General features: G+C 42.5%; 6 protein-coding genes and 1 non-coding gene across 11 annotated transcripts in view; 3 read left to right on the top strand and 4 right to left on the bottom strand.

Annotated features, from left to right (window-relative positions):
• LOC118210666 (nucleolar protein 4-like) overlaps positions 1–4767 on the top strand; it is a 59336-nt gene extending 54569 nt beyond the window's left edge. For both annotated transcript variants that reach the window (XM_035387030.1, XM_035387029.1), the window contains exons 8-11: positions 1448–1636; positions 3845–3964; positions 4136–4340; positions 4538–4767. In XM_035387030.1, the coding sequence (XP_035242921.1) occupies positions 1448–1636; positions 3845–3964; positions 4136–4340; positions 4538–4755 (732 nt within the window). In that variant the 3' untranslated portion in view covers positions 4756–4767. The remainder of the gene's footprint in view (positions 1–1447; positions 1637–3844; positions 3965–4135; positions 4341–4537) is intronic.
• Positions 4768–19516: 14749 nt separating this feature from the next.
• LOC118211303 (pancreatic progenitor cell differentiation and proliferation factor B-like) lies at positions 19517–23246 on the bottom strand. The gene is made up of 5 exons (XM_035388409.1): positions 23070–23246; positions 21291–21384; positions 20997–21074; positions 20542–20638; positions 19517–19908 (listed from the first exon to the last, which is right to left on the bottom strand). The coding sequence occupies exons 2-5, from the start codon at positions 21343–21345 to the stop codon at positions 19806–19808; spliced, it is 333 nt and encodes a 110-aa protein (XP_035244300.1). The 5' UTR covers positions 21346–21384; positions 23070–23246; the 3' UTR covers positions 19517–19805.
• Positions 23247–24086: 840 nt separating this feature from the next.
• Positions 24087–24158, bottom strand: trnae-cuc. The gene has a single exon. It is a non-coding gene; the product is annotated as a tRNA-Glu (tRNA).
• Positions 24159–24881: 723 nt separating this feature from the next.
• Positions 24882–36725, bottom strand: LOC118211302 (tumor protein D54-like). Of its 3 annotated transcripts, none has more exons than XM_035388406.1 (10): positions 36509–36725; positions 36158–36405; positions 34291–34424; positions 34034–34182; positions 32313–32360; positions 28475–28576; positions 27553–27579; positions 26859–26900; positions 26378–26426; positions 24882–26185 (listed from the first exon to the last, which is right to left on the bottom strand). In XM_035388406.1, the coding sequence occupies exons 2-10, from the start codon at positions 36174–36176 to the stop codon at positions 26096–26098; spliced, it is 660 nt and encodes a 219-aa protein (XP_035244297.1). In that variant the 5' UTR covers positions 36177–36405; positions 36509–36725; the 3' UTR covers positions 24882–26095. The 3 variants fall into 3 exon arrangements, with proteins under 3 accessions (XP_035244297.1, XP_035244298.1, XP_035244299.1); XM_035388407.1 differs by having other exon boundaries at positions 34291–34397; positions 36509–36723; XM_035388408.1 differs by lacking the exons at positions 26859–26900; positions 27553–27579 and having other exon boundaries at positions 36509–36720.
• Positions 36726–37681: 956 nt separating this feature from the next.
• LOC118211167 (dnaJ homolog subfamily C member 5-like) lies at positions 37682–52407 on the bottom strand. The gene is made up of 5 exons (XM_035388089.1): positions 52139–52407; positions 43012–43143; positions 42356–42569; positions 41840–42011; positions 37682–41604 (listed from the first exon to the last, which is right to left on the bottom strand). Exons 2-5 carry the CDS (start codon positions 43119–43121, stop codon positions 41501–41503), a joined length of 600 nt encoding a protein of 199 aa, XP_035243980.1. The 5' UTR covers positions 43122–43143; positions 52139–52407; the 3' UTR covers positions 37682–41500.
• A 504-nt stretch (positions 52408–52911) lies between these two features.
• Positions 52912–57401, top strand: LOC118211166 (glucose-induced degradation protein 8-B homolog). 2 transcript variants are annotated; one of them, XM_035388086.1, is made up of 5 exons: positions 52912–53025; positions 53869–53999; positions 54594–54790; positions 55192–55389; positions 56115–57401. In XM_035388086.1, the coding sequence occupies exons 2-5, from the start codon at positions 53879–53881 to the stop codon at positions 56286–56288; spliced, it is 690 nt and encodes a 229-aa protein (XP_035243977.1). In that variant the 5' UTR covers positions 52912–53025; positions 53869–53878; the 3' UTR covers positions 56289–57401. The 2 variants fall into 2 exon arrangements, with proteins under 2 accessions (XP_035243977.1, XP_035243978.1); XM_035388087.1 differs by having other exon boundaries at positions 52946–53025; positions 53872–53999.
• Positions 57402–59759: 2358 nt separating this feature from the next.
• On the top strand, positions 59760–83311 carry LOC118210689 (coiled-coil domain-containing protein 39-like). The gene is made up of 19 exons (XM_035387071.1): positions 59760–60008; positions 60236–60358; positions 61262–61423; positions 61731–61823; positions 62146–62274; positions 62519–62710; positions 63206–63309; positions 63996–64128; positions 64467–64661; positions 64988–65152; positions 65414–65551; positions 65730–65938; positions 66201–66321; positions 66467–66578; positions 66853–66956; positions 67287–67415; positions 67670–67846; positions 68167–68258; positions 80697–83311. The coding sequence occupies exons 1-19, from the start codon at positions 59964–59966 to the stop codon at positions 81208–81210; spliced, it is 2937 nt and encodes a 978-aa protein (XP_035242962.1). The 5' UTR covers positions 59760–59963; the 3' UTR covers positions 81211–83311.
• Positions 83312–108037: the final 24726 nt, after the last annotated feature.

Genomic DNA, 108037 nt, shown 5'->3' with positions numbered 1-108037 from the left:
TGGTATCGATCTCTGTGTAAAGACATTAAGCTGAGAATAAAGGCGGGTTAAAATTACTCGGCTCTGACCCACCACACAACATAGGAAAAAAGTCAGACCTGACCCGGTATTTCTTCTGTGTGAAGCAAAGCCAGAGAAATGGCAGTACATTGCCATAGTAACAAAGTAACAAGCCACATAAACATTCCATAGGCTGTCAGCTGTCCGTGTGAATTGCTTTGTGTCAACAGTTTCAGCAGTAACACGGTGGCCACTGGAGGGGATAAAGGAAATAATTGGACAGAAATGGAAGTCAGGGAGTTATTAAATATAAGGGTTTGGGAAATTATTAAACAAATTGATGGTAGTACAGTCCGTGATTCCAATGTTTATCAAATGATCTTGGAAAAACTGAAAGCTAGGGGAATAAGGTGAAAAAAACAGGAAATTACCTCAAAAATAAATTTGATGCAGAGGACATATATAGCCAATATGTATGCAATAGGAAAATTATGTAATCAATGCTGGTTCATCTGAGCAGTGTAAAGACCAAATACTGGGTAAAAGGCAATAAAAGAATGTCAGTGCAATTGCTCGTTGTTTCATTTTTCCCGGCTCTGACCTGGCATTCTTAACCAGTACATCAGTGTAAAGACATCTCAGGAGTCACCACTATCTTACCACTTCAGTACAGGAGTCCTTCCTGTAAAATAACTTCAATGTAAGAATAAATAAGAAAATAAGAATATAAGAATAATTGCCAACCCCATCCACAACGTACGTCTTCCGTGTCCTCCAGTATAAGCATGAACATCATCCCTATCCTACACGTTCAGGATAATGGCAGTTTTATGCGTGCTGTGCGCAAGTGTGATTTTCCTCCCCCAAAGCTAATTTAAGCTGGACCTGAGAAGCGGTAATTTCCAGCTCTCCAGTGCTGGAGCCTGGCTGAGAGATGATGAACGTGAGCTCGGCGTAACACCACTCTCACGGGTTAACACCTGAAGCGCTTAAAACCGGCCATATTGTTGCAATTAGAGATCTGTCACGCTGCTCATTAGCCTTAAAACAGAAGGTGGAGGTAAGGATAAAAACAGGAAAGTGTGGGACCTAATTATCCATTATGCAGTGTGTCTCCATCTGTATCTGTCTGTCAGTCCCTTCTCTTAACTTTTCTTCTGTTTCTCTTCATTTCCCCCCTTCATTTCCTCCTCTGTAATTCCACTTTCAGTTGAATATTTAGATGCATCAAGCTTCACAAATACACGTAATATTCCTTCACACAAATATTAGTTTGTATATTTTGGAAATAGCAGTCTGTTTCACTTGGTCTCCTTATCACTCCCTCTCCCCCTTCCTTCTCTTCTTCTCTTTACCTTCTGCATCCCCTCTCCCTTCACCTTCCCCCCTTTCTTCCTCTCTCACTCCTCCCCCTCCCTCTCTCTTCTTTCTCCCTGTCCATACTCAGATGTTTGTCAGGCTGTTTGTGGATGAGAATCTGGAGCGCATGGTTCCCATCTCCAAGCAGCCCAAGGAGAAGATCCAGGCCATCATCGAGTCCTGCAGCCGCCAGTTCCCAGAGTTCCAGGAGCGCGCGCGTAAGCGCATCCGTACCTACCTCAAGTCCTGCCGCCGCATGAAGAAGAGCGGCATGGAGGTGCGCCTGCCCCTCATCATCATCATCCTAATGTTAATTATTCAGTTACACTAGTGTACTACTTCAAGTGTGACAGTTCACAGTCCAGTGTCCAGTACTATTTTGCCGCTTTTTTCCGTAACTAATCAGAAATCCGAGCTGAAAAATAACAAGTGAATCATCAACCATGATTTTTTAAAAAAGCTTTACGGCATATGACAAAACAGCAGACACTTCTGAAAAGCAACATTCAACCAACGCCTTTCTGGAGTTTTATTATTAAATGGCAACGGGTTCAGATATTTTTTCTGTGTATTTGGTACACACAGTGCATACTGGTGTACGGGTGCAAGCCCAACTGACCTAGATCTTTGGGAGTGAAGAGCTTGCGCTGGTTGAGAACTAAGTAGGGATGAAGTACTGGCATAATAAGGAAACTAATACTTATGTTTAAAATAATGAATAAGTGATATAAAATTAATGCATAAGGCATAATGTTGCTGTACACGCTGCCTTGGAATTACCTAAAGTGTGTTTTGTTCTTTTGAACGCTCCTGAATGGCCGAACACCAGCCATTACGAAGCCAGCTGGGCCTTCATTGCACAGAAAAACTGTCAAAAAATGCACAAAAACTGTTATATTATCAAGAAAAATATCTCAGAAAGTCAACTATCCCTTCAACTCCAGACCAAAACAAGGAGATATATACTTTCTGGTTCTAATTTGTAGTTAATTATACATTTTTATTTGGACATACAGCGGTTAGGGGTTAATTCCTCAAATTCATTTGAATTTCAGAATGTCTAAATGTCAGTTTACTTCCATTTCCAAAGATTGAAATTTTATTAATCTACTGGTCTAGTTAAAATTCAGCTCAAAATGTCTAAATGCCAATTCAGTTTTAAATCTGTTGCTTCAAGATTCTTGTAATTAGGATACATAATCACTCCCCAATGGAACAGCTCCTTACATTGTATTTTAAATATGGTTTTACTTTTTTCAATATGGTGTAGATGTGCATGTGACTACAATATTGGAGGCGCTTAATCTGCAACCATATGGTTACTGGTTGGGATCCAAAATGGGCCACAAATCCTGTGCCTTGGGAAAAGGAAGTTTAAACACAGCTGTTAGTATCTGTATTCGTAATAACCTGAATTATATATACAGTATATACTCTATAAAGCTGCCCTCTAGTGGCCAAGCCTGTTCAGTGCACTAACCCTCAAAAGAATCAGGGGTTCCCATTTCCAACTCTTGTCCTGGAGCGCCCTTGTGTATGCTGTTTTTTTCTCAAGTTCATTGCAATTCCTAAAGTATAAAGTATATTCCATATTAACTTAGGGACGTTTAAGCAATCTGATCAGTTCTCGGACTACTAATACTTAAATTTTCTGTAATGTGCGGTGGCAAATGGTTCTTTCTGAAAGATGTTACATTTTGTCTTTCTTAATTTATAGACCTACAACTGAAATCGGTGAAGTCCTAAATGCTGAGGGTGTGGTCAATGACAGGTGATCATTCAAGTTAAACCACCTGTGGAAAAGGAAGTTCAAAGAAAGACCCATTTGTGACAAGCCAAACCTGTGTTGTTTCATTAACCTTCATTTAGTTGCATGAAAACCAGCAAACACAGGGGTTCTCCAGGGCCTGGTTTGGGAACCCCTGCAATAGATGAAGTTGCATGGAGTGTGTCCCTAAAGAACAATAAGAAATGGGGGAGTAAGTAAGAAATAAGCTGTGTAGTTTCACTCAGTGCTCTTTAATTTATGGTTTTTTAACTGAACTCTCAAAAGGGCAAACCTCACCATGTTAATATCTACCATCAGTTATATGTAGTGCTCCTTGATTTCCTTGTAAAGCATCTTTGAGACTGTGAAAAGCGCTATACAAAATAAATGTATTATTATTATTATTATTATTATTAGTACTATTATTATTATTATTATTATGTTGAGAAAGACGTCTAGATGTGTTCTTTCCGGAACATCGAGCACGGTGTCTCTCACACACACACACACACACACACACACACGCACGCACAGACACACACACACGCACAGACACACACACACACGCACAGACACACACACACGCACAGACACACACACACACACAGACACACACAGACACACAGACACACACGCACACACGCACAGACACACACACACACACACACGCACACACACACACACACACACTCATCTCCCCCCTGTCTCCTGTGTCAGACGCGGCCCACGCCCCCACACCTCACCTCAGCCATGGCGGAGACCATCCTGGCCGCTGCCTGTGAGAGTGAGACACGCAACGCTGCCAAACGCATGCGCCTGGACCTCCAGCCCAACCACGTGAGTCATGACTCTACCTGCCGCTCTACCCGCAGTCCAGCGTTCCTCAGCTTTACCCACAGGCCCCTGCTCTGCCAGTGTAAGCACAGTCACCTGCTCAACAGCTTCACCCACAAGCCCCTGCTTGTAAATACTGAAGGGGATGTACCTGTCTCTTGCTGTCCCCCCCAGGATGAACAGAGTGCACTTGACCGGCCCCACCCTCGGGAGTCTGCCTCTCTGGCGCACTCTGCCTCTTCCCTCCCAGCCTCAGCCTTCCCCCAGGACCAGCTCTACACCAACGGGGGGCTCAACTACAATCTCCGTGGTTACAGTGGCCTTGGCAGCACTCCGCAGCACCCTGCTTCCTTGACAACTGGTGCTGCTCAGAGCAATGGTAATTGGATCTTTCTTTGTTTTTCGGTGAATGTGGTTGAATGTGTATTTATGTACGGTCTTACCATTCTGTATTTTTGTATTTTGTCAAGAAGTGCAACTCTGCCTCCACTTCTCAAGTATTATGGAGTGCAAACCTGCCCTGTATGGACAGACTCTCTTATCTGTCTCTGTCTTTCCCTCTCTCTTGTCCCTCAGGTCCAACAGACCTCAGTATGAAGTCTCTAGCCTCGAACCCATCTTCGGGCAGCTCCAGCAGCCAGGGGCAGGGTGGGGGTGAAGGGGGGGCGTCGGCTCAGCTCAGCCCCCCTGAGATCACGGCGGTGAGGCAGCTCATCGCAGGATACCGCGAGTCGGCCGCCTTCCTGCTGCGCTCTGCTGACGAACTAGAGAGCCTGATCCTAATGCAGAACTGAGGACACACATGCGTACAGGACGTACAGTATATATACCACCCAATTACACACCCACATACATGCGTATACACACACTCATTTACACACACATGCTTATATATACAGAGTCATTTACACAGACACTAATACACCCACATACACTTGTGTGTATAAATATGTATTTTAGGGGTGTCTCTAAACCAGAACACGCAATTTGGAATTGCACAGATAATGAGTTGCATACGGGCATTTTCATTTTCAGATTTGCAGAAAAAAAGTGAGCGTCAATTGGGAAATGAGAAAGTCATTTGTTGCACACAGTAAAACACCTGTTTTAAGGCATTTGTCGATATATTAATAGATTAATTTATGAAATATCAGAGCAAGATAAACACCACCCCCCCCCCCCCACCCTGCCCTGTGCCATAGGTCATTATATATACACAGAGTGCCTTCAGAAACGATTCATCCTTTTTCTACTTTTTCATATTTTGACCTCCTGTTACACCTTACATTTGAATGCTTTTAAATACCCGCCCCCCCCCCCCCCCCCCTTCACCAATACAACAAATTGAGTGCATTTTATGCAAATAAGTAGTTTTTATTCAATTTATTTTTAAATTAAGGATTAGTCATTTAAAAAACCATTCTTCCCCCAGGGTCAATACTTTGTAGTTATGCAGTTGCAGTTCTGTGAGTCTCCTCGATATGTCAGTATGATCTTCACACATTACCGTTTTATCATTTTTGCCCATTCCTCCATGCAGATTTATTCTCTACCAAGTTACACGGAGAGCAGTGGTGGACATCCATTCAAGTCATCAAACCACAGGTTTTCAGTGAGATTTAAATCTGGTCTTTGGCTGGGCCGTTCCAAGGTACTGATCAAGAAATAATCAAATGGAGTTGAAAACTTTCTGAAGGCATTGTATGTGTATTTTAAATATATAGTTATAGTTATATAATGTTTGAGACAAAGACTTTTTTTTCTTGATTTGGCTCTGTACTCCAAAATTTTAGATTTGTATTTAAACACTTCAAATGCAGTTAAAGTGGAGATTCTCGGTTTTTATTAAAGGGTATTTTATACACTTTGGTTTCATCATGTATAAATCACAGCACTTTTTATACTTAGCCCCCCATTTCAGGGCACCATAATGTTTGGGACATATTAATATTATGCAAAAAAACTATGTATAAAAAGTTTTGTAATTTCTAACCAAATATTGAAACCAAAATATTTAAAATATACCCTTTAATAAAAGTAGAGCATTTGCACTTAAAATAAAAAATATGGCTTTCTCCCAAGGACTATGGAGCTCACTATATACACTATATGGATATATATAAACTAGATTTGACCAATATATGCACATTTATTAAATAACAAACCAAAGAACATTTCTTTTTTCAGTTTCTACCTACAATAACACAAAAAGATGGCTTTTACTTAAAACTAATCTTAGACACGACTTTTCCCAAAATAGCCTCCTTTGGCTTTACTTACAATCATTTTGCGAAGTGGGACGTGGAGGGGTGGGAGGGAGGTGGAGGGGTAATTAAATTGGGTGAAATCTTAACTCCCTTAAGTTTTTTTGCAAACCCCAGGTAGGCTAATACCTTTAGCCTGTAGTGCAAGTAAAATGGGCATTAGGTTGCAAGAAGGCTTAGATGTGTCGGGCCAAGTAAACAATGTGGCCAGAAGGTTATTCCCAGTGAGAAATTGTGAAGAAGCATAAGAGATTTTCCAGGTGCAGTATTCAGTACACACTCAGAGGGGTCCAGCTGATGGGCCGTAAAAATGTCAACAGGAGAAGACCGGTCGTACAGTGAAACGGCAACTACGATGTACAGTGAAACGGCAACCCGCAGATCTACGCCTAATGCCTTCTGTGCTGTATTACTTGCAGCTTTAGTGCCTATTTTACTTGCACTACAAGCCTATGGTGTTAGGCTACCTGTGGTAAAAAAAAAAAAAAAAACTTCAGGTAGATTAGATTTCAGCCAATTTAACTATCCCCCCCCCCCACACACACACACACACACACATCCCTCCCACCCCCCATTTGCAAAATGATTGGATAGACTCCAATAATTTGTACAATTGTAATGGTCTAAGATTATTTTTAATTAAAACTCATCTTGTTGTGTTATTGTAGGTAGAAATAAAAGTTTATACTTTGGTTTGTTATTCAAGAAATATGCATATTTATTAACTGCATTCTACTCTACTTAAGATTTTTTTTAAACCACAGATGGGCGAATACTTTTGGCCTGAACTGTATATACACACATACATGCCCAAACAAATATATGCACACAGACAGATGTCCCTCCCATACATATGTAAGCACACACATAGACCTCACTTTCTTACACAAGTACACAAACAGAGACTTCTCTCTGAGAAAAACAGAATACAGACAGATGTCACCCCCTCCCCCACCCCTATAAAAACTGAAATAATAAGATCACAGAGGCTCAGTGCTATAGGCAGCCTCCATATCTTACACAGCAAGTCTGAGATTAAACCCTTCCTACCAGTAAAACTGCAGAAATGCAACCAACCCAGGTTTTTAAATCATCTTCAGTATGTTTGTCAGTTATAGAGCCCATCAGACAAACTCTTTCACCCTGAAAAACTGTTCTAAACATGTGAAGGCTGAAAGTTTTCTCTAAACGTCTGTCCATGGCACTCTACTTATAAGCGCTCTTGTCTTACCCCTTTCCTACTGTAGAGCTGGAACCAGGCTGGCTGTGTATAGATGCTTTTATTACTGTAATGTAATGGAAACATAACCTTACTGTGCCAGGTCTGCTATTTTTGGTGCCAGCTCTGTCTGTCTCCTAAGGCACTTTTTCTCTCAGCACCCTGCCCTTCCTGTAGGGAGTGGCTCTCCTGAGCATATGCATTATGGGAAATGTAGTTTCTTCCACATGGAAATACCTCAGTCACATAGCACTTACCATGACCCCAGGTGGTGTCTAAAATGTGCTGTTTGCCAGTACACATGGGACTTATGTTTGCATAGTGTAATGTTGGTTTTTAAAATCTCCCACACAACACATAATAATGATAATGATAATGACAATAATGTCCACATTTCCCTTTTGTCCCATCCCTATCACCCTACACTTCTGTTCACCCATCCCTCCCACTGGACCTTTCCCCACCCTGCCCCTTTCCACACTGCTTTTAACTGCACAACATTCCAAACTGCTGTTAACTACACAACATCCCACATTGCTCTTAACTGTACAATGTTCCACACTGTTCTTAACTGTGACTGCACAACTTTCCAAACTGCTTTTAATTACACAACATTCCAAACTGCTGTTAACTGCACAACATTCCAAACTGCTCTTAACTACACAACATTCCAAACTGTTCGTAACTACACAACATTCCAAATTGCTTATAACTGCACAACATTCCAAACTGTTCTTAACTACACAACACCCCACACTGCTGTTAACTACAGAACATTCAAAACTGCTTTTAACTACACAACATTCCAAACTGCTCTTAATCACGCGACATTCCAAACTGCTCTTAACTGCACAACATTTCAAACTGCTCTTAACTGCACAACATTTCAAACTGCTCTTAACTGCACAACATTTCAAACTGCTCTTAACTGCACAACATTCCAAACTGCTCTTAACTACACAACATTCCAAACTGCTCTTAACTGCACAACATTTCAAACTGCTCTTAACTACACAACATGCCACACTGGTCTTAACTGCACAATATTTCACACTGTCCATATCTTAATTACACAATATTCCACACTGCTCTTAACTATACAATATTTTACGCTCGTCATAGCTTAATTATACAATATCCCACACTTCTCTGAACTATACAGCATTCCCCACTGCTCTTAACTTAGTTTGTTTCCTCTCTTTCTGAACGGCCTTCCGATTTTTATTTTTACCATGAAATGGCTGTACTCTGCAACAGGACTGCACAGTTGCAGCACAGGACTGACCCTTTCTCATCTGCGCAGTCATATCACAGGACAGGCCCCTATTCCTCTGCACAGTCGCCACACAGGAAAGCCCCCTGCTTATCTGCACGGCCACAGCACAGGACAGCCCCATGCTCATCTGCGCAGCCCAGCACAGGACAGCTCCCTACTCATCTGCGCAACACAGCACAGGACAGCTCCCTGCTCCTCTGCGCAGTCACAGCACAGGACAGCCCCCTGCTCATCTGTGCAGCACAGCACAGGACAGCCCCCTGCTCATCTGTGCATTTTAATCTGCACCTGGATTACCATATTTTCTGCTCCGCACCACTGAAAGACTTTTGCTCTGGGACATTTCCACGTGTGTGTGTTGCACTGTACTAATGTTCTTTTTTGTGAGTGTGAGTGGTACATAGTGTTTATGAGTGGTACATGTTTTTGTGTTTGTGAGAGTGAGATGGAAGTAGAGCAAACTACCTGCAAGGTTATGAATCACAAAGGAGACCCCCCCACCTGCAGGTGCAGAGCTTTCAATATCATCTGCACAAATCACCTATGCTGATCACCTGTGCAAATTACATGTGCTGATCACCTATGCTGATCATCAGCACAAATCGCCCATGCTGATCACCTGTGCAAATCTCCTGTGCTGATCACTGATGCAAATTGCTAGAGCAAATTTGTATCTTTGCCAGGAACTGGAAATACAAATAGGAAATCCTCAAAGACAGTCAGCGCAGCTGTGGCGCAGAGAGGGACCTGTACTGCACAGACAGCAGAGACAAATACTGAGACTTATGCAAGAGGAGCCGGAGGTTTAGGCCTCTCTTTCTCTCTGGCTTCTCTCCATTTCTGTCTCACTCTGTATCTCTACCTCTCCCTCTTTCCCTTTCTATTTCTCCACTCACTTGCCCTGGGGACACTAGACACAGCAGTGCATTGTGGGAGGGTCACATCTGATTGGTGTGGAAGCCAAGGACTGACTGTGTGGCCGAAGTTAGCATAGGGGTTGACAAAATGCAACCCACTGGCTGATCGTAGTCTAAGTGCGGAGCCAATGTTCACCATGCAGATTGCTTTATCGTGTTTCTGAAGGCATATTCCTCTCCAGACCATGAACACATGTTAGTTCTGATTCTCCTCATCTATATGTTGTTTCAGGCTGCCTAAAATGAGAGATGGTTGTGGAAGGCGACCATCTCCCTCTCAAGTGCACAGATTCAGCGCTGCCACACAGACAAAAATGGACTATAATGCACTGCTGTACCACAGGCGTACTGAGCGATACTTTTGATGCACTGGAGCGATGGGTAGGATCTGCTTCATGATTGATGTCCTGCCTATTCACGGGGAAATCCATCCACCAATACAATGTGGATGGATTGTTGCCTCAATCTAATCATCAGTGTCTGCTGTTGGCCCGTCTGCATGATATGATCTACACATCGTATGCTCTGAACCAATCGAAATGAGGCAGTGTGCAGCGCAGTCTGTGGTTTTCAGATTGTGAAGCTCCTCCTCGTCAGCCCCTCCCACCTCTGAGGTTCCCGTTTCCATTAGTAATCAGCTAATTATTTTTAGAACACAGTGAACACTCCGTGTAGAGAAAAAGGCAAAAGACAATCGTGGGAAACGTGTATGCTTGTGAATCTTTTTTTATTTATTAAGCCCCTCTCTTGTGTGTGCAGCTGGGCGAGCAGGCCAGAGAACCTGCTGAGGGTTCCCGCCATATCCCAGCATTCCTGCTGGACTCTCCCTCCAAGAGATTGGTGGAACTTGCCACCCTGCCACCCCCTTACACGTTTTTAATCTGAGTTTTATTTTTAAATTGTTGTTATTATTAATATTGTACCGTTGTTTTATATGCGTATATATATATATTATATATTTGTAATGTGGGTAAAAGTAGTCTTTTTTCAGAGATGTTCTTTTTTTGTACAAACACTGAAGCTGAGGAGGTCACTCTGTGAGCCTGTACATTCTGAACGCAGGTGTTCCCGCGTACAGCACGCGGGCTGGCCAGCCTTGGCTTGTGGGGTGCAGCCTGTGGCCCCTGTTAGGGTGAGGGGAGGGGGCAGGGACTTCACTTCATTATGGCTGGAGCTGCCAATCACTGTGCTGTCAATCACTGGCACACAATGAGCCATCAATAGCACGTGATTGACAGCTCCGCCCTTCTTTCGGTCCACCAAGCCTCCTGTCACTGCTACAATCGTACGTTACCTTTCAACTGCCAGTGGTCTTGAACCTGTTCTTGATTGGTAAAGTTGATAAAGTTTGAGGATCACACTTGGAACATGTGGTTCATTTTCTGGTTGGCTGCCTCAGCTGTGACAGCATCAACTTTAATGCACTAAAAAATGCACTAAAATATTTCAGTTGAAGCAGAGGCCAGGGATTCATTTCTGTTCCTGCTGCAGGAAGATCCATCTTTTTCTTTCATTGTGATCATTTTCCCTGTGAACAGCACAGATGTCAACAATAGAGGATGATGTAACTCACGACTAAGTGAATCAAACAAATGATCCATAAACAGATTTGGGACCTTTGGTGTTTCTGAGGTGAGATTTCTGGCCTGAAGGTCACAAGTGTCCACCGTCTCCGTGGCCCTGGGGGGTGGGGCTTGTGGAGACAGAGGACTCATGAACAAGCACTCGGCCGTTCGTAGTTCATGCTAATGAAGGCACACTTTGGACACGCCATGACGTGTAGCCTGAAACCTGTTTCACACAGCGAGAGCGTGCAGTTGGACCGCAGTCCTGTCCATCACAGGCCAGTCAGCCCAAAAGAGGTCTGCTTGCTTTGTGTCCACCTGAAACTGTACTCTGCTGCTTAATTTACTCATTCTCACCGAACTAAATTGGATGTGTGTGAGACAGCTAAGTTAAAATGTGCAAAGTTTTTATTGGTTTTTCCTTCGGAAAATAAGACCACGTGTCCCTGTAGCATGTTTCATTCAGATCAGTGTCCAAGCAAAAGAAAAAAAGTTTATGGGCTTTTTATTTTTTTATTGGGGTAGTTATCAGTCAGTTCATTATCATTTAAACCATAGCCTGTTTTATTATTTGTACTTTTTTCTGGCGCTGGATTTATTAAGTCTGTTTTATTTATTGTTTTATTTGAAGTTTTTTCTTCTGTACCAGGAGCTGCTGGCGTGACCTCTGGATTCTGTCATTTCTTTACACGGATGTGATGCTGTTTCTATTCTCCTCTTGATTTTGGACTCAGTGAAAGTGTAATGTTTACATGTACAGATTTTTTGCTATTTATTTTTTTGGTTCTGTTGTTTCTGTCGCTTTAGTTATCTCTCCCGACCCCAAACCCTAACCTTATTCTTGTTTTAGTTTAATTGCGTATCTTGTGCGACACGTTGAGGGAAAATGTGACCATGCCCGTGTATAAAATCAATCTCACTTGGAGAAGGGACTGAGAGAACATAGGGGCGGAGCCATGGTAACAGGGGAGGAGCTAACTGATGTCATTTGATTGGTAGTGTCTCTGACACGCTTCTCTAACCCCAGGCCAGGAGAACTGAACTACAGTGAATTATAAGCCATGTATCCCACATGGGAAGGAAAGGGAAAGGTTTTTAAAGGCAATTTTTTTAGAGGAAAACGCAAAAACCTCAGGAAAAACAAGGAACCTCTGAGTTCTTCATATTTTTTGGGTTTTTTTTTTGCTTGTATTTTTAAAAAAGCATGCATCTTATCAAAAAATGGTCCATCTTCCCTCTCCGATTGATACCGTGTATTTCATGAGATGATGATTCTGTTTTTATATATATATTTATTAATGTGTTATGACAGTGGGTTTTTTTTTTGTTCCAGTATATGTGGCTGAATATTTAAATTCTTTAGAAAAGTGTTTATAAATATAATATATATGTGAAGCAAATAAAAAATGGAGAAAGAAAAACCATTTGTTTGATGCAAAAGCAGCAAAAAGGGCGCGCCCTAATTATGACACTTAAATGATTGGCCAATGATCTGAAAGTAGTTTCTTCTTTTCTGTTGTTTTGTTTGTTTGTTTGTTTGATTTTTTACGTCTGCTGGGGTAATATCTTTGACGTTTGTGAGGCTTTGGGTCTCCACAGCTGTACTTGAGTCCTGAGTATGCTATTAAAGGAAGAGTCGTGGCCTCTCACTGAACCACACCTCTCTGCTCTCCTTTGGTTTTTGGGGATAGACGTTTATATGAACATAGCATAAGAATACATTATGATAACATTGTATGTGTGATTCTGTGTGTGTGTATGTGTGTGTGTGCGTGTGTGTGTGCACTTCCATCACAGCAACAAAACTGTATGGGTAAGCACAAGACTTCTTGAAACTTTGAAATAACCTTGTGAACAAAGAATCTGGTGGAGAGTAATTACTAAGTAAGTAATAAGTAATTTACTAAGATATTCTGTAGCAAGTCCATTTAAAGGCTTATAAGCTACAAGAATCTTGTAGTCTAAATGTAACTGGCAACTCAATAGTGTAGGTCCTTTGGGCTTATTTCGCCTTTAGCTGTGACTACATTGGAGTCAAGCTTCCTCCTACAGTGCCATCAGGTGTGGGGGCATTTGAGTTCTACTATTAGGGCCACGATTCTTTCCGTAGCCATTTTCATTCCTCACCACAAGGTCAGTACCGCCTTCTTTGATTGCACGTGGTCGTTAATTGTCACATTACACCTCCCCAGTTATCCACATTAAGACAATTTCTACTTAATGACTGACTGCTATATTCCTGGTTTGGTGCTACATCAAGGATGGTTATTAGAACAGACAGGAGACAGTACAGTAGCATATCTTTAGTGCTCTTTCTTTGTGGTTGTCAACCAATCCTGGGGGACCATGTGATGGTTTTCATTCTAACCACATGGCAATACCAGAATTTTAACAAGCTGTTAATTTTTCTTAGGTGCTTTTCATGTTTAGAAGGATTATTTACCCTGATAAACCACATTATGTCAGAAATAGCTGTGCATACCCTGAATAATAAAAAAAACCCTTGTTCACAATGTCACAAAGTGCTTATTGTGCTACAAATGATTTAGCTAATCAAATTAAAGGCTGAGGTGCAACTACCACTGAAGATAATTAGCAAAAACCTGGATGTTTCAGCTTCCCTTGCCAAAATGTTGTGGTTTTCTGCTGAATGACTACACCCTAACTGCAGACTATGGTCCTGTTGCTGTTGACACTGGTGCATTGCACAGCAGCTACAGATGCCTGCATTACAGTCAGCAGTTCATTCAAAAAACTGGAGGTGGATAGTTTCCATACAGCAGGTCAGAAAGCACATAAACTATGTTAACATGCATGTTTGCCTGTGTCTTACATACAAACTGTTGTCAAGTTCAAAATAGCTGTAAAAAAGATGATTGATAAAAATTTAACCATTTACGTATTATTTATTTTGCACAATGTATTTTTCAATTTGCATGGTCTCGGTTTAATGAGTCGATATGTTACTAATATGGATGTATTTTGAGTTTAGAAACCCCACAAGGCCTTGATTAGATAACAAGCGATGAAAAAAAAATTTGATTAGAGCAGTTACTCTAAAATAAATATCAATTTTTCTCTTGCTTATACAACAGATCACTTGGGTGAGAAACCAACCCGTTGGGGCACAAGGTGAAAATAAATGTTCAGAAAAAGTTTTTCATATTGGCAGCAAAGGCACCTGCTTGGGTAATCAGGGCAGTTCACGTTTGCCTTGCATGCAGGACCAGAAATAACCAGGTTGACGTGAGACTGGGAGAACAAATGTCTGATTGACATTTGTACTGGCCTGCCAAGGGGACCGAGGCCAAACCTGGATGGAACTGGGCCAAAGATTCCAAATTCCCAAAGAAGGTTATCGTTTTAAGTTTCCATCCAAGCGAGGTAAACCTACCCTTGTGTGCTGACACTTTTGGCTGCTGCGTATATATATATAGCCATATACATATTGGTCACAAAGGAAAAACCTGAATAAATGAGTGGAGAAACATAATGAATTCAGATGCTTCCATACAGGTGTATTGCATGATACGAGTAAGCTCTCTGTTCTTTTGCATCATGTTAATGGTTGGATGTGCATCCTCTCATTCACGTCGCCTCAACACTGAAGAAAAAAAACAGAAAATGGCCAAACTCCCCTGCTGGGCATTTGCCCGTTTCCATTTTTAGCTTCATGGAGTGCAGGAGAGGGCAGCTGCTGCAGTCCTGCCCTGTTACACACTGACTGTTTTGACGAGCTCTCCCAGAAGCCTACTGGAGGCCGATGACTCACCCTCCACAGCCAATGTGATCGGTCAGGCACCCCCTGAGCACCCCCTGAGCACCCCCTGAGCACCCCCTGACAGTGATGATTCACCACGGCCTTTCACCTTACTCCGAAGCTGGGAAAAGTGAGGCTTTGCAGGGAAATGAATCAATCAGGGAGCTTTGATCTGCACACTGGTGAAACAGTTATGAAGCAATGACTCTGTGCTTTACAAGGCCCCCCCCCCCCCCCCCCACACAGGATGGAAAGTTCCAGCTGGTGACTTTCCAGTAAAAGACATGCCTCAGCCATGCATTTACCTGTCATTCTGCTGGATGATTTGCTTAGACTGGTTTATGGCTTTGGCCCAGTTTCTGCTATGCAAAGTGGAGTCACCTTGTGCGTGTTATTTTCAGACAGACCGACTGAAGGACGGGCATCCAGCAGAGCAGGCCTTTGGGCTGGTCAGAGGCCAGGCCCAGAGTTTTCTTATGTTAGGGTACAGAGGATCCATTATTTTACACCAAGGGTCCCCAAAAGTCTCAGTATCTGATAGTTTTGCCTTCACCTTAAATAATCAACCAGTTCAGACCCAGAAAACCAGATGAGTTATCTGTGTAATTAAATTAATTGATTAATAAATTAAGATCTGAGTAACAATGAAAACTTGTGGACGCTGTGATCTTCCAGGTCCACTGTCTTACACAAGCTCCCTATTTTAAGTAAGGATCACCTGACTTTGCAGCTGAAGTGTTTTCCCGGACTGTATCTGATACACAAGCTCTGCACATCAGTGGATTTTAGGTTCTTTGGATTTTACACATTTGAGTGTCAGCTTCGCCGTCTTAGTGTTGGTCAAGCAGAGTGGTGCCCCTGTGGTCCCTTACATATCTAAGAGTCATAAAGGCCATTGGCATCGATAACTGGGCAGGTGTTAATTCCAGCCTGGGTGTGCTGCAGCCCTTGGTGCCTTAGACTCTCACCTCTGTGCAGGGTAACCTTTTGCCCATGCATAATGTGCATGATGTAGTCAAGAAAAACAGGTGGCGTGGGGTTTTGTGACAGGAACGACAGAGGGTTTACCATTTTATTTAGACTCCCTGCTGACTTGGGACACCGTGACCAGTGCCCAGAGTGAAGATAAGGTATCAGCGGATCCCAGCAAGTCTTGTGCCCAAATCACAGGCAGCGCTCCTGACTGCCGGCTGCAACTGTGTACCAGGGACCATCAGCAATGCCTCTCTGTGTACCACGGACATTCAGCAATGCCTCTCTGTGTACCAGAGACTCTCAGCAATGCCTCTCTGTGTACCAGGGACCCTCAGCAATGCCTCTCTGTGTACCACGGACATTCAGCAATGCCTCTCTGTGTACCAGGGACCCTCAGCAATGCCTCTCTGTGTACCAGGGACCCTCAGCAATGCCGCTCTGTGTACCAGGGACCCTCAGCAATGCTGTTCTGTGTACCAGGGACCCTCAGCGATGCCTTTCTGTGTACCAGGGACATTCAGCAATGCCTTTCTGTGTACCAGGGACATTCAGCAATGCCTTTCTGTGTACCAGGGACATTCAGCAATGCCTCTCTGTGTACCAGGGACCCTCAGCAATGCCTCTCTGTGTACCAGGGACATTCAGCAATGCCTCTCTGTGTACCAGGGACCCTCAGCAATGCCTCTCTGTGTACCAGGGACCCTCAGCAATGCTGTTCTGTGTACCAGGGACCCTCAGCGATGCCTTTCTGTGTACCAGGGACCCTCAGCAATGCCTCTCTGTGTACCAGGGACATTCAGCAATGCCTCTCTGTGTACCAGGGACCCTCAGCAATGCCTCTCTGTGTACCAGGGACATTCAGCAATGCCTCTCTGTGTACCAGGGACCCTCAGCAATGCCTCTCTGTGTACCAGGGACCCTCAGCAATGCCTCTCTGTGTACCAGGGACCCTCAGCAATGCTGTTCTGTGTACCAGGGACCCTCACCAATGCTGTTCTGTGTACCAGGGACCTTCAGCAATGCCATTCTGGGGACCGGACTGTCCTTCAAAACAACGCACATGGGGCGAGTCTTATGGTACAGCCAGCAAGTGTAGCTGACTCCCCCCAGCCATGGCACCTTCTGAGCTGTGATGCCTTCTGTCTCTTATCCTCTCCGCTTTCTTCCTGTCTGATTAAAAAATACCCCAAAATGGTTCATAAAAACAATGTATGGATAAGATATACTCCACATTTAAGCTCCATAGATAAAGCTGCTAACTTAAAATATGCATAGCTATATATAGCAACAAAAACATATATTTAATATAAACCAATGCAGTACAACACAGTGCAATGTAAAAACTTGACATACCAAGACTATAGAGGTGCAGTTATAACCTTATAATTCTAAGCTCTCAAACTCTAAAACAAAATGATACAGAGACAGAATTTCATATGCTCAAACTGTTGAATTACTGTGATGTGACCCAGAGGTAAAGCCTGAATTTAGAAACAGCTGCCATGTTACCTAACCAGTACCACAGGCCTCATGTGGGTTTTCTGAGCGCATTAAAGGACAACACACTAAGCCTATTGTGTGTAATTCCGTCATTACTCAGTGGATTAGCGGGTAGGGGACACTGACTCTGACAAACACTTGAAGCAGGACAACAGCTTTGAACAGAGCAGCGTTGAAGCACAGCCGCTGGGCTCATAGAAGGACCATCTACATGAGCGCTCTCACATTTATCCTTCTAATAATTTCTTTTACTGTATCAATTTGCATAATTTAGTACCTTACATTTAACAGTTATATTAAAGTTGACAAGGTTACAATGCAGTCCATAAGTATTTGGACAGTGACACAATATTTGTTGTTTTGGCTCTGTACACCAGCACATTTGATTTGAAATGAAACAATGAACATGAGGTTAATTTGCAGGTATTTACATCCATATTGGGAGAATCATGTAGGAATTGCAGCTCTTTTTATAGCCCAAGACCAGTTTTTGAGAACGTCTGGTCCAGACAACTCAGACAAGCGTTGACTAAAAAGTAAACATCTACGGAAGACAAAAGACAAATGGGACCTTAAAACCTTATGAAGACTGATATGATGACCAATACTACATTTTACTACTGAAAGGGAAACATTTTATTTTAATTGAGTGCTAGTGTCACAATCCTTCCAGTTTGCTGTATGAATTCAATTAAAAATATGGCTTGTAGTCAACAAAGCAGTTGACTACAAATAGAGGTTGGATACAGACCATTAGACCAATTCCCTGAATGCTGCCTGAAAGCCAGTGGCAAAGGAATTCTCCACGGTGCCAAATCAGATTACTGCTTTGTTTATGTTACTGTAAACGAGGTCATTAGGGATAGGTCAAGTGAAACACACCAATAAAATGAGTACAACAAACACAACCAAAAGACTATGCTTGTAACATGGTGTCATTTAATTGGCTTGTGACTGTAGTGTGAATACCATACACTACAACTACTTGCGCCGGTTAAATACCATATTGGACAATTTCGTACAGAAAATATAAAATAACTAATTGCATTGTATTATCGAGGCTCTGCTCAGTTGGAGGATCCCACCCACTTTGGTTTCCCGAGTTGAATTGAAGACCATTTTATTTATATCCATCTTTTATGCTCATTGCATCAAGCAACATCTACAGCACTGACATTGCGTGCAACTGAACACCATATCAGATATCTCTCCGCTGCAGGTCACTTCTCCAATTCAGCCTCGACAAGTTAGCATTGATCACGAAGATGTTCAGAAAACCTGACCTTTCCCTTACTCCCCGAGTTTTCATTTGCTTCCACGGTGTGTCTTGGTCTTGTCTTTTTATCATCACAAACAGGTCACTTAATATTTTGGAAATGTTGCTCAGTTATTCATTTGCATCAATACTTTAGTGAATCAGCCACTAAATGAAAATGAAATGGTCAAGAAAATAAATACAAAAACTGGGTCTAAGAGTTTCTGCACCAATGCAAGAAAGGAGGGAATCAGAATGTGTGTGTGAGAGAGAGAGAGAGACAGACAGCAGAGTGAGACTTGAGGACCCCCAGGTTGAATTCCAGGCAAGGCATCAGTCTTCCCATCGAGCAAAATATTTCCCATGGCTGAAAGGGGGGTGGGAAAGGCATTTAAATGAGTTTCAGATCTGGAAAACTGAGCCACAGAATGAGCTGCCCCCAGCCAACAGTTTATCTCCCCCAAAAATAGACACCCTGATCCCAATTCACCAGAGAGGATTGTGTCGGCCATGAACTGCGCCTCAGCCAAGACAGTTGACGGTAAACCTCAGCACAACAGCCTGACGACCAAAAGCTGGAGACTAAAATGAGTGACCTCCCGTCAGGACACTGGGTTTACACCTCCAATGAGCAGCAGGGGCTCGCAGGTTTGCCTCGAAGGTTTCGGCACTGCAGCAGCCCTCTTGAGCAGGGCACTTAAACTGAGACACTTCAACAAATATCCATGAACAGAAACAGGCACTGTAGCAACGATGTGCCACCAAATACCTGCTGTCAAAGTAACTCATTCAGTTAGTACAGGACAGAGCACCAGACAAATGAGTAGGCTGCACGATGCTACTTTATTCATCGTCAAAAAGCAAGGGTGACGAAGTGGAAATGTGCACAAAAGGCTCACATCTACTACTGTGTTACAAACACATGGAAAAAGTGTTATCACATTAACTTTTTTTTCGGTTTTCTGTTTTGGTCATCAATGGTAATAGGAGTAGTTACACACAAACAGCAGCCTGTTTCTACTATAAATGTACAAAAATAAGAAATGGGGTGCACCCCCGTCTCCTAGCGTCGTCCTGCGGGGCTGGCAGGGTGGGGCGGGGCAGGGGCCGAAGTCACGGGGGGGTGGCGCTTCCCGTGTCGTTGGTCTCGCTCACCTGCCGCTTCACCATCTCTTGGGCAACACATGTCACCTGGCCATTGGACATGTTGACCACCCTAAAAACAGGGAGGAGGAAGACGCATCAGTCATAGCAGCTCTCCAGGCATCAATCCACCCTCATTCAGACACCCAGTAGGAAAATGGGGCAAGATTGGGCCAATAAAGCAGGTGTTTCAAACCTTGCAGTGTCCGCTGGTTTTGGGGGCATTTCAGGAGTTAAATGCTAAAGTCTGCGACTGGCTAAACAGTCCACCAGCCAAGGCCAAAATTAGCTGCTGATAGCAAGAAACCCAGAAAAACCTGCACAAGTCTGCAGTTTGACCCCCTGGGGCAAACAGCTAAAGCAGAGGTGGAGAATTCCAACTGGAGGTACCTGGAGTGCCCGTTTCTGCTTTAATGACTCAGCAAGCCCACTAACTTACATGACCTGACACGTTACATTTATAAATAAGCTCAAGGGCGACAGCTGAAGACCTCTCTCATGTCTCCTACATGAACGGCTTCACTGTGGCCTAATCTACATGTGATCTGGTGATGGTGTATACAGTTAATGAGCCAAATGAGTAATGGTAACTGGAGGAAGCAAGTACCAGGAAATCATAAAGCCATTTGAGAACAGGTGAGTGTGACCTGCCAATGAGGTCATACTCATTGGCAGGTCAATCAGGATGGTATTTCACAGCACTCACTTCTGCTGGAGGTCAGTCCCAGGAGCCACACCTGGCTGGTTCTGTTTCGCAAAGAAGAAACTGGACCACCAGTGTCCCGAATCCTGCCTAGGCAGACCTGGGAACAGAACCGGAACCCACCTGGTCAGAACCAGCAGTGTACCTGGCTGCAAAAAACCCAGGCAACATCCCACATCCTAACAATTGCTCGGGGCCACAGACACACACAGGAAATACTGCCTTAATCATAGACTGACTCAACATGAAACAGGCATGAGCCAAAGACAGGCCCTATTCCCGTTAGCACGTGGCCCTGTGCCAATCAGCCACACCCCCTCTAATACCAGGTAAGGATACTGGCAGGATAAGGTGTGGCTTAACCTCAGGCCATTGAAACAAAAACACCCTTATTATGGCACTTGAAAGACCCCACCAATTGTCCCAATATTCCAAACACATTAAAGAATTGGACCTACCGGGATGGTGTGGAATGACCTCCCCAGTGTACTCCGAACTGCTGCAGGAGCTGTTACTAGAGGTGGACCCTATGCGCCCTGAAAGACAGAGAGAAACCAGGCTGGACTGGGCCCCAAAATGTCGACAGCTTAAAACTTTAGTACTCAATGTCAGTGGCAAAAATTGCCCCAAATTGTGAGGACAAGAGGGACATGTGCGCACACGCATGCACGCGCACACACACACACACACACACACACACAGTCAGACTCAAAACCAATAACCAATGTTACACAACAGGGCAGATCACTCACTTCGGTAGTAGTCATGGGTTGCCACAAGAGAGCCGCTGGATGGAATTGCTGCCATTACTCTGAGCTTCAGTCAACAGTATGCAGATGGAAAACCCTGGAGAGAAACAGAGAATATCTGCTCAGTTGTTCACACAGACATCAATAGAATGAAGAGAGTGGAAAACCAGACACAAGCAGAGAGCTGCCTGCATCGGTGCCACTAGTTTCATTTAGCAAGGGCCTGCTCAGCTGCTGAGGGGGTCACAGTCTAGAGCAGGCCTGCTGGACCCAGCAGCCGGCCTCAGGCCACGTGCACATGTGCAGGGCTGACCTATGAGCACAGACAGTCGCATTCCAATGCAGGCGTGGAGAAGGGGCGTGGCCAAACAGAACAGCTGGACTCAGGGTCGAGTTTCACCTAACTAACCCTGCAATGTGCGCAGCCTCCACACACTGGAGACCAGAGGACACACACATGCAACATTGTATCCTCTGACCTACAGGTCATCCACAACATCAAGGAAAAAAAACATTAAAATGCAATTTAATGTCCATTATATCTTCACGTACCACATACAAATTACATTACACAGTATATATATATAATTAATAATGGCACAAGGATACTTTGTGGGAGTCACTGGCATTTTTTTGGGAAAGGACTACACCACGACCATCAGAGCAACATGACCTCAGGTTAACCAAGATCCTTTAAAACATTTACAGTTTTGGAGAGGATTCTAGAGGCTTGAAGAAGCAGGACGCCATTCCAGATGGCCACTGGGGTTATAAAACCTGGACAGCACGAGCCGCTACATTAATACCCTTCTGCGCCACATAGGCAGATAAAACGAATTACATAGGACTCCCCTGCGACTACGGTGGAGCAGGACGGAATAAAATGTTAAAGACATTTCGAAAGGAAAAACATGTAGAAAACTGGACAGCAGATCTGGATGTGAACGCTCACGTGCTGGTGTTGCATGCAAGCGTGCGGGCAGTAGTTAGCTAGCATGGCTAGATTTAGTGAAATAACGTAAACACATACTCGTTACTAACGTTATTTTAATCGCCAATGTCTTGCCTCAAATTTACGACCTTGTAATGTTAATGGCGGACGAAGAGACATGGTTCGATACATTTCTCTTGATGAATGACGACAATCATAACATTGTACAAAAGTAAGGAGACAAACAAAAAATAACAAATAACTTCGACAGGTGAGCTTCGCGTTAGCCTAAAACTGATTTGTCTGAAATTAGTCATAAACAGCCATCATTGAGGACGGTGTATCCAACTTATAACATTTTACCATTTTGGACAAACAGTTTTGATTGGGTGTAGAACTGAAATTGATGGTGCTAGTGAAATCCTCACGTAAGCTAACGTTAGTGCCTGCAATTCACTTTATTGACATGTCATCTGCTGCTTAAAACAAACGTCTGCGTTACGCCGGTGGCTTGGGTCAATGAGGATAAAACGGGAGGGTACATAAACGAACGTGATATTAGAAAAAAAACTGTTAAGATGTTGTTGGTCATAAATTATGTTTAACTATATCAGCTGGTTCATAGTCCTCCCTTGTAGGTAGTACCGCCACAATTTCCACAAATCCACATTTCCGCTGGACATGACATCTTAGCCAAGAGAAATGTGTTGCCTGTAGAAATTGCCTTCCATTGGGTCATTTCATCCCCCTCCTCCATTTTAACAAACAAGACATCCATCTTTGTTTCAGCCACACTAACGGTAACGTTAGCTTCTGGTCATTCACTCTTAATTTTCGCCACAAAAACTCACCTTTTAGTGTGCTGGATGTTGAGAAGCACGAAGTGCGAGATCTCATAGGGCAAGGCTCAAGTGAGAGTATTAAACGCTAGGCGACGGGGCCCATTTGTAAAAGTAATTTTGGGTAAAACCCTCCACGTCCTTCTCTGGTCTCAGCCGAACGCTCTTTCTGCACTGTCTACAGAACTGAACAGGATTTATATGTTGCGGTGACGTCAGGCACACGCAGGGCGAGACCAGGCCCTTTCCTCGATTCCTGTCTCCGAGCGACTCACCGAGCAAAACAAGACATACTGGCACAATAATTCAAAACGAAGGTCAACTGTTTTAATTACGACCAAAAAAAAAAAAACATTTTCAAGCTTGGTCAGTAATCTCTACTAACCTGTTTTCCTTTTTACTGTTAAACAAAATGCAGCATATTACAATGAATTCATTTCCATATGCAAAAATAAAACTGTTGTTCGCATAAAAGTATAATGTAGGGTACTATTTATAGATAAATATGATGTATGTTCTATTTACGAATTTATCTTCCGCGAGAAGACTGCGTGAAACACGAGAAGACTGCGTGAAAAACATTAATATTACACAATTGTGTGTGTATAGTCTGTTGTGTGAGCTTGATGTACTGATGTTTGTAGACAAACCTATATTTCTCAGAGTAAAGATATGTAATGAAAGGATGAACAGGTGCGTTTGGCAATTTCACCAAATGCCTACACGTTTTTGTGTTTGTGGTACTTGAAGGAGAACTACCAGAAGTGGTGCAGGGCGTCTACATTTTCAAAGACAGCATTAAATAGCAATTTGAAACAAAATTGGTAACAGTATAATCAGTTCTGTACGTATTCTGTATATAGCGTAAAGCCTTTCGAAGTGCTCATAGTTTATTTTCAAATGAAACTATTCGATGAAACTCGACTATTTCCATTCCCAGGTGGACAATACAGTAATTCTCTTCTATTTGTCATCCACTGAGTATGTAAAAATAAAAAAAATGTTAAAAAAAAAAAAAAAAAACTCTCATTCCCTGACCGGGAATCGAACCCGGGCCGCGGCGGTGAGAGCGCCGAATCCTAACCACTAGACCACCAGGGAGGTACATGCTGTGTGATCATGGATCTCACTGTATACCTAAGGTACAGAGTTAGAAATAAATTATTGAAATATTTCAATTTATAATGCGTTTTATAACCAGTGAACCCTGACGAGGACGGGGAATTGGTTTGCAATTTTGTTAGTGAAGCTGGCTACACATAGCATGCAATTCAGTTCCCAATTGAAATAAACGCTAGTGAATTACCAAGCTAGATCTAGCCAAGTTGAAACCATGAACAGTAACAACAGTTCCCATAGAGAGAAAGACATCTCGATGGCAGAACAGAATTCAATACAAAAGCTCCTCAACCTCAGGCATACAGCTGCCTTACACAGCTAGGTAGCTAAAAGTACTTACAGGTCCAACAGAAAACAGGCCAACTCCGCGTCGATTTTCATCCCTTGGCGAACTTCAACTGATGCCACCATGGAAAAGCAATTCCAAGGTTGACTAGTTATTTTTGCTTTACTGTATCTAGGCTTTTTTGCATCTACGCTCTGTAGCCACACCCACCCTTCCCTACACAGAAAAGAGTGCCATGCCCAGAAACGTCCCAAATACAGGTAAAAGGTTCAGGATTGTGGTGAAACTAGGTAAATACATAGATTGCTAGTGCATCATAGATATGCCTTAGCATGGTTATTTTATAATATTTTCAAGTATAAAATCCTGCAGTCTGCCTTTAAGAACCACCGGTCTTCATCTTTCACATCAAAAAGGACAAACTTCACAAACGTCCTTTATTTCTTAAGTCCAAAATAAAAAGTAAAATAACACAATGCCATGAATAACTGGCCTTATAGGTTTTGCAAGATATTTTAATGTCTGTTCAGTATGAATTCCTAGGCTCTACAGGCTGGTAATGTGCGTAATGTAACATTTTAACATGCGGGTGCCATCGGTTGTTTATTGATGCCCCCTACTCCTAAACGACATAAGCAGCTATAAATGACAGTTTGTGTGGCACCGGGAAAGCAAATGACTGACAGCATATGCATACAAAACTAAGCACAAGGACCTCTCCTGTTCCTCATCATTTCAAATGGGGGGTTCTCTCTTCAAAAGAGGGGTAACACATAAGTTACATAACTATCCTCTAAAAAATGACAGCCCACATTTTACTTACATTCATATGGACACAAGAGCACATCGTCTAATTTTTAACCTACTGCTGCCCAGCCTGGGGCCAGTATCATGAAGCAGGATTACCGAGTTGGCTGGATAACTGCACTGAGTAAAACCCAGAACCTTCCCAAATCTAGAACTTGGATTGACATAAACAGTGCTGTTTACTATTTTTTGCAGGTTTAACTCAGTGCAGTTATCCAGCTAACTCAGTAATCCTACAGGCCCCAGGAATGAAAACCAAACTGCATATACAGAATGTGTCATTTGAATGTCATCACGTTTCCAAAGGACCACCTCAACCGTAAGGCGATGGCCATAACGGAATGCTACATTCAAATGAAGTGATGTTTCTCACTAGTTGACAATGTACTCTGTGTATAAATGTAACTAGAACATTTGTTTAACACAATAGTTTGCATTACACATACAAAATCTAGAAATATTTTTAACTTTCTTTTTTCTTTTTTGGCTTTGGGTATGGCCACCCTAGACTCTCCTGAACTCTTGCTGGCAGATGTAAATAAATAGATATTTATACAGTCAACATTACATAGATACAATGTGTGTAAAAGACTTTGCAAAGCTATGTACAATAGTTCATCATACAAAATTGATTTTTAACTTATTTTTAACAGTTTACAGTTCTGACATTCTGCAGTCAAGCTTAGGTTGAGATGAAATATGCACTGAGTTCAGGTAGGGTGGGGGAGGGGGGTATGGCCCTCAAGAATGTTGGGTTCAAGGGATTTGAGATCTAGGTCATGGTGCACTCATAATAGAGTATGCAGTCCAGAGGGGGCATGGCTTTTCAGAAAGGGGCATGGTCCTGTGAGGAGCTTGTTCCAATGGGAGAGGTGGCTTCAGCTCCATTCCCTTGGCCTCTGGTAGCCATCTTATGCTTCAGTACATAACACAAGGGAAAGCAGAGAGGAGAGGAAGAGAGGAGAGAAATAGTTAATTATTGAACAATTATTTTCTCTTATTCTCAAGTCTTCCTTGAAATATTGGTGTCCAGGCTGGATGCTGTGTGTTTGTGTGTGTGTGTGTGTGTGTGTATGGTTAGGGTGAGCTAGGAAATGCTGGAACTTACCTTGAGGTTATCCACCTTGTCTTCAAAGGACCTGAACGATGGGGAGTTCCTACAAAAGAACAGTTATTTATAATACTGTTTCTGGTTTGCTAAGTTTGTTCTTATACAACAAAACCCATGCCTGCCAATGCAAAAAAAGGACTTAAATACAGAAATGTGGAAAGACATACTGTATATCCAATCATACAATAACTTCAAAGCCACTTTCCAAGTTGTGCCAACATCACAGCAGTTGAAAACAAGCCAGCATTAAAATTACAAAAAGAACTACTGGTTCATGAGGAAGGTGAGACCTCCCAACCCCAGAATGGGTGGAGCCATGATAAAATGAACCAATCAAAAGACTTCACTCTCAAAAGCAAAACACCATGACGAGTTCAAATCTGAGAGTTACTGACACAAATGTATTGCTCCATCAATTTCTGGGGTGGATGAAGCCTTATTCTCTCCATCACTACTAAAAGCTGACATTATACTTTACCTCATAGTGGGCATACTTATTGAGTGCCGAATGGAGTAGTTGCTACATGGACAGCATTAGGGGAAACAGAGAGGTGAGCGTTAAGGAGAGCAGCACCACAAATGACAGTGCCTCAAGCCACACAATCACCGGAGAGATTAAAGATTAATTATTGCAAGTGTGTCACTACATGAAACCAGGGGGGATAGTGAAAACAACAAAGTAAAACTATGACATCAAGGGTCAAGGGATTATCAGTTTAGGTATAAAACACCTTCCCCCCAATTTACAATAGCCACATTTATTTGTTAATTTATTCCATGGCTGCAGCATCCTCCATTGTTCTGGGAGGCTGCATGCTAATGTGTGCTTTAAAACTTGCATGGCCAACAGCTACTTATTTCTTCTCTGCAGTCCCCCAGTAGGGCTGTGCACACTGCACTACTGGTGACTGACCAGAGGAGGTGCTATTGATCAACAGTGTGCCTCTGCCACACTATGGCTAATGATGTGCTGCCCACAGGGCCAGGGCCAGGGCCAGGGCCAGGGCCAGGCCCAGGCCCAGGATCAGGCCCAGTCCTGAATGTTGGAAGCATCACTGCACTGAGCCCCTTCTGTGTCTGCCATCCAGGAGCTCAAACCAACACTTTGGCCTTGCACTCATATTAAAAAAACAGAGGCGTGAGTGTCATACAGAAACAGAAGCATGTCTTACCCAAAGGAATTTGACAAAGGCAGAGCTCTGAACCAGCGTGCAGCAAAAGAAGGAAGAGAGATGAGGGTGAGTAGAAGCAGGCTTTAGTGCTGAAGGGGGGGGATTTTAGGTACCACTGACACCACAACACAGGCACTACTGTACTCAGGCCTGTACAACACATAACCCACACCAGCAATGCAAACCTGTCCAACTCTATTACCCAAACACACTCGAGCCCGACTTACATATCGGACTGATATTAGTATTTTGAACCAACGGTTCACTGTCATTTTTGCTCATCGCTTTCCCAGCGGCCCATGGGTGGATGCAGAGGGTCTTCACACAGATGACTGATAACTTGCTGCTTATTTATCACAAATTATAGTCGGTTGGCTACTGTTGGACCTCCGCTCGTTTTCTCTCATTTGTAGCCTACAGTAAATGTATTTTTAAACATAAACAAATACTAAGATGTACGTTTGTGAATTTGTTTTTAGCACAATAGGGAACATCTATGAGGATTGAGGACACCCTGGCAGGAGTTGCAGAGAAGCCGTGCTTCTTGTTTTATGTGTCAATAATTGACTGGCATTTTTGGACAGTAATTTATTGACATTCAACACACTGATGTTTACAAAGGTCACATTGTTCAATGTAAAATTAGTTGATACAATGTTAATAATGTCAATAAAAGTTATTTGTTTAAGAAAGCAGCCTTCCAAGTACCTTTGCATCATCATAGCAGCGCAAAAAAATCACTATATCAGCTGCCATATTGGTAATCGGTGAAATTTTCCCCTTGAAAATCGGTATCGTCTCAGTCAGGCTCCGGTACACACTACCCCAACAGTAGTAACATGGACTCAGTCTTGGTAAATTTGGATGATAGACTGAGTCTATATGTAAGCAGCCAATCAGAGTGAGGAGGTGGGGCCAGTACCTAATGTCTCCCAGCTTCCTGCTGATGGCTGTACCCACACTGGACAGCGCTGCAGAGGTCATCTGACCTGCCTGGGAGAAAGTCTCCTGAGTTCTCTTATACCTGCAGGGAGAGAGAGAGGGATAGAGGGGTACAGGGTAAGGGAGGTGGATGGAATGAAAAAGGAGAGGGGCAAGAGGGAGGGAATGAAAATGTGAGAGGAGAGGAAAAGGGGATGGTGAAAGAGAGGGGAGTGGGAGAGAGGAAAGGGAGCACATGAAAAAGGAGTGATAAAAAATGAGGGGAGAAAGGGAATGGAAGAGAGAGGAGGGGGTAGAGAAAAAGAGAGGGGTAAAAAGAGAGGGAGCAGAAGAGAAATAGGAGACAAGAGGAGTGAACGCAACATTTACACCAGATACAAGTTTTAAACTCAATACAGCAATCCTAAATTGATAGCTATTTAAAATATACATACAAATTAATGACAATATAAGTACTACTGCTGACTTAAAATCTTTTTTGCATATGTTTTTCACTGATTGCCATTTATTCTTTGGCAATACACTACATTGTATGCCTAGAAAATAATGCAGTTGAACTGAAGTTCAACTGGAAATGGAGAGAGGGGAGTACACAGCTGTCTGGGTGAAAACAGAGCTGCGTTTTGGACACCTCTAGCCATGCCAGTGCTGTGGGTGGGATTGAGCAGTGGTATGCTAACAGAAGTCTGTGTCCAAAAGGCAAAAACCTTTCTGCTGCTTTTGTGTAGATTCAAGTCATCTTTGGGACACATATATAAAAATCACATTATGTAATGCACAAAGAATTCCCATCACTGCACCCAAAGGAGTAGGTTCTCACCACACACATGCATGCACGCACATATACACACTGCATGTATATAATCATATCACTTTCAGTATAATCAAAACTTTAGCAGGGCACAGCTGTCCTCTGATTTAGAGCCTCCTTTAACCTAATTGCTGAGTCAGTCTGCATACTGAGCTAAAGTTGTGCTAACTGGATTATCCAAGTACAGCTTTGCATTTTACAATGCAGCCTTAGCCTTTTGCAAGCACAGACTCCACAGAGCTGTGAAAATGTATTTGAGCGGGCTAACATTCGTCCACAGCAATGTAAAACACTGATATCAAGATATTGGAAGCGTTAGGTTGCAGTTATTGTTGCTAAAGGTGGTGCAACCAATTATTTAGGAAAACTTTTTCACATGGGTGTTTGATAAATTTATTCACGAAATAAATGAAATAATTAAAAAAATATTTTGCATCCAAACTCAGGTTCCCTGTGTGTTATATTATGTTAATATAGTGACAGTGCACACACCCGCACAGCCACTACCCTCTCCCCAACACACACACCAGCTTAGTCACAAGCCCAAACACACCAGCCCAGTCACTACCACACATGCGTGCACACACACATACCTTTGAAGTACTATTTATCCATAATATGTTTCAAATGTGCACACAGACCATAGGAATAAAGTGAATACTGGTTTTTAAAAAGTTGCTATAACCCAGCACATAGCAGATATATGGAAGCATTTTTGCAGCTGATTAAGGAATACCTCAGAGGAACCATACAACAGCATACAACACGCTGAAACAAAGCAAACTGTACAGCACTGCAGACAAGGCCCTAGACACAGCAACAGCAGCAGATTGGTTGAAATACCAACCAATCATGTAACACAATCCTTGTAGGTTCTCAGCTGATCCCCCCTCCCCCTTTGGGAATTACTTGCATTATCCCCAGATTAGACTCACCCTGGGAGAGCCTAAACCAGTTCCACCCAACTTCCAACCTTCCAACCGCCCAACCGCCCTCCCCCCCAACGTTTGGCTGACCTCTACTGCATCACCTAGTGTGCCATGCATTGCAACATTCGCCAAACCCAATTCCGCATTCCTATTGGCTTAAAACCATAACCAAGGGCCATCCAATTTAAGTGCTGGTGTGCCACAGCATCTGCAGGATTAACTCTAGGCCTGGAAAGCCACAGCGTATGCATGGTTTCAGAGGGATTCTTTCAATCAGCAGCCAATTAAGGCCTTGGAAACAAGATATGTGTTGACTCTTTAGCCAATCAGTGACTTAAATCACTGTGGATTTAAGTGCTGGCAAAACCCCAAACACCAGTAGACACGGCAGCCCTGCAGGATTGGAGTCTGGCAGCTCTACCCTAGCCTGGCCAATCGTGTGCATCCAAAAACAAACCCCGAAAGACCCCTACTAATTACCTGAGTGTAATGCCTGAGGGACGCACTGCATTGTCAAAAGACTAGCCTATGTCATGAACGTTAGAGGCTGTAAGGTTGCTGTTTAGTACAATAATATGGCACCTTGAGACCTATGGCAATTTTTTTTCTTGTTTCCTTAGCAACTCAAATGTAATCCCTGGACTGCACAAATATGCAGCAAGTGGTTTCTTCGCAAAAGTATGATGCTCCAGCACCACAAAACATCCTGCACAACGCTCCATAAGACATCCTGCACAACGCTGCATACGACACCCAACCAAAAGCTCCATAAGGCATCCTTCACACGCTCCATAAGACATACTGCACAACGCTCCATAAGACATCCTGCACAACGCTCCATAAGACATCCTGCACAACGCTGCATAGGACATCCTGTACACGCTCCATAAGACATCCTGTACAACGCTCCATAAGACATCCTGCACACGCTCCATAAGACATCCTGCACACGCTCCATAAGACATCCTGCACACGCTCCATAAGACATCCTGCACACGCTCCATAAGACATCCTGTACATACTCCATAAGACATCCTGTACAACGCTCCATAAGACATCCTGTACAACGCTCCATAAGACATCCTGCACACGCTCCATAAGACATCCTGTACATACTCCATAAGACATCCTGTACAACGCTCCATAAGACATCCTGCACAACGCTCCATAAGGCATCCTTCACACGCTCCATAAGACATACTGCACAACGCTCCATAAGACATCCTGCACACGCTCCATAAGACATCCTGTACATACTCCATAAGACATCCTGTACAACGCTCCATAAGACATCCTGCACACGCTCCATAAGACATCCTGTACATACTCCATAAGACATCCTGCACAACGCTCCATAAGACATCCTGCACACGCTCCATAAGACATCCTGTACATACTCCATAAGACATCCTGTACAACGCTCCATAAGACATCCTGCACAACGCTCCATAAGGCATCCTTCACACGCTCCATAAGACATACTGCACAACGCTCCATAAGACATCCTGCACAACGCTGCATAGGACATCCTGTACATGCTCCATAAGGCATCCTTCACACGCTCCATAAGACATCCTGCACAACGCTGCATAGGACATCCTGTACACGCTCCATAAGACATCCTGTACATACTCCATAAGACATCCTGTACAACGCTCCATAAGACATCCTGCACAACGCTGCATACGACACCCAACCAAAAGCTCCATAAGACATCCTTCACACGCTCCATAAGACATCCTGCACACGCTCCATAAGACATCCTGTACACGCTCCATAAGACATCCTGTACAACGCTCCATAAGACATACTGCACAACGCTCCATAAGACATCCTGCAGGATTTTGGCTCTCCAGGACCAATCCACACTGCTCTCTCGCTGTAGCAAACCCCAGATACCCCTCCAGCAGCCCCATAATACTGATAATTACCAGCAACCCCCATACATTCACCATTCACTCTGTCTCTCTGTCACTCTCTCTCTCTGTCGCTCTCTCTCACACACACACACACACATACAAATCTTAATCAACCATTAACAAAAAAATGTACGAGTATAAACAAGTTTAATAACTCACGCTTCAGACCGGCTTATGTCCTCCAAAGTTGCAGAGGCTGTAAGATAACTACAAACACACAACAAGACGTTAATTTCAGAACTGTGGAATGGGGGAGGGGCATGGCTGTCATTCACAATGTGCAGTCATGAAGGGATTGGTCTTATAAGAGCAGAATTATATATATATTATAAGAGCACCTGGACAACAATTGTTTATCCATTTTTACAACAGCACAAAACCATCAAACCTGCTTGTCCTCCAGACTCAAATCTGTTATTTTTAATTTTTTTAAATGTCTCATCTTGGGGTGAAGATGTGGGGCCTCTTTTGGCCAGCAGTGGGAACATTCTCTGGCTGCCAAGCTTCCTGCACACCCCTCACAACATGACATTCCACACCTTACCTTGCAGACAGTCACCTGGCATGGGGTCAGGGGGGCAGCCAAATACTCTCTGGCCCAGATATAGCCTAACCCAAAGCATTTGCTTGATCTTTACAATTCTAACCCTGCAATTGCAGAATTGATTATTCCACCACAACTGTTTCAGAAAGTAGCTGAAACAGGAAGTCACACAGAATGCATCTCCCCAGTGAATAACTGCAGAGATTATGCGTGTTAACCAGACTGGTGACTCCACAATTCTTACCATCTTAGTTTCCTTATTTAAGGACCTAGTTGGTAACAGGAGTTTGTAATGCTATGTTACAGTTTATGAATATTCACAGAAGCATGGCCAAGGACAAGTAATACTGTACACTGCCATTGGCATTGTCCATGGCTACACGTCTTCCTGAATATCCATAAGAAGCAGAAATTTATAACATGTAAGCTTCAAGAGTACAAAGATCTTTGAGAAGTATAAATGTTAAAATATAGACCTAGCCCTCTGATTATTCAATAGACCATTTGTTAACAGTCTCTGGAAAGGCAATACTGCTCAGTGCTACATCCCCTTCACATTCCAGATCTGTCACTGCCATCAAGAAGAAAGGGCTTGTTCACAGAATTGATACATATTTACAAACCTCACACACACATTATATTACACATATTATAGCAAACCAGGCAAACTGTGAGTCCAGGTCTGACTCACTAATAGCACACTGGCGTCCTGCCACTCTGTACCCACCAACAGAAAATAAATTATTTAGTAAGGTGTCTTGTATTATTACAGTGCATTTATTTGATCAAAAAGACAACTAAACTTAAATTATTGCGTGATACATGACAACAAAGAGCACTTGTATGGTATTTGCCTGATGCCAGGAGTAATTCGTTTTTTCTTCCCCAGAGATGTCTCCCTGCTCCATGGCAGATATGTGCTGAATGTATGCATGGACTGTGTGTTTACAATCACAGCTACAGGAATGAAAAAAACAACTGACATACAATTTCAAACCACCTCTAGTAACCTCTGAGCATGCACCTACTTCATCTGTTTCCAGTGTTCTAGTTGTCCCTGTTATTAGGCAGCTTACAGCACCTGATGAAAGGTGTATGTGTGTGCATCTATGAATGAGTTTGAAGATGCCCCTGTTGTTGGTACTGTGGGACAAGGGTAGCAATGAGAATTCACTGAGGAACCAAGCACCAATCACAAGCCCACAAAGCATTAGCGTATCTTCCAGGCGTCTGCAGCTGTTCCTCTAAATATCATTCATTTATGTTTCACATGAAGTATTCACCTGCTAGAGTGTGGAGGGTGAGCATGTGTGTGTGTTTCACAGGAGGTACTCACACATTGGAGGTCTGAACATCCTGCCAGCCCTTGCTGATGTTCTGTCGGAACTCACTCAGGGGGGTGAGGCCCAGCCTCCTCTTCAGCTCACCCGCATGACGCTCTTTCGCCGACAGCACCTGCCGCAAGGTGAGTATTTCCTCCTCCACCTGAGAACACAGAAGAGCGCCACTGTTAGAGATACCGCACAGCTTCATACCTGTACCCCAAAACCCCATACCCCACTCTTTAATGGAAACTCCATCCATCTTTGGCACCTTGCTGAGTTCCAGTTTCAGCTCCTCAGTCTCCTCCTCGGTCAGGCCAGCTCCGCCTACAGCCCCTTCTATTGGCACGTCTGCATCCAAAGGGTCTGCCCCAAGGCCTTTTTTGGGAGAGCTCAGGTTAATATCTAAGCCAAAATCCCCACCAGGACACAGAAAGGGAGGGAGCAAGGGAGAAAGAGAGAAAAAAGAAAAAGGGGTAATACACTGTGTGTGTCAAACAAAGGAGGAAGTGAGGGAGTTCATAGTACAGGATAAGGATGTGGAAAGATAGCTGCTGTTACACACGGCTTCAACTCTTAATTATTTGGATGAGATCACTTCCTGTGTGTATCCTTTAACATTCAGACAGAAATTTCTTTGATGGAAATATTTTATGGAGAAGTATTTAGAAATCTAGATTAGTACTGAGCTACCGACTCAATAAAAGCCAATGACTTCTAACAAAATTGTTGTTTTTAGTAAGCAGAATGTCATATCTCCAGTTAAACTGGTATAATGATTTTGTCAACGTTAGTTAACTTGCTAAATTGTCTCATGAGGACAACTGAAAACAGTACGGCCTGCCAGTCAAAGAGACAATATCTTCACTTCCAGAGCCAATACTGTATGATAAGGGAGATCAATTATAAAACGTGCATGGGTTAAATGTCACAAATACAGTGCCTGTCCTGGCAGGCAAGGAGAAGCTGCTGACATTGCTAGGTAGGTAGGGATGCTGCTAGAACAATTTGGTCAATTATCAAGCTAAACCAGGTAGCTAGCCAATGTCCTACTCACGCATTAAACGCGGGGATGTCAGCCAGGACCAGCCACCTACTAAGAGTTAAAAAAGGGTCAAATTGAAGAAAAAAAGCTAGCAAGCGGGAGTCAATTATAAATATTGGTACCATAAACTAAAATTTGATCGGTAGCAACCAGTTTATAAACATAAAACAATGTGGATTATTTTAATCCCAGCACATGGCTACCACTACTGATGACAGCCATCAGCTAATTTAACTGGCTGACTACACTACATTACAGCTATACCTCCAAATCATCTTCCTCATAACATTTAGAGACGCAAACATTCATTCGCTCCAGAATACAAAAATAAAAATACGCACCATAAACGTAGCGTCACTAGGATAGCGAACTACTGATGTAATTTAAGATTAGTTACCTATGTCGGGTTATTTAGCGAGTTAACCTTAACTGACTTGCCATAGTTAACCTCCTACTAGTAAAATAGATGCTGATAGCTAGTTTGTAGAAATAAAGTTAACTAGTCTAACGCAAAAAGTTAATTAACGCAAATAGTTAGGTAAGATGTAATAAGTAACGTTAGAGTAAACAATTTAACTAATGTAATGAGCCTGCTAGGTAAATTACGTAAATCTATTACCAGTGACACTGAACTCGTTTTTTAAAAAATAGCTAGCAAATTTAAAGTTAGCCAAGTTGCCTACAAAGAAGCTACGAGCCGCGTGACCTCTAGCAAATCCATTAACATGACTTAATTATATAGCAAAGCAAACTACCTATCATACGGCATAGGTCAGCTATATTCCCTTTCCAGCCAGCAATGATCTATGAAATTTATCCCGACTAGATAACGGTATCTGGATAACTAGCTAGCTAACGTTATTCCTATGCGTTTTCTGAAAGTATATGCTCCCGGTCGTAGGAGTGCGACAGGCACTGGACGATAGCTGGCGAGCAACAAACTACCAAGTGGCATATTACAAGTTGACTAAACATGTTAGCAGCCTTAAAAAAAAACAACATCCCGTTAACAGCATATTGAATTAGAAGCTCGACGGGGGCAACGTTACACCTAGCCAACACTACAATCACGTCAGCTAAATCAAACGGTTACCTTGATTTGCAGACTCCATATCGTCAGATATAGTATCTTAACGTTAGATTCCTCCAACTCCAATTTAGCGCGCTAGTGCAAGGGCAATTAGTTCAGGATCAGCTTTCCCGCTAGCTGTATCAGAACCACCTCTCCCTGCCAGCGACTTCCCAAACAAGAGCCACGGCTCGGTTTGATGAGTTCCAAATTAGCCTCTTGGTTCCGGCGCACAGCTACGACGTTATCGGGGTTCGGGGAAATCTCCTAAACTGGAAAAAACAAAACAAAAAAAAAACGTCAGTTTATCAGGTCATCGTGAAAATAAACAAATGAGTCAACCAGTCATACAATTAATGGATCTCCAGAACATACATTTTGTGACAAGTACACCCATACTTAAACTCAATTAAAGGGCATCTAAAATAAGGGTATTTCTCCCCCCGGTTTATTGTGAACAATAATGTGAACCAAAACAACCGCAATGCAACATCAAATCTTTGCTTTGATCTTTGATTTAGCTTTTACAAGACAGAGTAATTGGCACATATTGTTTTGCTTTCAACTAGGACTGAAATAAAAATGAAAAAATGTAAACGGACTGGCACAGATATGACGCGTCAAACGAAATACTGGTGTCCTGTGAGAATTGTGTCACATGACATTGTGCGTCCATTAACTCTTGACACTCCCAACCCTACTCCCTACTCCCCCCCCCCCTCCCCCCCCCCGCCCCCCCCCCCCCATCATCATCATCATCATCATCATCATCATCATCATCATCATCATCATCATCATCAACACTTGTCCATTTAGCCCAATATTAGCCCAGAACTGCTCTTTTGACATGATTTTCCCCTGGCACAATCATATGGGCACATTACCCTCTGGACATATCATGAACACTCATGAATCTGGTTTCAGATTGAGACTATTATTATTTAGAGAGTTGTGTTTGCAGCATTACATCATTGTTGTATATCCATTAATTTTTTTGATTATTGTGCATCATCTATGCCCACTTATTCAGGATGCGATGGGCGAGAGGCAGAAATGCACCCTGGAGAGGTCACCAATCCATCGCAGGGCACAGACACCATTCACTTACACACTAATACCTACAGGCAATTTCTGACTCTCCAATTAGTCTAACCTGCATGTATTTGGACTGTGGAAAGGAACCATAATATCCAGAGGAACACAGATGTGGAAACAGGCAAATGGCCAAATCAAAAAATATCTAAATTTAGGGACCATTGCAGAAAAAAACATCCCAAGTGCGCCCCACTCCTCCCCTCCCAATGCAGTGCTTCCTTATAATATGCATTAGATAATTATCTTTAGTTCTGAGCAATTTGCTCTTCACTGGATAAAGTGGATCTGTGACCATGTGAAAGCTGGTGACTGAGGGAGGTGGCATACAACTAAAGGATGGGATAAGAAACTACAGCCTCTAAGTTTGGAAATATTATTATACACACAGACAACCCATGACAATTGGAAAGAGACAAGCTTATTCTGCACAAAAAAGCTCACATACAAAACATGTTAATGTTCAGAAACATTTATTTTACAACAGCAAATCAGATAAGTTACCCATGTTCATTTTCCTTCGGACATACAGTCAACATGCTAAAACATAAAACTAGTTTTTTTATTTTTTTATTTTACTGCGTCATAATTAAGTATATGTACAGTACAAGAGACCTCAACCATTAAATCCAGTTTTGTACATTGTTTAATGGCCACATCTAAATTACATACATTTAAAACTATAGTCCTTCATTAAAAACAAAAAATAAATAAAATTATATGCATCATATTAATGCAGCACTGTTATGATACTGTATATCTGTCATATGTTTTTAAGTTTCTAAAAGACAACTTCTTGACCTCAGTAATCCTGTACAATTCCAAACAAACAATGCATTCACTCAAAACAATTAGCATTTTCCAACATCTCAAAGAAGCCATAGTGAGAATATTTTGGGACAGGATTTTCCAATAAAAGACCGAACTGGCAACAGTTTGACTGGGGGTGGGTTTGGGGGAGGAGAGGGGCTGCAGGTGTGGAGCACTCAGACATCAGAATAAACGGTTAAAACTGGCACATCACTGGCATCAACGTCCACTGGAGCACAATGCGGGAGGGCGCTGTGAAATATGGCCATGTTCATGTCTACTGTACTTGCTTTTTCATTTCATTGCATATTATTTAGGAGATATTTCATTCAAAATCTGCACAAAAATGGTTGGGAAGAAAAGATTTTTAAAAGGTAGGCAGCAGATGGTTTGCTAAAAACAGCTCACGGTACTCGCTTAGGACTGTAGTGGGTGAACAGTTTTTTTCCTCATGTACTACCTGTTGTTATGCATCAAAAATAAAGTGGCACTGCCTGGCAGATCCCAGATCAGCTCTGTGAGAGTCAGAGAAGGGACATAGGAGGAGGAGACCCTATATTGACTCCTGCTGGAAGAGGCCTTTGAACTGATTTCAGTTTGAACAAGACTGTCTTCTCTCCTAGCACAGTGCTGGCAAGGGGGATAAATCTCAAAATATAGTACTTGGTACTATAGAGTACCAAGTACTATATAGTAGATCCATATTGTATTTACATAGAAACACAAATCGCTGAAATGAAATACAGCTCTCAGAGAGAGGGTATGGATAGGCTCTCCAGTCCTCTTACTGGAATATGTAACAGTGCACACGCTAACAGATAAAATGCTTTGTCACTGGCTGCCCTGCACTCAGCTAAAAAGCAGAGTTACGACAGGCTGCAATGAACCCCTCAAAGAAGGAGCTGCAGAGGTTCTCTTTACCAGTAAGAAGTGGAAATGGAATTTGTGTTTTGGTAAAATAAAAACCCAGTCAATGCTGATGTTAAACTTGGACTGCAAAAGATGTATTTCATGCTGCAGAAAGGTACTAGACAGCCAAAACCATGTGGACCAAAAGGCTTCCGCCCCCGTGTCCTACAGTCACACACACACACACACATGCATGCACATACAAACACACACACACACACAAATGCATACATGCACATACAAACACATGCACGCACACACACACACACACACATTAAAAAAGATAAAAAATGTTCACCAGCCATGGTATTCTAGCAGAACAGAACCAAAGCTGTCGTGTGGCATGCATTGAAATGGACTCCCAGAACCTGCCACCTGGTACCGTGATGAAACAGCACCGCAACACCAAACACAATCAGAACACTCCAATTCGCAAAAACCATCACACAAGACGCAATGCAAAACCACAATACTAAAATCACCCTGATTTTTATGATTTTCACAAAAACTGGCCTATTTCGGGGTATATTCAGGGCTGTGAATATACCTGGAAACATTTCAAAATAATACTTAATAAAGGAAGATTGGGCAGCAGAGTGGCATAGCAAATTAAGATCTGGAACCTTGAGGCTATAGGTTTCAATCCCGTGTGTGACAGTGGTTACAGTTGATTTCATTTCACATCATACATCCGCTAATTTCCTGTATAAAATATGGCCCCAGGGACATTGACAAAGCTGTAGTTAATTGGCAAACCCGAGACAAAATTGGCCTGTCCAAATGGGACATTTTTCAGGGTGCACAGATCTCTCTCAGCCACTAGGGGACAGTGACAGGACAGTGCCACACAAGTAGGCTCTACAACAGCACACAGCAATTAATCCCATCATTGAACACAATAATTGCAACATTTACATATAGGTTTCTGCACTGAATTTAACTGCGAGTGCTTCAAATGAGAGGAAGAGTGCGGCATGCTTGGAGTTCTAGTGTTATTGAGAAGACCAGAAGAGAGGGGAAGTGTGATGCCAAGCCATAGATCTAGATCAAAACTTGAGATCTAAACACAATAGTCAAATAAGTAAATAAATACATTTTTAATAAAATCACTACTAGCAATGAATGCTTTAAAAAAACAACATTTATTTACTTGTGAAGCATTTAAAGTTCTGCTCTTCTGGTTGTTACTCACAGTTATGGGAGATTCTATGCCAGAAAACACATATATAATATCCACACAAGGCTATTGCACTGTAATGAGAATGTGTGGTAGCAGGTGGATGACACCTGTCCTTAATGTTGAGTCTGTCTACTAAAAAGCCACACAAACACGCATGTAAACATCAAGCCAGCTCACATTTCCTCTCGCTGTTTTTACTTCCTATGCCTGCTTTACTTGATCTTTCCCAGGTAAATGTCAGCCTGCAGTGAGGTCATTTTGCAGCAGCCTCCGAAGGGTCTGCTAAAACATGAGACTCAGGATGAGTGACAGCCCTCCAAACCGTTAAACAACAGCACTCCCTACTGGCCGTACTGTGGTAGTGCACGTTTAGCACTCGCTAAAGAACTCAGTGTGGACACTGCTTGATGGCGTGACAAGGCAGTTTGTCCTCACTGCTGCTGTCCTGTCACACACAAAAAAAAACCCATCAGAAAAAATTCACGTAATGCACAAACCGGAGAAACCCACGTGACCCGGACCTGGCTCAAACCGACCATACAGCACACACCGTCAGCCTCATTTGAAGTTGGGAGGTGCAGAGCACCAGCACAAACGGCTAAGAGCAACGTGGGACTGGCAGCCCATCCCAGAAGACAAAGTGGTGAACACGTGAACACCAAGTCTGAGAAGACCATGCGAAACGGCACAGGGCACAAGGGCAGGAAAGGACCGGTTGGCACAGTGATATTTTATGAGGGGCAGTAGTCGAGGCACACATGCACAAACACGCACAGGCATGTACACAAAAACACACGTGCACCCTTCAGTGTCCCCGAGGGGCAGGGTTCTGGGGGAGGGGCACACAAGCAAAAGAAAAGGCTAATAAAGTGGCGGGGGCAGGGAATGGCAGGATTTTGGGGGAGGGGCATACAGGTAAAATAAAAGGCTAACCATGGTGGGCAGGAGTGCCAGAGAACGATGCCAGTACAAAGTCCTCTTACTGAACACGATTAAAAGCAGCAGTCTACCGAGACCCAAAGAAAGCACACTCACATGGGATACTCATATGTACAGACATCTCAATACTACAACGGCACATTAAAGTGACATATAGAAACAAAATGAGCTACCCAAGATGTGTTTGAATCGCACATTCTGCAGGACGATATGCGGTGTGGTTGGGGTGTGTGAGTGGGGGAAGGAGGGGGGAGGGCTCTGGTAGGTCAAAGTTTTACAGATTCTCTCTTTCTCTTTTCCTGAACAAACGCTCACATCGGCTGCATTAATTGCAGAAGGGTGCTTTTCGAAAATTGGGATTGGTTTCTTTGTTGTCACATGGCATTCTACTCCTCCAATCGCTGGCCCCGGGGTTTCCCTCCTCGTACAGGAGGGGCCTAGTTGAAGCTTGGGTCAGTCCAGTAGCTGGCGTGGTGGCCGTCCTTCAGCTGGGTTGTCTCTGTGGCCGAGGAAGGCTGCACAAGGACGGGTTCTCCACTTTCTGTAACACACGCGCACACACACACACACACACACACAGGTGTCAGAGCTCAATCCCCTAATTAAGCGCATGTGCACAATAGTACGTACTTGCTGACAGCCCTAATTTTACAAATCAATTTTCCTCATACATATTTTACAAATCGGGGGTTTCAGGGGTCAAACAGGCGCAACGGAGCGGGTGGAGCTTTGGGAGGGAGGGAGGCGGGGCCGGAGCGGCGCGGGCGGGGCCTGACCTCTCTCGTCAGACTGAAGCTGTGCCTCCAGGTCCTCGGGGGACACGTAGAACTGCGGCTCCTCACTCTCCGGCGGCCGCGGCTTGCACTTCCCACAGCAGCAGTTACAGCAGCAGCACAGGCAGCAGCAGAAATAACAGCCTGTGGCCAGGCCACAGAACACAAACAGGGCCTGAGGGAGAGAGAGAGGGAGGGAGAGAGAGAGAGAGAGAGAGGGAGGGAGAGGGAGAGAGAGAGGGGGAGAGAGAGAGAGAGAGAGAGAGAGAGGGGGAGAGAGAGAGAGAGAGAGAGAGAGAGAGAGAGAGAGAGAGGGAGAGAGAGAGAGAGAGAGAGAGGGAGAGAGAGAGAGAGAGAGAGAGAGAGAGAGAGAGAGAGAGAGAGAGAGAGAGAGAGAGAGAGGGAGAGGGAGAGGGAGAGGGAGAGGGAGAGGGAGAGAGAGAGAGAAGAGTTAAGGGAGCTTAAACACTGTACCAGTACACAGATCACTTCATATTTCCTTCCATAAGCTTGGCTCACCTTGGCCCACCAGCTGGACAGGACGAAGTAGGTGTTGACGTTCTCCTCTCCGAACTGCTCGGCCACGTACAGGCCCAGAGAGCCGTACTTGTCGTAGATGTTGCGCTTGGTGGGGTCGTTGAGGATGGCGTGGGCATTGTTGATCTCCTTGAACTTCTCCACTGCGTCTGGGTTATTCGGGTTCTTGTCCGGGTGAAACTTCAGTGCAAGCTTCCTGTTGGGGGGGGGGGGGGGGGGGGGGGGTAAGGGGGGGTACAGGCATTACACCAGTTTATCCATCGCTGACCTAAGCTCATGGCCCATGCCTTAATCACTGGTATTTATTACATTTTAATGGCTTTTTATGCATCAGGGGTGAGCCAATGGAATATCTCCATTGGCTCATGAGTTTTGTTCTCATAAATGAACTTCCGTACACTGCCAACAAGAGGGTCACAGCCTTGCTTCATTATGAGCCAGGAAACACCCTAGAGCAGCAGTATGGAATAGGGAGGCGGGGTGCTGCAGTGTGGGATGTGAGGGTTAGAAATTGGCGCTAGGGGGCAGTAGAGAGGCATACAACAAAAGTAGAAAGCAGTGAAGAATTTGAGTGGTAATAACATCTAGGGGGAGCATTAGGGGTTGATGCAGTTACAGGTGGGGCTGATCTTACGGACCTGTAGGATCTCTTGATGTCCTCAGGTGTGGCCACCTTCTCAACGCCAAGCACATGGTAGAGCGTCTCTCCCGACGTGGACAGGGAGCGCTGTCTCTGCTGTTCAGCCATGACGCCTTACGTCCTCAGTGATCTGAAAACACCAGCACACAATAATGATGTCACAAACAGCACGTCCAACCAGGTGAGAGGTGCAGAGAGAGAGAGAGAAGGAAAGCAATAAAGGACTACAGCATAAACAAGTCTGCCTTCCCATGGTATATTCACTTGAAAAAACAATATAAAAAATAATAATTAAACTAAAATATAAATTGAAGCCACCGCCACCCTCAGAGGGGGGGGGGGGGGGGGGTGTAGTGTAATCTGAGAGCAGGTGTTGCGGTTCATTAGCAAGTTAGCGCCATGTTCCACACTGTGGAGTAAGTGATGACCGAGCTGGCTATTTCTGTGCCAAAGCCGTGTGCCGCCCCTGCCAGACAAACCCAGGAGCATAAAATCTGTGGCAGGCAGGCTAAGGAGATCGGTCCCTGCTGCCTGTCGGCATGCACCTACCCCACAGAACACCCGCAAACACAAGCACGTCACAGAAGACGGAGCTCATCCGCAATCTGCTCAATTCTGAGCATTTTGTTGTGCAGTGAAAAATAGGAGCAGAGGGTCAAAACACGCCGAAGATGACCCTTTACTAACCAATCAAATCTATCTCCACCTGTACCCCTTACAAAGCAATCACACCCAGCTCCACCTGCACCCTCTTCTAAGCAATCAAATCTAACTCCACCTACTAACCAATCAAATCCAACTCCTCCTGCACCTCTTGACTGGCTAGAAAACTCTTGCACTCTTTCTAGCTAATCAAATCAAAAATCAAAAAACCAGATCAACTTCTTCAGCCTTTGGAAAGGCTCTGGCTCCAGGCCGCAGCACAGGGTAAGACAGTGTTAATCTGACACAGCGCATACACATGCTTAGAATATTCACTCTTCAGCCCCCTCCTGGGGCACAGGCGCAGCTCTGATGCGATGCTGGCCTTGGAGGAGTGGAAACTGTAAATGGGAAATTAAATTAGCAGGTTGTCTCACTGAGGAGGTGTGAAGCCAGCTGGAGCTGCTCGGCTGGGGTCACACGGTCACAGCCTGCAGAATGACACCAACACCAACACTGATACTCTACAACACACCTCTCACAGCCTTCACCCAGACAGCTCTCACAGCCTCCATCCAGACACCACTCTCAGTCTCCACACTCTGCATCTCTAATGCAGCTGGAAAGGGGAAGCGAGCAGTAGACAGCATTACGTTACAGGCTAATGGATGAGCTGGACCGAACCGCCATCTCTAATCGGAACCCCACCGAAACAAGATCATGAGCTGCCTGAAGAAGTAACTAACCACTGTTGAAATTAGCAAAGCATGTCCCCAGAGATCCCTCAGTACTGCAAGGTTATAAGCACAGTAAGATTATGAGCTTCTCCATCAGGCTCATAAGGTCTTAAGCAGCCTGGTCCAGTCTGTAGTACCACAAGTACTATCATGAGCCTGACACCGCGCTTCTGACCGACAGTAACAAACTGTTAAACCTCATTTAATGGGAGAAAGAAGGCTCTGGAATCACTCGGTCTGACCGTACCGCAGGGAGAATAACCTTTACGGTACCATGTGGGGTAACCCCCCCCTCCTCGAAGTGTAACATACAAACACAACAGCAGGACTCCAGAGCAGACTGGCCTGCCTATATTCAGCTCATCTAAAGCGAGGTATTGGCATGACATACAGGCTATGGGCTTCGCCCGTTTGGAACAGCTGTGCCAGGCTCAAGCTCTGCCCTGCTGCAGTGAGTGATGCTGTTCTGCAGGTTATGGGCGGTGAAAGCTTGAGGCTCAGTGGAAGACCCCAGTTCCCTTGGTGGGAAACTGAGAAGTAAATGCAGTAAAACTAGTGTTAAGGCCAGTACATGGGTTTGGGTCCAGGACTGTTATTATACCGATTTGTGAACGTCTGGGTTTCCCGGCTAATGGCTGGCCCAAGGCTGGCCTTACACTCCACCCCTCAACATCCTGCCAACCAATTCAGTGCAATCAATTCAAGTAAATTCAATTCAGTTCGCTTCCTGTCTCTCTGTTTCTCCCAACTCTAAGTCTCTCACGCTCTTTTCTTATCATGAAAGGGACAGATGGCGAAAATGTCTCTAGTAATCCTCAGATGGAGAAGAGTGAGGCTGTTGTGCTGGCGGATGGAGAGAATAATACCCCTGGAAAGCAGGCCGATTCCTGAAGAGAGGAGGAGAGGGTTCAGTATTCAGCCACTGCGATGCAGTGTGTGTGTGTGTGTGTGTGTGTGTGTGTGTGTGTGTGTGTGCCTGTGTCAGTCTGGACCAGGACATCTGAATCCTGCGCAGATGGTCAGTAAGGGCGGAGCGGGTTGAGATCCAAGGCACGTGTCTGACCACACCAGCGTTTCCATGGTCACACCCAACCCTGCGGCCTCCTTCTACCCAGCCTGCCTCACTCACTCCACCACTTAAAATACCCACAAGCAACACAGGAAGGTCTGCACACATACACAGCAAATACAGGCACCTCCAACACTGACACTGAGATAGATATAATAAGCCAGCCTGGTTCCAGCTATACAGAGGGAAAGAAGTATAATAAGCCAGCCTGGTTCCAGCTATACAGAGGGAAAAAAGTATAATAAGCCAGCCTGGTTCCAGCTATATAGAGGGAAAGAGGTATAATAAACCAGCCTGGTTCCCGCTATGCAGAGGGAAAGAGGTATAATGAGCCAGCCTGGTTCCAGCTCTACAGGAAATTGCATACAACAGTGTCCTCCAGTAGCCTAAACATTATGAAACGTTGCAATGCAACACTGTGCACAGCACAACAGCACTCAATCTCACAGCTTTACGCGTATTTTACTCAGGCAAGACACTGGCAGCACACAGATATGATCAAAGGCAGGCAGCAACATACACTAGAGCACACCAGCCACCTAATTAATACAACTAAACAGCCAAACTAAGGAGAGGGGCAGAGCAAGCAGGAAAGCCTGGATGGCCCTCATCTGGCCTCCACAGCAATGGCACATTTGCACTCATAACACTTCTCAGGGAAGCACCGCTGATGCAGGATCAGCTTTGAGTTTGAAGGTTAGGATAAGGAGGGCGGGGGGACCTGATCCTAGATCAGCACTCCTACCGTGAGATCTGGTCCCAGATTTTCAGCGGGCTTAATGAAATTCACTGGTGCCTTCTAGTCTTCATCTTTTACACACCACCCCTCCTGTCACGCTTGCTAGTATTGATCCTGTTAAGCCTGCACTTTCCAAACTGGGTTAGGTGAGAGGGGCCGAGGTGGAATGTGAAATGTTCACCAACAAAATCGCACGCCAAATCTTTTACACGCCCTGCACTTTTCGCGTACGTAAACAACACGCAATTGTTTCCACAGAACGTACGGAAAGACCGTGTTCATTCTGTCTTGAGCTGGTAGTGGTGAAAGACCTTTCCTGGCTGTGTCTTTTTTATAACCCTTCAAAAGGTGTGTATTTCAGCTTGACCAAATGAAGGGTGAGGCTAATTCTGCAGCTAGCTAGGCTAGACTAGCACACTGCCATCCTGGGTCAGTACGCTGGCTGGGGAAACTAGCCTCAGGTGTGCTGTAGCTGACCACCAGCTGGAGTGCGTGGGCGGACACACCGCTCATGTGAGCACCGTTACCCAAACCTCACGCCCCGCAAACGGAAGCAGATGTCCCGGGACAAGTCGAACAGACCTAACCCCCTGCAACAGACCAGACCCCCCTGCACTACCCAAAACAAAAGGCCATGGGGGCTCCCCTCCCTAGTCCATATGCTCCACTGAGAACAAAAACTCCCCCAGGGCTACAGGCGGGCCCACACTGCAGTGCAATCGCCACTGGCCAGTGGTCACTTATGCCCTGCCCCCATTCTGCTCAAGGATCTATTCCCCTCTGTCCATCAACATCACAATGGAGACACCACAGCCAATCAGAGGCCATGAATGACAATCAGGGGAAGCAGGGTGTGAGGGGGAGAGCCAACAGCTGCACTGTCTCCTTTGGACCGATTTTACCTCTTTTACTACAAATCCGTGGAGCTGAGGTGTGGGTTTGGGAGGAAGGGCGACAAGCTGTTCCCTGGTGGGGGGCAGAAGGCTGACCCAGCCTTAAATATTTTTTTTAAAAGCCTTAAATCACTCTTCAATACACCAGCAATCCTGCTTAGTGGTGACTGTGAAAGTGCTTTAGCTATACTCAGGGGTCTACAGTGCTCCCATTTTAGGACCATTTGCTCCTGAAAATTGATGTGTGATGGAAATATAATTTAGGAGCACATCTACTAACTGGGATGCATTAGTGTGCTCCTAAAATTATCAAATTAGCAGTTCATGTGCTCCTCATGCAAACAGTGAAAACCAACAGCAGCAGGTTGCACTTTGAGGTTATGTGACAAAAAAAATAACACTGCACTGAGGAAGGTGACATCAGAATGGACTCATTCTCTATTGGCTGTTCCATTCCCATCACGATAAGTGACAAAGGCCGTGAAAAACTCCACTGCGACCCAAGCCACAGACACTCATTAAGTTAAGATCATGTGAGAGAACGTTTCTTTTGAAACAAAACTCCATTTACAGTAATGAAACTATTTCAATTCAAAAAGCCTTCAACCAAACTAAACCACTTCGTTTTCCAGTTTCCAAGAGTAATGAAATCTTGTTTTAAGATTATTATAATTAGGCTATGAGAATAAAGTACGCTCACAGTTGTTAAGGTCCGCAGGCATTCTTACCTACAGCAGTTTATGTAGCTCACACTTTGAGCGTTTCCCTTCCACCTGAATTAGTCCAGGTACAGCACATCACTTAAGAGCAGAAGTGCCTTTTAAATGATCCGCTAACATGAATATTGGTTACCCAATACCGCTATCTCCTCTCCATCCAGTGTCAGCCATGCCATATAAGGCTCTGGCTGATACCAGACTGCTGTGAAGTGCGAGAGAAGCTCTGATGGCCAGCAGTGGAACAGTTACCCAATGAGCCCGCCTCGATACAGTCAGCACATCCCCATAATGGTGTCATTAAACCCGCCCGGGAAAATTCAATCCGTCTCAGGGATCCCCCGAGAGCGGCGAGCGTACGCACGCATGCTGCATTCACCGGCAACCTCCGTGCACAAACCTTTCTGCGATGCGCGGAACCTCAGCATGAAACCATGGGGGAAAAGTGCTACAGTGACAAGAGGCTCAGCGAGAACTTGGACAGCTGGACAGATACGCCTGGGCCTTCTGATACACCGGAGTTTCCCAAATATGGGGACTGAAGAAGCACATTAAAAAAGGAAAAGCTCTCTGTGACATCACAGAATGAGGAACTCGCCCATCGCTACACTCAGACTTCACACATTCACGCTGCAAGAAGCTGTTCTCGCACGTAGCTGCTGGTGTCATCCCACTTCCTGTGCAACCTTCTGACCAGTGTACGACCTAAGAACAGGCGGACAGCCAGCCAGGCAGCCAGCCAGACAGACAGATACAGACAAGCACACAGACCCAGAGGCACAGACACAGACCAGACAGGCAGACGCAGGGAAGTCGCTGAAGACGGGTACTCCAAATCCAGTGAGACTGATCCCGGATCAGTGGCTGATCTCTAGGAAAGCACTGCCCTTGAATGAAGGTGGCCTATTACCATAGTGACACTGTTTGATCATGGCTGCACTGCACTTAATTTTTTTTAAAATTCCTAATTGTGCATCATAACGGAGTGTATGAAGGATGAGGTAGGTAGGTACAGAGTGGATGAAGGGAGAGGCAGGTAGGTACAGAGTGGGAGAAGGGAGAGGCAGGTAGGTACAGAGTGGGAGTGGGAGAGGCAGGTAGGTACAGAGTGGGTGAAGGGAGAGGCAGGTAGGTACAGAGTGGGTGAAGGGAGAGGCAGGTAGGTATGGAGTGGATGAAGGGAGAGGCAGGTAGGTATGGAGTGGATGAAGGGAGAGGCAGGTAGGTACGGAGGGGGAGAAGGGAGAGGCAGGTAGGTAAGGAGTGGGAGAAGGGAGAGGCAGGTAAGTACAGAGTGGGAGAAGGGAGAGGCAGGTAGGTACGAAGTGGATGAAGGGAGAGGCAGGTAGGTACGGAGTGGGAGAAGAGAGAGGCAGGTAGGTACGGAGTGGATGAAGGGAGAGGCAGGTAGGTACGGAGTGGATGAAGGGAAGGAAAAAGAGGAATGTCAGGACTTGCCCTCTGAGCTTAGGATTCAGTCCTCCCAAATTCCACATCCAGATACCCTCCCTTTCACAGGCTAAAACTTAAATGACCTCAGAGGGACATTGTCAATGTGAGGAGCAAACGAGGAGCAAAATTTAAGAGGAGGGCTTTAAACAAGGTACTGGATAGCCATACTTCAGCGCTTGTTATACATCTGGCATGGCAGCAGCAGGCCACAAATACAAACAGTGATGTTAGCGATCAGGCCAGGGCTTTAGGCTAAATGCTACCATGGAACTCAAATTAATTAGCTAATGGAGGCACCAATCAATTCTGCCTTTCAATGAAAATACAGCATCTGCCAGAATTTGAGAGGAAGCCATCACAATGTCTCTGCAAACTGAGATTCCACCAGAAAAAAAGGAATATGAGGGCCAGTAATCTCTTACAGCAAAATCCAAACAGCTTCTCAGACACACGCACGCAGGCAGGCACGCACGCTCACACACTTTCAGTTTCCAAAAGTAATAGTGTTTAATAGCTCTGGCAGAGCAGCCTGAAACATGAAGGTCAATCTACTCCAATCTATAACCACAAGCAGCCTTCTGCACCACAGGAAAATGAGAGAACTGCTGGTGATATTACCACAAAAGAAAGAGCAGCTCCATCACACAAGGGCCGTCTAAACAGAGCAGCGCAGCTGGCAGCAGAACCGATATAGAAACAAGCAGAGGCAACAGACCCAAAGCTCCACCTCTCACATTCATTTCTGCCCAATAGCAGGCCGGGAATTGATATGCATATTAAAGGAATACTATGCAGGATTTAGAAAATATTTTTGCCAAGGTATATCTATGATGCACTGGTATTCTCAGCCTTTACACACTATAGCCAAATTTGTGCATCCTTTATCTGTATTTGTTATTCTAAAATGTGTCAGGACGTTTTGGGGCATTGTGCCCTTTTCTGTGTAGGGAGGAGTGGGTGTGGCCACAGAGCCTGGGGTTTTGGATAATAATATATAATAATATATAAGTTCGGAACATTTCAGAGTTGTTCCCTACAGAAGGAGTCTCCAAGGGGTGGGCCTTCTGCCAGCTCAGCCACACACAACCAGAGGGAGAGAGATAATGTACAAATCTGCCCGCATGGCTGCACTGATTAAGCCAGAGTTATAGCTTAGACCATTTGATTGCTGACAAGAATAAAACTGGCATGGGTTAGTAGTGTTTTCTTGTCCACTTGAGTTATCTATATGCTTGTCTTGAACCATCCAGATCCAGCACAAACAATCTGTGAAAGTGAACGTGAAGAAGACAAACTTGGTAGCAGTGGCAATTTTGCTTGCTCACTTGCCTAGCTAGTCAAGAGCCACCTGTAGATAACTGGTAACAGCACACAATACCGTTTTTTCTGATAGCAATGGGCTCTCTTACAAGACGTAATCCAGCAATCCAATTATTTGGGAACAAATGAAGGCACATTTTTTAATTGGGGTGCTTGCTACTTAGAAAGACTTCAGGGTAGCTGTCAACGGTAACAAGGACACAACAGATTATCTGTTGCTGTGATTTCTGTAAAGTGTTTTTAAAAATCATCACAGGGCATACACTTATATAACCCAGGGATGGGAATTACGATCGTAGAATTTCATTGTACTGGTTTTAGTTTCCACCAATTACCCTGGCTAAATTAACTGATTGGCTATATACAACATTACTGGTTCACTCGTTGATTAGACAATAGTAAAACGTTTCAGAGGGACACATGAATAGACTTTGGCTATCATTCATGCGCTTATCAAGAAATGTGGCTAAAATGTAGGCCGCGTAAATGTTAGGGCTAATTAGACTAATTAATGAAATCCAGAAAAATATACTGACCTCCTTGTCAATTACAGAATGATCTTGTCTATTACAGACACGATAATTGTCTATTACAGATAACAATTTTGTGTATTTATTTATCTTGGTAATAATTATTATGATTTATTTATTATAAATGATGAAAGTTGCACGTGACTGGAGGATCAGGTCCAGTACTTCAAATGTTTTAATTGTATATATCTACCAGTACGATCACTTTCGCCATAGTCATCTATGCGGGGATTCCCAATGAAGAAATGCATCATGTCGAAATCACCTTTGACACCGATATGCGACATAAACTTTTCATTGTGAACTTCCGTGTCTTGATTTTCGGTTTTTGGAAGCTGTGACTGTAGTCTAAATTAAACCTAATGTATGGTTCGGAAGCCCGATCCCCTTTCTGTCGCGGTAGATGCCTGTGACGTGTTCTCAGCTAGCTAGGAAACAAATGTCTACGTATTTAACAGCTACATGCAGAGCAAAGTCAGAGGAAATATCATAGATATAGCTATCTTCAAGTATTGTCTAAAATGAATGGCCTTGTCGCCCCCAAAGGAAGATCCAATACGTGGCTACTACTTATCTAAACTAACCTGTCAACCTTTCATTTTGTTATTGATAGCTATCGACAACATAAGGCAAGCGCAGAAGACTGGCAGCAAACCAGACGGCTAGACTAGCTAGATAGCCAAAAGCCCCCCATAATACAACGCCTTGAAGACAAGTTTCATTGAAAATCATGGGGGACATATCAAAGCGGAATTGTAATCCCACCCAAAACCCAAGATATGCAGTTTTACCTCAGATTATAGTGCACTGTTTTACAGTCTAGATTTATACCGGGTAGCTAGCTAATCTCTGTAACCAGCTATTGCATGAAGCAAGACACAGTAGACTACATTAACAGCATCCATATTGGTAAAGTCGCTTTAGCTAGCTACTACTAGGCACGGCTAGCTCAGCTAGCTAGCTGAACGCAACGAAGAGCATTTAGGGGGTTTCTGTGTTGTAGCACGCATACATTAGTCCATCTTACCGTTTTGTCGGGCTTGGTGGACGAGGTCTCGGTAGGTTTACAATTCTGGTTTGTCAACGGCATCAAATTATGATCGCATCCCAATAACTGACGTACAAACGTTTCCAAACGGGATTACACAGAAATCTGCAGCAGGTTTTTTCTCCGCTCCCGGTCACTGACTCGCGCATTAACATGCGCGCACACAGAGGTGGGAAAGTGGGAGGGCCGAGGAACCTAACAGCGACGAGAACACGCACCAGATCTGGTCATGAACTGTTCGTTTAATAGTTATACTGTAATCTCAATTCGTTTTATTATTTAGAAGGGCTATTGAGTGCATGCTCCCATTTGAGCAGGGCATCTTATTGAGTGGATTTCCCCCTATGGAAATGTACAGAATACTGATCGATACCTACAGTTCTAGTCATGGTTTACATACCAGTTGCAATACTGCACAAACAGAGGCATTTAAACTATGTCTTTACATATGAATACCTCTCTGACTTTAAATAGATTTCTTGTTTTAGCAAAAAGTATTTATATTTGTATTAATAGTAATATTCAATATTAAATGACTAGTAGCCATATAGGTTATTGCTACTTTTAGAATAACTCCTGTACGAGTATAATTCAGATGTGTTTTGGCCAAATAAAATTTTGTGTCTAACAAATAAGACTGCGTAAACTGGCGGAGAGTGAAGTGTGTGCTAACTGTAACCAGTTACCAATGTTAGAGAACCAACGATAAATAACCGTGACCTCATAGCTCGAGAGCATCTTCTGACCAATTGCGGTTAAGTTATACTGAAATCTCGTTCAGCTCAGGAAGATGCTCTCTTATCGCGTGTTTCTCGTCGTGGCCCTGCACTATCAGCAGCTGCCGAGAGAAAGCAGCAATATTTCAGGTATATTTATAAATTACTCTATGATTACAGACTACCTCTTGTGCTGACATACAAGTAAAATTACGGATCCACAATATAGAGCGGTTTAAGCGCATTCTTTGTGCAAGATCGAGGATACAAATATATTAAATACCGGTGTCGTTTGCGGTGTGCGCTGAGGCTCCAATGTTTTGCTTGCCGTTCGAGGCCTCTATGAATTGAGTAAACGGTTCGAGGTTGATGCGTTTTAACTGGCTAGCATGCTAATAATAAACAGCGAATTTTACCAAGAGACACATACTTCCGCTTTCCGTTGCTGCATTTAATAACGACTAACTGGTGTTATCTTTTTTTCTTGAGATTTGTTAACCTTGTTTGGTAGCCAGGTAGCTACCTAAATTTGTTGTTGCTGCTGTTAAAACCAGTGCTACGTTAGTGGGCGTAACGACGTAGTCCAACAACGTCGCCATCACAATGTCGTCGAATGCGTCGAACAACACTATTTGGGTAGCCAATTTTGGTTGACAATGCGTATCATGAGTTATAGTTAAATTATAATGGGCTATCATAAGGGAGTTGTTATACCCTATAAATGCATAGCTTATATGAATTTAGATTGTAGAATTATTTGTTCCTGACAAATTTCAACATTTCAGCGTAAACTAACAAGTGAACTGCATCAGTATCACTATGTGGCTATAAACTATTTTATTAAAAATACGATGTACACATACATTACATAAAAAATATACAGGTAAAATTAACGGGTATTAAAAATGAGGACGCTGAGGACAAGCAATTCATCGTGTGCATTCTCAATAAAAACGCGTTTAACAGTGGGTTGGTTTCCTCGCTTCATTTTAGCAGACCGTTCATGATGAGTTATGCAGAAAAGCCCGAAGATATTACCAAAGACGAGTGGATGGACAAGCTGAACAACGTACACATACAGAGAGCGGACATGAACCGACTCATCATGAATTACCTTGTCACAGGTAACTGAAACGTGCCATGTTTTGCGTTCGCAGTGAACTTTCATATGCTTTGGTTGCTTGAATGAGTGTTTATTTTAGCTTAAGTTAATTTATAATGTTTTTTTTCAGTCGAAGATGCTTGATTTCAGGGTTTTCATATTTTCTAGCCATACAGCAGAAAATGTTGAAAAGCAATTCAATGTTAAGTACCAAAGCCATGGGAAAAATAGCAGTGCAACACTTTTGGGAAATTAACCAGAAATCTTGTGATTGCTATCTAGTTTTTACGCCACAATGGTACACCATCACCCTACACCAGGAGTTCATGAGGGCTGTTGAGGTGGGTTCTGAGATAACACATTGGGAAAGGGGGAAAAAGTTTAGGTGTATACTGCTGGAGTTTAGTACTAAATGGTTACAGTGCAAAGGACCATTGAAGTAAATTGCACATTTGAATATTTGTTAGGCTACGCTTTAATATGGGGTGCATCGCAGAAAATATTTAATGATTCATGGAAGGGGTCATGAGCCCAGAATGCTTTGGAACCCCCGCTACAATGCTAGTGCAGTACTGTCCTAAGGCTTGTTCTTGTGTCATTGGGTCTGTTTCTACAGAGGGATTTAAGGAAGCAGCGGAGAAGTTCCGCATGGAGTCCGGCATTGAGCCCAGCGTGGACCTGGACTCGCTGGATGAGCGGATAAAGATTCGGGAGATGATCCTGAAAGGCCAGATCCAGGAGGCCATTGCCCTCATAAACAGCCTCCACCCAGAGCTGCTGGACACCAACCGCTACCTGTACTTTCACCTGCAGGTATGAGGGCCTCGCCTGGGCAACAGCCAGCAACAGTAAACCCATATCACTGCAGAGCAATACTGATATCGGCATCGTGCAACACCTATGTGTAAGCTATGAAATGGTGGTGTGTTGGTAATATATCATCCATTAGCATTAGAAAGCCAGTTGAAAAAAGCTTTAAATTATTGGTTGTGTTACTGTTGTGTGAATAAGCACATGCAGCGTATAGTTACACATCTTATCTTCCCCCTTTGTCTCTTGTTATCTTCTTGCTCTTTCTGCTCTGCTCTCTGTCCTCAATCCACACTCTTCCTCTCCTTGCCATCCTCACCGTCTATCCCCACACTTCCTCATCCTCTTTCCCTTCTCCTCATTCCCCCGTGCTCTCCCTAAACCTGCTCCTACGCAACGAGCAGCAGCAGCACCTGATTGAGCTGATCCGGCTGCGGGAGACAGAGGCTGCGCTGGAGTTTGCGCAGACGCAGCTGGCGGAGCAGGGGGAGGAGAGCCGCGAGTGCCTGACTGAGATGGAGCGCACGCTGGCTCTGCTGGCCTTCGACAACCCCGAGGACTCCCCCTTCGGAGACCTGCTCAACATGATGCAGAGGCAGAAGGTGGCTGCTTGTTTTATGGCATGAAAACCAACTGACACACACACACACACACACACTAACTACATGATCAAAAGTATGTGGACATCTGACATCCAACATCTCATCCAAAATTATGGGAATTAATATGGAGTTGGTCCACCCTTTGCTGCTGTGACACGCTTCACCCTTTTGGGAAGGTGTTGTACACTAGATGTTGGGAGCATTTCTGCAGGTATTTGGTTCCATTCAGCTAGAAGAGCATTGGTGAAGTCGGGCTCTGATTGGGCGATCAGGCCTGGCTTGCATTTTGCTTTTCAGTTCATTTTAAAGGTGTTGGATAGGGTTGAGGTCAGGGCTCTGCCACACTGATCGACTAAACAATTTCTTTATGGACCTCACTGTGTGCCAGGGGCACTGTCGTGCCGAAGGAAAGAGCCTTCCCCAAACGGTTGCCACAAAGTTGGAAGCACAGAATGATCTGGAATGTCATTGCGCTAAGATTTGCCTTCACTGGAACTAAGGGGCCTATCCCAAAACATGAAAAACAGCCCCAGACCAAGGGGTGTCCAGATACATTTGGTCACATCGTGAACACACACACACACACACACATATATATATATACATATACACACATATATATATATATATATACACATACATATATTTGCAGAGTAAATTTTATTTTTGGTGTTGATGTTTTAAAAACTTTTATTGGTTGCTGTGCTCCTCCCCTCTCCCCACAGGTGTGGAGCGAGGTGAACCAGGCTGTTCTGGACTATGAGAACAGAGAGTCCACCCCTAAACTGGCCAAGCTGCTGAAACTTTTACTCTGGGCACAGAATGAATTGGACCAGAAGAAAGTCAAATACCCAAAAATGACCGACCTGAGTAAGGGTACGATTGAGGACTCCAAGTAAACCCCTGGCTCTCTTGTGCACTGTGGAGACACCAAGGACATCTCAACGCTGACTTTCTATTTATAATCAGTCATTGACTGGACTATATATAAATATATAAATTCTTTTCTTTTTTGTCCTTTTTTCAGATGAGAGAACTTGCCTAATCTGTTGTGCAAAATTGTATACTGTATAATTTTAAAGTGATGACCTAGATGTAAAATGAAAAAATAACAAAAATAACTTATACTTTGAGAGGAGTGGTTCCAAAAAACATAATTTCTTTACCAGGTTGGTCAATAGTATTCATCTTTTTTCTCTCTTGGATGTAGTGTTGCCTTTTTAAAAACATAGTTACACTGGTTGATTTAAAAGCCACTACATTTTTACATGGAGTGTACGGGTAGGTGAGTCTGCATGTACATATAATATGGTATGTTTGAAGCCTAAATTAGGCTCTTTGGTAAGGGATATCGGGGTAGATTCATGTAACCAATTTAAGGCTGGCTGGCTTTTTGAACCCTCATTTGAATTCAGTGACTTGTACTCTCACTACCTAAAAATGTTCATTATCATATTGCAGTTCTTGAGAGGGCTGTGAATAATTCAGAAGAAAAAAAAAATGTTTTGAAACGAAAACTGGGCCATTCTGACATAGCTTCAGGAATCTACCTCGTTATGTCTTTTATGGTTCTAATATTCAGCCTTGTGTAGCTGGTCAGGTTGCCATTTTGTGATTGGCTGTTGGCTTTTGACCTGGCTACTAGGTTAAGACAGGCAAAGGGACATGAGTGCTTTAAAGGTTGGGACAGAGGAGAGATAACATGATCCGTTTGTTCAAACTGGAATGCTTTCCATTACTAATTTTGGACTCTTGTATTTTTTGTTACAAAGACCGTTAGGTGACTGTTTATACTGTGTACATGTGCAAAAATCGTTGATGCATCACAATATTATTAGGATTTATTTTATATTTTTTTAATCTAGTCCAAGTTTTTCATTTCATGCTAGAATTTGTTTATCAGACAATAATGTGATCAGAGAGCCTATAATCTGCATCCCTGTTCGTAATGAACATTTTTTTTTCAGTCAGATTTACAGATATGAAATAAATGATTCTTTTGAAAAAATAAATGTTCCATGTGTGAATGTTGGTTTAATTTAAACCCTGGTTCACCAAAAAAAAAAAACAATCAAAATTCATTTGGCAATGTCATTTTGTTTTCTTTTTTTCAAATAGAAACCTATGTTGGAGTAATCCAGCTGACTGGACAGAACGGAACAAAAAGAGATGTGATAGCTAATGAGCGCCTCCTGCTCAGTATCACAGATTTCACAGCCAAACACAATAGTCCATCACAGTTCATTCTGGTTTAAATTCCAGGGCCTAAGGTCATCCAGATTTTGTAATCCCTTATTTGCAATCCGGGAGCAGACTGATCTTGCTGATTGTGAGTCAGTTTTTGAGGAATGTATCTGATATGACCATTTTGATCCAGATATCACAAGATCAGGATTACAGAATCCAGATAGGCCTCTCTTTAAATATACTGACAAATATTGTTATATTTTGTTAAGCCAAAAAGACATGAGTCACTGATGCAATTATCATGGGCACAATATGTAGACTGACTTATTTTGGCACCCATACAGACTGATCCCACCCTAGGCAAAAGCCCTTGTCACCTATGACAAGAGCCGGCTCTGAGCTGGTTCCCTGTCACAGTGTTTTTCAACTCACAGTGGTCTTTGGTGGTCTTCTGCTTTAAATTCTTCCACTGTAGTTTTTTGACTTGCTTCATCCTACTCAGCTAACCAGTTTCTGTGGCATTAGCATTGTTGGCAATGGGATTCAAACCAAGGACCTTATTGCTGTGCAGCGACAGTGCTATCCACTGCCCCACTGTGCTGCACAAACCTGAGAAAAATGTGGAAGAGGGGAATCAGAATCAGTGGAGGTGAGGTGAAGAGGTATTTCCAGAGTAGAAGGGTCGTCAGGTTATGCCAGACGGTAGGGAGGGACTCTGCTATCCTTGCTGAGGTGGGTAGGTAGTTCCACCATTAGGGGGCCATTAGGGAGAGGAGTCGAGGCCAGGAGGAGCCATGACCAGGTTGCTGCAGGGAGGGGGTGCAGCTCCTTTCGTAGCCTTCTACGCAACACCAGAATTTGATGTGAGCCAATGGAGGGAACACAGGAGGGGGGGTGATGATAAATTTTGGAGAGGTTGAAATTCAAGTGGGCTGCGGCATTCTGGATAAGCTCAAGAGGCTGGTGAGAGTGCTGTGGAAGGAGCAAGTTGCAGTAGTCTAGTTAGGAGATGACGAGCTTGAACCAGGAGCTGGGTAGCATCCCTGGTGAGGAAGGGTCTGATTCAGCAGATGATGTGCAAGGATCTGCAGGATTGCATTATGGCCGTAATGTAGACCATATAAGACACTGAGTGGACTGTTTCAAGTCACACTGTGATTCCTGGTGGTCTGGGGAGGATTCACTGTGGTGTTGTTGATGGAGATGGCTAAGGATACAGTTTCCTTCTCCAGCCTTTTCATTGTGTTCTTTTTCCATTCAATCAAGAACACACAAAGCCAATCAAGCGCAGGTTTTTTATTTGGGGAAACTGGCAAATAATATTTTGGTAATAGACGGCACCCATGTCCACATCCAGGCCCCCACTGAGAGGGAACAGGAGTTTGTGACCAGGAAGGGGTAGCACAGCATGAATGTGCAAATTGTGGGAGATGCAAACCTCATCACCAGCAGCTGCATGCTGCAATGCCCAGAGCCTGACAATGATATAAAAATCCTGAAGTAGGATAATATCTTCGAAATAATTCAAAGAAACCCCCACAGATAAACACTTGTCGTTGACATATTGAGGCATTTGTGAATTGCTAGGGCTCTGCAGTTTTATTTTATACCTTTACTACTTTATAGTGTGATTATAATATTTAAAAGTTGTATTGTCCATTAGAAACAGAAATTTGTATTTGGCTCAACAGAGATGCTGCAGCACCGAGACATGAAAATAATACACATGCCTATCATACATACATATACATATACCGACCAGATCTCCAGGAACAGTTTGTTACCACTGGGTTGCATAGAGCCATTCACCTTTCTAAAGCCACCCTTTCAGTAGGATCAAGATTATCTTGATTTTTGGCACCAGAACTATCATAATCCCTACCTTGAAGTTTTAAAAAACATAACAAACATTCAAACTTGATTAAAGGAAGAATTTTATTTTTCAGTGATTTAATTTTTTTTTTAATCTTTGAAAAAAACCTGATTTCAAGTTTTAATCTAATAATCCCATTACTGATATCATAAGAGAATTAAAAATAAATAAACAAACAAATTATAAATAAATAATAAATAAATAAATAAATACTGGCCCCAGTATATAATGCAAAACTGAGTAACAATGACATCATCGCAAAATAAAGATGTGATCAGTAGTCTAAATTTCTTCGTACTGGAAAATTCTGGTAATTCTCATATTATGGTGTAACAGAACTCCGATTTCGATGTCCTCTTTTACGTCACTGAATACACCATTCCACAAAGAATGGCGTGTATTCAGTGACGTAACTACCTCAAAATACAGTATTGTGCATTTATGATTCAAACGAAGGAGAACGAAAAATCTCAAGCTGGAGACAAAAATCGTCGAGCACGAGCAAGCCATAAACATGGTTCAATTCAAGAACCTAAAGGATGAGATAACCCGCACTCAGGTAATTCCATACAGTTTTTAACAGGTATTAGGCTATATTATACAACTGTGTTTCTCTCATATAAGTGAGACATGGGAATGTCATGTTTGTCAACTTGTCAAGTTGCGACCTTTTCACACCTAGGGAAGTCATGTCTCATAACAGTTGTTAGAAATAACATCCGCTGTGTGTGTGTGTGTGCGTGTGTGCGTGTATGTGCGTGCGTTGCTCGTTGGTCGTTCCGGCAGACGACTGAGTCAGAGTTGCGCATGAAATCCCTCGCTGAGCGTGAGATGGGCCGCCTGAAGCAGGACATCGCGCAGCTGGAGGTGGAAACGGAAAGACTGGGGAAGCAGAGGGAGGAACAGAAGGTTAATTCTCACCCGCATTCACCGCACAAATAGTGCATATGTTTTTGTTAAAATTGGTAACAAAATGCCACTCTGTTCTGGGAGAATGGAAGTTTCTTTGCATGGATAAGGTCGGCTGTCGTTTGGCTTCACAGTCGTTAGGCTAACGGTACTCATTTGATGATCGGTAGGACCAGGGCTGGAATCTTATCTCGAACTGAAAATAAAAATTTTATTGCTATTTTATATTCGTATTAATTCTTACAACACAAAACCAACAGGCACGATCGATGCAGGGTCGATGGTTCTCTCAAAGCATTTATATAAAATAACATTATTCACCTGTAAGATTTTTAATCATGGGTTTGTTTGGGAATTTGTGCAGTGGTTATAAATTGCAGATGCAAATATGGCAGTTTCAGTCACAATGATGTACTGTACAGTGCACGGGTGGAGAAATTGGTTTGTGGAAGGTCATATCTGTCTGGATTTTATACCTATTTGTGCTCTGACAATATAGGTTCCTTCATAATATAAGCTCATGAATGGCAGCTGTAGGCTGTTCTTTTGTCCTATATTATTCATGTTATTATTTAATGTTTTTACTATGGCCTAATCCGGCCTTAGTCTATGGGGTTAATTACTTGGTTGAGATAGGATAACTGGTGGAAACAAAAACCAGAAACTAGAATGGCAGTGTGTGCTGCCGTTGTACCCTTGAGGAAGGTACTTAACTTGAATTGCTTCAGTAATGAGCTGTATAAATGGATACTGCGTAAAAAAATGCAAAACATTGTGTAAGTCGCTCTAGATAAGAGCATCTTCTAAATGTCTGTAATGTAATGTAGAATGTAATGGAGCAAAAACGGCCCTCCAGGAAGGGGGTGCTGGTACAGGGCCTGAATCCCCCACGTTTCCTCACAGAGGGCCGTCCTGAGAGCGGCCCAAAAGGTAAAGGAGCTGGAGCGGGAGCAGGCGCAGGGCCAGGAGGTGCTAGAGTCCCTGCGGCAGGACGCCGTCCGAGGAGAGGAAGACCACGCCGTCCTGATGAAGTGCATGCAGGAGGACGAATGCAGGACCGTCAATGTTAGACTCTTGACCTGATGGAGTCTGGGACACAACCATTGTTTTTGGGGTTCTGGTTTTGGTCACAGTGGCCGCTCCAGATCCCGGCCAATAAATTAGGAGAAATATTATCTCCTTTGACACCAGTGAAATTCTAGCAGGTTGCTGACAGATTTAAAATGAACATCGGACTTCTTTTGTACGTTCCTGTGTTTTAGTCAATAAAATGTTTATTTAAAAAAACTTCAGTGACATGCTCATGGGGTCGGTTCTGAGATGGAGCAGGGATAGTACTGAACACCTGTCTCCCCCCTGACTGCTGCTGCAGGACCTCCTCCTGAGAATGGAAAAGCAGAACATTGAGGCCAGGCAGAGACATGAGGCCATGGATGAGGACTGGGAGAGAACAGCTACTGCAGAGGTAACGAGCGGACGATTCCCTTGTGGTCTCTAGACAGCCATTCATATCTGCATGTACATTTATGCTTTTAACAGATGCTCATATCCAGAACTTTGCCATTTGACAATTTTACATACAATCAATTTTTGTAGCTTCATATTTACTGAAGCAAGTACCTTACTCAGTGGTACAGTGGTAGCACTCCACCTGAGCATTGCATGGACAACTTTCGAGTTACCCAGCCCAGTTCCCTAACCACTGTACCACGCTTCTGCACATTCCCTTGAGTGTACCTGCCTTGTGATTGATCATTAGACATTTGCTGTGTTTTTCTGGAGAACAGCTGGAGTGGGAGAGGACGGAGGAGGCTATTTGCCAGTTGTGCAAAGAGAGGGAGGAACTGACCAGGCACTGGCAGACCAGTGTCAGTCACATGACCAAGAGGCATCAGGACATGGACCTGTGTATCATGGTAACCAGCAAGGGGTTTTAGGCCTGTTAGTGTGAATGGCATGCAAGGCACTTGCGCAGATCAGGCACACATAATAAAGACCTTGGCTTAGACTACAGGATGAACCACCCCTCCCAACTTATTTTTGGTGAAGCTTTAGAGTTTATGTATCTGAAGTCTTTACCCATAACTTTTAAACATTGTGCCTGGAACTGGTATATTTATGTGGCTATCCACAGGGGGGCTAACTCCCTTTGTTTTTCAGTCTCTGTCTTTGGTGAAGGAGGAGGTAAAGGAGAGGGGAGAGGCAGTAAAGATGGTGAGGGAGACTCTGGACAGCTTGTGGCGGAGGAACGCGGAGGCTGGCCGGTGGGTGGAGACTGTGAGCCGGCAGGCGGCTGAGATGAAGTGGGGGTCTGGAGAGCAGGAGAGCCGAAGCACTGTGCTGTATGGTGAGGTCAGCTGGCAGCCGGTCCATCCCCTGCATTTCCACATTACCGCCTGGGACAGCACAGCCACTGTCTCTCTGCTCCCATGTGTAGAAAACCCACCGGCTCATACTGCATCTATGCTAAACTAACACACTAATAACAGGGTGTGGGGTTATGTTTTGGAGGAGGGTTCAAATGTCACCATAATCCTTTGGTTGGCTAGTTGCATGCATACATTTTGATGGCAGTAGAAGAATATCTTGATGGTAATCTGGGTTCTGATGTGTGGAAATAGCAGTGGATTTTCCACGTGTAAACGTAACCATAGAAACATCTAAGTCCAAGGACCCAGTGAGTTTTTAGGTTACACATGTGAATTTTTTTTCTGCATGGTGTTTTTTGGAAAATGTGTATACAACGTTAGATGTTGGAAATATTTATCTGTCTATGGAATAATTATGGTTAAGCAGAAACATCAGATCTCCTATGAATGAGCATGTAATTGCTGCTGGTTTGTTCAGTGTAAGGTCCTCAAGTGTGCCGTTGACCGGACCAACGCAGAGGTGAAGATGGCGCAATCCCTCCTGGCTGAGCTGACAACAAATGTGCACGCCAACAAGAACAGGTAGACACTCCTACTTAGTTTCTGACAAAACTTCTGAAGTACGACTAGACCATAAGTACCTTGTTGTGGCAAAAAATAATTAACGTTTTGAATGTTCCTGACTATCTCTTGGTGACATTCCACGTACAGACGTGGAATAGTTGCGTTAGGAAAATATTCACAGCTGGGCATATCGTAACATGGATCAACTAAGTTCTGAACCTTTGACTGTATAGGTGCCGTATATTCAAAACAAAACAGAACATTTTGTTCGAAAGGACCCCATGGCTGAGCTGGATGCATGAGACCCGTATGGGCCCAGGGCTGTTAGGCCCACCCACAGCACTGCGCCTGGGTATCAATGCCATTCAGATGAGCTTTATTGACTCGCTTAAGGGTCATTTAAACAAGACAACAATGGGTATAGCTTAACAAACAATAATCCCTCTGTCAATCAGACTTTTCCAATCATTAGCCCAATCATTGTTCCGCACCATTGTTCCACCACTGTTAATGCTCCTCTTATGAGAAACAGATGACATTATACACCACAAAATGTTCAGTGTAAAATCATCTCCGATTGAGTACTAACTTGAGAAGTACTGTTGTGGTCACTGTTGGTCTCACAAACACTCTGTTAGATTAACTTAACACTGAGAATATGGTAGTGTGAGGGTCTGGAGACACACAGTGGTGATTGCGTGCAGGCTGGAAAAGGCCAGGCTCCACAGTGCTGCCCTAGAGGAGGAGCTAAAAACTGAGATGGAGGTGGTGGTCAGAGCAAAGGAGGAGGCAGAGCAGGCAGAGCAGGAGGTGAAGAAGGAGGAGAAAGCCAGCAAGGTAAGTCTCTGCTGAAATCATGGCACCAGTAAATATCCTGCACATTTTTTACCCATGTTCAGAACAAAATTCTTCATATGATTGTAGTTAGTGACATGTTTTGGTAATAATTTTAAGCAATCTGATGCTTTTCAAATTTTACAAGAATCTAAGGTCTGTTGTTTTTAGAATTTGTAGGTCTGGAACACACACAGAGCTTGGTATTGCTTTAAGAATGTTAATGATCAGTTACTGTGCCTGGGTTCTCGGTGTGCCCTCCACAGAAAACAAACCATTGTATGGCATGAAGAGTGTCACTTATTGATGTCATAGATGGTTTGATGTCATTCATTTGGCAGGATGCTGATGCCAGGTTTTATGGGCACCAGGAGGTGCTCGCTCGGAAGGCAGAGCAGCTGCAGGCCCTGAAACGGGAGGAGAAAGAGCAGCAGGCGGAGGTTTCGGCTGGGCGTAGCGCTCTCTCCACAATGAGCCGCCAGCAGCAAGAGATAGAAAGGATCCTCATCAGGAAAAAGGAGGCTGTGTACAAGCAGGCAAGACACTCGACATGCTCACAACTGTTTTCACTGGTACATTCAAATCTGTGCTTCTAGTAAGACAGCTTTCTGGGGGGTGAGGGGTTCTGTGAGCAGTAGGGCAGTGTCCTGGGGGGTCAAGGGTTGTGTGTTCGGTAGGACAGTGTGTGTGTGTGTGTGTGTGAGAGAGAGATGTGAGTGGACGTGTGTGTGTGTGCGCGTGTATGTGTGTGTGTGTATGTGTGTGTGTGCATGTGTGCTTGTGTGTGCATGCGTGTGTATGATTGTGTGTGTGTGTGTGTGTAGGGCTTACTGCTTACTCTGTGAGCTTTACTCTGCCACAGGACTCCCATATGGAGCTGCTGGAGAGGAGGATGCAGGAGCTGAGTGCAGGAGAGGGCAGGAAGCTGGTGGAGCTCTTGAAGGAGGAGGCAGCACAGGTCTCCATGTACATGGAGGAGAGGAAGAGGACCCTCTGCTTTCAGCATGGGGAGCAGCAGAAACTGGAGGTACCAGAGACAAGGGGTTTCTGCAAGCTCTCCCAAACTTCTTATCTAAAGGGCCCCTAATATGACCTTCCATTGGTTGAGGATCCCACCTCATTAACGAGTCGGTCTTCATGAAATGCCCATCACAGGCTGCAATGCAGCAATACATTAGTGCACAGAATGTTGAGGACACATTCTGGCTGAATCCAGGTTGACTTCAGATTGAGGGCTCTGTTTTTGTTTCACCATGGATGCATTTTAGGCATGTTTCCTGCACTGCAGGGGGAACTTCGCCTCGCGAAGCGAGACGCAGAGAAGCTGGCATCGGAGAGAAAGAGCCTGAGCTGTAAAGTGGAGGATCTGGAGCTGATCACTGCAGCCACTGAGAGGGAGCTCAGTGAGATCACAGGGGAGAGACTGGTGAGTGATGCCCACAAAGTGGAAAAGAGTTTAAAATGGCTGCCCCAGAATAAAATTCATCTTGCATATGATGAGTATTATTTTGTTCTGTTCAGTTGAAATTTCTCAGAGATCTGCCGGAGTTAAAATTTTACCGGCTCCTGAAGAGATGAAGTGGTCTTTTGTCATCTCATGGCAGGAGTTTATGGTGAAGGAGAACCTGCTGAAGCTGGAAGTGAAGCAGGCCAATGACAGGCTTCAGAGCAAGAAGGACAGGATTGTCTCCCTAGAAAAGCAGAGGTTGCTACTAGAGGCGGAGTTTAAGGGGAAGGAGGCAGAGCTCCACCTTCAGAAGGAGGCGGTCCAGAGGCAAATTAAACAAGTAACCCAGGGATGTCAGAAGACCAGGTAAACTGGCATAGCCAACAGCAGCCCTCCTGTCACTCACCTCAACCAATCAGACCATTTCATTCACCCACCTTAGCCAATTAGGGCTCTGAGAAAGATACAGTCAAGGTGCTCTTGTGATATGACAAAATGCAAAATGCAAGTCTCTCTAAACCAGTGTGTTACTTCGTGTTTACAGTGGGGAACTGCAAGAAGTGATGTATGACTGCGATTCAAACAGTTCTCTTGGGTGTGAAGTGCACTCTGTTGGTCCTATTTGCAGGGCTGAGTGGAACAGGCAGCGATGTAAAGCTCAGAAGCTGCAGAAAAAGCACGAGGCCATCGCTGTGTTCACCGTATGCCTGGAGGGAGAGGAAGTCTCTCTGCAGCAGTATCAAGATGAGGTGAGTGCATTCTCCTGCTGCAGAAAATTCTGGAATGTTACCATGTGCCTCTGTGAAACTGTGAGACATTTTTAGGTCCTGAAAGATTACTCTGTGTCTGTCGCTCAATCACTGTTAGATGTCTGTCACTCTCCTGGCTCTGTAGGTGAAGAGGCAGAGAGAGGAACTGAAGCTGAAGAAAGAGGAACTAAACAGGAAGCAGGCCACGAAGCAGAGGGAGGTCATGGACCTGAAGAACAAGCTGTCCGCAGTCAGAGGTTACAACGAATTGCCCTGCACTCCCCCCAAAACCAGAGCGTTTCACAAACCTGTCGACCAGCGTTACTCATGCCAAGAGTGCAATTGCCCTGCCCCCATTAGCCAGTGTTACTACTAGAAAGCGGTACTGGCTGTGTAGAATGGGATAAGGGGTGTGAATGGGATACAGGGCATGTAGAACAGGGTACCGGGTGTGTAGAACAGGGTATGGGGTGTGTAGAACAGGGTACAATTGATTAGGGGTGGGGTTGACCTTTGGGGCCTGTTCTGCAGGAAAGTGTGAAGAGAGGAAGACTCTGGAGCAGACACTTTGTGTGATGCAGGACAAACATACCCAAAAGGCCAGCCATGTGAAGGAGCTCAAAAAGCGTATTAAGGTACAATGAGACACATTCCCTGGGTTCAGTTTCAGTAATTTACTTAATTATTTGCTCATTTATATATTGCTCTTGATAGTGAAATACATTCATGTTGCTTCTAACTGGGTATACATATGGAATGGTCATTGTGAGTTTAAGTGATAGTATTTCCTTTAAAGACCACAGTAATAACACACATTTATCCAAGGCTGCATTTTAAGCACCTGCTAGCACCATGTAGTAGCCAATCTGGTGCTTGCCTATATGTGGCTTGCTGTGACCTATCAAGTGTTTGTCCTTATGTGGCTGCCAGTAACCAGTCAGATGTTTCCCTGGTCTAACTGGCAGGGCATGAACATGTCTCTGGATTTACTGCTCCATGAGGAGAGGGAGGTTCTGCAGAAACGTTCTCTGCTCCAGGATCTGCGCTCTGAGATGCACGCCCAGGAAGAGGAGCTGAGCCAGACCCTCAAATTGGTGAGCCCCACCCCCTCAAACTGAAACCTGAAGACAAAAGTCAAGAGGACAAGACTGTCCAAAAATGACTTATTGGCCAATTAGAGTCAGAGCCGTTATTGTACTTCGGGCAATATAAGTAGCAGCTTCAGACTACTGTGGCTTGTTCTCAGCAGTGGCTTTAATGTAGATGTGGATGTAAATCTCTCAGTGGATTATCTTAAGTCCTGACTCGAGTTTGGTGCCTCACCACACTTCTCTCCTTGTGTTTGCAGTGCTCTGAACTGGCCTCCAACATCCGTTCAGAGATGGTAAACAGTGACAAAACCGAGGAGGAGGACATGGACTGGCATGAGCTACAGGAGTTCTCAGAGACAGCAGTGATGTTGCTCCTAGAGGTCATGGACAATTACCCTGACCTCAGATCAGTCCTGAAGGCACTGTTTATGGAGGTAACTCTATCATACTGACCCCAGGTCAGTTCAGGAGGTATCTCTTTCACATTGACCCCAGATCTGATCTGGAGGTAACTCTCTCACCCTGACCTCAGATCTGACACTTCTGCTAATCAGGCAAACAGGAAGCTGGTGCAGTCACCTCAGGTTCCTTCTAAAAAGCAGGCTTTTTGCTCCCAAACAAAAGTGTGAAATACGAAAGAGTTTCTTTAATCATTAATGACAGCATGTGGTAACTGTAATCCAGGAAGAAGACTATGAGAATCAGTGCACAAAGACATGGAGCGAGTTTAAGTGTGTTTGCCTTTTCCCCACAGAGGGGTCTAACCCTGGACAGGCCCAGTTCGGGGTGGGATAGCCAGCAGAGCGGAGAGTCGGCGTCTACACGCAGCTGGGACTCTTCAGACAGGTAAGCAGGACAGGTGTATCACTGGACCTCACAGACTACTGAACTGGGGCCCAAGAGTCCCCAAGGGCTCTGTGAGGGACCCAGACAAAATTCAACTAAAAATAACATTTTCCCTTTTCAGCAAATAATATCAGGTGAAATACTAGCAATGTACTAGTGTGCAAAATAGCCGCTGCACAGCAGCCTGTTGTATATATTGGGTAAAGACCCTATGTCCACATGTGCAATTAAAGTTTCCATCTTGCATTTGGATACCTAATATGTTATAAAATATTTAAACTAAGACATATAGTTTGGGGGCATTTTGTATGGGGTCTCTGGTCATATCAGCCCTCAAACTTGTCATTGAGAACCTTGGATATGCTTGGTTTTTGATGTGGGCAATTCAAGGTTGTGAAGGTCCTTGGTTTTTCATTGGTTTTTCAAAGCCCTACTTTTAATCTGTAACTGTGCATGTCCCACACGGACCTGTGTTGTATAATGTAGTATAATACAATGACATACTTTAACTTGTTTGAAGATATTTGAAAAACACTTGTTGAGATCCTTGAGAATTTTCTACTGAGCATGTTACATCTAAAAAGTACAATGATGTGTAACATTTTTGTTCTGAATATTGGTATGGGTTATTTTTTTGAAATGGTTAGTAGATTTACAGGAATTTTACCTGCGTTCAAAAGGGCTAAAATATTTTAAATAAAGCATTTGGCCTCAGTTTTCTCCCATACAATAGAAATTCCACTCTTTTTATGAACTTAAATTATGTCAGAATTCTGGTTTGCAAGAAGGCTCCTCAATTAAGTGATTGAAGTTTTACTGAAGTCGATTCGTTACAAAGTCTTTCATTTAGAACTAAAATTATTTAAGCTTATGAATGTTGAATTTTGTATTCCAGTCCTGGAGGGCAGCCACGTCTACAAGTTGTTGGGTTTCCTTTCAATCATTAACAAATGTAGACCTTGGACAAAGTTATGTGGACTTTTCAGCCAATCAGCTGTTTAAATTAAGTACTGAAGTGCTAACAAAGTCAAAAGCCAGCAGATACTGCGCCCCTCTGGAACTGGAGTTAATCTAGTCGACACTGTAGCCCTCAAACTGGAGTTTGAGATGATGGCCTTTACTTTGGCCTTTAGCCTTATTTAAATGAGCTTAAACAGCAGTGGATTTATCTGATAGGGGCAGCACGAAGTCCCTGGAGCAGCAGACACAAGACACACAGCTAGCCGTTCAGGTTCAGGGGAGCCCCTGCCAGCTGACCAATCACCAGCATGACTCTGGGTGGGGCAGCTCCAGCCAGAGTGATGAGAGCAGCAGGAGCAGCAGCAAAAGCAGGAAATTCTAGCCCCTCTCTAGACGTTGTGGATTGCTCAGGATGACACCTGCTTTCAGATTTTTCTTTGTGCCACAGGACCACAGCACAGTGGCACACTCACCCAGCTAGCATAACGATTTTAAAGATAAAATAAGCTTGTGTAGTCTCAAATGAATGATAAATGACTGTGAGTAATAGCAACACTGATTGCACAGGTAACATACGTCAATGTCTGTACAGGAAAGCAGTACTTTTATTGTGACAAATAATATTGCGTTAATATCAGTGCCCGGTGTGAGAAACACTCTTGAGAACTAAAGTTCCCTCACTTCACAGAAGGTGGCAGTGCTGTTAAAAAACCACCCTGCTTCCTTCCTTCCAATCTGATGACAAACTGCAATACATGCTTGCTGACTGCTGGGGGTGCCAGATTGCTTTTTACAAAGAGCAACTCTTATATTCATGTTTTTTATTCACTGTAGCGAGTCATTTGTGAGTGTGCTATCATTAAATAAAATCCAGTGTTTAAAATCTATTTATGAAATATTGAAATGTGTGATGTGCTCTGTCTCAGCTTTCACTGCTGATGGATGTATACCTAATAATATTTGATATCATTTTACCATCAGAATGTAAGAATGTGCCTGCTTATTCGTCCAAGTCCATGTTTTGGTACAATAAACCTAATGTCTGAGTGCCTGGGTATAGTGTTGAGAGCCTGTTCTGTCGCTGCCACAGTGGTGAGAAAGATCAGTAGATTTTCTAATACCAGGTAATAAGGTAAATTTTTTTATTAAGACTAAAGTTGATTTGGGGAGATACTGGTCAAAAACATTTTGGATAAATTGTAGCTCTTTTTCATCCGAGTGCACATTATATATTATATAAAATACTGCCTTGGTGGTACATTATGTGTAATTCTGTAAAATATTGATTTTTTAAAACGCCGTCATAAAGCCCACAGAAGGCCAGAGACGCAGAATAAAGGAGAAAGAGAGCTTTAAAAGCCCAGGCATGAAGAATGAAGTGTACTTGGCATTTACATGTGAAAGCTAATGAATATTTAATGCAGCAGCCATAAACGTGCCACCTCTGCTCAGATCAGCTGGAAGCAGAAAGCAGAGAGGAGCTGGGAAAGTTTCACAACTGCCCCATTTGCATTGGGGTTTGTACACATCTATGAAATTCACAGAACAAATTGGACATTTACATAAAGAATTATCCATTAATTATTTTCCATGGTTTTATTTTCCCCTGAGACTATAAAGTTCTGGGTCATACTGAAGTATTAGTGCATGTGGGGATGTGCAACACATGCTAAATTCATTTGTATATTTCATCACTTCAAGGTTTAACAAGCTTAGCATGTTCTAGCAGGCACTTACAATTAATGGCTTTTCATATGTGAATCAGGACCTAACAGACATCCAGCCATCAGTGGTGGACGGCAGAGTGTTTATCACTGGGGCAGATGACTCTAGACCCAAGGGCAGTAGTGTGGAGCAGTGATATGAGCACTGGACTCAGGACCCAAGGGCAGCAGTGTAGAGTAGTGGTCTGTGCAGTGTACTCAGGACCTGAGGGCAGTAGTGTGGAGTAGTGGTCTCTGCAGTGTACTCAGGACCTGAGGGCAGTAGTGTGGATTAGTGGTCTGAGCAGTGTACTCAGGACCCGAGGGCAGCAGTGTGGATTAGTGGTCTGAGCAGTGTACTCTGGACCCGAGGGCAGCAGTGTGGAGTAGTGGTCTGAGCAGTGTACTCTGGACCTGAGGGCAGTACTGTACAGTAGCGTGTAGATTTTCAGAACATTAGATTTCACAGCCTGGCTAGTTACATCAATGTATGGCAATTTATTGTAGGCCTGCTATGTTGATATCTGTACTTAAAACTGCCAGTGATGGGCCAATTCAGCGATTGAGTTCTGAGAAGTTGTGCAAAGCTTTGAAACAAAGTGCAGGGTCATTAACAGCAAGAGCACGTGTCGTGTCAAAGGGAAGTGTGTCACTGTGTCAAATTCTTGCCTCCAAGGCCTGTGTCACCAAGGCAATCCAAACCAAACAAATAAGCAGCTCTGGGGGGCCTCAAACCAGGGTCCCTGATCCAGCCACTGGGTGGTTTCACCCAGTGAAATACTAATAGAGGGACAGTGGGATTAACCGGATCATGTATGAGCTAGTGAGAATTCTGCAAAAAGAATCAAATGCTGATACATATTTTACCATTTTTTTCCATCAATCTGCTCTCTGTCTTTCTCTTCATCATCCTCTTCTTCTTCTACACCACCACTGACAATATATGGTGAAAACAAAGCCTGCGAAGGCAGGAAGGTACTGAATTTGGTTACAGTAAAAAGTTTTTTCTTATTTTTTTTTTTCTTCTATGTTAACCAATTCTATCTCCACAATACTGCTAGAATTGATATGAAACTTGTGGAGTGACATCCTTGAATACTTTTAAAAGAGAAAGCTCTTCCACAACACATGACATAAAAAAGTCTTTCTGCAAGTAGATCTCAAAGCTGGCTTGGAACAATCGCTTTCACAAGCAGCAGGCTGCAGGTGTGGTGCTGAGATTGCTTTAAAGGGGAGCCTTATGGGAGCTTGTGGATTTTGGTAGATGCATAAAATAGGGGCTCCTGGAGATAATGAAAACTAAGTGAGGGCATGCAATATTTTCTGAATAATGTTCAATAACTTGACGCTTGCTTTCTACTTACTTCGAGAACCTGTGTAGAAATGTGGGTCATTCTTTAAACCACTTCATATTTACTGGGGGTGGTGACGAGCTCAGCCAATCAGAGACGTTCCCTGAGCAGCGAGACAGAGACAGATGTACCAAGGTATAGAACAGGGCTTCCCAATTTATTTTTATTTTATTATTTCAACATCCCCTGAAACTCCCCTTTGTGGCTGAGGACCCCCACACATCAATAAAGCAGTTCACTGCAGGCAGCTGTATTCCACCCCCACTGCAGGTTGCAGTGCAGTGTTTGTTTAACTTTACTAGTATTTTAACTACAGGTACTACAGTCTAAACTGTGGAAGTCTGTAAACAGGATATTCTTTCAAAGGGGTACCCCCCATTTTATTGGGGTCACCCATGACCCCTGGGGCTCCCCTAGGGCCTGGTTTACGAGCCCTTGAGCTCCATTGGTACACCTGTATAGCTCACTTGCAGGAGTAGTCCTAGCTACATGCAGAGGCTGACTCTCCCCTCTGCTAGGTGTCTCACTGCAAGTGAACCAGGGCTTCTGGCTTTCTGAAAGGCTACACAAACTCTAAACTCTGAGGATGTATTATGGGCTTACTATTCATTATATTGCATTACATTTCATTTGGCAGATGCTTTTATCCAGTGGTGTACAATACCAATGACTTGTACACACACATGCGCAAGACAGTGTACTGACGTTTAAATCATGTGATAGCGTTTTATCCAATAAGGGGGAGACTGGAACTGACCGGAAGAGGAAGGCAACCGTTATTGCAGCCTGCAACAGGTTTTGCAGTGACAACAGCACTCTGCCTAATGGACGTCCAACCAAACACTATACCTCAGTTAAAAAATTTTTAATTATTTTTTATTTTTAATTTTTTTTTTTTACCTTTTTCTCAGATAATGCACCCAGTCTGATAAATTTAAGTTTGTGATTTAATTGTGGTCTTTATTTATTTTATGCTTCCTTCTTGGTCACATTTCTCCTGCTAATGAGATTTTAATCTCAATGAATGTATGCATGTTTTAAAAGGTTCCTAAAAAGTAAGGGGTGGGACCGGTTCATAGTCATGGAGCTCTCAGCCTTGTCCGAATCAACACACCTGCCTACTGTTAAGCATACAAGTTGGATACAGGTTGTACACAACTCGTATACTTAGTAGTAGGCAAGTGTGCTGATTCAGACATGGTCCTGGCCATGGTAAATCCACACAGTGTAGTTTGCCCGCTCTTCCTCAAGAGATCCTAATGGTGCTGGCTGCCCTGTTTCCGTGGAAACTGGGTCCTGAGCACATGTCACACTGTGTCCACTGGGGGGCAGCACCAGTTCACTATGCTGAACTCAGGTCACTGGGAGAACAACACCTTGCCAAAAAGGGGTTTACAACAGTAAATTAAATTTATTAAAAGCACTGGTTAGACTTGTGTGCTTGTCGTTGCAATGGTGTATGTTTCCTGTATCTATGTGCTGACAGATAAAAATCACTCTCATCTCTAATTCCATAATTCACACCCTCTCTCATTCTCTCGTGCTCTCTCTTTCTCTTTCTTTCATTCTCCATAATAGTGTGACTGCAGTCCTATTATCTGAATATCCAATGATGTTTCCTGTATGCGAGGGACCAGTGAAACCAGGAAACATTTACAAAAAATGAAGTGAAAAGACAGCACAATTCCCGTATTATAAATTTATTTCTGGGGAATTTATTGATGCATTTTATTTATTTTGGACTTTTTTATAATAATACCCAAAATTGTGATAGGTTGTTTTTCTGCATTGGTAATAATTTTGAAATTCAATAAAGAATAAAGTATATTTATAGTATCATTTATTTTATATATTTATAAATATATAATGCCAGTAGTGTTTCATCAAGAGAGAACAGGTCCTTTTGGAATGTAATAGGCTCCACAGAATGTAACACGCTTTATAGGATGTAACAATCTCTACTAAATGTAACACTCTAGACTGTAATGTACAGACTGCACATTCTAGACTCAGCTCTGTAGATCTGATACTGAGGGTAGGGGTGGTTAGCACAGCATCAGAACACAGCACAAACTACACTAATGGATAACGTATTCAGGACAGGAACTGGCTATGCTAATGAATAATGTAGAGCAGATTCAGGACACAGCACTGGACAATAGATAACATACTGGCATCTATGATATAGCTGTGGACAACAGCTAATATATGCCCACTGTAAGAAGGCATCAGACATGCAATGCCTCTCATCTGTACATTGTTCTGTAGAGTTTGTGGTAACGGTTTGCGCTGCATGTAGCAATTTTAAAGGGAATCTGGTCTCCAGGATGGTGCAGTTTGACAGCCTTGCTCTACTAGCTGTGAAGTTGAGAACAGAGAAGGAGCTGATTTCATACACAAAACACTGAGTCATCGCTTTGCTGCAGCTGTGTGATGAATCTGCAAGACAGTTCTTTCATAATTTGTTCCTTAAACATGTTAACACAGTGTGGGTCTGACTTGTTGTTATTTGCTTCGTCTTTGAATTCTTTGTTATCTACCAAATGGTTAGTTTCAGTGGCCTGGTTTGATGTAATCTTTTTCGATATTGGACAGAAAGCCCAATGTAAATATGGGATCCAGTTTGAGAACCACTAATCTAACAGAATGACTTCTAAATAAAACATCTGAGATAGGGAGTATTACAAAAAACTGAGGAGACATTAGCCCTGCCACAGAACAGCTCCCTGCCTGCTCTGCACTCATCAGCTTTTAACTCATTTTAATTGCGAACACCAGCAGGTGCGCAACCGGCCTTAGTCACAGGTTCTTGAGACTATCAGTGGTTTAAAGTAGATTGGAATTATAATGTGTTAAACAGAAGTGATATTCCACACACACACACACACACACACAACAAATGCATGCATACACACATACATATTGTAGGCGAATGTGACATCAAAGAGGAGCTCCTGGTCCAGGTTGAGAAGGGAAGCTTTGATCTTTCTCTCTGATTAATATTACCATTTACAGCTTAGAGCCACGGGAAGCTCAGACATTTTACACATTAGCGTTCTGCATGGTCTGCTCATTTCCTCTATCCCCCCTACTTTCACTCTCCATCCTGCCCCTCCATCTCACCCTCCTACCCCCCTCTGCCCTCCCTCAACCTCTGTCTCACCCTCCTGCTCCTCCCTGTCTTCCCTCATCCTCTCCTCACTCTCTGTCTTACCCTCCTACCCCTCCCTCTGTCCTCCCTCATCCTCTCTTCACTCTCTGTCTCACCCTCCTGCTCCTCTGCCCTCCTCGCTCTCGTTTGCCGCTCTCTCCTCTCCTCTCTTCTCTTTCAATGCTGTAAATGGTTCACTATATTCACCACCAAAGTGGAATATAGCATGACTGCGTTAGAAGAGCTTTCCGCATGGATGCACAAGCACACTTACTTACACACACGTACACACTCGTGCACACGCCACACGCTCACACTCACTTTCTCTCTCTCACTCATTCTCACACGCACACACACACACACACACACTCTCTCTCTCTCTCTCTCGCTCTCTCTCTCTCTCACTCATTCTCGCTCTCTCTCTCTTTCTCACACGCACACACTCACACACATCTATGTTTAGATTTAGGTACCCCCCCAGCTGTGTGTGAATCTGAAATAGAGTAGAAATAATTGCTGAGGGTATTTGACTCTAACCCACTTTGTATGCTGTGCGTGTCTTAAAGGAGACAGCTGTTTTCTGGGGGCCCTGATGGTGAATAACAATGAAAGCCAGCCAACCCTGCAGTTCTCCAGGAGCAGGGTTGTGGACTGTCTCTAGAACGTCCTCTCTGCACTACAATACCCAGGAATCATGTGTTCCATGTCCTGTAAATGTTCCAGTGATGGGGCCCCTCGCTGACAGGTGTGAATGATTTGCTTTTGCAGGTGCTTGATTTATGAGACAAGGTACATACCTTTTTGGAGGATTCTGAAAAATCCAGGAATTCATACCATCAAACCACAAAAGTCACAGCTTCTCAGAGCACGAGGCACAGGGCTTTGAATGTCAAGAGCAGCATTTGTGAAAGCATTGTTACTGACCCATTTACAGAAATCTTACCCAAGGTAACAGAGAGTTCTTCAGAGATGAACATGGGGGATTCAAACCTCCATGTGAAGCGTCTTTAAACGTGCAAAGGATTTTTATTTTAAACCCAATGTTTGCACAGAATTAGTAAGAGTGTACCCTTTTATTAGCACAACTTCAAGAGAATATTTAAATGTAAAAACATAACATATAATATTGCGATAGATTGGCGGCCTACCCAGGGTGTATTCCTTCCTCTCGCTCAATGCATGCTGGGATTCCCAGGGTTCCGTGTTCTATCTAGTGACCCCTGCTGGTTGCTTAGGCACTCATAGATTGCAGTCAAAACCGCATATGAAAGGTCTTCCCTCGCTCTGCTCTATGCAAGCTTTGCTGTCGTCTGAAATGCGTAAAGAAGCAGCTGGTGACACCACATGTTTTGGAGGAGAACCATGGATGACATGGATGCATTCTCCCGAATTGACAATGGGGTTGCAGATGATATAAGGGTAGGGTAGGATCTCCGTTTTATATATATATATATATATATATATATATATATAAATCAGTACAATACTGACAATGTATGTGATATTCCAATTAGGATTTGAATATATTCTAATCTATATATAGAACCTATTACACACTAACCACACCATTTATATGTCACACTCTCACACTAAAATAAAGCTCTGATTCCTTTCTATTTTAAGGAAAATGCATAATGACATGAAGGCCCATCCTCCATTTTGAAACGAACATTAGAGAAGCTGAGTGGCTTAAGAAAATGGTTCCTGCTGTACCTCGTCCACTGTTTTACCCCATACTGAAACCGCCTTGCAAAACCCAACTATAACCTGTGTAGTAGGAAAAAATTTGAATTAATAAGAAGTACACTAAATAAGAAGTATGTCGAAATACAGGAAATAAAAAGTGTGTCCGTGGTGAAGATCATGCATGCACTTTTCTCATACGTATTGTGCTCATATACTGCACTAATAAGATCTCAACAATCAGCACGTAATGCTTAATATTGAATATCTATTCATTAATGTTTAATATGTAGCACTTAATATTTAATGCTGTGCGTGATGTATGTATGCATAAAAATTTAGTTTAGGCTATTTTTTGTGTTGAGTATTGGATTTGTAATACTAAGTCAAGTATTTCTATTTGCCATAAATAAACAACCTTTATTTTTGCATGACTCCCTGTATTAGCATTCTGTGTGTATTTTGTGAATGCTAGGGTTCTCTGAATCTGGTAGTGTTTGCATTCAATGTCTATTCTTTGAGAGTTCTAGCATTCTGCTTGTATTTGGTGGTAAATGTAGTATTCTGTGCATTTTGGTTGTGTGAGTTAATAGTCTATGTGTACTGTGATTGTGAGTATTAGCATTCTTTATGCTTTTTTGCTGTGTTAAAAGCTCAGGCCTGGGTTCAGCCCCAAAAGGAAGCCCAGCTGTTGAGGCTTGTCAGCATCCTGGGTGTGATGGTTCCTCAGCATGGGAGAGCCCTCTCTGCCTATTGCCTTTAAGTAGTACAATATATGCATGTACTTTTGTACTTCCCTGCCTCTAACTGCACATCTCTACAATTAATAATAATAATAATAATAATAATAATAATAATAGTAATAATAATAATAATAATAATAATAATAACCATCATCATAATATCATCCTTCTTGACATTTTCATAATACAGAATTTGCATAGCTGTGTGTGTGTGAGTGAGTGAGTGTGTGTGTATGTGCGCATGTGTATGTGTGTGTTTATGTGTGAGGTAAAATATTGGTCAAAAGGAAAATTTCAGAAGTGTATCATAAATAACATCAATATCTTAAATACCACTCAGTATTTCCACACACAATTATCCTGAGAAAAAAAATTTGTTGTATTAAATTTGTATTTTTTTATTTTATTAAGCTGTAGCACAGATAATAAATGCCTCTATATTTAACAAACAATGTAAATTTTATGCAGAGTAGTTTCTTTGTGTGTAATGCAATATATTCAGTATTTTCAAAACAATATGGTCGTGCCGTCACTATATGTTCACATATGCACATATGTCAATACAAGCACATACGTAAATGCAGGGCTGGTCCTAGACACAGGCGACCAAGTTGGTGGGGGGGGGAGGGGGGGGCATCCATGATAATTGACACCCCTCCAGGTCCGCAATCGCTAACTCCCCCCCACCGGTCCGCAATCCCACCTAGGACAGTGGAAAGGCAAGAGCCGTGCCTGCAACAATGTAGACACACAAAAACAAAAGAAATCTCTCTCTCTCTCTCTCTCTCACACACACACACACACACACACTTACATATGCTTGCAGAATGCCCCAGATCAAGTGTAAAATGAAGAGAATCAAATTCATTAGCATAGAGACAGGTTAAATGAAATCAAGCGAGCACAGATTAGTCAGTGGCACTGAAATGAGGGGGGAATTAATTGGTAACATAATTAGAATCTGCACATCTGCTTATTACTCCATGGTCACTGGGTCTCCATATGACTTTACCAAAGAGCTTCCTCCTGCTCTGCTCTGCTCCCACCAATTATGTCTCTCTGTCTCTCTGCTTCTCACTCATGCACTCTCCTCTTTCTCTCCCTCCCCTTCAGACACTTTCTTTTTCTCCCTCTCTCTCTCTGTCCAGGCCTCGACATTCAGTTCGTAAAATCACATGCCTGAATTATTTCACTTCCACAAAATACACAAACACACACACACACACACACACACACTCATAAACACATACACTGTCATAAGCACACTCTCCTCTCTTTCTTGCTCTCTCTCTCACACACAGTTACATAAACTCTCTCACTAAACTCTGTTAGGATGACAATGGTCATGCTGTTACTGCAGGTGGGGGCTTGGTGTGAGATGACAGACACAGCATCTACTTGAGACCAGTGTGTTCTAGATAAACATCACTCCTGAAATGTCTGAACCCTTTCCAGCAAACAAACATTGTCAGGACTTTGTCACAATGTTCCGGTGACATTTACATGCGGACATGCCTGTGGGCTAATATTAAAGTAATGACTTTTCACAACACTGCAAAAGCAATCTGAATTAACACATCTCCTCTTCTTAAGTGCTTTTTCAGAATAAAACATTTTACTCTTTTTCTCATAAAGGAAAAGCTGTAAACAAGTTCAATTAATTAGACTTCATTTGTGAATGCAAATGAGCCTAATCAGAAAATTGTCTATCCTTACTAATGGATTTCAAGGGGTGAAATATTGGAATGAATTCAAACTGTTCGTTCAGCTATGACCAGAACATGAACTATTGTGTTTAATGAGAAAAAGCAATGTCTTTATTTACGTATTATTTATTAACCTGTATTTATACAGGGTAGGTTGACTGTTCATGCATGCTGTTTTGTGGCAGTGCCCAGTGAATGCCCCTCCCAAGTATCCAAACATGCATGTCTTTGGCAAGTGGGAGAAAACCCACGCAGGTACAGGGAGAACATGCAAAGGCCATACATTCAGCATTTGTCCACACATATAATTGCAAACGTTAAAGTTTTGTTGTTGGTGGGTCAATTTTGGCAACAAAAATGTTTGAATTGTTATACATTGTTATACAAATAATTATATATGTGTTTCCCAAAAAATACAAATACAGTTATGTTAATGGATAGCACTGGCACCTCACAGCCAAGGTCTGGAAAGAGAGGTAACCAAGGTATTGCAATGCTCTTTTACAAAATTATTTCATTCCTGAATTGTGTTGCTGAAGCTGTTTCTGTTTGATGTCATTTGCTAGCCTCTGTCAGCTGGGGGATTTCTTTTGTTTCCTTTTGTTTGGAAATGTGCATGAACTCCCATAATGGCAGTGGCTCAGACAGCCACCACCAGTGAAAGTGTTTACAGTGCATCAGCCAGCTACAGCTCAGAAAGGGCTAAAAACGATTTGTTGAGTTGGAAAGGATCACTACTTAACATTGCCTGTTTGTTTAGTTTAGTTAGACAGGGAGCCTGCCTCCGATACAGTGTGAGTATGGTATGGTCTGTTTTGTGAGATCCTGACAGACACCGAAGCTTCATTTAGGTGAGTTGTTTGTAAATTTAATATATTCCAGACAAAAATCCTTACACACCTTACTAACAATCTGTAAATCAACCAAGAAATATTGTGTCACATAGTTGTCAAAATATGTTGTCTCGATAAAGTTGTCTATCTATCTACAGTACTTGTCTGTCTTGTTTGCATGACCACAAACACACAGGAACAACGTTACAGAAACATTGTGAGAACGTAGCATCTTCATTTCCAGACACTCTGATATGCCCATGTGCTCTTTGGTTGTCGGCATGACGATGTCACGCTTTTGTTTCAGGTCCTCCATTGTTCTGCTCTTCACCCTGGGGAGTAATTTTGGCTGTCAGGAGACCCGCAATCACTTGCGCCTGAGACCGCGTCCCCCTGCTGGAAGACGTGAAGCTGCAGGGAGGAGGCTCTGCGGGAGTAGAGCTGCCCTCCACCAGCAGCGAGCCTCGTCTGACCTTCCTCCCTCTCCCCCCTGGTGTGTGATGTCAGCCGCAGTCACAGACCGTCGCGTGGCTCTCCTCAGAAACACCAGCGCGTGTTTCTCGCCTCTCCCTGCGGAACATGCGGCTGAGCTGCGGGGTCGCCGCGCTGCAGGAGAACACCGCATACGCAGCTGGAGCGGGGAAACTGCGGACGCCATGCGATGCGGGGAGAATCCAACCAACCGAAACCCTCCTCCCCCGTATCACTACAGTTATGCAGTGCCCTGCAGGGCCATTGACCTGGTCTGGACACCATACCTGGCTGCACGCTGGGGTAGTGTCAGACGAATGGTAAACATTAAGGCTCTGTCGAAATTCTAAAGATTTAGACTCTGTCTAAATTACTCAGTAAAGCACGTCATTTTTAGCACGTCAAGTTCCTAAATGCAATGTTATGTGTATGCAATACTGACCTGCCTAGCAACCCCAACAGAGGCTGATTTCATAACATGAAACAGACATGCAGAGATATATTAAATTAATCTCCATTTCAGTGACATATTGGTTTCTTTGAGTGACCTCTACACTTTCCTGCTCTATAAGAATTAGTGCACTAATTATCTCCGAAGATTGTCTGAGTATGGGGTCAGCTCTGACTGGCTTTTAAGGCCCACCTGTGGGTCAAATTCAGATTTACTGAAGATGTTTCTCATATGAAGGTGTTGCACTTCTCAGTAGTTCCCCATTTGAGTTAATGACATCATCGACATTGTGCAGAATATGATTGGATAATGTCTGTGAAATCTCCTTGGTGAAGTCCACTGGATGTCCTGTTAAGAAGATAACCCAGCCAGATATAAACCTCACAGAATTCCCTCCCCGTACCCATTGCACTCACAGTTATTTCTGTCAGTGATCGTGCTGTTTTAAAAAAAATACTTTTCAGTACAATGCCTTGTACTTTTAACATGCCAATAAAAGTGAATTTGAATTTTATAGGGAGCCCCTGTCAGCTGTTTAGGAGGGGTGTTGTTGCTGTGTAGATGAGAGTAGCAGCAGAATCCTTGTTATTATTGGGGAGGTTCAGCAAAGCCAAGTTGAGTCTTATGAAGGCAGAACAGAATCAGCCCTATTCTCTCACTCTTCAGCAATCAGATGAGGGCGGGACTCAGTGAAAAGGCCTCAATCGCCAAGAAGGGACAGAGGAGCTGATGGTGCTATTTAATTGGCTCAGTAGCCCATCAGTTAGAAATGCCCACAGGCACTTAGTATATATGAAAACACTAAAACTTAATGTGATCATTTTAAAACAGTAATGGGACTGAACTTAACATCCAGATGCAAAACATTACAGGTTAGTGACTGAGAGGGCCATTATGTACAGCCTGTATACTGTAGCCAATTACATACTTAAGCTTCTCATAATGCTACCCGCTCCCCACTGCCAACCCAGCAAAGGCTAGCAACAACAAAACATCTCTTGATGAGTGTAAAATGTAGCAAAGCATCCAGTGTGAACTTCAAGGTCAACAGATGGAGTGTTCAAAATGTCACAAAAATTCTGTTTCACCAAATCAACTTTAACAGACCCCTAACTCTCCCTTTCCAGTGGATCTGCAGGACATTCGCAGTCATGGTGGAAGCCTATTTGGGTTCTGCTCAGTGGATCAGATGTGAGATCAAATGTGAGATGTGAAACGTGAGATGTGAGGCTGGCTGTTTTTGGAGAGCCCCGCCCCCTCCAATGTCAGAGCATGGCGTCGCCATTCAAAACGGAGGTGGCCATGCTTAGGCGAAACACTGGGAAACCCAGGGTTGCTGAGCAACACCATCATTTCTTCCATCCTTTTATTCCCGTTGCCGTGGCAGGTCCTGACCCCTCCCTCTTCAAAAGAGCCCTGACTTCAAATGGTAAATTACAGCTTTGGGGTCACAGCCCAGCTGAGGCAATGAGGTATCTATCAGCACGTGTACTATTTCTCTCTTTTTAAATAATGATTACATAATGATAAATACTGTAGGAGAGGACTGGTATGAAGGCTCTACCACCTGGGTTCAAAATATAGTCTACAGAAATGACTGTATGTCTGTAGATAATAGAAACATGGAACAAAAGAGAGAGAGAGAGAGAGAGAGAGAGAGAGAGAGAGAGAGAAACTCATTGAAACTCCTTTATTTTAGCCACTGAGGGCATCAATAGGTCTTCTGAACATATAGATGTTTTACAGACAAATACAGACAAAGGACAGCCTCTGTACTCTGCAGCAACACACAATTTTAAAGAGAGAGTAAGAAAACTCCAAAAAATCCCCATCCTCTTAGGAGAGTAAAGGAAGTGCAGGGCACTGGCTTTCCATATTTATTTTTTTAAATAATTACTTTATTATGTATTATTATATGATTATATTTTTCATCATCATCAACATCATAATCATTACTGTAATTATTAATATTGATTTTTTTTAAATGCACTCTATTAATTATTATTTTAAATTAGTATTTCTAAATCACCAATCAAAAAAAAGTCATGTTTTCCTGTGTGGTTACTGTTTATTTGCTTCTAGACTTTAATATTGTTCAGTATAAAATACATATTTTCTTTGACCCCTTAAGTCTCTCTGGACTGTATTCGGGGCGGGGTGAGTTTTTTTACGTGAAATTTTCTATCAGTCTGGTCACACAATACACCATGTGAAAGTGATAAACTATTTTACCATGCCAATGTTTTAGAGAGTTCCTTATTTTGTAACCTGTGGAATGGCAAAACAAGCTTTGGGGGTCCTCGCCTTCTTTGCGTTTTGGAAATTCACAGACAACACACATCATGATAAAATCAATATGCTTTTCATGGCAAGAATCCAGTGAACAAAATTCATTGTCCCTTTTAGTCCCAAAACATACTGACTTAGAGAAACCTTGACAGAATGTCCATTGTTTACTTAGGAATTCTCAGAAGGAAATATCTCTATTGTTCATTTCGCCATTGCATACATACCGGAAATATTGTGTACAAAAGAATGTTGTTATCTCCGGTTTGTAAAGATTCTCTGGAACAAAATGAGCTCAGCTATAAGCTTCCCTGACCAGTACTGGCCAAGCAGTCCCTCAATATAGCCTATGGGACCTGCAAGGACTCAACATGGACAGTATAACTTCTACCCACTACACTGTCCGCCAGTGGCAAGCTGTTATAATGATGAATGAAAAGCATTTTAGATAATGAAATTATGCAATGCCTAAATCTAAACAGAAGACTCGACATTTGGAGGTCTTTGAAGAAATCACTTATCTGAGTGAATATTTCTGAGATGGGCAGTAATAGAATGCATGTTCAATGAAAGATCCCATTTTATATTGGTGATCATACATACAAAATATATATTTTAAAAAAATCTTCAGCTTCTTTTATAAGTAAAGAGTAGGCATACTGAATAATAATAAAAATATTTTGCGAATATTGAGAATTGAGAATATTTTGACATGTTAATGAGGGTGGGGTATTTGATGTAAACTTCAATCAATGGACTGGTAAACTAGATAATGTATTTATTTTCTACAATCTTCCATACCTGTGGCTGCCAGAGGTTGCAGGGCGAGAGCAAGGAGAGGGAGGTGAAGTGGGAGGAGGGAGAAGGAGGGGGAGATTTGGTGGTATTGTCACCAAATTTGAACCAGGATTATTCCAGTGTATTTGTTTCTAAGGCCACCAGACTTTCGTATCTGTATACACTCAAAAAAAAAAAAATAAAAATAAAAATAAAAATAAGTTGAAAGACTTCCACTTGCACTGTGTTTGTGCTTCTGCTACTTTGTTTCAGTAATATATAAAGTAATTCTGACTATTTAGGGTATGTAATTTTAACTTAAAATGTTAAAAAGGAGGCAATACAAAAGGGGTTAATAATAATAATAATAATAAATTTATTTTATATAGCGCTTTTCATGAACTCAAAGACGCTTTACAATAATTAAGTACTGTTAGTACTGTATGCTTTGCTTTACAAATGTAATGTTTTGTCATGCCAATATAGCAAATTGAATTGAACTGAACAGAGAGAGAGAGAGAGAGATAGAGAGTGAAAGACTGTGCTAACATAGTTCTTGTTCTTGTTGAGTTCTTGTTTTATATTTATTCTACAATATGCTACAGTAGTAGTAAAAAACAACCTAGCTTGATGGATTTCTTAGCAAAACAAATTTGCTTCTGATTCTTTTTTTTGTTGTGGATTTGTTCACACAAATGTTGACGCAAATGTTTGTTGGTTTTGTGCCACAAATTATAGAAGCAACTTTTCCAGAATGTTGGCTCCAGCTATCATTCACACATGACCCCTAAATGGTAAGGATCTGGGACAATTTGGTTTAGAGCTACATGAGTGATAAAGATTAATGTTCCACTCAGGCCTGTGGATCAGGTAACACTCAACTTGACATTGACATGAAAAATCGGGGCAACCCCCCACCACCACCCTAATAACAAAGTTCATAATAAAGTATCTCTATAAATAAAAAATAAGCAAATAAGCAAATAAATAAATAAGTAAATAAAAATCATGAATCTGTAAAGATTCCTCCCCGCTGGACAGGGGCCCCGACCAACCAGTAGGGGTCGCTAATGCAGCAATCAGGACTCATACCTTCACCGGCTTCCCACCCGCAAACACTGCCAATTGTGTTCGTAGGAACGTCTGACCAAGCCGGAAGTACCCAGGTGTCTGTGGTGGTAGGTGGGTGCTTATACCTATACACAACCCAGACGGCCCTAAGATTATTTTATTTTTTAACGAAATGCATTCTCATTAACAATAAAATTGTAATTTGAATCACTTTTAAACCTTCAGGGCAAATTCACTACTCAGCCAGTGGTGTCATGTGAAGTAATCATGCTAATTAATAGAGCACCTCATCTGCATTTCAGAACGGCTGCAAGAATTGGATTTTCCTGCTTGAGTGAAAGAAATCTAACAGCCTGCAATGTTCCCCTGTATGAAGTCGCATGAGACTGCATGGTTCTGCCTGCAGTTTCCGCTCGTGTTTTTATGCATGTGTATGTATGTGTGTACATTCTTGGGAATGTGTGTGTGTGTGCGTGCATGTGTATGTATGTGTGTGTGTGTGGGTGTGTGGGTGCGTGTATGTATGTGTGTGTGTGCTTGTGTATGTATGTGTGTATATGTGTGGACGTGTGTGTGTGTGTGTGTGTGTGTATGTGCTCTTCACACAGAGATGGTGGAAGGCAGGGCTATGTGGAGGATTTGCATAAGCGATGCCCGTGTCCTCACTGGCAGCGCTGAATGGGGTTTGGAGCTTTGCCGTGTTTGTTTGTTTTGTTTTGTTTCACCCTCCCCTCCCACTTGGCTTGTGGGGAACATGTGCCTGTAAAGAAAACAAGACTCCTTTCACTGACACAAGCACACACACACGCACATGCTCTCTCTATATATAGCAACAGTTGTGAAACGGGCATGACTTTTAATGTCTAATAGGGCCTATATTCATCCATTCTTAATGTAGAATTTAAACAGCAGTCCCTTTTCTGAGCTGAACTTGCGAAACCCATGAGATTTTAACCCACAATATTATGCATGTGAAGAAGTGAACTGACCATATGCCATCATATACTTGGTCATACAGATCTTAATCACTCAATGAAGACCAGGATCGAGATGATATAATAAATGAGGTCACATGACCAATCAGACCAAAAAAAAAAAAAAAAACCAGCATCACACCCAGAAACTAAAGAAAGAAGCTCTGCTCATGATCTCTGCACTCCATCCACAGCACAAATCACTGGAGTTAGTGCAACTGTTTGAAATATCTCATGAAACACCCTCCTGAGAATCCAACCAGACCCCTCATGAGGGCTTATCACTGCAGCCAATCACAAGGACCTGTCATCGCAGCCAATTACAAGAGACCATTACTGCAACCAATTATGAGAGCCCATTCCTATAGCCATCCATGACAGCCCATTGATTCCGCCAATCATTAGAGCCAAAGTGATCATTACTGCTGGCAGCCACTAGAGATGATGAAGCTAGGACACCGCCCCCTTGTCTCCTGCCTGCACCAGCGATGTCCAGGACAGTGACTGTAAATGGTTTGTGGTCCACAGGCAGTCCACTGCATACCTCTACCTGATGCCCAGACTGGAAATAGAAGAGGACAGCACTGAAAAGTAAGAAAAAGAGCCACAGTTTCAGAGAGGGAAATCGGCCTCAGACTGACCGGGTAAGTGCATTACTATGGTGCCCCAAGAGGAATGGCACCCTCCGACCTGTTATTTATTATCAAACCTTAAAATCCTGCTAGATTATTCTAGCATGCCTTACTGCCTTACTGTCCCATTCCCCCCCCTGAAAAGTCCCTCCTCCTGTGACACCGTTTGTCTACTCTGCCCCCCCCCCCCCCCCCCCAGTGATGGAATGAGCTCCCCTCTATAATCAGGATGGGAGAGTCACACTGAAAACACACCTGTTTAAATAACATCTCGGACACCTAATACTGAACTCAGATTTTTTTGTGTGGCTTCACTAGTACTTCCCATGCTCCCTTTAAAACTTCACACTCAAACCCATTTGCTACTTGAAGTGCGACATTTTCAGTCTGCCTCTTCAACCTGCTAAGGCACTTAACTGTATGTTGTAGGGTTATGTATTTACTCATTCTCAGGAAGCTATATTAATGGATACTCTCAGTTATGACCCCAATGATCTGGCAGTGGCTCATTGTTGCCTAAACATTTATGAATGCTCTAATGTAAGTTGCTCTGGATAAGACCATCTGCTAAAAACCTAAATGTAAATGTATGCTGAGATAGCTGCATAAGCCAGTGGATTTGTTAAAAATGCTTTATCACTCAATAACCAAAACCTTCAGAAATATCCATTTGAAATAAACAGCAGTGTCTGAAGTACCTGTTACCATTGGCCAGTTTATGCACAAAGAATTACATATATTTCTTATAGTTGCTGTTTGTTTGATTTGTTGTGAGCAGTAGTTTCTGCTACAGCCGTGAATACTGACCTAAAGTGAAATCAAAACAATAATATCAAAACCAGAACCAAGCACACACACACACACCCATGCACACACACACACACATTACATTACATTACATTTATTTGACAGACGAATTATCCAAAGCGAAGACACACACACACACACGCACACACACTCACATACACACATACACACACATGCTTACTCTTGGACAGAAAGACATACAATATGGCTCAATATAATTTTTTAATTACATTTTTTTTTTAATGTAAAAATATAATTTCTAAATTTTGAATTATTGTTTGTTTTGTATCATACAGAATTATAGTTAAAACTATTCCTGCCTTTGAGTATAAAAAAAACCACACATATATAAAAAGATACATACAGACTTACATTCAAACAATATAACTAAAGTAATAATAATAATAATAATAATAATAATAATAGCAAAGATTCCACTGAACACAAGTCATACATGAGCACATTCAAGAGTGCATCTAAAATAATAATAAAAAACATATTCCAGTTTCCATAGTAACCTGGCAACCACATGAGGCCTTCTAGCTTTTAAGTATTGACAGAATCTGTCTCTTTCTGTAGGACTGTCATCTCTCTCCCTCTCCTATTCTTCCCCTCCTTGTCTTTCCCTCCCAACCTCTCGCTTTCTCGCTTTCCCTCCCTCTCTTACTCCCTACCGATGAATCCAACATTAAGTAAACACAATGTAAATACTGCCAAAGCATGACACAAAATGAGCTTTGAAATGCAAGTATACATTTAACGTTTTACATACATACACATTTTAACTAATGAACATGAAATAATGCTGTAATTTTGAAAACAGTAACATCATTTTGTTAAATAAATAGACCAAAGATTTTTGAATACAACTTCATAACTAATTTGGATATGATGATAATATTTATTTACATATTATGTCTCTAGTATTGTTTTAGGTGTGTGAGTGTCCCTCAGGTTGTAGCAGGCTGAACTAGACTTTGCTGAGAGCGGAACATTTGCTTGTTCCCCTTAAAGGACTCACATTTTTTCCTATTTGTCAGGGAAAAAAATTTGTTCATAAATTTGCTGAAAGAGACATTACTTATTTAAGAATATTTCTGACAATGTGGTTTTTTTTTAAACTTTTGGGCAACCATGATTTTTGTGTTGTCCTTTTACAGCTGCTAGTGTGTGAAATTCAAAGTGACTGAATTTCTGACAGGAAAGACGCTAGGGTGTATTCTGTTTTTCAGACCAAGTAGTATTTGTTTTGGGATTTGGTACTATTGGTCCAATGTTCCAAACAGGGGATGCTGATTTGTTTCCTCATGTAGTTAACTCCACTAGCTGAATGAGGGGGTACTTTTCTTGGCTGAGCTCTTGAGTTTGTAGAGCTTCGTATTGTAAAGAAGTGTTTTGGACTTAGTTTTAGATTTTCGCAAACCTAGAACCATTTGGCCTCAACAATGAAGGTGGGGGGAAGGGGGTCGACACAAGACCTTAAATGGGAGGCAGAGAGGAGATACATGGCGGGGCCTAAGGATGTGTGTGCCATTCATCCAAATTCACATTCAAACTGTCCACAACTTGCACCCATTGTTCAGGAGCCTGGAACTCTGATCCCTGACCTCAGACCAGATTCGAAGGGGGGCTCAGGTCACCTTTCAATGAAAAGGTTTGGCTGGTCCAAGACCTGCTGGGCTTTTAAAAATCTAAACTGAGCATATGCCTAAGAATAACAATTTTACTCAGTTAATTTAAATGTTTGTAACTTTTATAGCAGAGTGTGGCTGATGGCAAGGATGGAGTTTAGTGATTGTGCAATTGAGCAAGCACCCTATCAACACAAGCTCTTCCTTCTATAAGATTAAGAATAAAAATAAGAATAAGAACAATAGCCTGCAATGACAGCAGCATGCTGGTTGGTTTTATCGAGCGTAGTGTAGCATGAAGTCTTGGCTGAACTCAGACGGCAGTAGACTGAGAGCGAGGCAGGCATGGAGGAGCGCATGTTCATCAGAGGATGAAAAGCCTGATGGGAAGCACTGCACCTCCAGCCAATCACATCTCACCTCCAGTCCGGCCAGGAGAACACGATCTATAAGAGACCTCCATTTACAGCCAGGGTAAAACAGCTTGTTCATAATAGATGTCTTTCACCTCTATAATCTATAACACTACATCAGCGGTCGCTAATGTACCATTATAGATTACTGGTAGCCAAAACATGTGTATTAGTGTGATATAGTCCTGTGATATAGGCCTAACGGCTTTTGTGACTTCTAATGGTGGATCGTATGGATGTTTGTTGGCCAATTTCCTTGCGGTGGATCAAAAAATTTTTATTTCATTTTTTCACTTGAAGCAATATGTATACACATACAGAGAAGTACTCGTTATCCGGACAACTTCATGGAGCCTATCCCAAAATAAGGAACGCTGGAACACACTGGGATCAGGGCCAAAGTCACTGTTTAATGAACAGGGGTGACTAGACAGACATTTTGATGTCTACAATGTCTTCTTCACAGTCAAAAACACATTGTAGATGCTGAAACGTCAGTCTAGTCTCCCCTGTTCATTAAACAGTGTCTTTTGCTCTGAGCTTAATGTGCTCCAGTATTGCTTATTTCAGGCTAGTCCTTGTGATGTTGTCTGGGTAAGGAGTTGAAGCATGTTGGGTACCTTTCTTTTAATGTGTACACATATGTTTGACTGCATGTATATATGTATCCCAATGTGAATTTCTACCTACAAGAGACCAGCATTCCAACAGTGAAAGATTCTGTTGGTTTTCTAATAGTGTGTGGCACATTTACTTGGCATGGTTGGGTTGGGCAAAGTGCGATGCTAATCTTTCCTTAAGGGGTGCTAAGCACAGGAATAGATTTAGGCAGGGATGAGGGGAACACATCCCCATGAATGTCTAAGAACCGTTAAATTGTCCCCACCCAATATTTCCTTATATTTGAAACATCATTTTTATCCATACAACAAAAGGTTTTGCTGTAATAGTGGACACCCCAAGTGCATTAGAGTGAGACAGCCATGGTACATTAGTGCTGCAGATTCTGTACATTAAAGTGAGACAGCTCTTGCACATTAGAGTGAAACAGCTACTTAAAGTAGATAAGAAACACTGTGAGCAACTCTAACCTGCAATGTTCCCAATCTCCACCTGCTGGTTGTTTCTTGTGTGGTTTTCTCCCCTTGTCTTGTCTTGTCTGTTTCTTATGTTGGCAGGTGGAGGCTGGGGAATCGTTAGCTCTATTTGGACACACCTGGACCCAGTGCATCTTGGGGCATAAAAACTGGGCTTGCTCTCTTCCTCCCCGCCAGCATTTGCATTCTGTTTGTTTTGGATTTGTTCGGCTGTGGACCTTACAACACTTCTGCACAACACATTTCATTGCACCCACTCAACTACATTGCTGAGTTACTGATGTACACACACCCCATAATTGAATGCTGCATGTACTTTTCTGTTGATTATTTCTATGTATAAAAAGTGCTGTCATTTCTATATGGTGAAACCAAAGTGAATAAAAGCTGAGAATGTGCACTTATACCACATGTGAATTGTTTAATTACAAATCTAAAAGTGTGGCGTACAGAGCTAAATCAATACAAATATGTCTTCGTCCCAAACCTTGTGGAGCTCATTGTATATTAGTCTATAGACCTATTAGACCTATTACATATAAAAATCTACACATTACACTTCAACTAAGCTGGGATAGCAACATTAATGCTATGTACCAGAGACTGTTCTTCCACTCAGCTGGGACAGTATATTTAAATGTTGTTTGTGGAAAAATAAATAAAAATATTGTGGAAATAATCATGCTGGCAGAAATTCCTTTAAAAATTATACAAGAGAACAAATGGATCTTAAAAATGGATTTGCTTTCTGTGTAGCTTGCATTGGATAAGGTACCCATCTGTGAAATAAAATCAGATCAAGTGCAATAAAAATAATTTTAAAAATTTTTTAAAGTTACTTAAGGGACATAAAAAGAAAACAAAAAGAAAAACATGACTACAATTATTTGTTTAATATTATTTGTATATTTCTTCTTCCTTCCCCTCCTCTTCTTCTTCTTCTTCTTCTTCTTCACCTTTGACTAAAAAAGCTCTGTATTTTTCCATCAGAGACAGTGGGGAAAGTGTGTTTCCCTTTGCCATGCATTGTGGGGGTTTAGACATCTGCCCTCTCTCCACGGTCGGTCAGAACCGGGCACGTCACAGCGCTAGGTAACAAACTCACCCGGACAGCGCAGCCATCTGTTACAGGCTGTGCGCACACGCGCAGTAGGAGCAGGCTTCCTCCCCGAGTGTAGGCCTCAAACGTCTGCGGCCAATCAGGCTGCTGTCCTTGCCTGCCTTCTGCATCCAGCCTCACTGCACTGGCTAGAGGTGAGAAAAATCCCAGCATCATTAATCTTACACTTTGAGGGATATGAACCACACCAAAAGCTAAATAAAACGTCCGAACAAGACAGCACAGGTCAATATGCTCTTCAAATTATTTACCCCTTGTTAGATGTCATTCATTTTATTTGTTAAGCTGCATTAGTGTTTTTAGAGGGTTTTAGGAAGATATATAATTTTATGGTTATGTGTAATGTGAAAAACAAATAGAATAATGACAAATAGTATAATATATAATTGTATTGCATTTAATTATTTAGTTTTAAGCATAACTAAACACAATCTTAGACATCTCTGATCCAAATCGGTTACATAAAACTAAAACTATTGCCAGAAGGCCCGCTCATGGCCAGCTAATAATAATAGTAATAGAAAAGAAAGAAATCCGCAGCTAGCCATCTGGCACGGTATTGCAGAAATATGGATATGCCTATCTCCGCAGCCTCGGGTTTGCGGTGCACAATCCTGAGCAAACTCGCCTTCTAATCTCCTGCCGCGCGCACAAAGGTGACACGCTACGCTTGTCCTTGCCGTTCGACGCCGAAACAGTTTATGTAAATGAGCGCTTGCGCCGCAGTCGACGATAGTTAAACAGCCGGAGGAATAAAAACGATCTTCGATCTTTAAGGTGAAGGGAAATTAACGCCCGTACCCTGCAATGATTTTTCCTCTTCTTGCAAAGAAAGGGAAGCTATCTAAACTTTTCCATTCATTTTGTTTTTTCAAACTCGTTTTACTTGTGTTTCAATGTGTTTAAACGTGTATTTTCAACACGCGTTTGGAAGCATAATTCCAAAACGACAATTAATATTCCAGTGAAGAAATGCTGAGCATATCAAAATACAACTCGAGGGACTATGTCTCTGCTAATTATTTTTTTTCTTCCTCCCCTCTGTCAAAAATAATTCCCAAATTATGAGATATTTTACCCCTGCACTCATCTCTACTTCCCCCTCCTGTCTGACAATCAAAACAAATACATTGTGGATGGCCAGAGAGAAATAGATTAAAAGAAATCAGTCTTTCCTTCTTATCGTACTTCTTAGAAGTGTTGACATCATCTATTGTCTGTTTTATTTGTTGTGGATGTTAATTTTGGAATGATTGAGTTCTGAAAGTCAAGTTATCCTCCTACAGTGGAAGCAATTTCCTGAAAAATCCCCTCTCTACATTCCCATTTATAACTGGAATATTGCCCAGTGCAAACCAGGACTGCAGATTACCTGCCTTAATCCCTGTGTAATCTCTTATCCATTAGGTTGTGTTTAGTTGGTGAAGGCTTGTCTACATTAACATAAATAAATACAATAAATAAAATCCACTAACCACACACACACACGCACAAACAAAAATGACAAAACCACAAGTAGCTCGAATAGGACTATTGATAGAAAACTGTGGTCAATAGTCCTGTCGTTATACTATGCTATTTTCACTCACACCCTCTGTTTCCAAAAAGACCTATTGTGGGTGTAATATGTACACTAGACACATCCCCAGTATTTTATCTATTTTTAATACTTTCCATAATATTCCTATCAAAAGCACTTCATGGTAATATATTTTGGAGAGGGTGCAGTTTGGAACCATGTTGGAGGAGGGGATGCATGATTCTGAAGATTACCCCAGTGCAGAATGCTTATCGCAACAAAATGTCTGCCGCCACGTCACACAGGCAGGTTCTGTCTCTGTATGCCAGTGAAGACATTAGCACACATATGCACATGAACACACACCCGCACACGCACACACACACACGTACGCACACATACACGCACACACACACACATACACACACATGCACACACACTCAAGTAAGCCAACATGCATGCACACAAGTGCAGATCAACACTCAAACATGCATGCTTACACAATACATACACATTCACAAGCATGCATGCACATACACACAAACTCAAAAACACACAACGCGTGCATGTACAGGCACGACTACACATACATGCACTCACAAGCACACACACACACGCGCACACACACACACACACTCATCATTTCTGGATTCTCAATACACGCTTTCAGAGGCCATACAACATCCATCATTTCGATGTAAAACAGAAATGGAGGCTTTCTGAAGAAGTGAACAGCGTATAAAACTGATAAAACCAGAGGGTGTCTCTTTTCTCTGTATGCTGCTGAAGGAAGGCTTATGTAATTGCTCTCTTGGTACAGGAAAACAGCCCAAGCACAAAGGGAAGGGCAGCACTCAGCTTTCACTGCTGAAATACAGGGTACGCACACATACATACACACAAACACACACGCACACACGCACACACGCACACACACACATACATACACAAGCACACACACATACATACATACGCACACACACATACATACACAAGCACACACACACATACACACATAAATACACACGCGCACACACATACTTACACACGCACACACAAGCACATACATACATGCACACACAAGCATACAGACATACATACACACACGAACACTTGCATGGGCACACACATGCACACATACATACACATGCACAAACACACACGCATGCACGAGCCAATGCACATGGATACACATGAACAAGCACGAATGCATGTGCACACACACATGCATACACACACAAGCACACACATGCATACATGCATGCATGCATATACACATGCACACATGCACACACAGACACATACACGCACACACAGGCATATGCACACACAAACAAACACAAACACACACACACACTCTAGCCCTCCAGCCTAGAAAGCACTTGGGAACCTATAAAGGAAAGAGAGTGTTTTACTTCTACCAGTTCAGTGGTTTTGCTGTGAAACTGTTAACTATGGTTTAAATCTGGTGCCACCAGACTTAAATTTAAATTTAGTAAATTTAGTAAACCTGAATTTGTTTTTCATAACTTGAAATTGCATGTAAAGTTTTGAAACTGGATTTATTTATCTTGAATATGCATTTCATGATTTGAAAGTAAGGTTTTAAACCAAATGCTGCGATTTGAACCTGAATGTTAAAAACTTGAACTTGTACAGTATGGACCCCCTTGAAATTCAGTTTTCTCAGTATTTAGTTTCAGTTTTGTTTCAAGCTGAATTTGAAATTTTCAGGCTCTTTTAAATGTTTCAATTCACATAATTTCACATTTGATTCTCAAAAAGCAGTCAGCTCTCCACAACCTTTCAGCTTGTGGACATCTGAGAACTTGAAAGCATTTGCTCGCAGATATCCTCACTCTGCTGCAGCAAATCACACTGAGAGCCAGAGGTTTTCTGCTAAGATCAGCAACAATCCGTCAAACTCTGCAAAGTCCGTCCGCTGAGTAATGCTGCGATTGCTAGTTAAACGTTATCAAAACAAATTATTGTCATACTCACATTTTTATTCATTTGTTTATTCTTTTGGCTGTTCCCATTCGGGGTCGCCACTGCGGATTATCCTGATACGCATATTTGATTTGGCATAGGTTTTTTTTGTCTCTCTCTCTCTCTCTCTCTCTCTCTCTCTCACACACACACACACACACAGCTATGGGCACCGTGTGCAAGGTATGGCTCTCAGTTGAACAACAAAGAGACTTTCTCACAAATCTTCACAATAACTGACACATACAATAGAGCAGGGGTGTCCAATCTTATTCGAAAAGGGCCAGTGTGTGTGCCCAGCACTAAGACACCTGGTCCTACTTATCAAGGCCTTGATTGAAAACCATGATTAGTTAAATTGTGAAATCGGGGGTTGTAGTGCTGGACTAAAACAAAAACTTGCACCCACTTCAGCAATGGAGGCATCTGCGCAAGACAGTCATGCTCGCAGCACATCTGCAGAGCTGTGCGCAGTTCCACAGCTCAGCTCGTGCATCGTGGAGTAAAAAGGCTGCAGCTGGCAGCGTATTGCTTTGGAAGAGAGCTGCTGTGATTACCTGAACTTTCCCGAACCTGCAGAGGTTGATGGAGCATAGAGTCTAACCAACAGACACAACCGGGGCATTCCAACATGTGAGAATACAAAACGCACATGGACACATGCACATGCATGCACTAACACACCCACACATACACACACACACGCACACATACACATACACACACACGCACACACATACACACACGCACATGCATGCACACACACACACATACACACACATACACTTGACCAAGGCACTGGCCTCGGAACTGGAGTTGGTCCCCGGGCGCTGCACTGTGGCTGCCCACTGCTCCTAAATAATTAGGATGGGTTAAATACAGAGGACGCGTTTCACTGTATGTACATGTATATGCACGTGACAAAGCATTCTTCTACACATGCACACACATGCACACACACACGCACATGCATGCACACACACACATACACACACATACACACATGCACACACATGCACACACACACACATAATGGCATAGCAGTATACTCAAAGTAATATGGTCTGATTTTCATTGACCGGTCTTCATTGGTTTTCTGCTCTACTGTGTGTTTCCCATTGCCTCAACAGCTGTGGTCAGAGAATACCCATTCCGTTCCTACCCTGGGTTCTGTCTTGCGCATTGTCACAAGTTTTAAAACTGCAAAATACATTTTTACTGAGACAATGATTAGTGTGTCTTGAAACATGGGAGTTGGAAGCAAATGTTGCTCTGGTGTTGGTTCCACATTGACGCGACACAGCAGTAGCACTGTCCATCGATTGGCCTGGGCTGGGCAGGACTGAGCTGGGATTGAGCAGGCCTGAATTCAAACCCAGGCCTTCGCAGGGTGAGAGCATCCACACCTGAAGGTGCAGAGGAATTTAAATGGCCCCGGCTCTTTTATAGCCAGGCCTGTGGTGTGCAGCCAGGGGAGAAAGGGGGAGCTGGGGGAGACCAAAAAAAAGAGAAAAAAAGAACACTGTTGCTAGGCAACCAGGTTGTGGTTGCCATGGTGAACTAAAGTGGAGCAGCTGGTCCAATCAGGGGGAGGCTGAAGCCAGCGAATTTGATGCCAGTGCAGGCAGGGGGTAGTTAGGGATAGGAGCGGTTAGCTGTGGAAGCATGTATGATGATGAGGAAGAGGAGAGAAGAGCAGGACAGTGTCCCAGCACCATAGATATTTATTTGTAAATCACTTATTCTGTTATTACTGGTCTATACCTCAACACACTTGGATCTTCCTCATGTTATGTCTCTGCCATGCAATTCTGATCTGCCTAATGATTGCGAGAGATTCAATTTGTGGTGACAATTTGTGCTGTTATTACTAATCGTATCTAATAATCAAAACGTGGCTACCGGCAGTTGTCCGGATATCCTGCATTGTGCTCACCTGGTTGATAATTGCTCTCTTGATGAAGCTAAAAGACTTAAATTAACTTATACTTACGACTTATATGTTCCAGCACTGAGGAAGGTCTGATTGGCTGAAACATTTGTATTTATTTTGTCAGTATGTGAGCTTAAGTAAATTTGTAATGTAAATTCAGTGAAGACTGACATTTTTATATCGTGGTTAGCTTTTCTTTAAAAAATTAATCCAAATTTATTTATTTTTATTTTTATTTATAATTTGTACGTCTGTATTGCATTGCCTGTGTTTCAATCCACAGTATTCCCTGGACCCATTTATCTATTTCTCTCTCCTCTTATGCTTCCTGGAGTGAGAGTGAGAATGTTACAGGTTTTCTCCAGAATGCTTCTGGTCTTTGTGCTGTTCTGGTATTCTGCCCTGCAGCTTGTGCCTGTACAGTTCAATCTTTTATCTACTGACTTGGAACAACAAGGTTTGACCCTCATTTTTTAAGTCAGTGGGCTATTTGCAGTCTTGGGACCCATGGGCATCTCTTTCATAGGGAGGGGATTCAATTCAGTTCAGGAAATAATTAACAATTAAGATGCAGGTCTCAATTGTTTAATTAGAGTCTCACACCTTAATTACCTAATTTGAGTCAACTAACTGAGTGGGTAGTTGACTCATAGCTGCTGTTTTAAAGAGCCTTTCATTGGGCTGTTCAATCCAGGCTCGACACTGTGCGGATACTCTTTTGACCAGGTGTGTCCAATTTTCTCTGAAAGGGCCGATGTGTGCTGCAAAGCAGGTATTTTAAGCAGAGAATATAATGCATAATGACAGTCCATTCAGCCCATCCATACACATCATTTACCAACAGCCTAAAGCAGGGGGGTCAAATCTTATCCGGAAAGTGCCGATGTGGGTACAGGTTTTTGTTTTAGCCTAGTACTAAGACACTTGGTTCTACTTATTAAGGTCTTGATTTAAGACCACGATTGGTTAATTAGCTGAATTAGGTGTCGTAGTGCTGGCTAAAAAGAAAAACCAGCACCCACAGCAGCCCGTTCTGGATAAGATTGGACACCCCTGCTTTATTCTGTTGGAAAAAGACAAGCATAGATGGGCTGAATGGACTGTTTCAGTCATTATGGATTATAATCATAGCTTAAAATACCTGATTTGCAGCAATTAAATGGCGTGTGTTCCTATATCCTTCCTGGATTTAAAGCCTACAGACAAAGCAGAGAGAAATGCATTCTGAGTATACAGTACATGAGAATAGCCTCAAAGTTTATTTTCTTGCCACTGTTTGAATATGTTTTTTAAAAACTTCCCATTGAGAAGTTTTTTTTAAACTGTATTTTAATTTCTATTTGGGGGGGGGGGGGATTTTGGGGTCTTTGCCAGTCTTCCTATTTTGCTCTAAGGCATATTTCTGACAGTGTCTTTGCAAAAAGCACTATACACACAAAATGAAATTGAATATACAAACCGTATAGAACCCTGTCCCCCTGTTGGTACAACCCCGGTGAGCAGCTACTGAAAACAACCTCTGCCTCACACAGATCCAGGTGTGGGAAGCAGTGCCTCACACAGATCCAGATGTGGGAAGCAGCGCCTCACACAGATCCAGATGTGGGAAGCAGTGGTACTCAAAGTGTATGCCAAAGCACTGTAGGAGCATTTACATTAATTCCACTTGCAGTATGCAAACGTGCCTACTGTTACTACTGCTACTTTTTTCAGCATGCTGCCAGTGTAATGTCAGCTTTCAGTCCTACATTTGTTTGTAATGAGAACCACTTTTAAAAAATGGGTTTGTCACTTTCCTTATAACAAATGATGTTAGACCGATTACTGTATTTCTACAGTGAGATTAATGTGGGATTATAAATCTGCAGTATTAGAAATGAAACCAACAAGATGTTAATAAAATAGCACAGTTAAATTACTCAGTGTTACTGTGGGATGTCACAGTGTGATTTCATTAGAGGATTTCAAAGTAATTTCACTGTGTGCCTTCACTGTATGATTTCATTGCATCATTCGGAGTACTATCAGTAGGTAAATTCACAGTGTGATTTCATAGCATGATTTCAGTGTAATTTCACAGTGTAGTTTTAATGTGCTTTAAATCACCCATTTTGTGCTTTAAAATCATTTTGAAATTTTTACTGTAAAAATAAATGTGCTACATAAATAAATGCATTATTATTATTATTATTATTATTATTATTATTATTATTATTATTATTATTACCTTGAATCACAGAGACTGATGCCAATAAGAACACAAAACGAGATTCCACAGCTTGCCACAGCCAATGATTCAGTAACGATTCAGTGATGATATAAAACACCAAAGAGCGATGACTCTAATTTAAAGCACCGGCTCAGACTGAAAGCCATGACTCAGATGTAAAGCCCAGCTGATGAGTCAGGGTTTTGTCCATCCAGCACCAAAAAGCACTCGCAGCAGAACTGGAGCAAACATTATACACCAGGGCAGACCATCTTACCCCACAGAACACCAGTAAAAGTTCTTCTAGATTAAACACTTAAATTAAAACTAAACCAGAACATTAGCCTGTTACCAAGTATTAACAAAGCACTTATGCTTGATATCACCATGGAATTATTTGCATTTTTTAGGATTCCCCCCAAAAGTGTTATTGAATTTGTAAGTTAATTGTTTTGTGGTACCCATTCCCAAGGGTAGGGTGACCTCACTCAGAAAATTAGATGCTCACACACTTGACACAAACTGGAATGACACAAAACAGAAAATACAAAATTGTCTTCCAGTGTGCAATATAGCCACACACACACACACACACACACACACACACCGTTAAAAATATCTTCCTTTTTATATATTTTTAAATTAGGCTGTGTTGCATTGCATTGTTTATAGTAGAAAATATTGAGTATAAATCATAGGGCCATATATAAAAGTCATATAATGCATTCATAAAACCACATTTATAGTATTGTGTCCAGTTCTGTGTACCTATAAGAAGCATAACTCCTGAAAATAAGAGCAACTAAATTGGCTTCAGGTGTGAAATTCTAAGATTGTAGACTAAGAGGGAATTTGATTAGGGAATGATTTGATGGATGAATTATTACTTCACCAGTTTTCTGGCAATCACCTGTGTATCTCCAATATTTCTTGGGAGTGGGGGTTCAAACCTGAAACCCAGCCCCACCCCTTGGCTATATTTACTCTAGAGTCTGGACTGTAGATACATAATGTACCTGGATGTGCTGAATGGCCTGTTCTTGTGATCAAATATTTTTACATTCTTGTGCTTTAGTCCAAAATTGCTTTTAAGGGATAACTACTCCACTGAATAGAACAAAATAGTTTAAATGAACTGAACTGAGAGGTGGAGACAGGCAGCTTGATGACATATCCCTCAATAGAAACATTACCAAACACACAATGGACTATTTGAAGATTCAATCGAGCTCTACTCCACCGTGATCCAGAGAGAGTCTACCACTGTACACCCAGTCATCTACAGATATGACCAGGGCATCTATATATTTCAATTGTTTCCTTGATCTACCACCAGGCTAAGCAACTGCAAGCAACTTTCACTATGAAGCACTGCAAGGAAGCAATAATCAGATACAATAACCAGATACAACAGTGCTATAGAACACCACAAGAAAATGTTGACTAGACATAAGAACCAGAAATAATTTTGCATCTTAAAGGACCATAGAAGTATTTTGGATGTATTTTTAGCCCATTTACTACAAATTTTCTGCTAACAATCACGTTGGGACACTACAGACACTAAATTTACATTGTGATCAGAACAACTACAACTGCTATTGCTAACATCATTATTACTGCTACTACCATTATTTCCGTGGTTGCTACTTCTACTACTATGATTGTTATGACATTGTCCGTACAAAAATAATCAGACTCACATTATATTGTGAGTACGGAGCAGAGTGCCTTCTACTTCTCTAGGCTTAGCCAGCTAAATCATTATGGCCTGAAGCCTTGGTCAGGGAGTACTCTAGTAAGACAGAGGCATCAGTCAATAAAGCTAATCAACGCTAATCTTGCAGCAAATTTCAACTTCATTGCTGTCCTATTGAGTGCGATATCAGGAAACAGAGAAAACACAGCAAACATGTTTAATAATGATGAAGCAATGAAGAACCAGCTCTTCTCAGCCCTGCATGGGCTTTATGGGGTTGATTCAATCAAGCACAATGTGCATTCAGCATGGTCACCCCGCATATTCAATAATCAATTATATCACTTCACAATCAACACTTTTTCTGCACAATTAAATGTAAGTATTTCTTTCCTATGCAAACACAGTTTTTGTTCATTTTGGTGCTCACTACACTTGCAAAATAGTGTAATAATGGAATCTAACTTGCTTTTGAATGTATTTTAAATTGAAGTTCAAAAACAATTTTGATTGAATCCAGACCAGTTTCTTTTTTCCATAGGATGATTTATCACAATGTCAACATATCAACAAATTATAATAAAGATGATTATGATGAGCCAATATGGATCATAAACCTTGTATGATATTTTTCCTGCATTTCTGCATTTGGTTTCTAAGGTAGACATTCTGTAGAACAACATCAGAAGTAACTAGAAAGGTTACAGTTCCTGAAGGAATTGTGTGGGCTTGCTTCAGATTCCAACTGGCACTGTCCTCAAGCCTCAATGCATTTCAATGAGGGCGCATAGCTCAGAAGAAACACGAAACCGTCCAGACCCATGGCGCACCGTAGCGTTACATATACAGCCAGGGATCAGCAAGTAGCAATTATTTTCCAGGGATTGGTCATATCCTAAAAGTGTCATGAGTAAAACTTGGCTATACTATGTAGCTAGCTAGCTATGGCATGTCCTCACCTCTGTAACATCATTTGTTGTCCTCCGTGTGTCCATACATCTGTATCGGTGGTTGTAACGTCCATGTGTCTATACATATGTATCGGTGGTTGTAGCTGTGTGTCATTAGCTCCTACTCATGCGTGCAGGATAGCATCCGTATGTGGGTTGTAGCTGTGTGTCCGTAGCTCCTACTCACGCATGCAGGATAGCATCTGTAGCAAAGCAGGCGAAACGCTAACATGTTAGGGTTAGCTAAAGTAAAGTTAGCCGATAAAGCTGTGATTAAAAATCTCGTGCCGTTGGACGTGCGTCCTACAAAACGGCCATAAGTGAGTGACCACCTGCGCATGCGTCCTACTAAAGCGTTTCACTAAATGTCCATGAGTGACCCTCCATGAAGTGACCACAGAAAAAGTTGAATATTTCAAAAAGTTTTGAATATTTCAAAAAATCTGAATACAAGCAACAATGTCTGGAACGAGCCAGTCATTTTGGTGTAAAAAGTTTGAATGTAGTGTAAAAACTGAAAAATTGGGCAGAAAGTGCAGATAATAAAAAAATATGAAAGATAGCAAGAGTGGGCTAATTAGTGTGCTTGGAAAGTCAAATGGGTCAACAAAGCATGTGTGTGTGTGTATATATCTGTGTGCTGTCTATATCTATGTGTGTGTATATATATATATATATATATACATATACATATACACACACACACACAGACACACGCACACACATATATATATATATATATAGACATAGAGGAATGCAACTTCAGAATTCAGAATCATAAACAGACTAAGTTTAAGATAATTATAACTTTTAGAAAATTCCTGTTCAAATGCAACCAATGACTTTTTCAGAGAAAATGTTTTGTTAACTATATGCCTCCTCTCCTGTTTTTTTGTTGTTGTTTCCTTTTTTTATTTTATTTTGGAATTGCTGGAATTGTTTCAATTTTTCAAATTGGAATTAATAATTGTGCTTCCAGACTCGCAACATGCACATGCTCAGTAGTTGAGCCTGTACCTATCTCACAAATTATAAGCATGAAATAAATATAAATTATATCATGCTGCTCTCCAGGTCTAGGCCTAATTTGTATAAACAGCATTTTTAATGTATCTCAATTTCATGTTCCCCAGCTAGACTATGCTGTGTGTGTGTGAGTGTGTGTGTGTGTGTGCGTGTGTGCGTGTGTGTGTGTGTTCATGTGTGTGTGTGTGTGTTCATGTGTGTGTTAAAATAACTGAATGTGTTGAAAGTAGGTGCTTGTCTGTGTGACGTTAAGAGGGAAGAGGAGCAGCTGAAGCAGATAAAAGTGACATGTCTGCACAGTGCCTGTCACTCTGAAGCCCAGCTCCACTGCTTCGGCTTGCACTCGGCTGTAAAATGGTCGCCATGCAAGTGCATGCTTGTATGTGTTTCTCTATATTTATATGTACGTAAATATGTATTTGTATTTATGTATGTGTGTGTGTGTGTGTGTGTGTGTGTGTGTGTGTGTGCATGTGTGTGTGTTTGTATGCATTCATGCTATGAACTCTATGTTACATTTTCTAAAAGCAAATCTGAATGCATTATTTTTTACTTTTCAGAGGTTATATTTATAAAGTAATAAAATCATAATGTAGAGCCTGTATTAATATTAATGGATGGTAATGTACAGCCCCATTTGCACAGCGGATGAGATGTAATGAGGAGTGTCATTCATTTCATGAACACCTCCACTGCCGGTGCAAGCCCAATCTTAATGTCACAGCTACACTACAGGGCACACAGGGGGTAGGGTAATTATGAGGCCGTTTCCATGAATCTTTTCATTTCTTGGTTAATGTGGTAAAACCTTGTTTCTCTGTTCACTTCATCATTGGGTTAATTCTCTGGTTATTCCTACTCTCCTAATGAAGCGTGTTTGGCCTGGGGATTGACGAGGCGTGAACTCACAAACACCCTTAACAGTGTACGCGGCAGTAATGGGTACAAACAGAAACATGTTCATGGTGAAACATGCAGGACTTTTCAGGGTGCACCTTTTACCACTGAAGGAAAAAATGGTTCCAACCTTGGATGAGAGTTTAAACAGAACAAGAGCTACTGTGTCTTTTTTGTACTCAATGACCATTATTGCCAAATAACCTGTCTCCCAGCCATTGTTAATGTTACATTAGATCTTAAAATTAAAGCTTACTTTGTGCACATACACATCACACCCCTTCCCTCAGTACAAACGTTGACACTAACAAGGTGTGTTTAATAGAGTAAAGGACTACCTTATAAATTATTCATTGCAATTTCATTGTTCTTTTTAATGAACTGACAACGCTTTGAAACACAGAGAAACCAGCCTCAATACTGCGCACTTGTAAGTACAATAGAGCAGTCTAAAAGTTAATTAGTCAGCGAAAGGAGAATTGGGCTTTAATAAGAAAAATGCACTTTAGCCATTTCAGGTTTCTCTACACACCATCACAGCAGTGTATGTGTGTAGGTGTGGCACTATCATGCTGTCTGAATCCATTTTTTAATTGGAAGTGTTTTCTTCCGCTCTTTGATTGGATAATGTTTTTATTACACGGTGCTGTCCTTACATCCTTGACACTTTTTGAAATAGCACGGATATTACTCGGATATTGTGTAATATTTATCATAATTTCCAAATAATAAAATGAAATAAATTACCTTCTAATTGACTCACCTTACGTGGCTTTCCCTCCACCATCCCCTCCTCTGCATTTGATTGCCTACACAGTCCCTTGAATTATGCACTTTAATTCCACAGGTTCTCACTACAAATGAAAACTTAGTTCTCAGTCGGCATGCCTGCTGAAATAAACATCAGATAAATACAAAATTAAATAAAAAAAGATTACTATGCTACAGCCTTTTCAAATGGAGACTGGGACTCAAGCTCATATAACTTTTGTGGCAATCAGGAAAAACAGAAAAGGCCAAACAGGACTGGCCTGTTTCACTATCTCTGACATGTTCGTATAATCTGATAGGATTTGTTCATCTCTTGCACAGCAGTTTCTAAACCCCAGAGGTCTTTTTGAAGATGCACAGAGAGAACAGAGGAAGGACTAAACCTGTTTCCATCTCTGACATGGGAAAAAGGGGATTTCTTTAAAACAGTGAGAGAAAGAGAGTGATGGGGAGAATCAGGCTCGACGACGGTTGACATACTGTATGCTCTCAATCTCTGAGCTATAGAAACCAATCAACAGACAAATGAGCTAATGAAGCCTCAATCTCTCATCAGGCCAGAAAGAAAGCTGCTGTATGCATTTCAGTCTGAAAAAGGAATGCCGTCCTCGACCACTAGTCATTATTCGATGACTACCTGAAGTCTGCGACCCGCAGACAGCATCACCTGCTCTGTCAGGCCTGTACTGCAGCCATCTTCAGTTCCTGTTTGTTTTGGGGGATTTTTGCCTCCGGTCTTGCCTACAAGTGAAACACGTGTTCAATTGGATTCACTGACTGTTAGTTCAGATTTGAGGGTATTTGCATCGATATTGGGTGATCCCTGTAGGAATTGCATCCTTTTTTTTAAAGTTTAATCACAAAAGTTTTTTCAAACACACAAAAATCAAGTAAAAGTTGCACACCACATACGTAATTATACATTTATTGTGACAATGCACCCGATATTAATGCGTTCACATTTTAGTCAGAATATTATGTTATATATTTAATCAATTTTTTTGAAAAAACTACCTCAAAAAGCATAAGATATATATATATATATATATATATATATAACGAGATTAAAAGTCATTCAGACAAATCAACTGCGAAATAAAAGCCCACTGATTATAAATATCGATGGCAGCGAACTCGTCGTTAAAAGTGTTTTCTGTGGCTATTAACGCTTACCCAGTGCATCCCCGTTTACACCACGATGGAGCATTGGCCCGTGTCTGACTGTCTGTCACTATAAAACGTGCGCTTGCCATTTTCACACTTCTAGCATTGGCATGTCGCAAAAACTAAGGTTAATAATACATTATGTACTTTTTCTCAGATGTAGCATCCTGTTAACGGTTTTCCAGATCGAACAAAGTGCCCTAGAGTTTGATAAATTCGGACGGAACGATTTACCTATCAAAATAAATGGATTTAAGTAGCCTATGCGCTTACCTGTTGAATTGGTAAAGGCATCACAGATCCCAAAAAGGGAAGGAATCCTAATATCAAAAAGTGTAAGTTACACTAATGATACTACACCACTGTTCATCTGTTCAGCCAACTTTAACTTTCTCAGTTGAACTGTTTTTTTTTCTTTCCTTCTGGGGAGTGTCGATTGTCATAAAGGGGGCCGGGTTGAGGTTCTTTTTTTAAACATGGAGCAGGGGGAGGGGAGCTGTTTGACTGATAGGGTGTGTATGTGTGTGTATGAAGAGAGAGAGAGAGAGAGAGGGAGAGAGAGAGAGAGAGAGAGCCAAATGTCTCATTTTTTTCATTTCCATTTTCTACATTTCTCCTGTTTCTCTTTCCTCCCAGATGTATGAGTGTGGGCCCCCTAGCATTCAAATCATCACGGGCCATTGTGATGGTGTAAGACAGCTTTCCAGGCCCCTTTGATGGCTCACTACAGACAATGCTGCCCATTGTATAGGTTCTTCTCCATACTTACACACACAATGCCAGAGAGTTCTTCAGGTCCTGCTCCTAGAAGATGTTTGCAGAATTATGCCTCATCCATATGTCTTTCTTAGTAAAAACATGAAAGCCCTTCCAAGAAGAAAAAGGAATATTTAGAAGAGCATACAAAAAGCATATCACTCCTAAAATGATCTAATACCAGAATCACTTTGATAAGAACTTCTAAATATATGTTTTCGAGCCTTCATACTTGAACCTCGAGTCTGTTTTTACCAAAGAATATGTAGGCCTATTTATTTGTATTATAAGGCCACCAATGTAATATGCTACTAATGACAATTCATCCAACCCTGTTCCCCTCCCTTGGTCACGTGAGAGGTGCTCTGTGCGTCGGGAGAGCTGATCTTTGCGCCCTCTGGCTGTATTGTTAAAAGAAAACCGTCCAGCTATCTTGGATTTCGACATTAATCCCGAAATCAGTATAATCCGTCGGCACACAGCTATCCCTTACTCGTGGAACGACCTAGCCTTACCTACGCATTATTGCAAATTTTCGTTTTTGTTTCTTCCTTTTAAATAATAATAATAATAATAATAATAATAATAATAATAATAACAACAACAACAAAAACAACAACAACAACAACAACAACAATAATAATAATAATAATAATAATAATGTTATCATTTTATTTTATCTTATTGGGGTGTTGCACTGAAAGAGAGGGTTGATCTTGTTTGGGCTCTTCAGGTTTGTATAGAACAACATATTTATTTTTATCTTTAAGTCAGATTTATCTTTATGTGTACATTTCACTCCATAAACAAGAACATCTGTGGACAAAAAGGTTAGCTATAGTTCGTTACGTGTCTAAAAATAGTAGGCTACAGTTCAATAAGGCTACAACACACAAGAACAAAAAAAAACAAAAAAAAAAAATATCGCGACCCTTTTCGTGTTTTAGTGTCTAGATTTGGCCATACGGGGTGGGTTTACATCGCTCGTGTAGGAAATCCACCGAG

This window comes from Anguilla anguilla, chromosome 13, assembly GCF_013347855.1.
Source record: "Anguilla anguilla isolate fAngAng1 chromosome 13, fAngAng1.pri, whole genome shotgun sequence".
Classification (NCBI taxonomy): domain Eukaryota; kingdom Metazoa; phylum Chordata; class Actinopteri; order Anguilliformes; family Anguillidae; genus Anguilla; species Anguilla anguilla.
The sequence above is the reverse complement of the archived record's forward strand: the minus strand, read 5'-3'. Positions and strand labels throughout refer to the sequence as shown.

What these genes read in the sequence shown, in the direction of transcription:
- LOC118210689 (XM_035387071.1), top strand. Translation starts at nt 59,964, where the DNA reads ATGGTTCAATTCAAGAACCTAAAGGATGAGATAACCCGCACTCAG. An exon ending in ACGAATGCAGGACCGTCAAT is followed by an intron (nt 61,424 to 61,730) that starts GTTAGACTCTTG and finishes CTGCTGCTGCAG; the next exon opens with GACCTCCTCCTGAGAATGGA. An exon ending in GCACTGTGCTGTATGGTGAG is followed by an intron (nt 62,711 to 63,205) that starts GTCAGCTGGCAG and finishes TGGTTTGTTCAG; the next exon opens with TGTAAGGTCCTCAAGTGTGC.
- LOC118211302 (XM_035388406.1), bottom strand. An exon ending in GACATAAGCCGGTCTGAAGC is followed by an intron (nt 28,577 to 32,312) that starts GTGAGTTATTAA and finishes CTCTCCCTGCAG; the next exon opens with GTATAAGAGAACTCAGGAGA. An exon ending in ATAAGTATGCCCACTATGAG is followed by an intron (nt 26,427 to 26,858) that starts GTAAAGTATAAT and finishes GTTCTTTTGTAG; the next exon opens with GAACTCCCCATCGTTCAGGT.
- LOC118211303 (XM_035388409.1), bottom strand. Translation starts at nt 21,345, where the DNA reads ATGGCAGCAATTCCATCCAGCGGCTCTCTTGTGGCAACCCATGACTAC. An exon ending in AACCCATGACTACTACCGAA is followed by an intron (nt 21,075 to 21,290) that starts GTGAGTGATCTG and finishes TCTGTCTTTCAG; the next exon opens with GGCGCATAGGGTCCACCTCT. An exon ending in GGGACTGACCTCCAGCAGAA is followed by an intron (nt 19,909 to 20,541) that starts GTGAGTGCTGTG and finishes CCCTGTTTTTAG; the next exon opens with GGTGGTCAACATGTCCAATG.
- LOC118211167 (XM_035388089.1), bottom strand. Translation starts at nt 43,121, where the DNA reads ATGGCTGAACAGCAGAGACAGCGCTCCCTGTCCACGTCGGGAGAGACG. An exon ending in GACATCAAGAGATCCTACAG is followed by an intron (nt 42,570 to 43,011) that starts GTCCGTAAGATC and finishes CCCCCCCAACAG; the next exon opens with GAAGCTTGCACTGAAGTTTC. An exon ending in GCTTCAGTCTGACGAGAGAG is followed by an intron (nt 41,605 to 41,839) that starts GTCAGGCCCCGC and finishes CGTGTGTTACAG; the next exon opens with AAAGTGGAGAACCCGTCCTT.
- LOC118211166 (XM_035388086.1), top strand. Translation starts at nt 53,879, where the DNA reads ATGATGAGTTATGCAGAAAAGCCCGAAGATATTACCAAAGACGAGTGG. An exon ending in CATGAATTACCTTGTCACAG is followed by an intron (nt 54,000 to 54,593) that starts GTAACTGAAACG and finishes CTGTTTCTACAG; the next exon opens with AGGGATTTAAGGAAGCAGCG. An exon ending in ACCTGTACTTTCACCTGCAG is followed by an intron (nt 54,791 to 55,191) that starts GTATGAGGGCCT and finishes CGCAACGAGCAG; the next exon opens with CAGCAGCACCTGATTGAGCT.